The sequence below is a fragment of the Trifolium pratense genome, linkage group LG2, assembly GCF_020283565.1.
Source record: "Trifolium pratense cultivar HEN17-A07 linkage group LG2, ARS_RC_1.1, whole genome shotgun sequence".
Lineage (NCBI taxonomy): Eukaryota > Viridiplantae > Streptophyta > Magnoliopsida > Fabales > Fabaceae > Trifolium > Trifolium pratense.
The window spans coordinates 31,629,037-31,750,932 of NC_060060.1; the positions used below are offsets into that span (position 1 = coordinate 31,629,037).

General features: G+C 33.4%; 22 protein-coding genes and 1 pseudogene across 28 annotated transcripts; 14 read left to right on the top strand and 9 right to left on the bottom strand.

The window, feature by feature from the left end:
* Positions 1-1,474: 1,474 nt before the first annotated feature.
* Positions 1,475-3,455, top strand: LOC123910432 (F-box/FBD/LRR-repeat protein At5g56420-like). Its single transcript, XM_045961529.1, has 3 exons — positions 1,475-2,348; positions 2,645-2,773; positions 2,859-3,455. Exons 1-3 carry the CDS (start codon positions 1,524-1,526, stop codon positions 3,135-3,137), a joined length of 1,233 nt encoding a protein of 410 aa, XP_045817485.1. The 5' UTR covers positions 1,475-1,523; the 3' UTR covers positions 3,138-3,455.
* Positions 3,456-5,136: 1,681 nt separating this feature from the next.
* LOC123910433 lies at positions 5,137-7,831 on the top strand (annotated as a pseudogene).
* A 1,169-nt stretch (positions 7,832-9,000) lies between these two features.
* On the top strand, positions 9,001-10,472 carry LOC123904552 (F-box/FBD/LRR-repeat protein At4g00160-like). The gene is made up of 3 exons (XM_045954201.1): positions 9,001-9,822; positions 9,940-10,077; positions 10,188-10,472. The coding sequence occupies exons 1-3, from the start codon at positions 9,001-9,003 to the stop codon at positions 10,470-10,472; spliced, it is 1,245 nt and encodes a 414-aa protein (XP_045810157.1).
* A 4,610-nt stretch (positions 10,473-15,082) lies between these two features.
* On the top strand, positions 15,083-18,863 carry LOC123910434 (FBD-associated F-box protein At4g10400-like). Of its 3 annotated transcripts, none has more exons than XM_045961532.1 (4): positions 15,083-15,955; positions 16,213-16,347; positions 16,436-16,723; positions 18,711-18,863. In XM_045961532.1, the coding sequence occupies exons 1-3, from the start codon at positions 15,131-15,133 to the stop codon at positions 16,709-16,711; spliced, it is 1,236 nt and encodes a 411-aa protein (XP_045817488.1). In that variant the 5' UTR covers positions 15,083-15,130; the 3' UTR covers positions 16,712-16,723; positions 18,711-18,863. The 3 variants fall into 3 exon arrangements, with proteins under 3 accessions (XP_045817488.1, XP_045817487.1, XP_045817489.1); XM_045961531.1 differs by lacking the exon at positions 18,711-18,863 and adding an exon at positions 17,517-18,117; XM_045961533.1 differs by lacking the exon at positions 18,711-18,863 and adding an exon at positions 17,517-18,117 and having other exon boundaries at positions 15,083-15,622.
* Positions 18,864-19,086: 223 nt separating this feature from the next.
* LOC123910435 (protein MICROTUBULE BINDING PROTEIN 2C-like) lies at positions 19,087-23,407 on the bottom strand. Its single transcript, XM_045961534.1, has 5 exons — positions 23,120-23,407; positions 22,906-22,992; positions 20,734-21,093; positions 20,113-20,331; positions 19,087-19,694 (listed from the first exon to the last, which is right to left on the bottom strand). The coding sequence occupies exons 1-5, from the start codon at positions 23,255-23,257 to the stop codon at positions 19,524-19,526; spliced, it is 975 nt and encodes a 324-aa protein (XP_045817490.1). The 5' UTR covers positions 23,258-23,407; the 3' UTR covers positions 19,087-19,523.
* A 1,676-nt stretch (positions 23,408-25,083) lies between these two features.
* LOC123904553 lies at positions 25,084-34,014 on the top strand. The gene is made up of 7 exons (XM_045954202.1): positions 25,084-25,959; positions 26,096-26,221; positions 26,310-26,588; positions 29,998-30,867; positions 31,614-31,751; positions 31,843-32,132; positions 32,933-34,014. Exons 1-6 carry the CDS (start codon positions 25,186-25,188, stop codon positions 32,125-32,127), a joined length of 2,472 nt encoding a protein of 823 aa, XP_045810158.1. The 5' UTR covers positions 25,084-25,185; the 3' UTR covers positions 32,128-32,132; positions 32,933-34,014.
* A 740-nt stretch (positions 34,015-34,754) lies between these two features.
* LOC123910436 (elongation of fatty acids protein 3-like) lies at positions 34,755-35,783 on the top strand. Its single transcript, XM_045961535.1, has one exon. It carries the CDS (start codon positions 34,834-34,836, stop codon positions 35,638-35,640), a length of 807 nt encoding a protein of 268 aa, XP_045817491.1. The 5' UTR covers positions 34,755-34,833; the 3' UTR covers positions 35,641-35,783.
* An 847-nt stretch (positions 35,784-36,630) lies between these two features.
* Positions 36,631-40,034, bottom strand: LOC123910437 (receptor-like protein 56). The gene is made up of 7 exons (XM_045961536.1): positions 39,436-40,034; positions 38,645-38,788; positions 38,362-38,532; positions 38,080-38,229; positions 37,383-37,451; positions 37,132-37,287; positions 36,631-36,884 (listed from the first exon to the last, which is right to left on the bottom strand). The coding sequence occupies exons 1-7, from the start codon at positions 39,755-39,757 to the stop codon at positions 36,829-36,831; spliced, it is 1,068 nt and encodes a 355-aa protein (XP_045817492.1). The 5' UTR covers positions 39,758-40,034; the 3' UTR covers positions 36,631-36,828.
* Positions 40,035-41,043: 1,009 nt separating this feature from the next.
* Positions 41,044-42,177, top strand: LOC123904554 (FBD-associated F-box protein At5g56370-like). The gene is made up of 3 exons (XM_045954203.1): positions 41,044-41,532; positions 41,639-41,773; positions 41,869-42,177. Exons 1-3 carry the CDS (start codon positions 41,242-41,244, stop codon positions 42,175-42,177), a joined length of 735 nt encoding a protein of 244 aa, XP_045810159.1. The 5' UTR covers positions 41,044-41,241.
* Positions 42,178-48,602: 6,425 nt separating this feature from the next.
* On the top strand, positions 48,603-50,047 carry LOC123904556 (FBD-associated F-box protein At4g10400-like). Its single transcript, XM_045954204.1, has 4 exons — positions 48,603-48,865; positions 48,953-49,391; positions 49,532-49,663; positions 49,751-50,047. Exons 1-4 carry the CDS (start codon positions 48,603-48,605, stop codon positions 50,045-50,047), a joined length of 1,131 nt encoding a protein of 376 aa, XP_045810160.1.
* A 421-nt stretch (positions 50,048-50,468) lies between these two features.
* On the bottom strand, positions 50,469-52,886 carry LOC123910438 (E3 ubiquitin-protein ligase RZF1-like). 2 transcript variants are annotated; one of them, XR_006810214.1, is made up of 3 exons: positions 51,775-52,886; positions 50,981-51,622; positions 50,469-50,616 (listed from the first exon to the last, which is right to left on the bottom strand). XR_006810214.1 is itself a non-coding variant. In XM_045961537.1 (2 exons), the coding sequence occupies exons 1-2, from the start codon at positions 52,874-52,876 to the stop codon at positions 51,588-51,590; spliced, it is 1,137 nt and encodes a 378-aa protein (XP_045817493.1). In that variant the 5' UTR covers positions 52,877-52,886; the 3' UTR covers positions 50,977-51,587. The 2 variants fall into 2 exon arrangements, 1 of the variants encoding a protein (XP_045817493.1); XM_045961537.1 differs by lacking the exon at positions 50,469-50,616 and having other exon boundaries at positions 50,977-51,622.
* Positions 52,887-53,446: 560 nt separating this feature from the next.
* Positions 53,447-60,751, bottom strand: LOC123910440. 2 transcript variants are annotated; one of them, XM_045961538.1, is made up of 11 exons: positions 60,033-60,751; positions 58,964-59,192; positions 58,333-58,480; positions 58,046-58,144; positions 57,472-57,629; positions 56,638-56,803; positions 56,212-56,348; positions 55,004-55,673; positions 54,522-54,634; positions 54,017-54,272; positions 53,447-53,902 (listed from the first exon to the last, which is right to left on the bottom strand). In XM_045961538.1, exons 1-11 carry the CDS (start codon positions 60,181-60,183, stop codon positions 53,606-53,608), a joined length of 2,424 nt encoding a protein of 807 aa, XP_045817494.1. In that variant the 5' UTR covers positions 60,184-60,751; the 3' UTR covers positions 53,447-53,605. The 2 variants fall into 2 exon arrangements, with proteins under 2 accessions (XP_045817494.1, XP_045817495.1); XM_045961539.1 differs by lacking the exon at positions 60,033-60,751 and having other exon boundaries at positions 58,333-58,488; positions 58,964-59,101.
* A 410-nt stretch (positions 60,752-61,161) lies between these two features.
* On the top strand, positions 61,162-64,163 carry LOC123910441 (probable plastid-lipid-associated protein 4, chloroplastic). Its single transcript, XM_045961540.1, has 6 exons — positions 61,162-61,890; positions 61,994-62,107; positions 63,188-63,283; positions 63,375-63,449; positions 63,578-63,645; positions 63,791-64,163. The coding sequence occupies exons 1-6, from the start codon at positions 61,561-61,563 to the stop codon at positions 63,861-63,863; spliced, it is 756 nt and encodes a 251-aa protein (XP_045817496.1). The 5' UTR covers positions 61,162-61,560; the 3' UTR covers positions 63,864-64,163.
* A 2,684-nt stretch (positions 64,164-66,847) lies between these two features.
* Positions 66,848-70,323, top strand: LOC123910442 (F-box protein At1g10780-like). Its single transcript, XM_045961542.1, has 4 exons — positions 66,848-67,095; positions 67,981-68,724; positions 68,864-69,144; positions 69,508-70,323. The coding sequence occupies exons 1-4, from the start codon at positions 67,092-67,094 to the stop codon at positions 69,742-69,744; spliced, it is 1,266 nt and encodes a 421-aa protein (XP_045817498.1). The 5' UTR covers positions 66,848-67,091; the 3' UTR covers positions 69,745-70,323.
* A 2,093-nt stretch (positions 70,324-72,416) lies between these two features.
* LOC123910443 (transmembrane emp24 domain-containing protein p24delta3-like) lies at positions 72,417-75,125 on the bottom strand. Its single transcript, XM_045961543.1, has 4 exons — positions 74,689-75,125; positions 73,508-73,723; positions 73,037-73,113; positions 72,417-72,773 (listed from the first exon to the last, which is right to left on the bottom strand). Exons 1-4 carry the CDS (start codon positions 74,887-74,889, stop codon positions 72,629-72,631), a joined length of 639 nt encoding a protein of 212 aa, XP_045817499.1. The 5' UTR covers positions 74,890-75,125; the 3' UTR covers positions 72,417-72,628.
* A 2,463-nt stretch (positions 75,126-77,588) lies between these two features.
* LOC123910444 lies at positions 77,589-78,268 on the top strand. Its single transcript, XM_045961544.1, has one exon. The coding sequence runs from the start codon at positions 77,709-77,711 to the stop codon at positions 78,150-78,152; it is 444 nt and encodes a 147-aa protein (XP_045817500.1). The 5' UTR covers positions 77,589-77,708; the 3' UTR covers positions 78,153-78,268.
* Positions 78,269-80,328: 2,060 nt separating this feature from the next.
* On the top strand, positions 80,329-87,159 carry LOC123910445 (uncharacterized protein At1g10890-like). 3 transcript variants are annotated; one of them, XM_045961546.1, is made up of 5 exons: positions 80,369-80,561; positions 80,804-82,445; positions 82,565-82,780; positions 85,708-85,927; positions 86,742-87,159. In XM_045961546.1, exons 2-5 carry the CDS (start codon positions 82,327-82,329, stop codon positions 87,006-87,008), a joined length of 822 nt encoding a protein of 273 aa, XP_045817502.1. In that variant the 5' UTR covers positions 80,369-80,561; positions 80,804-82,326; the 3' UTR covers positions 87,009-87,159. The 3 variants fall into 3 exon arrangements, 2 of the variants coding, with proteins under 2 accessions (XP_045817502.1, XP_045817501.1); XM_045961545.1 differs by having other exon boundaries at positions 80,373-80,561; positions 80,804-81,009; XR_006810215.1 differs by lacking the exon at positions 86,742-87,159 and having other exon boundaries at positions 80,329-80,561; positions 80,804-84,966; positions 85,023-85,850.
* Positions 87,160-88,425: 1,266 nt separating this feature from the next.
* Positions 88,426-90,287, top strand: LOC123904557 (F-box/FBD/LRR-repeat protein At4g26340-like). The gene is made up of 3 exons (XM_045954205.1): positions 88,426-89,196; positions 89,493-89,651; positions 90,009-90,287. The coding sequence occupies exons 1-3, from the start codon at positions 88,426-88,428 to the stop codon at positions 90,285-90,287; spliced, it is 1,209 nt and encodes a 402-aa protein (XP_045810161.1).
* A 9,745-nt stretch (positions 90,288-100,032) lies between these two features.
* LOC123904558 lies at positions 100,033-100,657 on the bottom strand. The gene is made up of 2 exons (XM_045954206.1): positions 100,433-100,657; positions 100,033-100,377 (listed from the first exon to the last, which is right to left on the bottom strand). The coding sequence occupies exons 1-2, from the start codon at positions 100,655-100,657 to the stop codon at positions 100,033-100,035; spliced, it is 570 nt and encodes a 189-aa protein (XP_045810162.1).
* Positions 100,658-100,700: 43 nt separating this feature from the next.
* On the bottom strand, positions 100,701-103,000 carry LOC123910446 (RNA demethylase ALKBH9B-like). The gene is made up of 6 exons (XM_045961547.1): positions 102,830-103,000; positions 102,352-102,651; positions 101,838-101,923; positions 101,435-101,745; positions 101,243-101,314; positions 100,701-101,152 (listed from the first exon to the last, which is right to left on the bottom strand). The coding sequence occupies exons 1-6, from the start codon at positions 102,945-102,947 to the stop codon at positions 101,017-101,019; spliced, it is 1,023 nt and encodes a 340-aa protein (XP_045817503.1). The 5' UTR covers positions 102,948-103,000; the 3' UTR covers positions 100,701-101,016.
* Positions 103,001-106,524: 3,524 nt separating this feature from the next.
* On the top strand, positions 106,525-111,474 carry LOC123910447 (pentatricopeptide repeat-containing protein At1g10910, chloroplastic-like). Its single transcript, XM_045961548.1, has 10 exons — positions 106,525-106,794; positions 106,869-106,953; positions 107,595-107,858; positions 108,030-108,332; positions 108,423-108,527; positions 108,726-108,825; positions 109,617-109,936; positions 110,244-110,420; positions 110,504-110,632; positions 111,010-111,474. The coding sequence occupies exons 1-10, from the start codon at positions 106,583-106,585 to the stop codon at positions 111,223-111,225; spliced, it is 1,911 nt and encodes a 636-aa protein (XP_045817504.1). The 5' UTR covers positions 106,525-106,582; the 3' UTR covers positions 111,226-111,474.
* A 211-nt stretch (positions 111,475-111,685) lies between these two features.
* LOC123910449 (3-ketoacyl-CoA synthase 7-like) lies at positions 111,686-113,147 on the bottom strand. Its single transcript, XM_045961549.1, has one exon. It carries the CDS (start codon positions 113,135-113,137, stop codon positions 111,773-111,775), a length of 1,365 nt encoding a protein of 454 aa, XP_045817505.1. The 5' UTR covers positions 113,138-113,147; the 3' UTR covers positions 111,686-111,772.
* A 1,788-nt stretch (positions 113,148-114,935) lies between these two features.
* Positions 114,936-120,204, bottom strand: LOC123910450 (cell division control protein 48 homolog C-like). The gene is made up of 10 exons (XM_045961550.1): positions 119,065-120,204; positions 117,988-118,562; positions 117,600-117,752; positions 116,779-116,895; positions 116,558-116,662; positions 116,196-116,261; positions 116,028-116,092; positions 115,750-115,951; positions 115,510-115,641; positions 114,936-115,406 (listed from the first exon to the last, which is right to left on the bottom strand). The coding sequence occupies exons 1-10, from the start codon at positions 120,086-120,088 to the stop codon at positions 115,359-115,361; spliced, it is 2,487 nt and encodes an 828-aa protein (XP_045817506.1). The 5' UTR covers positions 120,089-120,204; the 3' UTR covers positions 114,936-115,358.
* Positions 120,205-121,896: the final 1,692 nt, after the last annotated feature.

Here is a 121,896-nt window from a genome sequence, read left to right on the forward strand (position 1 = left end):
TAGTCTAGTGGCCGGAATTTCGGATTCGAATCTCGGTCCTTATATGTTTCAATGTCCTTATATATTGGTTATGGGGTTAAATGAAATATTACTCTACGGCCGATAAAAATAAAATATTACTCTGATGGAGTAGTACAATCAGTTTACAAGTTTGATGTTTGCAACTGCAAGTGGCAGGGTTTTAACTTTTAAGGGATCATTTACAGGGAGTTGCTTAGTGTTATTGCAAGTTACTATCTTATATTTTTGAGTTGATTAAGCTACAAGAAGTTAGTTGAAATCCCCTTACATCATAATCTTTAAACATCACTTATATTCTAATTTCTTATTGGTGAAATAAACTCAATGTTAGTTAGATTCCTTGACCTACTCCTCAAAATTTGAATCTTAAAACATAAAATTATGCGCCCAAATTTTTTAGGGATTTAATCTTTAAAATTAAGTTCGATGCGCTAATAAATTTTGGGTGTGATAAGGAATCAACCAGCGGTGTTTATGAGAATTGTCCGTCGTACTTGAGTGAATTGTTTTAAACTGATTTGTTGGGGATTAATACCCTTCGTGTAATTGCTTCTTAGTTTAAGCTTAGACTTTCATTTTAGCAAAAAAAAAAAGTTTTTGTTTTATTTTGATAATTTTGTCTTTTAAGTTTTTTTTTTTGTAGCATTTTTTTTCAACCAAGTTAATTTTGATCTTTAAATTTAACATTACATAATTTAATTGTCACAGTTAACAGCTACATCAAACGTTATTTACTCGGGTCAAGGTTCAAATTCTAGATTTTTTACTTTTTCAAATTTTTAAATGTGCGAGTCTAGTCACTATACTACTAAACAAATAAAAATATAATTTAATTAATTGAAAAATCACTAGGCAACAAATTGATGTAAGAGGGCCAAATGTGCTTTTCGAATAAATTGTGCATCGTCAGAAGAAGATGAGCTTGAATCCTGATTAGTTGTTATTATCTTTTTAAGTTTGTTTTATTTTCAATATTATTAGTTGTCATATGTTTTTCTTTAAGTTTGTTATATATTATTAGGATAATTACCTTTTAAATTTAAAAAAATCATAAATTTAGAATAAATTATATATCATCTTTTTAAATTTTGTTTCTTTTGTGAGCCTATTTAATGACACAAACATATTTAGAATCCATTCAAATTATGTTTATCATAAAATTTTGAGAGTTTATTCTCTTTCTGGTGTACTATGAAAGGAGGTGGATTCCAAATTATTTCCTTCATCTAGTGGGTTTCAGAGTTTTATCGGGCAAATTTGTCGCTTGCAAACCTATATTCTTGTTAGCTTGGTAATTCTTCCCGCTTTCGATTGCGTCACAAATAAAGAAACATAAGTTAATTATTTAATTGGAAAAAATTTGGTGGGAGTATAAAGATAGTTTTGGGAGGGAAAAAGTGTTTTTGGCGGGAAGTTTCATACATATAATCAGGGTAGAAAAAGAAAATGGAGTGAAACCCTAACTGTTCAAAGAAGAAGAAGAAGAAGAAGAAGAAGAAGAAATGCATCGGCGGAATAGGATAAACAGTTTACCGGACGAAATTCTTTGCCATATCCTCACTTTCCTCACTCCCAAAGAAGCGGCTGCAACAACCATTTTGTCGAAAAGATGGATTGGTCTCTGGAACTTTGTTCACTTCACCAACATCCAAATCGATAACATCAGATCTAATAAAAAATTCAACCAATCTGTGTTCTCCCTTTTACACTTTCATGTATCCGCCGGTGATAATATCGACAGTTTCCATCTTGAAATTCGATATGGTACTCCTCATCTTGCTTACAAGCGCAGTTTCCCACATGTTGTTAAATGGATTAACCTTGTTGTTGAATGTAATTTGAAGCATCTTCATATCGATCACAAGATCGATGAACAAGATACTTACGATGTTGAACAAGAGGCTTATTTACCCAAATTGCCTCGTAGTATTCTCACTTGTAGAACCCTTGTAAGTCTCAATCTTCGTCGGTTTAGTGTCGAGGGTTATTCTGTTTCTTCCATTGAATTTGGATTTCCCTCACTCAAAACACTTTATTTTGATGATATTCACTTCGGTAATGGTCGACATTTTGTTTTGCTTTTATCTGGATGTCCAATTCTTGAGGATCTACAATTAGTGAATAGTTGTCGAGGTATAAGTTTTCGGGTAGATCCTGAATCTATTCAGATGTTTCAAAACATAAGCTTACACAAATTGACTAGAGCAGATATTAGAGAGAGTTACTGGTCCCATTTTCCACTGAAAGCACTTTCAACTGCTAAGTCTTTGTACTTAGATACATTGAAGTTGTATTGGGAAGACCGGGTAAATGTTGAAGACCATGAGGTTTGTTTTATTATAAATATGAGATGATATGATGCATATTACACTATGAAGCACGGACACAAACATGGACACTGACACGTTGACAAGATAAAATGACATAATTAAGTGTAATCATAAGTGTCGATGTCGTGTCGGTGTCCGACACTGACACATGTCTGACACAGGACATAATAGGAGTGCCCGTGCTTTATAGATATTACGTCACCAACACTGACACAAGTGATTGCATAAAATATTTTTTGCTGGTAGTTTTGCCATGATTTTGATAGTTTGTCTTTCTATATAAAATTTATCAGGTGCAGCGCATTTACTTTGAAATTCCTATATTTCATAATTTGACCCAATTGAAGCTCCACAATAGTTGGGGTTTGGTGATAAAGATGCTCTATCACTGCCCTAAGCTTCAAAGTCTTGAACTTTCTAAGGTTGGTAAGTTTAAAAATGGTATTTGATTTATCTTTTCTCAACGCACCTTTATGTTTTGTTTTAATTTTTGTGTACTGTTAATAGGAGATAGGGTGGCAATATAGAAATGATGTTCAAGAAATTTCGGTGGAAGAACAAGAATTAGTTCCACAATGCCTTTCATCATGCCTTAGAACTTGCACTATTCGGAACATGGGAGGCGTACAGAGTGACTTTATGTTAGCAACATTTATCTTGAAGAATGCAGCAATTTTACAAACCATGGAAATCTGGAGCGAGTGGAATCAAGAAAAAACTGAATTAGAAGGAAAATTGTCCCCGTGCCCGAAGGCCTCTGCAACGTGCCAACTTTTGGTGTATTGATAGCATATAGACCATGTAAGTTAGGTAGAGTATTGTCCCCATCCTGCTTGTCGTTTCTTTAGCTTCAACCATGCAAGTGCTGGATTTGGTGGTTAGAACTTTGAGCTATTATGAGGTCATGACTTTGTCTCGTTTCACAGGTTTAGGAAAAATTATCTTTAAATGATTAAGTTAGTACTTGTCTACTTGTTTATGACTTCAATTAGATCAATGGTTATTATATTTCCTGGGCACTTGTATGCTAAATTCAGATTTGTTGCACAAGGCACCTGTATGCTAATTTCAGATTTTTAATTAGCCTTTATTTTTCAGCTTAAATTTTGTTCATGTGGATTGCTGATTTTGGTACATATTTGGCTCTAATATTTTTCTCAATTTCAATGCTATTAAAAATGTGGTGGCATGTTAATTTTCTGCTGACACACTGATCAACCTGCAAATGGTTGTCTTCTGATTGAAGAATCAGAAAATGTGAGATATAGGACAATGTTATACTTACATGTCCCTAAATCTAATTGTCAATTTTAATGGATAATAGGCCTATAACTGACACTTGAAATACATGTCTGTTTTCACCACTGAAGAGTGTCGTGTTGAATGATATAAAAAGGATCTAGTATGCTATTTTTGGGTTGTAGGGAGTAGGGACAATGATTAGAAATATATCTTGCTATTTCACAACTGTTTATTTGTCAGCATAAACTGCATTGCTTTGATTCTCATTGCAGGGTTGTCCATTGAATTGTTCTTCCAAATAGTGTTTGTTGTCACACATGTGAATTAAATCCTTTAACTTGGTGGAGTGGCTACTCTGTTTTCCACTTCTGCATTCATTTTTATGTCTTAGTTCTCTTTAGATGTGTCTAATTTACAAGCTTTATCTTTCTGGTAATAAGGACTTAATTATGGCATTACCTAATGAAAACAATAGAATAATTTGATGGATTAATAGTGAGAATGGATTCTTTCCCCTTTTTTATGTCTAGTGGTAGCACCACGTTATTATTAGCAAATGATCCCACTCCCAGACTGACGCACATATCATGCAATCAACATGATCCTCTTCTCTATTTTTCATTTACTCTTTGGAGTTATTACAATGTGGTTATTTTAATTATTGGAGATGAAAATAATATGTACTCAAGTTCATTATAAAGAAATAATGTATTGAAAGGGGTTCAATTTAGATTGGAACGAGTATTGTAATTTCATGTTAATAATTAAAAAGTGGAAGGAAATAGTGGATACTTCATCTGGTTTGAGTTAAGGTGAAAGGAGTTAAGGAGTGAAGGTTTAGGATTGACAAGTTGAAAAAATTAATACCAACAACTAGTGAAGAGCAACACCTGGAATCTCTCAAGGAGTTGCTCGTTGGGTTTTCTTTACAATCGAATATCCTTGAAGGTGGCGTTGCGTGGCACGTTAAATCCTGTTATAATGTGTTGTTACAATATCGCCACACTGATGCTTTGGTTGGCGATCATTATTATGAAGATTACCAACGAAGTCGGCGCCTAATCATAGAGGTATTTTGCTTACAGCGGATAGCTTGTAAGCTAACTTTTAGCTTATAGCGAATAAGTTAGTTGATTGAATTTGTAGTGTTTGGTAAAATTAGCGGTTGAACTAACTTATAAGTATGAAATGACATGAAAAATATATGTTTAATTAATATTTAAAGTAAGATGATAGGAGTAAAATTGGAAGAAAAAGTTATAAGTTATAAGCTATAAGCTACTTGAAATAGTGTTTAAAAAATAAGTGATAATCTCTTTTTTAAAAACTGTTACCAAACAGAGCTTTTAACAAGTTAAAAACTATAAGCTAGCTTATTGGACTTCCCAAAACGGAGTCTTAAACTCAAATCAATGCCTTTGGGGCCAATTATAAGCCCATAATATATATATACATGAGACTCTATAAGCTCAAAACTTTAATACGCTGCTAAACTAAGAAGGAGACATGCGGCTGTAAAAAAAAAATCAAGATCAGAGCAGCATCAACGATGGATATGATCAGCAGTTTACCGGATGCAATTCTGTGCCGGATTCTCTGTTTTGTCTCCACCAAAGAAGCAGTTACAACAAGCATTTTGTCGAAGAGATGGGTTAATCTGTGGCACCATGTTCCCAATCTCAACTTCCCAGACACTATTGTTGATACCATTGAATCCAGTCGCCTTTTTAACAATTTTGTATACTCTGTTTTAGTCTCTCGAGAAGCTGCAGGTTCCAATGTCATCGACGGTTTCAGCCTCGATATTATGATGACCCTTATTATGCCTTTAAATTAGGGTTTCCCAATATCATCAAATGGATCAACCTTGTTGTTCAACGCAAACTCAAGTATCTTCATCTCCATATAGGTTTGTGGGATATTAATTGGCCCAAATTGCCTGTTAGCATCTTCACATGTAGAACACTTGTAAGTCTCAACCTTCATGGGTTTCGTGTCGAGGGTTTTTCTTTTTCTTCGAATGGATTTCAATTTCCCTCACTCAAAACTCTTCATTTGAGATTCGTTAAGTTTTCAGAAGTTCGAGATTTTATGTTGCTTTTAACTGGATGTCCAATTCTTGAGGATTTGAAAGCTTCTCATATATACTTCTTTTGTGCGGAAGATTCTGTTACTGTTCAAGAGTTTAAGAGATTAACCTTACCTAAATTGATTAGAGCTGATGTGAGTCAATGTTGGTGTTCGTGTTATATGGCGAAAGCACTTTCTACTTCGGTGTCTCTCTGCATAGAAACATCCTGGTTGTTGTGCACAAAAGACTACAGAGTTTACAAGGTTTGTTTTATTATGGATATCATGCTCATGCATGCTATCTCAATCTATATATGTAGCGCACACATTTCATATTCAAGACATGCGCCGACATATGCATTCTATTTTTCTCACATTATTACTACTCTTGACGTGTAGTAGTGCTTCGTAGATCTCAATCTATGTATATAGCGCGCACATTTCATATTGAAGACGTGTGGTGTTTGACTGTGTTTAACACGCCGACATATGCATTCTATTTTTCTCACATTATTATTACTCTTGGGCTGGCGTGTAGTAGTACTTCATATATCTCAATCGAATATAATACACTGACTGAATGAGATCATACACAGTTTCCATCTCGATATTCAATACGGTAATTCTCATCTTGCTTATAATTTAGGGTTTCTCAATCTCACCAAATGGATCAACCTTATTGTTCAGCGAAAACTTAAATATCTTCATTTGAATCTCCATGTGCCACTTCCTTATTATTTTGTTGGTTTTCCATATCACCCAAAATTGCCTGTTAGTATCTTCACCTGTAGAACACTTGTAACTCTTAATCTCCGTTGGTTTCGTGTCGGGGGTTTTTCTTTTTCTTCAAATGGATTTCAATTTCCCTCGCTCAAAACCCTTCATTTGGAATCTGTTAAATTCACCCAAGTTCGAGATTTTATGTTGTTTATAGCTGGATGTCCAATTCTTGAGGATATAAAAATATCTTACATGAATTTCCTCCTCTCCAGGAAGATTCTGTTACCCTTCAAGAGTTTAAGAGATTAAGTTTACCCAAATTGACAAGAGCTGAATTTTCTGAATTTCATTGTCACTGTTTTCCGGTGAATGCACTTTCTATTGCCAACTTGCCAAGCATCTGTGCATACATACATTGAAGGTTCTTAATATAGTCAACTATTTGTACACAGCAATCCCCAGATTGTATAAGGTCCGTTTGATATGCATGCTATGCTACCTCAATTAAAAAAAATTGTGATTCATTTTGGAATTTTGTCCTCATTTAATAGTGTATCTTTCTACATTATTATTTAGGTTAATCAGCTGCAGCGCCCTTATGATGTGGTTCCTATCTTTCATAATTTGACTCACTTGGAACTCCACAATAGATGGGATTTGGTAGTACAAGTGCTCCACCAATGTCCTAAGCTTCAAAATCTCACACTTTATGAGGTTTGTTTTGTTTAAGAATCATATTTGTTTTATGTTTTCTGAACACCGCTTAATGTTTTTCTTTATGTCATATGTACAATTAATAGGGGGTATCCGACTACTCAATGCGCTATGAAGAAGGTCATCAAGAAAATTGGGTGGAACCAGAGTTTGTTCTGCAGTGCCTTTTATCATCCCTTAGAACTTTTACTATTCGGGACTTTTCAGACCTACAAAGTGATCTTTTGTTGGAGCAATATATTTTGAAGAATGCAAGAATTTTACAAACCATGACAATCCGGTGCAAGACTAAGCAGCCTGAAATGATGAGAACGCTATCCATGTGCCCGATGGCCTCCGCAAATGTCTTGCTGATACACGACACTGAATGACCTACAACATCATGCTTCATAAAATCTTCCCCAGGCTGCCGAATGACCTACAAACGGTTGTCACTGAGTTCTGATTGAAGAAAGAATTATAAAATGTGACATATGAGGCAATGCTTACTTACACGTCCCTAGTTGGCAACGGGTAATAGGACTTGGGAAATGCATGCTATCATTTATGTGCTGTAATGTTTAGTTTCTTTAGATTTTTCTAGTTTACAATATCCACACCTTGATTTATCTTTCTAGTAATAAAGACTTTATAGTTTATGGTATTACCTAATGCTAATATATACGTTGTTCTCACTCAATGATTAATGCCCCCCCCGTACACTGTTAAATGATGGAGAGTAGAGAGTAGTGCTGAAAAATATGTAATATTTTTTAATTTTGCATGCAGATTTGGGCCTCTGAAAAGAGTTGAGTTGGTCTTGGTAGTTACTTGAAAGGTGAAAGACAGGTTGTTGAGGATTTGACATTGAAGCATAATTAAGAACTATTTTAGATATTTTTGTCAAAATCTTAAGGCAATATACTACATATTTTATATGAGCTCAACTGCAGCACTGATCAGAATGCCTAATTTCATGGACTTCTAGTGTTATGCCAATATTTTGATTTTATGGCTACAGTTGATGACATGATTTGTATTTTATTTTCTTAAGAGGGTTTGAGATACTAAAAAAGCAATACATATCTTGAACCAATTTCCTTTGACTCAGAGAGAGATCTAGTAACTCCAATTTTTAGAATGAAAATATCTTAATATACTCAAGAAAATTCTTGTTAACTTTTTTTTTTAATGAAGAAAATTCAATTTAAAGTCAAATTTGCTTGCGGGAATTATATCGTAAGAAAATCTTATTATTTTTGTGGTAAGGAGAAATTCTTATCTTTCGATTAGGCATACCTTATGCCTTTTATTGTTAATATTTTATTTTTTGATGAAAACTTATTGTTAACCTTTCTTATTTTTATAGTATTTTTCTTAGTTTTGTTTGCATTATCATTTATTATTTTTTGTTTCTATTTTTATGTTTATTATTCTTCTTTGATGTTCTTTTTTTATTTGTAAATTTTTCGGCAAAAAATATGCAAAATTACATTTAAGTGTAAAAAATTTGAAATATTATTAAAATTATTGAGAACAAATTAAATAATTTGATTGTAGTTACTTTTAATATATATTGTTAGTAGCACCTATCTTATCAACTATTGGATGATTTTTTAAAAATCATCAAATCGAAAAAGAAACGAATTAGGTACCAAATAACGAGTAAAAGGAAACGGATAAATTTAAAATGAAAATCAGATTTCTATATAAAAAAATAAAATAAAAATCAGATTTAATAATATGATACGGGTTTGTTGTGAGTATTGGGCCAAATCTGAAAAATTTTCATAAGATCCATTTAGGGTTAAAAATAGGATTAGCAATTAGGGTTAAAAATAAAAACAAAAAGATTAGCAAATTCTCAACATTCCCAGGAAAACTGTTCCGGTTGCCCAAAGATTTTAACAAATTTGAAGGAGAAATGCAGACAGCAGAAGCATCGACGGTGGATATAATAAGCAGTTTACCGGAAGCGATTCTGTGCCACATCCTGTCTTTTGCCACCACCAAAGAAGCAGTTGCAACAAGCGTTTTGTCCAAAAGATGGATTCATCTCTGGAACCATGTTAACAATCTCAACTTCCCAGACATCAAGGTCTATTCCGATAGATGCTCTCTTTCTTTTAACGAGTTTGTATACTCCCTTTTATTTGATCGAGAAGCCGTCGGTTACAATGTCATCAACAGTTTCAGCCTCGACATTCAATACCATTATGCTGATCTTGCTCGTCGTTTAGGGTTACATAATATCACCAAATGGATCAACCTTGCTGTTAAAAGCAAACTCAAGTATCTTCGTCTCCGTCTAAGCACGTATGACCTTGATTATTATATTGATGTGCGTTACGGTTACGCCAAATTGCCGGTTAGCATTTTCACATGTAGAACACTTGTAAGTCTTGACCTCCGTTGTTTCAGTTTCGAGGGTTTTACTTTTACTGGATTTTCATCATTTCCATCACTCAAAGTCCTTCGTTTGGAATATTTTAAGTTCTCAAAATTTCGAGATTTTTTGTTGTTTATAGCTGGATGTCCAATTCTTGAGGTTCTACAAATATATCGGACGGAATTCCTTCCTCTTGAGGAAGATTCTCTTACCCTTAAAGAGTTTAAGATATTAAGTTTACCCAAATTGACTAGAGCAGATTTATATGGATTTCGTAGTCAATGTTTTCCGGTGAATGCACTTTCTACTGCCAAGTATTTGTGCATAGATACATTGAAGGTCCACAGATGGTATAAGGTCAGTTTGATAATTGTGAATACGAAGCATGCTACCTAAATTAAATACAATACATGCATTAATGGAAAACAAAAGAAATATGTGATTCATCTGAATTTCTATGTATATATAATTCAGGTTAATCGGATGCAGCACCCTTATGACGTCGTTCCTATCTTTCATAATTTGACTCACTTGGAGCTCCACAATAGATGGGATTTGGTAGTACAAGTGCTCCACCAATGTCCTAAGCTTCAAAATCTCACACTTTATAAGGTTTGTTTTGTTTAAGAATCATATTTATTTTATGTTTTCTTAACACACCTTTATGCTTTTCTTTATTTCACAACATGTACGATTAATAGGGATTTCGGTTGTCAATGTAGTATGGTTATGAAGATGGTGATTATCAAGAAAATTGGGTGGAACCAGAATTTGTTCCGCAGTGCCTTTTATCATCCCTTAGAAATTTTACTATTCATCACGACCTTTCAGATCTACAAAGAGAGCTTATGTTGGAGCAATATATTTTGAAGAATGCAAGAATTTTACAAACCATGACAATTCGGTGCATGACTAAGCAGCCTAAAACGGAGAGAACACTATCCATGTGCCCGGTGGCCTCCGCAACATGTCAAATTACATTTGATTGCCTCCGCAAGTGTCTTTAATAAAGGGCTGTTGTGATATTTTTGTTATATTTATTTATTTTTACAAAAAGGAACTTGTGTTTATTAACATTTTTTGAGAGTGCATTTGATCTGCTAAAGAATAAGGGACCGGACAGCGGTCTTATTGTGTTTTATTTTAAAACAGTTACCGGTACTGGACAAACTGGTGTCTAATGGACGGGACAAAAACTGAAATTTTTGTCCCCCATATAACCACGGGACAACTTTTTGTCTTTTGCACAAGTTGTCTAAAATATCAAATTAACCTTTTGTCAAATAGTTTGAAGCTCGATTCGTGAATCAAATGAGCTGAACTTGAGTTAAAAATTAAGTTCATTAAATAAATGAGCTGAACATAAACTATATATAGTTCGACTCGCTTTACTCATGAACTAGCTCGATTATATACGTAATTTTTTCAAATCATTTTACCCGTACACATCAATGAACTTTCAGTTCCCTATGTACGGCTATTACCCACTATCCCTTTACCAAATCTTTATAATTGTGAAATTTTGTTGGTTTTTGCTTTGTTACTTGTATCGGTTTATGTCGGTTTAAATTTTGTAAGTGTTTATCCATTATACATTTGGGATGAGTTCTATTTTAATTTAATTTTTTTTTTTAATATTTTCTTTTTCTTCTTTTAAAAAAATAGTTTAAAAGGTTAAAGATGAAATTTTGACAAAAAAAATTGACTTTAAAATCATGCGATTTAACTTAACAAGTTGAACCTAATGAGCCAAATCAAACTGTTCGTGAACTTTAAACGAACCAAACTTGAGCTGAAAAAAGAGTTTGTGTGGAACTTGAACCAATTTTTTTAGCTGAACTGAGTTCGACTCAGCTCAACTCGTTTCGAGTCGGAGGCAATTCTTATTCACACGTCCCTAGTTGTCGATGGCAACGGGTAATAGGACAGTAAGATGCTGGATTTATATTTCTAGTAATAAAGACTTATTAGTTTATGGTAGTATTACCTAATCCTAATATATACGTTGTTCTCCATATAATGTTAAATGATGGAGAGTAGAGAGGGCTGAAAAGTGTCTCATAAATCATAGCTCAAATGACAAAAATGCCAAAAATTATTAAGTTGAACGTCGTGATCCGGGTTCGAACTCGGGATCTCACAATTATATGTGAGTTTAATTTTAGTGAATTACCACTTCATCACTAAAATGAAAAATCTCAATACTCGGGCATTACAAGCGTGTCTCGTGTTTTGTTTCATTTTCTAGTACAAATTTATCTTCACTAGCTTGTTGTTTTAAAATACTAACACAGTGTTATGATTTACAATATGGACTAAAATATGCATTGGTTTTTAGTTGTTGTAGTACTTGTTAACAATTCCAATCGGATTGTGAACCAATTTAATTTGACTTGGAGAGATTGTTTGAGTTATGATAGAGCAATACTTGTTAACAATATATTACAATAAGATGTTGTAGTGCTTTACTTAATTAAATGAAATGTTCTGATGGGGCAGTACAATCTGGTTTAACTTCTGAGAGATGATCATTTTGTGAATATTTTTTTCTACCTTTTCTCATTATATGAGGAGTTGCTTAGTGGTTGTTGCAAGTTATGTTATAGTATTATCTTTGATTTTTACTAAATGTGACTTTGATATGATGTTTTATTTACATATGTTTTTCTTTTCACAGTTTTGAACTTTGCTCTTTAGGTCCCAAGTTGCTACTAGGTAACCTAAAAATACATTTTTGCCCTTAAATCTAGGGTGTGTTTGTTTCATGGATGCAAAATATATTCCCAGGATTAGTTTTCCTTGAAATATAATTATGGAAACTTTTTTTACCGAGGTTTAGACTATTTTTATTTTTATTTTTTTGACGAAAGAAAATTGAATGCATTTCATTCATAATAATAAGTTCAATACAAGGTGGACAATAATTAAACACTTGGGGACTAGCAATAAAGCGAGTTGCCTGAGTTAATTCATGAGCCACTCGATTAATTTGTCTCCGAACGTAACTGATCGTACATTTCTGATTCAAAACCAGTAACCTCCTATACTCATCTATAATATTGCCAACCTCGGTATCATTCATTCTTTTACTATTAAGTCCATGCACCACTTGTAGGCAATCAGTCTCTATTTGAACCCTTTCATTGTGAGTATTGTGAATCCATCGTAGTACTTCTAATACTCCCATTGCTTCTGCTTCTGCAATGCTCGGTGTGCCCTCAAGTTTCTTTGCAAAAGCTTGCACAAAATGACCGTTATTATCTCTGATACACGCCTTGACACAATAGTTGTTGTCTTCCACATAACAAGTTGTATCTACATTGCATTTGAAGGATCCCGGAGTTGGTTTAAGCCATTTTTGTATCTTTGTTACAGTGCTAATAACACCAGCATCTCTGTTGCGTTGTTGTTGTGCTAGTTGTCAATCTTGTAATGTTTATTGTGATATTCTAATCACTTCAAAGATTGTTGGCAGCTTTTCATTCCAGCATTTTTTATTTCTCCTCCACCATTGCTATTTTTGACATGGTACTGTTATCAAAAGTTTCAATCATCTCAAAAACCATAGGGGCAAATCTTGCTGCGTTCAATATAGGATTGTGCACCAGCGGCCATAATTTTGTATTCATCCATACCTCTTTCGCAGCCATACAACCAAAGAAACAGTGTCATTCATTTTCCTCGTTTGTGTCACAACAAGGACATATATATGTTGTTGCATTGCACTCCCTTTACAACCAACCTTCCACGTACCGACAAACATCCTCTGAGTACTCGCCACAAAAATATTTTTTTCTTATTAGGAACTTATTGTAACTTCCATAGTCGTTGCCAGTTACCTTCCACCTTAAGGTGGCTATTGTCTATAATAACTTCCATAAGATGGTAATATGCTGAGCGTACTGAATATAGTCCGTTCCTATTCAAGTTCCATATCGGAACATCATGACCTTGGATTAAGCTCAATGGTAATTTGAGTATTTCAGAGTTGTCACGTGCATTAAAAGTTTGGTAGATTACCTCGCGGTTCCATATGCCAGTGCTATGATCAGTAAGATCTGATACCTTCATGTTTTCCTTTCCTTCTACCATCGTGGTAGTTATGTATGGTTTACTATTCCGAAGCCACGGATCTCTCCATACATCGATATTCATACCATTTCCCACCCGCCATCGTAATCTACGTCTGACAATTACCCAAGAAACTTGGATACTACGCCATACATAGCTTGGGTTATGACCCAATTTTGCATCAAGAAATCCCTCTTTTGGATAGTATTTAGCTTTGAAGACTCTAGATAAAATAGTATCATGGTTGGTTAGTAATTTTCAACCTTGCTTCCCTAGCATCGCCAAATTGAAGCCATACAGATGTCGGAACCCCATTCCTCCATATTCTTTTCTCATAGCTAATTTCTCCCAGCGTAACCAGTTAATTCCCCTTCCGAACGACTTATTCGATCCCCACCAAAATGAGTTAATCATTTTTTCCAATTCATCACCTAATGATTCCGGCAAGAGGATGGAACTCATACAATATGCAGGTATTTCTTGTGCAACAAATTTTACTAGTACTTCTCTGCCGGCCTTCGATAGATGTTTACCTGACCAATTTTGAATTTTCTTCCACATTCTGTCCTTAAAGTAACCAAACAATGCCTTTTTATTGCGCCATATCATGGATGACATATCGAGATATCTACCTGTTCCCATAACTTCAGTTACCCTAAGGATCTCAGAAACATTTCCTTTGATGTCACTAGGAGTGTTCCTGCTGAAGTATACCTCAGATTTAGAGTAATTTATTGCTTGTCCCAATGCTTTCTCATACTTATTTAGAATCCTTTTCATGCAATGAGTTTCTCTAATGTCTGCCCTGAAAAAAAGAACACAGTCATCTGCGAAAAGTAGGTGTGAGAGGCTAGGAACTCCTCTACATGCTTTTACTCCATGAATATCGCCTTTGCTTTCATATTTTTTAATAAGTGAGGTAAGACCTTCTGCATAAAGAATAAGACTATTTTTATTTTAACTCATTCTTTTTAATAGTAATTTTTGCATATTGATAAAATGTTTACTTTTTCTAATTAATTAATAAATTCTTATGTAAGAAAATAAATTAAATGTGTAGGAAGTTTTTTTTTTTCCCTTCATGCAAACGATATGCCCATGGTTATGTAATGGGGTTAGTGGGTTTGGTGGGGTAACATAGTCTTTTACGCATAAAAATTGGTTATGAGAATAAAAGTTTCCCACCATCATCATCACTTGGGAATAAAACTCCTTTCTTCATGGGAACTTTTTTTCCTAGGTATAATTTGGTCCAAAAAATCAAGTTAAGGCTCTTGGATTAGCTTATTTTTAAGTTTATATAAATAGCTCATGCAATATAAATTATATTTTATGATATTTTATAAGGTAAGAAATACTCCTCCTCCGGTACATTTTAAGTGTCATTTTACTATAAAGCCCCCAAAACAAGGTAGCAAATTGTTGTATTTCTTTTTCCAATTTTTTTTAATGATTATTAATTATGTTAAATAAAATAAAATATAAATCTTAAAAATTATAAAAGTTAGTTTTTTCTTTCTCTCCTTCTTATAATCTCTGTATAAGCTCAAAACTTTTGCACGTTGCGCAGAAACACGAAGAAGAAGAAGGAGAAATGCGGCGGTTGAAAAATTCAACAGCGGCAGCATCAACGGTGGATACGATAAGCAGTTTACCGGACGCGATTCTGTGCCATATTCTCTATTTCCTCACCACCAAAGAAGCAGTTGCAACAAGCATTTTATCCAAAAGATGGATTCATCTCTGGCACCATGTTCACAATCTCAACTTCCCTGACATCAAAGTTGAAACCGTTAGATCCAGTGTTCTTTTCAACGAGTTTGTATACTCCGTTTTACTCTCTCGAGAAATAATCGCCGGTTACAATGTCATGAACAGTTTCACTCTCGACATTCGATACGATAACCCTCATCTTGCTTTTGATTTAGGGTTTCCCAATATCAGGAAATGGATCAATGTTGCTGTTCAACGCAAACTCGAGCATCTTTGTATTCGTTTAGATGTTGATAATCTTGATGATAATGGTCTTGATTATGATGCTGATTACCCTAACTTGCCTGTTAGCATTTTCACCTGTAGAACACTTGTAAGTCTCGACCTCTGTTGGTTCCGTGTCAAGGGTTTCTCGTTTTCTGGATTTCAATTTCCCTCACTCAAAACCCTTAACTTGAAATGGGTTAACTTTTCTAAAGTTCGAGATTTTATGTTGTTTATAGCTGGATGTCCAATTCTTGAGGATCTACACATATCTCAAATGGATTTCTTTCTTGAGAAAGATTCTCTTACCCTTCAACTTCAAGAATTTAAGAGATTAAGTTTACCCAAATTGAAAAGAGCAGAATTTGTTCAATTTGGTTGTCAATGTTTTCCGGTGAATGCACTTTCTACCGTCGAGTATCTGTGCATAAATACATTGAAGGTCCGTTTGATTGTGAATACGATGCATGAGCATGCTGCTACCACTTGGGTTGGTCTGGGGGTATTGGCTTGGGACTTGGGAGTGTGCTCCTCTTAAAGTTTCGGGTTCGATTCTCTTTAGTGCCAATTTGGGTGGGCTAAGTTAGTTTCTTCAAAAAAAAATAAAAAATCAATACATTAATGGAAAACACAAGAAAAATTGTGATTCATTTTGGAATTTTGTCCTCATTTAATAGTGTTTCTTTCTACATTATTTAGGTTAATCAGCTGCAGCGCCCTTATGATGTCGTTACTATCTTTCATAATTTGACTGACTTGCTGCTCCATTACCACAATAGATGGGATTTGGTGCTCCATCAATGTCCTAAGCTTCAAAATCTCCAACTTAGTAAGGTTTGTTCTGTTTAAGAATCATAGTTGTTTTATGTTTTCTTAATACGCCTTTGTGTTTTTACCTTTATTTCATATGTACGATTAATAGGGTTTATGCGACCCAATGTGGTGTGAAAAAGGTCAAGAAAATTGGGTGGAACCAGAATTTGTTCCGCAGTGCCTTTTATCATCCCTTAGAAGTTGTACTATTCACGACTTTTCTGACCTACAAAGTGAGCTTATGTTGGAGCAATATATTTTGAAGAATGCAATAATTTTACAAACCATGACAATCTGGTGCAAGACTGAGCAGCCTGAAATGGAGAGTAAACTATCCATATGCCCGATGGCCTCCGAAACATGTGAACTTTCACTTTGTTGCTAACATATAGATCGTGTAAGTAGTAGTTTCTCTATCCTCTGTCTGCCTTTTGATAGCATATAATCTTTTGATAGTCTCATTAAAAAGAAATTATGTATATCTAAATGATCTTTTTGAAGATTTGGTTTGGGTTACATAGGTTACTAGGAAGTTAAGTTGCACATGGATGTATTAGGAATTATAAAGGGTAGTTTTTTTTTTTTGACAAAAATTATAAAGGGTAGTTTTAACAGACAGGAAAAAGGTGCTTAAAATCTACTGCTCTGCAAAATGTAGTAATATTGATAACCAAGGTTGTTAAATAAAGGTTTGTGACTGTGATCTTGGTCACACCATCAAGGTTTGTGATGTTTCCGTGACTGCAACATGTTTGTGGCCGCATCAACCACATTTTACTGCGATTGTTTGCAATAACAAGGATTGTGACACAACAATTTAAAACCTTGTTAAGAATCAATGAAGCTTTCACCTTTTAAGCACTTTCAAATTAGATAAAAATGGAAAGAGCGATTGAGTGAAGGTTAAGAGAAGTGTCTTCAAGAGAATAAAGGGTTGGAAACTTGTATTTACTAACACTTTTTTAGTACCCTACCCTGTTTTGATCTCTTACATAAGCTTTCACCTTTTAAGCACTTTCAAATTAGATAAAAATGGAAAGAGCGATTGAGTGAAGGTTAAGAGAAGTGTCTTCAAGAGAATAAAGGGTTGGAAACTTGTATTTACTAACACTTTTTTAGTACCCTACCCTGTTTTGATCTCTTACATAAGTAAAATTATTAACCAAGCATTCATTCATTTCTTCCTGCAGGCCATATTCATAATTTTATAGTAAGAAGCATTTCTGGGTTTTGCTATTTGGCTCTTATCACTCAAGGTAGTATAACACTATGAAGGAGTCATTCCCAGCCATATTCTCTCTATCGAGGCAGAAGAATTCTACGGTATCTGAACTTAGATGCATTGTGGATATGGATTGGGTGCAATCAACACCATGACTGCATGCAGACAATGAGGTTGAGACTGTTCAAATTTTAGGGTCTGATTTTTTTGCCGGATGGCTCCGATCCATTGATTGCAGCTTGACTATATACACCCTAGACTGCAATCAATCGATTTCCATGCTTTGTAAATGGGATTGGACAGCTTTGGCGTAAGATACAAAGTGGGGGACAACTAGACTAAAACTTTGTGAGAATAATGATTGTGGTGGTGGTGGTGGTGGTAGTGCTAAACATTGTTGTGTGTACACAACTTAAATGTCATTTTATTTTATTTCTTAAGTACAATTCAATTGGTAATTGTAAGGATATTGATATGCATGTCTGAGTTCGAATTGAAAATTCTTCACCTCTTTATATTTGTTCTTTGTTATGGTTATTTATGAGAATGCCTAGTCAACAATGGTGTTGAGATAAGCTTTAGAGTAGTAAGTATGAAGAACGTTATCCCTAACTTAATGACAATGTGCGTATTTATAGAAGAGTGTGATGGGAGTAATGGGCGAGGTAGTTGGGAGAGTGACAGAGAGAATGTAGGGGAAAGTTGAGATAATGGGGGATGAAATAGTCTTGTGTGCTTCTATTATCTGCCTAAGGTGTGGCTTAGTCCATCCTCATCTGGCGGGATGATTAACTAGGCATATTGAGCCTTTTGACTTATGGGGCGGGTCGATTCCAAAATAGAAATTGGGGAAAATTTCTCATTCCACCCACTCACTTTCTCACCTACCCCCTGAGTTTAGAAATCATTAATTAGTAGTTACTTTACTATGCCAATGGATTTTGCTAATATTGTGGTAGCTGAATACCAAAAAAAAAAAATTGTGGTAGCTGGCCTCTCGTAGTAGTTTGGCAAGTTTAATTTTTTATTGCACTCTTCGATTTGTTGCCATTGTTTGGGTTAATTTCATGCTCCAAGCTTTAAAGCACTCTTCGATTTTATTTTATATATTTATTATTTTATTCCAGTTGATCTCAAGGTTATAGTTCTTTGTGATTTGCAGTATATTCTTTGTTGAAGAAAAGAAAGAAATCTACAACTTTGGACAATGGATTTGCCTACCAAAATGCATGTTTGCTATGGCATCTTCGTTCAACTGTTAGATTTAACTTTTGTGTGTTTTGTATATTTATTTCTTTTTTTGACGCATTGTATATTTTTTTGTATATTTATTTCTTAGACTATGGTGTCATGGGTACATGAAAGAGGGCTCTATTTTCTTTGTGTGATGATTTTGTTAAGATCTTTCTTTATTGTAATATATCAGGATTTGTGTCACGCGTTTGTTTTGCCTCTTTACATACAAGTAAATATGTGATGGAGGAACTTAGAATTCAAATGGCTAGCTTTCAGCCTTGATCATATTCAATAAATGAAGGTAGCATTTCATTTCCAGAAGAAATGCATCAAGTAGGTTTTCACCTTTTCATTAGAACTTATACAAAAAGAAATTAACTACAGAATTTATACAGAAATAAAGCATAGCATAAGGTCCAGCTTGTTTACAAAGATATGGACCACACAGAAAGTATGAAACCAAAAGACAACTTGACTAAAGGCTGAGTACATGCCCACACATAGACATAGGGGAAGTAGGAAAAAGGAATCAGAGTCATGACAGTAAGAGTTTGCTGCCGTTTTGAATTGTCGAACAGCTCTAGATTATTGATTTGTTACATAAGATGACACAAGTTTATATTTTGCTCACAAACAAGCATGTAAACAAACAAATCTCTCCCTCCCGCGCTCGATAGGTGCTTTACCATTCATGACTAAAGGACCCGGCGTGTAAACATGTTAAATGAAATTAGTTAAATCACAGGTTGGCATTTTTGGATTTGAAAAGTAGTGACTGAAGTTGTAACCTAGTATTAGCAGCTGCAGCAATAGATTCTTCATCTCGTTTTTCTTTGCAAACAACAACTGCGGCAATGTAAGCTTTTCTTGCTTCTTCTATTTTCTGGCATTCCACCTCATCCATATTATCCTGTTAAACCAGAGATGTTTAATTGAAAAGGTCAGCATCCAGGGATTAGATAGTTCTGCACACTTAACACAATTCTGTTCTTAGATATACATTGATACCAATTAATTAGGCAAGAACAATCTCATATTATGCCATTCACCGATGCATGTCTTACCCACATACCCTTTCCTATGAGAAAAATAAGATATAGGAAATATGACGAGAATCTATAAATGCTAAATTGCTGAAATTCAATGCATGCATGCACAAGTGGAAGCCATGGATGTTGGTAAACAAACAAACTATTCATGCCTCTTGAACCAGGAAGGTCATCATCACAGTGGTGGGTTGAAACTGTCACACCACTCACCATATAATATATAGCATGTGTGCAAGTATATGTTGTGTATATTGATTAGGAAAATGTTAACAAACTCACAATATCAGGTGCATGATTGAATACATAAGGCTTTGTGTCATAGTCATCGGAGTACTTAGCAGTGTCGGTTTTTGCTAAGCCTTCAAGCAGCAATGTGAATGATGAAATATCTGTTTGCACAGAATCTAGCTCTTCTTGGAGTTTCTCCACTTTCTTGTTGGATGTCATCAATTCCCAGTGTATCTTTTCAAGGGCAGCTTGCTTATCTGCAAGCTTAATCTGTGGAAAAAGAGACCAGTAAATGCATACGAAGAAAACATTCTAAACATTCCCTTAAATGAAATGACCATTTTATTCCCCCTTTTCTATCCACTGAACCTAAAATAGGACAACACATGATCAAAATTTTCAACTATATTCAAAGTTTCTAAGACAAACGTCAATCTTGAGAAGAATCAAAACACATGTCTAAATAGAATAGAACTGAGAATCATAGAATCAAGCTTTCAACAACAATCAGAAGCCATGCATGCCATGTTCCAGGGGTGTGTGAAGGGTATGTACTAAGTGAAAAAGTTTTAATGTATCACCAATTCTTAGAGACGGACTGTGCTTAACTATAAATGAATTTGCAACTCCTTGTGCTAAATTATTAATGAAAAAACATAATGAGATTAGTACCTTAGCATCAGATAGTTGTTGTTGAGTATACTTTAGTGAACCGTCTTTTTCTGAAACCTGGTGTTTCATTTCATCGAGTTTTGCACTAGCAGCATTCATCTGGTCTCTCAAGTTTTCTGCTGACTTTAAAAGTTCTTCTTTCTCCCTTAATTTCAGTTGAAGTTCCTCCATCTTTTCCTTCAATGTAGCTAACTCTTCTGCGTCCTTCTCTGATGCAAAAGCTCTTCCAGAAAACATAGAAAAGCTATCATCAGCATCAGAATTATTGTTGCCATTTTTTGCTTGTTCTTTTGCTCCTTCATCCCTTATCTTTGTATCAGGAATGGATTGAGCAACATTCCTGCCTTTTGAATCTACTGCCTAACAGAGTACATAAATGAATCAGTATGGTGTTCACAACAAAGAAATATCAGTCATAAAGCTCTGTGCACAGCAAATTTATAAAACAATAACAAAAATCAATCATTTGTCGTGAACACATATCTTTACAAGAGAAATCATTCATTTGAAAGGATAGTTTTAGATTTCTGTACGAACAGGATCAACAAAATAAATATAAAAAATAATAAAACAAAAACAATGAGAATGAGAATGGTTACAAATATAGTCTAATTTGTAAAATACTAAAATCATAATTGAACATTTTTAGTTCAGAACAGATCACAGGGTACTAGGGCTACATGGTACAAACAATATACAGTTAGTGAAATAAACATTCAGTGAAGTTTCTATTGTAACTTGTAAGCCAATTATTACTATGTCATTTAGAGTAGAAACTAGGAATAACAAAATCATACCTCTCCCAAGTCTAGAGCCATACCAGAGTCTTGAAATATTATGTTATATTGTTATATTAAGTAGAATGTAGAAACCAGGAATAACAAATTCTTACATCACCAGAGTCTAAGGGTCATACTAATAGTAATAGGCCTAGCAATGTTTCACTTGTGCTATCAAATATTGAGAAATCACATTATAAACACACAAAGAAATGTGGTATGCAGTCTCGACCACCGAGGAGAAGAATACAATTCCGAAACTAAATGAAGAAGCACTTATAGGGAGGCTGCATAACTGTTGTGCTGCCGTGGCCAAATAGAGATTTGTCTCGTGGAGAATTCAAATGGACCAAACCTATAGCCTATAGGAATACATACCTATTATTTTTATGTTCTTTGGGATAAAAGAGGGCCTATGCCCAAAAAAGAGAAACTACGAATGAACTAAGCTAAATGAGGAGTAGTAACTCCATTTACATCATCAGGTAACTCATTCTAATTTGAATAGGACACACATCATAAATAATTAGATCCATGTTTCCACAACAACAAAGATGCCAAACCATCAGCACGCGTATTTGCTTCCCGAAATGTGTGGCTTATAGCAATCTCCAAAATCCAAATCTCTTTGCATCAGATGACATGTTTTCTGCACTAATCTCCGCCCATTCACATTCACACTTCCTAATATTTTCACTTTAAATAAAAGTGAGAAAATTTATATTCAAACATAGTTTAATCAAGTGATAAAGTATGCAAAAGGTTATATAATACAAGAGGCAAACAATATAATGTGAAAACAGGATAGTCAACAGTGCTTCGATATCTTATGGACTGCCATTCATGAACACAGTCAAAATAGTTAAAAAATGAAAATCATATAACACGAGCATACAAATATCAGAATCACAGACATAATAGAAAACAAACAAAATATGAGTCACATAATTGTAAACTTGGGGCCCGTTTGGATTAGCTTATTTTTGAGCTTATGCATACAACTTATGCAATATAAATTAGGTTTTATGTTATTTTATAAGTTCACACTAGTGAAAATTATATTTTTATAAGCTATTTTATCATAAAATACCTTGACAAACTTATAATAATACATGAAAATTGCATAAGCTAAAAAAATAAGCTAATCCAAACGGGCCCTTGGACCTGTTTGGATTGACTTATTTAAGCTTATCTCCTGGCATGGGAGCAATTATGAAAACAACTTGACATTTTTCATAAGCTTTTTTTAGCTTATTTTTCGTAAGTTCTTCAAGATAGCTTATGAAAACAGCTTATAACATATACAAAAATAATTTAAGTTTTGCTATAGAAATAGCTTATTTTATGCAATAAGCTTAAAATAAGCTGTTTATCCAAACAGGTTGACTCTTACCTTTTTAAACAACGATTCTCTTGCAGGTGTCTTAGTGTAAATGATGGAACCACGACGAGTAAACGACGAACGAGTAGCTTTACTATCCTAAAATGAAAATGATAAATTAAACATCCGAGTTAATTAACAAAGTTCATAATTGAAATGAAAGATTAAAACTTTATTTAGTTTAATTAGTTAATAGCATTGAGTAACAGTGAGGGTTGTTACTTACAATGAGGGATTGAACAAGAGGGACAATTTGAACGAGATCGTTGAAGAGGTCACGATTCAAATTGGAATTAGGTGCAGATGAAGCAGCAGCAGTGGAAAGCCATGAATCTGAATCATCAGCTAAGTTCGAATGCTGCATTTTTGCTGTTTATCACTGTAGAAGGAAGAAGACTATGGTTGAGAGAGAGAGACTTGGGAGAGACTACACAGTTTACAAACGGCTCATTTGGTTTCGATTTGCAGGTAAAGTTTGAGAGAGACTTCAATTCTCACATCAAATGACTAACCTACCCTCTCAACCTCCTCCTCTTTTTAAAAATAAACCGAAAAGTTAGTAGAATAAAATTAAAATATTAGGCAAATTTAGCTGATATGAGTATAAAATGACATAAAAATATGTGGTTAGTGGATAGTTATTATAATTTTAAAAAAATAAAAATAATAAAGATAAATATGAAATAAAATGTAAAATACTATAAGCTATAAACTCATTCACTACTTGAAATAGCATCTCAAAAAATGTTGCATGCTAATTAGATAAGTTTGTTACCAAACACGTTCATTTTTATCAAACAAGCTTAAAAGCTAGTCCAATAAGCTATAAGCTAGCTTATTGAACTTACCAAACACACCTTAAATTGGACAAGAATCCCTTAACTTATTTATTGGTTTTATATTCGTCATTTAACTAATTAACGTTATAAATTGGTCTTTTAAATTTAATTATGTTTGTGATATTGATGATTTTCGTTAGTTTTTCTAAAAAAACATTAACTTTGCTTTTTGTTATCCCTTATATGTATGTGTAAATGATTTATTTATGAGTAATATTGTTATACGTGTTAGTGAATATGATTATGAGTTTAGACATATTTCTTAGATTGAGAATAAATACACTATCAACCTGATAAAAAAGAAGTGTTCTCGTAGAAAATGACTATTGACATTTTTTTCCTTTTCAACATACCACATTTAGTGTGTTACTTGACAACATCAGTAGCCACATAAGCAAAGTTATCGTGTGTATTTAACATTTTAAGAATGTAAAAAAATTGTCTTTCTAATATCATGCCATGTATGATTTGATACATGTGATTACATTCGACAATTTCCCTTTTCTCAAAGGGTCATGCTAAACCGTGACTCTCGAGCAATGGTTAAGAAAATAAAATGCAAAAGTTTTAAATTTCAAGGTATTCAACACACTATTTTTGTTTTCTTAACCATTATTCATTGCCACAGAGTCACTGTTTAGCATTTTACTTTCTCAAATCAAATTTTAACCAGTGTCCGTTGTGTATTAATGTTTCATAGACCTCACTTGAATATTAACGCACGGTGGTATCAAGAAGATGATGATGACCGGTGGATGGAACCAATAATTGTTCCACATTGCTTTTCATCATACCTTAGAACTTGCATTATTAAGGACACCTTTTCACACAAACGAAGTGACCATAAGATGGCAAAATATATTTTGGAAAATGCAAATTTTTTACAAACGTTGACACTCTGCAGCCAAAGGGATAAACCTGAAGTAGAAAGAAAGTTGTCTCAATGCCATAAGGCCTCTCCAGCATGTCAAATTTTAGTTACTGATAACATATGTAAGTAGTAGTTTCTCTTTCCTACTTGTCACTTCATTAGTTTCTACCATGCAATTGCTTAATTTGGTGGTTCACGGCTTTGTCTTGCTGCACAAGTTAAGGAAAAATCATCTTCAAATAATTTAGTTGGTACTTTTCTACATGTTTATTTATATTTTTATTCATTAAACTTGTTTATGACCACAACTAGTTCACCGTGTATCCATCTTCAAATAATTTCAAATTTTTTAAAATGATCTGTATGATATAAAATTCCAATTCAACGAAAATTTTTATAAAATTAATAGTCATTATAATATAAATCACTACTTGATGCACAACTTTGAGACTTGTTACAAAGCCATAAAAATCAAATTTTTTGCTCATAATGAATCACAGTTATGCATAGCATTCGGTTCTAGATTTTGTTAGCATTAACGGCGGAATATAACCGTTCCGGCAGAAAATATCAACGTCGGCGATGGATAGGATCGGAAATTTACCAAACGAGATCCTAATCCACATTCTCTCTTTCATTCCCACCAAACAAGCCGTATCCACAAGCATTCTTTCAAAGAGATGGATTCATCTATGGCGTTCTGTTCCCATTCTTCATTTCTTCGATACCAAATTGAAAACCCTAGCAGACAATTATAGCTTCAACGAATTCCTTTACTCCATTATACTCTTTCGAGAATCCGCTAGTAATCATTCCGTCAACAGTTTCTTCCTCGACATCGAATACAATTCGCCGAAACTCGCATTTCGTCATGGCATTCCCAATGTCATAAATTGGATTAATTATGTAGTTGAACGGAAAGTTCAATTTCTCAATCTCTATTTAGATGTTGTTGTTGGTGGTGGTAATATTCAAAAACCCCCAAATTTGCCTATTAGTGTATTCACCTGTGAAACCCTAGTGGTTCTTAAGCTTAATTGGTTATCTATGGAGGAAGGTTTTTCTTTTAATTTTGAGGGTTTTCCATTGCTTAAAGTTCTGCATTTGAAAAAAATGTACTTTGATGAATATGAAGAATTTATTTTGCTTCTAGCTGGATGTCCTGTTCTTGAAGATTTACTTGTATCTGATATAAAATTTCGGAGTTTGGATTTGGTACCTGCTTTTGAATTTGATCAAGTCTTTAAAAGCTCAAGCTTAAACAATTTGACTGAAGTGTATATTAGAGACTGTTATTTTCATTTTTGGGTGAAAGCACTTTCAAATTCGAAGTTTCTGAGCATAGGATTTTGGAAGGTTTGTTTGATTGTTATGGATATATAATTTATGTCAATGGAATGAAAATGAAAGAAAAAAGATGTGAATTATATTTATTTAGTTTTAGGGAATTTTGTCTTAATTTCTGATACTTTGTCTTTCTTCATAATTTTAGGACTATCATTGTAATGACTTTCCTGTTTTCCATAATTTGACGCACTTGGTGCTTAACTATAATTGGGATAGAGTTGTGGAAGTGCTCCGACACTGCCCTAAGCTTCAAAATCTCAACTTTTGTCAGGTTTGTTAAGTTTAAGAACCATATTTTGTTTATATTTTCTTAACATATATCTTATGTTTTAATTTTATTTTATTTGTATTATTAACAGAATATGCAAAGTGGTTCAGATGAGCACATTATAGAAAATTGGGTAGATCCGGAATCTGTTCCACATTGCCTTTCATTAAACCTAACAACTTGCACTCTCTGGGGATTTGCACTTACAAGCTTACAAGGTGACTTTATGTTAGCAAGATATATTCTAAAGAATGCAAGAGTTTTACAAACCATGAAAATCTCATGTGTTAGGGAAATGTTGCCTGAAATTGAAAATAAATTGTCCTCATGCCACAGGGCCTCTGCAACATGTCAACTTTCATTTTATCGATAACATATAGGATATGCAAATAATGATTTCTTTACATGTTTCATTAGCTTCTATTACGCTTACGCGACTGCTAGATTAGGTGGTTTAAACTATGAGCTATATGTGAATGTCACAGACTTTGTCTCGGTGCACTAGTTAAATAAAATTGATCCTTAATTTATTTAGTCTGTATTTGCATGATATTTATGAATATATTTGGTTATTTAGTCTGCAGTTAATTATAAAGGGTGGTTTTTTTTTTTTTTAAACATTATAAAGGGTGGTTTAGTAGGTGGATAAACTGCCAAAAATATACCACTATATCATATGCAGTAATTGCATGATTTCTCATTGAGGAGAAGCTTAGTGATTAAAATTGTGGCTGCATGTTAATTTCAGGCATACAAATGTAATTAAGAATGTAAGATCTGAGGGGACAACATGAATCATTGTTGATACACTGGTTTACTTGCAAGTTATTGTATCCTGATTGAAGAAGGAATTGGAAAATGTTAGATATAAGGCAATGTTATCCTTGCATGTTCTCAATTATTAATGCCAATTGATAATTACCTACATGAGAAATACAGAACACAAAGACTAGGGAGGGAAGTGGGTCAAAGCTACCCAAGTGTGCTCTCACAAGATACTAAACCTTGTACTTGTGCATAATTCCCCTGTCTTGTTAGTTTTTGTTAGATAATAATAAAATGGTAGGTCGCCCATCTAAAACAATGCACCGGCAATAAGCTTGGATTTTGTATTGCTATTTGCTACTATAGCCATTAAAATCCATGGCTTCCATGCTTAGTACTAAAACCGATGTGTTTTTGTGAACTATCAGAAGATCTTTAGCCAAACAAAGTGACAACAATATAGCACTGCATACAGCTATTTCACTTAGACTGACACTCTCTATGTTGGTTTGAAATCCAAACTTGTTAATGCATGGTGTGAGAGGGAGAATGCAACAATTTGACACAAGGATATCATTGCTCCTAGGATGTATATAGTGTTTAGAAAGAAGAACATTGACAATTGTGAAAAGAACCAAATTCAACTTTGTTTTTTATAGACATCAGTGGGAGCTCATGCAAAATGTTATTCCCTTTATTTATTTATTTTATTTTTTTGACTCAAAAGTGGTATTCCCTTTATAAAACCCAAATTTCACAAAATCAATAATAAAATTTGCATTTCCAATAATGACACTTGCCCTGTGTTGTTACCAGCCAGGTTTTCTTTTGGGATATGTATGTAAGCCATGGCAAAGTATTTGTAACAACTAGGAAGTTTACAACCTAAACTTGGTTTACATAATAAAGGAGTCTGATAAAAATAACCAATTCAAAATTTTGAGCTTGTTAGAATATTGCAAGTTAGAATACCGTCTTTAGGTATAACGGTAAAAAGATATTTCAAAATAAAAATCTAGCGTTTCTACTTGTCCAATTTGGCATACTTTTAATTCAAGGAAAATGTTGAAATTCATTTCGCACAATTGAATGTCTAATGGTAGGATAGCATTAGCCACTCGTCCAATTTGAAGTGCCAATTTGTAGCTTCAGTATTCTTATGGTTGGAGTGCCTAACGCGATAAATATTTTGGTAGATGCTAAACCAAACATATGCCTAATCAATTAACCTATGGGTTTTTTTCCCCTCCAAATAGTTAACTTGTACATCCTTTCGCACAAGAGAGCCATTTTTTTAAAATGTAAACAAACACATCAAAATTGTTGTCGCAATGGATGTAATACTACTAATTGATATATTGGTGCACAACTCTATTGCCTTATTTGGCTTTGGATTTAGATTGAGTGCAGTTAACAAAGTACAACTGCATGCAGTCAATGAAATCGGGACATCCAATCTCAATCTAGGGGTCTATAAGGTGGCTTTATATTAGCAAGATACATATTTTAAAGAAGTTTACAAATGATAATAATCTTGTGTGTTAGGGAGCTATCACCTGAAATAGAAAGAAAAATTTCCTCATGCCCTAGAGCCACTGCAACATGTCAACTTTCAATTTGTCTATTCTTATCAAAAAGAAAAAGAAAAAAAAAAACTTTTAATTTGTCTATAAGACTGTAACTAATATACTTTTAATTGTTTTTGTTGTGTTTCTGTATCAGTGCAATAGATCCAAAAATACACCTTGATAAAAACAACAAAACATAGCTCCCTACCTCTTAAAGAACAATTTGCAAAATTATGTAAGATAAAACCTTAAACAATTACCATCACTCCCATCTGCAAAAACTCGGTATACTTTATTGATGCCAAACAAAAAATTCCATCATAAAGCTCATTAGCAACCTGCCATTGACTAAATTTACATGATTAAATACTCTTATGTACCAAAATAAATGACTTAGTTAACCAATACGACATATTAAAAAAACATAAAAATGAATGAAAGAGAAAGAAAAGTACCTCTACTAAAGTAGTCATATAATATGTGTTGGTGTATTCACAGAAGGATAATGCTTAATATCGCGAATTAGTATGTATATGACGACAATATTACGAGCTAGCAATGTCAAATTACATAGTTGAAGGCTTAAACATTTTACCCATTATCTGAGTGTTTTTATTTTTTGGCAAAAGCGAGATTTAATTGGTTAGTTGATGTTGAAAATTTGTATTCAGTAAGAAATTTGTTTGTAAGAAAGAGAAAAAAAAATTCTATACATTTTCAAATTATAACTATTCTCTTCTCCATGAATAATTAGCCAATTTTTAATTGGTCAAATTTCCTTTTTATGGATTATAAATATTTCCAACTCAATGTTCATAATTTTTTTATTAAGTAAATATTATTTTAATGGAAATCATTTATCACCAACTTTGAGTTAAGTTACCAAATGTTAGTTGGTTCAATGATGATTGACACTGAACTTAGTAGGGAGAACAACAGTTCGATCCCCACAACTGCATTTGGGAGGAAACTGAAACCAGTTGATGCCAGAACTCACCCCGAACTCTAGACTACTAGGAATTAGAGGATGAAAATAAAAATAAAATAAAAAAAACTTTGAGTTAAGTTGAAAATCCATGGATCCTAAATTTAATATATGAATCCAAGATAGCGCTAACAAAAAAGTCGTCACCTACATAAATGTTACAAGTTTTTTTTTTTTTTACGAACAGAAATGTTACAAGTTAGTAAGTAAAAAGTAAGTAAAAACGAATGTTATATGATAGACCAAACTTTTTTTTTTTACATGAGACCCCAATTCATCCATATTTAATGTTCATAAATAAACTCCTTCTATTACAGACCCAACTATATTTTTTACAGCACCCAAAAATAACTCCAAATTGAATGTCCAATATTTACCGCAACTATGCATTAGAATTTAGATTTAGATTTAGATTTTATTTGACCCCTGTCGCACCATTTTCTACAAATCAGATTTAATCACACCTCTGTAAAGAAGAAGAAGAAGAAGAAATGCAGCGACCGAGAATTTCATCACCGACGGATACAATCAGCACTTTACCGGACGAAATCCTTTGCCGAATTCTCTCTTTCCTCACAACCAAACAATCAGTTGCAACAACCGTTTTGTCCAAACGGTGGACTCATCTATGGCACCATGTTCCCGTTCTTCACTTCCCTAACATCACAATCAACACCGTCGAATCCAATTTCCGTTTCAACGAATCTGTTTACTCCGTTTTAACCTCTCGCGACACCGCCGCAGCCTCTCATTTCATAGACACTTTCCATCTCGATATTCAATACGGTAATTCTCATCTTGCTTATAATTTAGGGTTTCCCAATCTCACCAAATGGATCAACCTCGTTGTTCAACGTAAACTTAAATATCTTCATTTCAATCTCCATGTGCCACTTCCTTATAATTTTGTTGGTTTTCCATATCACCCAAAATTGCCTGTTAGTATCTTCACCTGTAGAACACTTGTAAGTCTTAATCTCCGTTGGTTTCGTGTCGAGGGTTTTTCTTTTTCTTCGAATGGATTTCAATTTCCCTCACTCAAAACTCTTCATTTGAGATTCGTTAAGTTTTCAGAAGTTCGAGATTTTATGTTGCTTTTAACTGGATGTCCAATTCTTGAGGATTTGAAAGCTTCTCATATATACTTCTTTTGTGCCGAAGATTCTGTTACTGTTCAAGAGTTTAAGAGATTAACCTTACCTAAATTGATTAGAGCTGATGTGAGTCAATGTTGGTGTTCGTGTTATATGGCGAAAGCACTTTCTACTTCGGTGTCTCTCTGCATAGAAACATCCTGGTTGTTGTGCACAAAAGACTACAGAGTTTACAAGGTTTGTTTTATTATGGATATCATGCTCATGCATGCTATCTCAATCTATATATGTAGCGCACACATTTCATATTGAAGACATGTGTTTAACACGCCGACATATGCATTCTATTTTTCTCACATTATTACTACTCTTGACGTGTAGTAGTGCTTCGTAGATCTCAATCTATGTATATAGCGCGCACATTTCATATTGAAGACGTGTGGTGTTTGATCGTGTTTAACACGCCGACATATGCATTCTATTTTTCTCACATTATTATTACTCTTGGCGTGTAGTAGTACTTCATATATCTCAATCGAATATAATACACTGATTGAATGAGATGGGTGGATCTTGAATGATTTTGTTGGGTGTGCTGAAAAAAGGAAATGGTTTAATATAATTCATTAGTTAATTGGTAATATGTATGTGTATATATAAACCGTATTAAAAATCAGACATAAAAAATAGGTTGTTTCAATGGCTAACAATGTTTGCTTATTACCTTGATGGCCTCGGTTCGAGTCCCTCAATGTCTATGTTTTTGAATAAAAATACAATAAAAAATAAAAAAAGGTATCTGAGGGGTGCAAATATCATGTAATTAATTCTCGCGTAATATATTATATAAGATATCTGAGGGGTGCCGCGGCTCCTTCCCGCCCCAATGAAGATCTGCCCTCATGGAAAACAAAAATGTGATTTTTTTTTTTTTTTTTGCAATTTTGCCTTGATTTGATAGTATGTCTTTGTACATAATTTAGGTGAATAAACTGAAGCCGCCTTCTGATGACATTCCCATCTTTCATAATTTAACGCACTTGAAGCTCCACAATAATTGGGATTTGGTACTACAAGTACTCCACCATTGCCCCAAGCTTCAAAATCTTCAACTTTATCAGGTTTGTTAAGTTTAAGAATCATGTTCAGTTTATCTTTTCTTCAATCACCTTTATGTTTTGTTTTATTTTATTTTATGTGTACTATTAATAGGGGTTATACGAGGCAATGTTGAATGAAGAAGATGATCAAGAAAATTGGGTGGAACCAAAACTTGTTCCCCAATGCCTTTCATCATACCTTAGAACTTGTACTATTCAACACTTATCAGGCCCAAAATTTGAACTCATGTTAGCCAAATATATTTTGAAAAATGCAAGACTTTTGCAAACCATGACAATCTGGACCACAAGGGAACTGCCTGAAATTGAAAGGAAGTTGTCCCCATGCCCAAAGGCCTCTGCAACATGTCAACTTTCATTTATGGATAGCGTATAGACTATGTAAGTAGTAGTTTCTCTATCATGCTTGTCGTTTCATTTGCTTCTACCCTAGCATGATTTGGTAGTTTGAACTATGTGCTATTATGAAGTTCCGGACTTTGTTTCACTACACAAGTTAAGGAAAAATCATCTATAAATGATTTAGTTAGGACCGGTCTACCTGTTGTTGATTTATTTATTGAACATGTTTATGACATCAATTAGATCAGTGCTTATCCATTTTCTGGGCAGTTGTATGCGGAATTCAGATTTAACGCCAAGTGTTTTAAGAACCATGGTATTAAATAAATATTATGTTATTGTGATCTAGGCCACAACATCAAGGTTCTGTTATTGAGGCCGCACCAACCGCATTTGACTGCGGTTCTTTGCAATAACAAAGATTGCGACACAATCATGACCATTATCCCAACAACATTTTAAAACACCTTTCCAATGAAGCTTTTTCCTTTTATGCACTTTCGAAGCAAACAAAAAGGAAATTGATTAAGTAAGGTTAATGGAACTTTCACTGTGGTAATCCGTGAATTTGTTGTCTCACTGAAATATGTCATGTTATTTTCCTAACTGTTTATACGTCAGCTTTTCTAACTGTTTATACGTCAGCAGGAATTGCATTAGTTTTTTTTTTCCTTCTTTTGAGGAATGAAACTGCATTAGCTTTAATTCTCATTGGAAGGTAAAGATTCTGTAGTCTCATTTGAAGTTAGTGAAATAAGTATTATATGGGAAGATTGACTTAAAAATTATTGAATTTATGCAATTCAATCAACATGTAACATTTTTTATTTTGTGTGCAGATTTGAGCCTCAGGAAACGGCTGAGTCTTGGTGGTTACTTGAAAGGAGAAAGACAGGCTTTTGACGATTTCACACTGATGCATGATTTAGCACTGATTAGGAACACCATGTATATAGAATGCCCAAAACTTCACCTCTCTATCTGCGATCTCTCTCTCGCTCACCTTTCAGCTTCAAATATTGGAATACTCCTGATTAAATGTTTTCTTTATATTCTCTCCCACTTTCAGTCTTGCCCTAAATTTTTCCCTTTCCATCTCTTTCGCCGGCGAGAAAAAATGGTGGAAGATCTGCCTTTGCATTCTCACATTGTATATCATGGCAATCCTCTGAATCCATTTAAGATATTAAACCTTGTACTTAGCCGTAATTCCGCTGCCTTGTTATTTTTTGCTAGACAATAATAAAATAGTAGCTCCCCCATCTGAAACAATCCATTGTTAATAAGCTTGGATTTTGCACTGCATCTATAGCCATTAGAATCCATGTCTTCCATGCCTAGGACAAAAGCCAATGAGTTTTGTGAACTATCAGAAGATCTTTAGCTAAACATAGTGACAACAATCCAGTACTGCAGCTGTTCCACTTAGACTGACCCTCTTAATGTTGCTTTGAAATCCAAACTTGTTAATGCATGGTGTGAGAGGGAGAATGGAACAATTTGACACAAAGATGTAAATGCTCTTAAGATGTATAGTGTTTCGAAAGAAGAACCACCAAATTCAACTCTGTTTTTAGTAAAATACCAGGGGGAGCTCATGAACAACTGCTTCTGGCATGCAAACCTCAACTCCAATATCAGATCTTTCCAGTACTTTTGTCTTTGGAATCAAAGTCTATGGTTTCTTGGTCAAATTTTCACAATTGCAAGTGTTCCTTGAAATGGGAGTGCGACTCTAAATTATTATCAAGAGACAAATATAACAGACATGGTCAAGAAAATAATGTTATGACTGCTGATGATTCTGTCACATGGACGTGTAACTATATGAATAACTTTCTGTTTTTTCTTCCTTAAAAGAAACAAAGTATTTGTAACAAATAGGAAATTTCCATTTGCAACCTAAACTGGATTACAATAACGATGGAGTCTTCTTGTTAAAGTGATTAAGATAAGATATTGCAAGGTAAAGTAACGTTTTAGGGTTTTAGGGTTTAACGGTATAAGGATTTTAAAATTAAGAATCTAATACCAAGTCATCAATATCAAGATTTGTCCTGGCGGTAAGGAATTTAGGTTATTTAAGTAAGTAAAGTAAGTGGTTATTTAAGTAAGTGTCTTTCTAACTGAGTTTTTGAAGCCACTAGGTTTAATCCAGTGGTTAGAGATTTGGGCAGTATAGGTCCTGGGTTCGATTCCAGACAAAGAAAGAAAGTAAGTGATGACTATTAAGGGGATATTAGACTTTTATTTAGTTACAAATATAGTAATAAATTATATTCCATCGGTCCTATTTTATGAGATCTATTTTGACTAAATGTACTATTCATATGTCTTGTTTTGACCGTATTTTTTTAAATGTGTATAAATATAAATATTACTCCCTCCATTTTATAAGGAGTATCATATGTTTCGACTTTCGATGAATATTTTTAAAATATCAAGTTTTTATAATTTTTACCAATAGAAAATTAAAGATATTCGTAATCAAAATTATTTATTAACATGCCAATGAGTTTTTATATTATATTTTGGGACGGAGGAAGTAAATATTTGTCTAGCTCGGACTCATATTCTTTTTCTTTGTTTTTTTACAAATAACCCCATTCTTTTATTTATCAACATACCATATTCTTTTTTTTTTAGCTTGAAACATACACCTACACATAACATCGAATAAAACAACCCCACTTCTTCTCACCAACAACATTTCCTTATCCAGAGAGAGAAACCAACCAGAATGGAAAACCCCATTGTCAAAACCCTCCAATACTGGCTAGTCTACCATCCAAAAATCCTAAACTTCACATGGAACCCTCCTCAAACCCCAGCCTCATCCCCACTATTCCTCTTTCTCTCCATAGCCACTTATCTCTCCCTCACTCTCCTTCTTCTCTTCCCTCTCCCACCTTTCCCACCTCACTTCCTCAAACCCTTCACAGCACTTCATAACCTCACTCTCTCCATCCTCTCCCTCACTATGGCTATTGGCACCTCCCTCACCATCTTAACTCACACCCCCAATCTCCACTCCACCATCTGTTTCCCTATTCACACCCCTCCAACTGGGCCACTCTTCTTTTGGGCTTACATCTTCTACCTCTCTAAATTCCTTGAATTCATAGACACTCTTTTCATCATCCTCTCTAGATCAATCAAACGTCTCTCCTTCCTCCACGTGTACCATCATTCTACCGTTCCAATCATGTGCTATCTTTGGCTCAATTCTTCTCAGTCATTATTCCCAATCGCTCTTCTAACTAACTCCTCCGTCCACGTCATCATGTACTCTTACTATTTTCTCACCGCAGTCGGAATTCGACCGCCGTGGAAACGCGCCGTCACGGATTGTCAGATTGTTCAGTTTGTTTTCAGTTTCGCTGTCTCCGGTGTCATGCTTTATTACCACTTTGGATCCGGTGGTGGTGGTGGATGCTCTGGGATGAAGGCTTGGTGCTTCAATGCTGTTTTTAATGCTTCTCTTTTGGTTCTTTTTCTTGATTTTCATCTCAAGAGTTATGCTAATTCTAAGAAGAAACGTACTTAATTTGATTAATTAATTAATTGTTTGATTTTGTTTTGTTCCTTTTGTTTTCTATGGATTTGACGGTTGATATTGTTTATAGTTGACTTTGTTAATGTGTAATTTGAATTGTCCGATCTTTAATTAACGTCTCCGAAGCTGCGAAACTATTCGGTTCATTTTCAACACAATTCAAGCGACACATTTTGGTCGTTGCACATGCTCTATAATTCTTAATGCTTTATAGTTGACTTTAGTTAATCCATATCCGGTTTTGAACACAGTTGTGAGTGTCAAGCTTAAACCTTTTTTTTTTTTTAGTAGTGTCAACTTGTTAGATACACATTGCTGGATGTGTTGGATATTGTATATTGGGCCTAGAAATTGTGCAAGCCCAATATCAATTGATTGTACTTTAAGCCCATTGCTTGTATATGGTACATTGCCTATATAAAGTAAATATGGCTAACAATTGTGATTAATGAGAAAGATCCCTAGACATTAACAGGATGTAACAAAAAAAAAGAAATACATAATACAAGTTTTTTTTTTCTTTCTTTTTGACAAAAAAAATAAAACCCTACACTTACTTTGATCGGTCTAATATCCTTCCAACCCTATTTTGTAGTGGTGGGCATCAGTTCGGTTCAGTTTGGTTTAGGCCGGTCAGTTTGTAATGGATTGAACGGTTATGTCCATCCCTATTATTTTGTTCCTATTAACTTTGTTTTTTAGGATTCTGAAGTCCAAAAAATTGGGGCCTCATTTTTTTTCTTTCAAGTCCATGATTTGAAAGTTAAGTAGTGTTTTGGAGATCAAATTTCAGAAATGTTAGTTGGTGTGTTGGTTAAGGTTTCAGTATCTAAAGGTCATGAGTTCAAATCTCATCTATGCAAATGTTTAACAATCTCTATTATTGGTACTTCTTACAAGTTAGAAATTGCTGCTAAATGATTATTAGTTCAAATGATTATTTTTTATGTTGTTGATACTATTTATAATTTAAATAAATGATTTCTTTGTAAAAAAAGATTATATTTTTTTATTATTTGTCTCGGACCTCCAAAACCGAATAACAGTGAAACTCATGTAGTACACACTAAGATCTGGGATTTGAACACGGTTGTAAGTGTCAAGCTTAACCTACAACTTGTACCACATACATATTGCTGGTCATAGATGGTCACTCCGATTCCACATAAACCATTTTGATCAGTCTATTATCCTTCTAAAATCGAGAATCTTCAAGCTGGTTAAAGTCGACATTCCTGCAAGAGGTAAGTAAATAACAGACAGATTAATAATAGTATCAACGGATAAATCAGAAGTATAGTATTATACTCCTTCCAAGAGCAAGTTGTCTTTTATTTGTCTAACTACATAATTGTTTGTCTAAGTCTAATTACGCACAATCACCACTAAAATGACTATCAAAAGACATTGTGACATGCATTCAAGAACAAAGAATATCAAACCAATTTCAAATAGTAGTATAATCTAAATTGCAATACTCACCACAAATATCGAGTGATCCTTTCAAGTTGTTGATACTTAAGTCAAGAGATTCGAGACGTGTAAGACCGTTTAGGGAATAAAGAATATTGTTATTCAAACTGTTTGCCCTTAACACAAGATGTTGTAAACTTGCTGGCCATGCAAATCCATGATTCTCTGATAAGAAATTTTAGAACATGTCATTATCTGTATACTATTCACTAGGAATAAGGAACTTAGAGACCATAAATTATCAGATGATGACAACAAACCTCGAGGCCATAAGTTCAAATTGTTCTCAGCCAAGTCAAGGATCTCCAAAGACCTTAATTTTGATATATCTAATAATAATATACAAACATACATGATTAGACTTACATAATATGCCTTTCAAAATAAACAAAAAGGCTCAAAATTCAATTTTGGCCGTTTTATTTAGTTTCATTCAAAAATTTGGTCAATTTTTAAATCCGTGATTTTAATCCTCCGTGGTTTTAAATAACCGACGTTTTGTCTGCCTATACATTTTGTAGCTTGATTCTATTGATGTGGTTGTTATCCCATATTATAGTCGAGCTAAAATATGCATTAAGACTCTTATTTAAAGTGAGATATTTATGTGACATCTTGGTTGATGACATGAAAATTTCTAAGTAGAATCTTAAACATTAATTTACATTAATCTATATCACAAAAACAACTAAATTTGATGTAAAATATTGTCTAGGTGAATTCTCACTTGCTAATTCATTTTGGTCATCAAATTAGATGTGAAATAAGCATTCCATTTGTCATATTGTCAAAATTAAGCCTCAAAATATATAGGTGGAGAAAAAGGAAATCCTTTTAAAAATTAAGAGACATAAATCACAGGTGTAGTAATAGAGAGACAAAAATTGTAAATGAGACCATACAGATGGAACAAAATTTCATTTAAGCTAAAAATATAAATTAGTTTGACTGACATACTATGAATAGATCTCTGAGTAATTTCACTCCCTTGTAGATTTAACTTCTTGAGGGAAGAAAGCTCACTGAGAGGAGATGCAATATCAGTGTCATTGAAGTTGTTGTAAGAGATGTCAAGTATCTCTACATTCTTCAACACGGCGCATAATCCTACACGTTATTAATTAAGTTAATACTTAATATACATACTGTGTTATGCATATAGCAATCAACATTCCTCCAATGAAACTATAAGCTGAATGTGAAGAAGATCAATTCATTTGCTACATCTCTATAGCCTACCTTGAATGTGAAGATCCGAGTCTAATCCAATGCCAGGCATATGCAATTCCTTCAAAGATCTGAACCCCCTAAGTGATGGCAGGATTTCATTAGTCAAATTGTTGTAACCTATGTCAAGCACCTCAAGATGCAACAACTTTGATGAAAGTTTCTCCAAAACTATCTGAAAAACTATGGTACAAATATATATGTATTAGTTAGTCCTAGTTAATTACTTTTCTGAAACAGAAAAAACATATTATTGATGATTGCCTTTAAAAAATAAAACTATATCAGGTCTCACTTTGGGAAGAAGTCGTATCGAACAAGTTCCCGGACAACGATAGAGACTTGAGAGATGAAAGTCCATCTAAACAAGACAGGATGGTGGTAGCATTATCCAAATTATTATTACTACCCAAGTTTATGACTTCCAGATTTTTCAACCCTGCATAATATGTAAATCAAAATGATGGTTACAATTTGGTACTATGTCAAAATATATTCAGTTCTACTTTAGAGATGTTTGAATTTTTCAAAAATTGCAGTGAACTTTGTAAAATAGACATTTTTAATTAACTCCTAAGAGATGTTAACATTTTTCTTAGTAAATAGTCATTTACTTCTTGTCGACGAGGTGTAAGCTCATAGAGCGTTAACTACCTACTAACTAAATCTTAAAGGAAATTCTTAGAGTTTGGTATCGGGCCTAACTCATCCTTACAAAACCGGTTTGTAAGGTGATGATTGGCCTCACCTATAAAACACACATATAGGTCATCTCGCAACCGATGTGAGACTTTTTAACACACACACTCATGCTTAGCACTATCGAGCTTGATGCGTTGATATAAACGGTGGGTGACCCGATAGCGGAAACCTCATAACAGATGGTCCGACGGATCTTATAGTTGGGTATTGGGCCATCTTGTAACCGATGTGGGACTTCATAACATAAATTGTAATTAAGTTCTAAGAAATGGTAACTTACTAGCTAATGAATGAATATTTCTATTACAAAGTGGAACCAACATGTAGTTAGTAAATTTCGAAGAATAATGATGAAAATAAAAAAAATTGTATGAGAAAATTAACCTTGAGCAACTCTTGTACAATTGGATAATCGAGTAGATGAAAGGTCGAGAATCTTCAAATCTTTGAAGATAAGAAAATCAGAGTAGTTTAGATGCCATGGAGGTCCAATATAGGATTGAAGTGTGATTTTAGCAATTCTTCCAGTGGTGGTGTTGCATTCAACTCCTACCCATTGACAACAATCAGTGTTATCTACCCAAGACGACAGACCATTTCCCAAACGAGAATTAAGACTCATTAGTGTTTCTCTCTCTTGCTTCCAACAACCTTCACAACATATTACTTCAACTAAAACAAAAAATAACAAGAACACACTCTTCATTTTCTTCTTCACTTTTTGTAAGATTATTATGGGAATGGCCTTATATTAGCTTTGAAAGATTGAAAAGCTAGCACTCTGTTTGTAAAGTTAATTAATTAATTTAATAATAATAAATTGGAGAAAGGATATATAGCATGAATTGACTTAGGGTCATTTGGTCAACTTGTTTGTTTTTCAAATCCCAACTACTCACCGTGTTGAATATTTCTATCCATTGATTGCTAAACCAATCGACACATAATTTCTTTATCTCAATAGCTGTCACAATTTTCCCACTAAACCATTCAATATTGCACATATTAATATTAAAGTAACTTAAAAGTAATAACTATTAAAAAATACTAGTAACAATTGTTTATTAATTAAAAAGTTATACATTTAAAGAGATTGTGAGTATAAAATCTCAACTCAACCACTTAAAATAGTGAATTAAAGCAATCCACACGCACAATTGAAACTATGAACAAAATTAATCAATTGTGAAATTTGGAGGGCTAAAATTACATTTAAACATTTTATTTATTTTGTCCGTATCTTAAAACACATCACTAGGTGTGGATCAAACTATCACTAGTAATGATAAAGTGGGCTGCTCAGCTCAATTTAGGCTCGTCCCACTATTAATCCGTTGAAAATGGGATGGGTGAGACAAACCAACTTATTGCTCCCCTCTTTGTTGACGATTTTTTAAAATTTTATTTTATTCAATATAGATATGATTTTTTTATCAACTTGGGTAAACTCACATTGACTACTTCTTCACCTTAAGGTAAAATTTCTAACCACTAAAATACTTTAAAAAAATTGTGAACAGGCTCGATTTTGGGCCAGGAAAATCAGGCATCCAGTCCAGGGTCTCAAAAGTGGAGCTTATTTATACAATCTCTATTGTTGGTACTCGTTACTTACATACAGGCTAATATAATATCCTTCCAAACCCTATTTGGTTACTATTAGGATTCTAAACACAAAGGCTGCTGTGTTGTGCTGTGCCGCCATTCGTGAATACAATGTCTGGCCAGCAAATTTCCGCAGATAGGTTAAGCAGTTTACCGGACGATATCCTGATTCACATTCTCTCTTTTCTTCCCACCAAACAATCCATTATTGCATCCATTCTTTCTAAAAGATGGATTCATCTATGGCGTTCTGTTCCGGTTCTTAACTTCCTCGACACGAAAGTTAATAATCAACAAGATAATTATCGCTTCAACCAATTTATCAACACCAATTTCCTCTCGCCAGAAGCCTCTGCCGCCTCTGATTCCATCCACACTTTCTTCCTCGGCATTCATTACGATCACTCTAAACTTGACAAACATGATAGGCAAATTAGCCTTACCTATATCAACAATTGGATCAAACATGTAGTTGAATGTAACAATGTTCAATATCTCAGTCTACATCTTCCATTGAGTTATAGATTTGCTTCTACCATTATCAGTAGTAGAACTCTAGTTGTTCTTAAGCTTCAAACTATCTATATGGATGAAGTTTCTCCTTCTAGATTTCCCTCACTCAAAACCTTACATTTGAATGATATCTTGTTTAATAAAAATTCAGATTTTATGCTGTTTCTAGATGGATGTCCGGTTCTTGAAAATCTAGAAATATCTTTTATATACATCAAGTCTATTAATCAAAGTGATTTTGAACACTTTGAAAGCAGCTCAAGCTTAACAAAGTTGAACAAAGCATATATTGAAGGCTGCGGTTGCCACTTTCCGATGAAACTGCTTTCATATTTGGAGTTTCTTCACATACAACTTTCAAAGGTTTGTTTGATTATATATTATGCATGCCAATGGAAAATGTTTCTAATTTTAATTTTGGGGAATTTTGCTATAATTTCTAATACTTTGTCTTTCTACGTCGATATAGGATATTTACACAACTGACGTATATGATTTTCCTACATTCCATAATTTGACACACTTGGTGCTCCAATGTGATTGGGATATAGTTGTACAAGTTCTCCAACACTGCCCTAAGCTTCAAAATTTTGAACTTTATCAGGTCTGTTAAATTTAAGAATCATATTTGATTTATGTTTTCTTCTCAGCATACTTTTATGTATTGCTTTATCTCATATGTATTATGTATATTAACAGAACTTACTCGATCGCCGGAAAAATGATGAAGAAAATTGGGCAGATTCAGACTTTGTTCCAGATTGCCTTTCATTAAACCTTACGACTTGCACTATTCGGGACTTTGCATTTGCAGACCTACAGAGTCACATTATGTTAGCAGGATTTATTTTGAAGAATGCAAGAGTTTTAGAAACCATGACAATCTGGTGCAGCAGGGAACTGTCCGAAATAGAAAGACAGTTATCTGCATGTCCAAGGGCTTCTGCAACATGTCAACTTTATTTTTATTTTCAATTTGTCGATGACATATATTATAAGGATATATAAGTAGTAGCAGTTTCTTAATCTTAATGACTGTTGTTTCATTAGCTTCTACCATGTGCAATTATTGGATTTGGTGGTTTGAACTTTGAGCTTTGACTTTGTTTCATTAGCTTATATTTAACTGATTTAGTTTGAACTTGTCATTGGGGAAAATCTTTGGTGATTAAAATTGTTAACAACTACACTAAGCACAAGATATGTAAAAAGTATATAAAAAAGCAATACAAAGAGTCATAACAAGATCAATACACTGAAGATATATAAAAGACCAATGCAGCAAAATCGATCAATCCCCGAAAACAGCCAACACTGTTGATAGTGAAGGGATAAGACAGTTGCTTGTGTAACAAGCCAACTGTCAAGTAGTGTTAGTTAGTTACTTAATTAGTTTCACATGTCGTTACGCAGGTGCATAGCATTATTGACTATATTGGATGGAAGCCACCAGATGTCGGATGGACGAAGTTAAATACCGATGGTGCTTATAAAGATATGAGAATAGCCGGGTGTGGTGGCTTATTGCGTGATAACCATAGGGAATGGATTGGTGGTTTCTCAAAATTCCTTGGCACATGTAGTGAGTTATGTGGCTGAACTATGGGGTGTGGTGGAAGGTTTGAAGTATGTATGAAGGATGGGATTTCGTCAAGTGGAGCTTAATGTTGATTCGGTTGCGGTTGTCCAAGTTATTAGGGAAGGAAGAACTCATAGTGCTATGGGATATTCTTTGGTGAAGAAAATTCAAGTATTATGTCATTAGCTTGGGAAATTTCACACTCTTATAGAGAAACTAATAAGTGTGCGGATGTTTTGGCTAACATTGAATGCTCGTCGGTTGGTAACACTTTTTTATGAGGTTGTCTGATCAAATTAGGCACTTAATTGTAGATGGTGTGATGGGGATTATTGCCCCTAGTTTGATTCCTATGTAATCTTTCCTTTTTTCGGACTTATGCTCTCATTATAATAATAAAATAAAAAAATACAAACAGTTACCCAACAACCGTTACCAAGATTTTATTTATTTATTTATTTATTGTACAAACAAAGGTGTTTTTTCTAGGTAAATTATATGGTACATGTGATAATTCTTAATGTACCGGTACATCAGGTAATTAAATTAATATGTAAATAAATATTTTTTAAAGGAAATCATTTTTCTTATCATTAAAATGATCATAGTAACTAAATATTATTCATCAAAATTGTCAAAAATATTAAATTTGATATTTTTTGAATTTTTATTCATCATTATAGTCAATATTGAATTTTTTTTTTTCTAAGAAAATATTAGAAAAATTAGTATCATGCTTATAAACAATATATTGTGTTTTTTCTTGTGATATTATTATTTTTAAAATATAATAATCGGTTAATAGTTTTTTAATTCATAAAAATAATCGTTAATTTATCAATTTACTGACTTGAAGTACCGGTACATTTAAATTATTCAAATGTACCGTAGAAGCTCCCGTTTTTTCTATTCAAATCTTTATATATTTAATAATTAAGTTGAAAATTCAAAATATAAATAAATTTCACAATAATATTTAGTATAAAAAATGTATTATTATTTTGAATGGACAAAAAACTTTGATTAAATTTTTGAGATATATTTTTTGGTGTAAGTATTTTGAAAAAAAAAGCGACATAAACTCTAGATTTGAAATTATTTTATTAGATGACAAAAAAAAATGATACTCAAAAAAGGGTTTATGGCTAGCAGTGTTGTTGATGATGATGCCGTGAGTGTTTCTTATCGGTCTTATCTCGGTTTTTTTTTTTTTTACGAAAAAGATGTCTTATCTCGTTGTAGTTTCTTTTTTTCGGGCTTAATCCCCTTTGTTTATTTAAAAAAAAGAACTATTTAATACAGTTTTTAGAAACTACAACATAAAAAAAGGTCACATGATATACGCATAGAGAGTTTGATTGGATTTCACAAATTAACAAAGTTTTACACAATATAAATACTAACCATGAACCCTTGTTTTTTTTACTAAACCACAAACCCTTATTTGGTCTTCATTGACACTGTGAAAAACGGCACAGACAAATAGAATGTCTGAAGAAGACATCATCTCAACAGAAGAGGCAATAGATAGGATCAGTAGTTTACCAGAAGACACCCTCCTTTGTCACATTTCCCACCAAACAAGCCTTTACTACAACCATTCTTTCAAAGAGATGGACTCATCATCTATGGCGTTTTGTTCCTGTTCTTGACTTCACCGACACGAAACCGAAAAACCTACCAGACTATTATAGCTTCAACAAATTTGAAAATAGCAGATATTACTGCCTGTTATTGCCCTTTTTCGATGAAAATCGCGCTGTTAAATTTGGAATATCTACGCATACAACTTTTCAATTATGAGGTTTGTTTGATTATTATATATGAATATGATGATGAATGAGAATGAACAATCTGATACATTTGTATTTTTAATTTTGGTGAATTTTACATGTCTCAGGTTCCATGCTTGTGAGGGAAAAGAGGGAGATGTCATTTTTTTTGTCCCAGAATGTGATGTTCAAATAGTATATCTCTAATTTTCTATATTAATTTTGTCTTTTTTTGTAGGATATGTATCCCTCTTATGACTTACCTACATTCCTATACTAATTTTGTCTTTTCTTAACATATTTTTATTTCATATTATTTTATTCTATTTTATTTGTATTATGAACAGAAGATACAATGCTAACGGAATGTTGAGTTCATTAAAGAAGATGATCAAGAAAATTGGGCAGATGCGGTCACTCCACACGGTTGATTTTATGGAATCCCATGATTTCGTCGAGCCTGACATACTCAAAAGTATTGTAGAACATGTTGTTTCACATAATGAACGTATTTCTATCACTTGTGATATTCAACAATTTCCTTCTTGCTTTTTTTTCATCTCAAACTTTAACGTCGAGTTGCTTGACCTTTCCATTCACCATAGTATTCAACATAGGATGAAAGTATTATTTCCTAGTTCTTTGAATTTGCCCGCATTAACTAGATTGTCTCTACAAAACTTCTACTTTTACTCGAGTGATGATGATGGTGAACCCTTTTCAGTCTTGAACAAGTTTGATACTTTGATCATTGAACATTGTAGAGTTCTAACTCCACAAATTCTATGTATATCAAGTACAACGCTTGTCAATTTAACTATGTATGGATATCGGTACAATTACAAATTTAAGTTATCTACTCTGAGTCTTTGTAACTTTGTTTTTAGTGGCGGTCCAAATCAAAAACTATGTGTGAGTCATCCTTATTCTATTAAGCACTTATACATTGATGTAACTGATACCAGATATGATGTCAAAAAGGATACTACAATCCTACTCAATTGGCTCCATCCTTTTTGATTTGATATTATCAAGCTCATGGAGCCAAACTGAGTAGGAATTTAGCATTTTTTTTTTACATCATTTCTGGTGGTATCAATTATAAGTGCTTAATAGAATAAGAATGACTCACACATAATTTTTGATTTGGACTGCCACTTCAAGCAAAGTTACAAAGACTCGGAGTAGATAACTTAAATTTGTAATTGTACTGATATCCATGCATAGTTAAATTGACAAGGGTTGTACTTGATATACATAGAATTTGTGGAGTTAGAACTCTACAATGTTCAATGATCAAAGTATCAAACTTGTTCAAGACTGAAAAGGGTTCACCATCATCATCATCACTCGAGGAAAAGTAGAAGTTTTTTTAGAGACAATCTAGTTAATGCGGGCAAATTCAAAGAACTAGGAAATAATACTTTCATCCTCTGTTGAATACTATGGTGAATGGAAAGGTCAAGCGCCGTTAAAGTTTTAGATAAAAAAAAAAAAGGAAATTGTTGAATATCACAAGTGATATAAATATGTAATGTCTAAACAACATGTTCTACAATACTTTTGCGTATGTCAGGCTCGACAAAATCATGGGATTCCATAAAGGTGGAGTGCAGTTGAATCAACCCTGATTCACATTCTCTCTTTTCTTCCCACCAAACAATCCATTATCGCCTCCATTCTTTCTGAGAGATGGATTCATATCTATGGCATTCTGTTCCCATTCTTAACTTCCTCAACACAAAACTTAATAGTCAACAAGACATTTATCGCTTCAACCAATTTATCGACACCAATTTCCCCTTACTAGAAACCTCTGCCGCCTCTCATTCCATCCACACTTTCTTCCTCGGCGTTCAATACCATCGCTTAGTTATACTTTCCGATCTTGATCATCAAATTAGCCTTACCAAAATTCACAATTGGATCAAACATGTAGTTGAACGCAATGTTCAGTATCTCAGTCTAGAACTTCATGTTAGTTCTAGATTTCCTACTACCATTATCAGTAGTAGAACTCTGGTTGTTCTTAAGCTTTGCACCATCAATGTGGATGAAGTTTCTTCTTCTCCTTCTAGATTTCGTTCACTCAAAACCTTCTATATGAATGATATGCACTTTGATAAATATTCAGATTTTATGCTCAAAAAATCTAATACTTTGAGCATGTAGATTTTATGTAGATTTTATAATGTTTGTAATTTTAATAATTTTTGGGAATTTTTCTATAATTTCTAATACTTTGTCTTTCTACATGATATAGGGCAATTACACTACTCATGTATATGATTTTCCTACATTCCTTAATTTGACACATTTGGTGCTTTACTGTGATTGGGATATAGTAGTTTGTACAAGTTCTCCAACACTGTCCTAAGCTTCAAAATCTTGAACTTTATCAGGTCTCTTAAATTTAAGAGTCATATTTGATTTATCTTTTCTCAGCATACTTTTATGTATTGTTTTATCTCATATGTATTATTAACAGAACTTACTCGATCGCCACACTTACACGAAAGATGATAACGAAAATTGGGCTGATCCAGACTTTGTTCCACATTGCCTTTCATTAAACCTTACGACTTGCGCTATTGGGGACTTTGCATTTGCAGGCTTACAAATGTCACATTATGTTAGCAAGATTTATTTTGAAGAATGCAAGAGTTTTAAAAACCATGACAATCTGGTGCAACTGGGGACGGTCTGAAATAAAAAGACAATTATTTTCATGTCGAAGGGCTTCTACAACCACAACATGTCAACTTTCAATTTATTGATAACATATATGATAAAGTAGTAGTAGTAGTAGTAGTGTTAGTAGTAGTAGTAGTATTTTCTATTCTGTCTTTTGTTTTATTTGCTTCTACCACACAAACAATTGTTGGATTTGGTGGTTTGATGAACTATGTGCTGTTGCTATGAAGCTGGTCATCATATACTTTCACTCTATGTCTTATTGATTTATGATATGAATGGTTGATTTTAACTAGTTTTGAACAATTGTGTTTGATTTTAATTTGTCGTTCTAATCCTTGTTTGTCGGTCTAATCTACTTGAACTCAATCTTATGAGGAAGATTGTTAAGTTACCAGATGGTTAGGATTAGAATATCAAATCTGTTAGGTATTGAAATCAAGTGATTAATGAGTCGTCATCATCTACCATTAGCTTCTGCGAACCATATATGCAATAGTGTTTACAATGCATGTCAGTAATCTTTGGTTAGCGATGCCATTCTTTGATTTGTCACATAATTTTCCTCACTTTCAATATTCTTTGTTATATACTGTAATATAATTGGATTATTGGGTGTTATTTTAATTATTTTAGTATCATATAACTGATTATCAATATACATGTTGTATGATTTGTTGTGGGTGAAAAAAATATAGAATATATATTAAGAACTAAAATATTTAGGATTTGTTTAAAATATTTAGGATTAGTTTATTATTTAAAATATAGGGTTAGGATCAATTGACACCAAATGTGTCAAACTTTATTTTGACACTAAATCTCATCCCTTCATTTTATTTAATCTAACGGCCTTAAACAATCACTAAAATATATTGCAATAAATATTTAGTGATTTTGTCTCACAATTTTCTTTAAATAGCATATTGTTTTCTATATTTGTCCATGACCAAAAAAGAAAAATGGTTATAGAGTTTGGTGTCAAATTAAAGTTTGACATCTTGGTGTCAATTGATCCTAACCCTAAAATATATAATTTGTTTTTATGTAGTTCTATATATAGAGAGTTATATAGTTATGAATAAAATATGAGAAAGAAAAACAAGAACATGAGAATATTCTCCGTGTAAAAATATATATTTTTTTCACCGTATGTAAATAAAAAGTTCCCCACTCTTAATTTTCATCATAACAATTAAGCTAACTATAAAACCTTGTTTGTCGGTCTAATCTTACTATGAGGCAGGTTGTTACCAGATTACTATGAGGCAGGTTGTTACCAGATTTTTAGGATTAGAATAATCAAATCTGTTGGTAACCTACCTTAACAATATGCCTTCATTGCTATTGTGAAAACGAAGGTGATCTCATTCATATTATCATAGAATATGTCTCATCACAAACTTGCAACAGATAGGATCAGTGGTTTACCAGACGAGATTCTTTGTCACATTCTCTCTTTTATTCCCACCAAACAAGCCATTTTCACTTCCATTCTTTCTAAGAGATGGATTCATCTATGGCGCCATGTTCCCGCACTTTACTTCATCAACAAGAAACTCAATTCTAGCCAAGACATTCATCACTTCAACCAATTCGTCAAAGCCGTTTTGCATTCGCGGGACAACTCTCTTAGTTCTCATTCCATCAACACTTTTTTCCTCGACATTCAATATGATATCTCTAAACTTCTTTATTATGATCATCCCAGCAGCATTACCAATATCAACAATTGGGTCAACCTTGCTGTTCAAAGCAAAATTCAATATCTCCATCTTTATCTTCATGCTCGTCTTAAATGCGAAACAATACCCCCTAAATTGCCTGCTAGTATACTCAGTTGTACAACCCTTGTAGTTCTTAAGCTTAGTTGGTTCTATGTGGATAAAGTTTCTCCTTTTCCTTTAAGATTTCCCTCACTCAAAACTCTAGATTTGAAAGATATGAACTTTGATAAATGTCAAGATTTTATGCTGCTTCTAGATGGATGTCCGGTTCTTGAAGATCTTCAACTATCATATATACACTTCATTCAAAGTTTTAGACACTTTGATTTTGAACAATTTGAAAATTCAAGCTTAAGAAAGTTGAAAAGAGCTCATATCACTGACTGTTATTTCCATTTTCCAGTGAAAGCACTAGCAAATGTGGAGTTTCTACGCGTAGAACTATGGAAGGTTTGTTTGATTATTATGATTATATGTGTCTTCCAATCCAATGGAATGAAAAACAACAATGTCAATCATTTGTATTTTTAGTTTTGGGGAATTTACCTTAATTTCTAATACTTTATCTTTTTGTTTTTTATATAATGTAGGGTTATACTTATCTCCCCGATGGTTTTCCTACATTCCATAATTTGACTCACTTGGCGGTCAACTATGATTGTAATTTAGCTGTACAAGTGCTCCAACATTGCCCTAAGCTTCGAAATCTTGAACTTTATCCGGTTCGTTGAATTTAAGAATCGTATTTAAATTTATCTTTTCTTAACATGCCTTTATGTATTGTTTCATTTTATCTATATTATTTACAGAAGTTAAAATATGCTTGGAGGGATGAGTACATTACGAAAGATGATGAAGAGCTTGTTCCAATCTGTCTTTCATCAAGCCTTACAACTTGCACTATTCGGGACTTTGTATCTACAACGCTAGAAAGTCTCATTATGTTAGCGACGTTTATTATGAAGAAGGCAAGAGTTTTGAAAACCATGACAATCTGGAGCAACAGAAAACGGTTCTCTGAAATAGAAAGCAAGTTATCATCATTCCCAAGGGCTTCTGCCACATGTCAGCTTTCATTTCAATTTATTAACTTATATGATACATAAGTAGTAGTAGTAGTAGTAGTAGTAGTAGCAGCAGCAGCAGTAGTAGTTTATCTATTCTGTCTTTTGTTTCATTAGCTTCGACCATGCCATTGTTGAATTTGGTGGTTTGAACTATGAGCTTTGACTTTATCTTAGTGGACAACTTATATTTAACTTACTTAGTTTGCACTTGCATGATCTTTATGATGATTTAGTTTATTGACAAAGGTTACTTACTGCACAAGGAATCATCAGTTAATTATAAAGGGTGGCTTAGTAAGCATAGGCAGGTAGATAAGCTGCCAAAAATCTGCTACTCCACAGAAAATGCAGTAATTGCATGACTTGTTCATAAGGAGAAGCTTTGAGATTAAATTTGTGACTGCATGTTAATTTTCAGGCACAAAAAATGAACCAAGATTATAAGATAAGATCTGAGGACATAAGAAAATTAATCGTTGATACAATGGTTGACTTACAAACAATCGCTCTTGATTGAAGAAAGAACTGGTAAATGTATTAAGGCAATGTTATACTTACATGTCCCCAATTGTCAAATTTAATGCCAATATGGATTATAATCCTACAACCTGCATGAGAAATACAAGTTACCATTAGAAGTGGACCAAAGCAGCAGTACCGCTAACTAAGAATAAAAGTATACTGATATACAACACATCAATAAACAAGCAGAATCATACTAAAAGTAGTTGCAAAATCTATTTATTCTTTCTAAGTTATCAATGTAATAGAAACATTTTTTTAAAGATATATTTGGCCACAATACTGACCATAGCCTATTTTCTATTCTCATTCCTATCATCATATTTCAATAGGTTTCCATAATCTAACTGAGGAAAAGATGATTAATATAAAATTTGATTCAAACTCAACTCTAAATAAAGTTTTCCTATTTGTAGTGAAATTAGGCACGTGAATAAATGAAAAAAAGACCTTGAAACAGGAGTGAAGAACCTCAAGGCAGAGATGGTGACTGGTGCAATGGAGGTAAGCGGCATTGGCGATGGTTGGCTGGGGCACATCGAAATTTACCGCACTCTTTCCAATTTCACACACAAACTTCTTCACTAATCAAATCATGATACTACTTCTGCTACATTGCTATTCTGCATGTTTTCTTGTTCTTTTTTTTTCTTCATCTTTTGTATTTAAAACTAAAGAGTTAAAGAAATTTCAAGTTTTCTTACAAAAGAAACAAAAACAGAATAAAGTTTACAAGCAAATCCAATAAAAAACTTACAGAAGAAACTAGATTTAGAAGAAAATAAAAACACTACAAAATGTAGGGGATATATGCCTTAATAACAATATAGGAAAAACAATCTTTGAATATATATTTATGCACATTATCATATATACAGTGTAATTGATTTCATGTGAGATGCACACTCTCATAGCCACCAAATTTAGTGGGAACTATAATGTGCATCACACAATTTGATAGTATACCCCTCAATAGTGGAGCAAATGAATTACCATAAGCAATGGAATAATCCCAACATGAAAAACCATGCTTCAGTGTGAGATTTCATAGACGAATCTACGAAATGAGCAATGCCCGCCACCAAGAGCTACCTGCAGACAGTTTTCTGACGGCTTCGTTAGGATTTAAACATTAAATTATAATCTCCCTCCTGCCTAATGATTGGAGTTATTGGCTTATAATTAAATTAAACTGATATCATCAAAAGGTAAAAAGTAGGAGCAGCATTAGAGTTTGATCTTACTTCTACTATGAGCACGGGCATGGAATTCAAAATAGGACCGCGTCCAATCTAGAACTGCACGAATAGGTCTAAACAAAGCAAGTTGGCTCCAGATCCATTTAATGCTGCTTGTAAATTCCTCAAACCCAATGAACCCATGTTGCTCATTCTCATTATGGGAAAAGTAGTAACTAGCATTACTATTATCAATCCCTTGTATCTCATGGCGGCATACGGGGCAAGTGTTGTGCATGCGAAGCCAAGGTAGAATGCAGTCAGAATGGTAGAAATGTTTGCATGGTAACTCTCTCACTTCCACATCAACCTCAAACTCATCTTTGCATATTGGACAATTCGGGTCACTTGTCAAATGGGATTCTGTCACTTTCACCATTGGCAAGGCTTCAATGGCGGAAGGTGATGCGGGAGGTGGCCCTGGTCTGCTGTTGTTGTGAATCATCCCATCAAAGAACTCGTCTAACGAAGGAGCGTCATTGTCATTGGGTTGGGGTGCCAAGTTTTGTGGTTGTGGCGGTGGTGCAATAGGCCTTGGTGGACGAGTTGGTCTTACAAATCGGAGTGTAATCCATGCTTGTGGATTTTGATTTTGGTTTTGATCATCTTCATGTTCTGTTTCCCATTGTGGTGTTATGTTGTTTTGATCTTGTCTCCTGAGAGATGGATCAAGAATGAAAGCTAAGTTACCCATTAATTGATTAGTAGAAGGAGGAGACTCCATGTTATTGTTAGTCACATTCATGAGAAGCCTTGGCCGTGAGATATCAAGTTCATAACGCAATTGATGGAAGCAATATGGGCAAAAAGAGCCATGTGTTATAGTATTTGTTGAGGGTATTCTGACAGTACGTTGGCAATTGAGACACCAGAAATAATGGAAGGTTCTCATTCTTCGAACACCATTGACTACAACACGAGGCCGGCCTGTGAGAGACATATTATGGATGAAATGAAATGGTGATATACAAGGTGGAGTGTGTTGTTGAGGAAGAAGGAAGAAAAAAGTTGGAGAAAGGATTTTATATGTGGGTTTTGAGGAAGGAGAAAAAGGGTGAAAGGGATGGCTTTGGTTTGAAGCCACAATAAGAAAGGGATTCCTTTTCATTTGTGTGTTACTATTGGTGATCTCTGCTTTGGTTTATGTCATCATGTTTTGCTTTCTTCACATAATGAGTCTCTTCTTTATAAGGCAAACAAAAGATGCTTGAATGATGATGACAAGTTACACAAACAGTGCTTTAATTTTGGTTTCCTTGAGGAAGTTGTATGGGTAATAATACCCAGCTTTTCTTAGTGATGTATTAACCGTGAATGAGAAGTTTCTTCCTAATATCCGATTCCAACAATCAAAACACACGCCCCAACATATCAAACGTGTCTATAGTTTTTTACCATTTGAGTTGTACTTACGGGACAAAACCAATTCAACTTTTTAACATTGTGATTCACAAGGACATATGACACTTTTTTATGTTTTTAAATAAGAATAGTTAGCTTGTGTCAAAAAAAAAAAAAAAAAGAATAGTTAGGATTCATGACTTGATAGTTACTAATTCTATCTGGTAATTGTAATTAAATTAATCATATATTTATGGTCTAGTGCCTCTTGTGTCCCCTAAATAATCAATAACATGATATCCTCCTCTCCTTAAAAAAATGACAAGAAACTGAAATCTATCCAACTCAATACGATTTCGTGTAATATGACAAATCCAAAGAGTTAGTTAAAGGCTAGTACAAGAGCTTCCTATTTTTATTTACATAAAAATTAAAACTAAATTCACATCTTTACATTTTTTGTAATAAGCAACACTAAAAAATATGGTATCACTGCCTATTTGGACTTACCACTGCTCTGGTTTCCTTGTGACTTTGATTTGTTCTCAATTTTCTTTAAGGAAACTTCTGGTCTAGATTCTTCATTTTCAAATGGTAAAACTGTTACTGGTGCAGCAGGAACTGCATGCCACCGATCTCTTAACATTTTCATGAATTTCTTAACCATTTCTCTCCGAAACTCAAGCTCCCGTGTAAACATATCAAAGAGAAGAAAGGAAAGAATGTACTTGAATGGAACAGTGAAGAGAATGGCTGACCAAGTTAACATCAGCACAGCAACCTCAGTTGTTATCTGACAAAGGATTAGATCAAATAAAAATCCACTTAAGAACATAATAATATGAAGATGTTTAAATGAATGTTATATAACTAAGTCTCTCATTAACCATGTGTGATATTATAATACCTGTGGATTGCCAGAAAGTAAAATTGAACGTATTTTGAGTAGCGAGACATTCACTTTCTGTGTCATATTCTCAACGTCACGCATGGCATCTTTTACAGCAATGATCTTTTGTATAGTATTTGATGGTGGCTGATCACGTATTGTGACTCCACCAAAAAATCGTCCAAGGCGGCCTTGCTCCTTAAGACCCCTTATTGTCAGCATTCCAACAGCCGTGATCATCAGCATTACTGGAAACGTATATGACAGCAAGTTTCTGGAAAGGCAAATATACATCACCTCAAAAATCAATTAACAAGGTGCTCAGAAACAACTGGGTCCGGCATCAATTACTTGAAAATCAAAATTTTAAATATGTTCTATGAGAAATTTTGAGAAGAAAATAAACCTTGAAAATGAGAAAACTAATTACCAAAATGAATTAAGAAATAATTAAAAAACAACCTTAGAAAAAAGTAATGTTATTTTTCAAAGGCAATCAGAGAAAAATGAGGTGTGGATTTACCTAAAAATCATTGTATAGGCAAGTCCAAGAAACCCAATAGTCAGGTGTGGCTCCTCCCAGTGCCTTAGCTTTTCAAAGTTTTTGACAGTTAAGGTGATAGGAAATATTAGCTCCTGCACAGAAACAGTATTACTGTTTAAGACCGTATGACTGGGACCCAAACAAATGAAAAAAATCAGATTAGAAATAGAATTGATCAAGGTTTTCTCATGATTTACTACCATAGCTAGCATGACCAAATGTAAATTTTCATAACTGATTTTTCACCGACTAGTTTTCCGTTATTGCGTCACAAGTTAAAACTATTATTTAGTGGAAAAGAGAATAGGAAGTCCAAATCACCAGAAAATGAGCAATATAACAAATGCATGCTTACATTACTCGTTTAGATAGTACGTTAAATGGTTCCATAATTAATCATAGTCTAACTAACAGTTACTCAAAATCATTAAAGGAACACAAAATCAAGGAAAAATCCCAACCTTGAATAGATCAATGTTGCTGGGTATGCCTTTCAGTGTTGCAGCATCAATGGTGGCTTGAGTCTTCTCCACAACCTGGGTCTTTTGTTTGCTTGTTTTGGCTGCTCTTTCAGTGAGTGATAGGTCAGCCACAACATGATTCTTACCTAATACTAAACCTTTTGTTGAAGTGTTCTTCCAAAAACTAGTAGAAGTGCTAGACCCCCAAGATGGAGATTTCATCCACTTCTGCAAGTAGACACTTCCATCGATGTCAAAAACATGGTTATAGCTGTCATCTATTTCATTAGAAGATCGATTTTCTGGCTTATTGCGCGTGTTCATAAATCCTGTAACTAGTTGACTTCCCCAATAATTAACAGCTAAAGTTTGGAGGACAATATCACCGTTTGGTGCATTCTGTAAATATGAGAACTGAACGAGCTTGGTAGGATCGTCAAGCAACTTCCGCAAATGTTGAAGGGCCTGGAGTCTAGCTATACCATTAATGGCACTGGCTGTTGCTCTTTGCTTTCCTTTACGAGCCCAGTAAACATTAGGTCCATACTCTTCAGCTCCATACTCATGCATGAACTTGTGTAAAGCAATGACTTCGCTGATCAATGCATGCCAAACATCCCTCCTCATCTCACCTCCCAAGTCGATGAATTCCAGCACCCACCAATTCGACCTAAGTTTGAATGCAAGTAAAAATAGAAAAACAGATTATTTAAAGTTGATGAAATGCAGCAAAGAGCAACATAGAAAAGTGGAGGACAAATATTGAGGGATCTAAATACATGGTGAATGCTTGCTAAAGTAATGATTTATGTTATTCACTTATAGTTATCAGATCAAACAATAACTAAAGCCTTGATAAAAATAAAACACTGAAAGACTAGTGGTGATACATACATAAGCAAATTTGTCGGTGTGGCAAAATGATACTAAATGAATAGATGAGGTGTCAATGCTACAGCTCAAGATTCAAATTTAATACATTATAAATTAACTAATTGGAAAATTTTGAATCAAACAATTGTGTTTACTGTCAAAGTAAGAAAATATATGATAAACATAGTCTATCAAAATTTACTATAAACCATAATCATATCCCAACCAGAACATGAGCGCACATGGTTAGATTAGATCATCAAAATTTCTTACAATGTATATCACAAATCTAAGACAATAAAACTTATAAAGAATGCTTGAAGAAGCTTACTCACTCTGAACCAGAAGAAATAGAAACAGCAGAGTCAAAAAGTGAAGACCCTAAAGGCCCAACTTTTGCCTTCTCTACCTGCAGTCCATCATATGTAAGATCCAATCTCATGGCTCTCTTATTTCCCAATAAGCCAGCTGCCTAGAACATGGATACAATCAATCATTATTTACAGTTGAATAACTTGCAATGGTTAATTATAAAAATATGGAATGTTCTCAAAACTCAAAAGACCACTAAACAACTAAATGTGCTAATTGTTAAAATCACATCATTTCAGTCATGTAATATACTTGCTCGTATACAGAATTAAATTATAAAGAGTGGTAATAGTGTGCTTAGCATACAGAAATCCATTCGCCTTGTATTGCTATAGATAAAATCCCATAACCTGTGAGATACCATATATGAACATTTAATGGAATTATACCTCAAAATAGATTGCTTTATCAGTAAGAGTGAGTTTGCCAGGCCATGCCATATTATTCTCCCATTTCAGAACAGGCTGCTTATTGTTGGAACCAATGCATAAGATTTTCTCCGCATCAATTTGAGGAAACTCTGGAATCTGATATGACCTATGTTCTCGACGTACTCTACAGTAATATCAGTACAAATTCAGCAGGAAAATCTATAGAACCAGAGACAGACTGGTTAGGTATTCTGAAAGCATTCCAGCACAATCAAATGATGAGCATAACTTCAGAACATGTTCTCATGACAAAATTTTAATCCCCTTGTCATGTAAAATAGTAAAAGGAATAATTCTTTCAAAAACTAAGGCCTGTTTACTTTCGGAAAACATTTTCTGTTTTCACTTTCTAAAAGTTAAGTTTATTTTAAATTGCTAACAAGGAGATGAAAAACTAATGTAGTAAACAATTGTGATAGAGAGAACATGGAAGACAATCTAGAAAGAATGCATTTTCAGGAAATGAAAATAATGTTGACATTTTCGAAAAAATTTCTGATCTATTTTCCAAAATTGCAACAGAAAATTATGTGAAAAATGTTGGATCTATATTCTCTTATGTGTATTTTAGTTGAAGTGAAAATGAAAACAGAAATATGGGAGGAATACGGCCCTAACTATCCAGATAAAGTGGGAACACCTAGCAAACTAGAAGCATTTGAAACTGGCAAATCATCATACACCATTAATATATCTTTAACTTAGGGATCGGAAACACATGTTGCTTGGATGTTTTCTCCTACAGCCATTATAATATCATCAACAAAAAGATAATCATTATTAGAAACTCACTTGACAAACTCATGAATGTAAGCTAGCCACGTGCCCATAGAAATGCCCTTTTGATCACCAGCAAGAGCCTTAAAAAGATTGTGCACTGTGGGGCGGTCAACCACACCAGAGACTGCAGGAGCAATACGAACAAAAGCATCCTCGGTGACCAGTTTACTCTGCAAAGTTCCCAAACTGATCTCTCAAAATCATAAAGATAAAAGAACTAAATTCAATAATACAATTATGGCGAAAATTATAACAGGAAACCCTTGTATCATAATATCAAGAAACTCCAATTCTCTATCAGAACATCAGTGGTTGAATTTGACTGATGACTTTTTTTCGGTACTACAACAACAAGGGGACAACACTCTGAATTTTAAGTGACCTACTCTCCAGTAGACACATTCAGTCTACTACTCTTAAAAGTTTAAACATTGTATTACTAATCATTGGACAAACGATGGGTTGTAGAGGGTGAATTCCCAACTAACAAAAAAACCACTCTTTGCACATCTCCTGCATCCAATCAGATGTGTATTCACATGCTCGTAGAGTGGCTGAATTAAATCCATAAAGGAGAGAAGTGAACCTGTAAAGAAGCTTTCTCTGCATTGCTGGAAATGAAATTAGTGTAAGGATTTTCCCAGGCAAGCATGGTTATGAATATCAGCCTCTGGAAAGCAGGATCCTATAAACATGTCCAAGAGCAATAAGCAGCATTAAAATGTTAACCGTAAACTTTATATGAAAAATGATAAAATGGAAAACCAAGAAATACCAAGTGCAAGTTTGATTAAACCACAATGAACTTATACAAATCAATACAGAAAATGAACATGGTTTTCAATATAGCATCCAAAGAACAGTATTCAATACCTGGAGAGAAGGATGAATATCGGAGTCGTCCCTTGACAAAAATCTAAAGCAGCAGTATTCGACCAAATTACGGGCATCACTATATACAGTTTCTGGAACAAGTGTTTCGAAAATATTCTTCATTTTCTTCCCAGTCAATCCACTCATCCTGCATATCTTATTTCCAAAAAGTCAAATAATAGTATCTGTATCAGTTTGATAGGCATAAATGTCAGCAACAAATACAAAAAGACAAGGCCATCGTTAAGGGAGTTTCCAGGATTCAGATTTCAATTGATATTAAATTAACAAAGCCAACTTAGTCATAGCTAGCACAACAAGAATCATAAATATCGTATTTTTGAATTGAAGCCATCAACTTGTGAAGAGAACACAAGAAATTATCAGAATCTACATAGAAACATTTCAATGCCTTCTCTTACTACATCGTTTTTATTGTAGCATTGGGAGGAAATAATTGTATTGTGCATTCCAAGGGCCAAAGTTCAAACCGTATGTAATACAACACTTCTATTATATCTTGAATTTGTTAATATATTATCCATTTGGTTTATGCACTGGCCCAAGTAGCAATATAGAAGAACTACACCCAGCAAAATAAAAGTTGAATGATGCACATATTGTAATTCACCTGCTGAATTGCTCAATACATATAACAGCAGCCAAAGAAAGAGTCCCATATGGCGTTCTGCGGTTAACTGTTTGCTCTACCATAAATATATCTTCCATAACTTGAAATCCGGGATCTTTTCCCGGATCAGTCTTCTTAATTTGGCCGGGTTTTGGAAGCGGAGAAGTTACTTCATTCAAAAAGTTTTGGGTCCTCGACATCAATACATTCAATCTTTCTTGGATAGAACCTTTGAAAAAGAAGTTAAAATTTAAAAATTAGAAGAAATAGCCAAGAAAAGAAAGACTTAGACACTACACAATTTTAGGAAATACTATATTTACAATCCCCTTCTAATACATAAGCTAAAAAACAGAAAGTATTAAGGCCTTGTTTGGATAAAAAGTTATAGCATACACACTTATCATATAAGTACTTATGAATAAGCTATTTCTAGTACAAAAGATAAAACTAAGTCAAATTGTTAACTTATATAAGCTATAAGTTGTTTTCATAAGTCATACTGAAAAGCTTGGGGAATAAGCTGAAATCAGCTTATGGATATGTCATATGTTTTCATGTAAGCTGAAAAAATTATGGACATTCATATGTTTTCAAGTCAGATTTTACATAAAGCTCTCCTAAATAATCTCACAAAGGGCTTATATGTCAATAGATAAATTCAAATAAGTCAATCCAAAAAGACACAATTTTTATAATCCAAAATACAAATCCTACTTTCTCCTTTGAGTAACAAGTGATAATTAGGAGAATTTAGAACTTAACTATAATTTGCATTAACAATAAGTGACATTCAAAAATCAAACAAGGCTAGACTAATGGTAGCTTCTCAAGGTGTTTCATTTCATGCTTATTTAACTAATGGTAGCCTCTAAAACATGATCATATATAAGGGAAAATTTGCTATAATAAACAACAATAAAAATTTCATTTTTTTTTTACCACAACTACTAATATTTATAATAATTTCATTAGAAACACACACATCTAATAACTGAAATAAATAAGTGATTATGCCCACAAAAAAAAAAAAAACTTAAAAAGTAAAGGGAAAAAAGAGTAATCATACTAGCACTAAGGTCATTGAGCTTCCATTTATCACCCAAAGACTTGAATGGAAATTTTTGCTGAGATAGTATTCTTCTAGAATGCTTTCTGTAACAAAAAATGACATGATAACTGGGTGTCTTCAACTGAGTCATGGGAAACTTTGGTCCCATTCTTCTTCTTCTTCTAATACCTTTTTCACTTGTTGATTATTCAAGATTCAGTTTAAGCTTTTGCTTAGAGTTCATAGCAGAAGCTCAAGTAAAAATCAATAAAAAGCTAGAAAGAAAGAATAAAAAAACACTCTTGTTCATATGAGAGAGAGAGAGAGAGAGAGAGAGAGAGAGAGAGTATTATTTGCACTTATCTGTGTGTGTGTGTTTAGATTTAGGTGAGAGAGCCACCGAAGCAAGCAAATGTGAAGGTGGCATTGCACGTGCCAAAACACACACTAATGACTAATAAAGTCAGTTGATTGAACCAATTAAGTGGTCATTAGCGTATCACGGTTCGATCTTCCGCGGAAGAAGATTGGAAAAATAATAATAAAATTAGTTGATTGAACTTCCCTTTGGAAGTTTGTATAGAGTTTTTAGTTTTTTGGGAACCTTATACCTATTTGTTGGCCATGATGGAGATTGTGGTTCACAATTTTAGTCTTTGGATACACATTGAAAAATACTGGTCGGCAATGGAGTTTATGGTACACAGTTTTAAATATTTCATACCAAAATAATTCTTATATATTATATATCTACTCTCTACTGTTTTAATATAAAAAATATTTTATTTTTTTAGATTTATTGGTTAACGAAATACTTTATACCAAATAAAAAAAGTGATATATTTAGTTATTAAATAGCTTATATATCTTTTCCTTAGTTCCTGATCAAATAGTATATAAATAACGAATCTATATACCAGTAAATAATTATGTTGATGGTGGTGGGGTGGTAGTGCCAAGTATGATTTGAATGATCCGATTTCAAATTAACAATATAGATTATTTTTTTGCGTTAAACCCCGATTGAAATTCAACCATAAATCTCGATCACCATTTATCATCTTATGTCCATTCTCTCATGCTATCATTATATTTTTCTCTCTTCTGTACTGTTTTTTTTTTTAACTTTATGGTTCAATTTACCATCAGATTAAGAAAATGAAAGAGGGATGCACAAAAATAATTTCAAGTTAAATCTTATATGTTCCAATCTATTGAATAAAATCTCAATCATTAACCAATAATAAATTGGTCCATGTGAGATTTTGATTTCCTTAAACATGTGGTTGGCGGTTCGATTCCTAACTCATGTGTTCCGAGAAAATTTGGTTGGGCCACCTTGCGGCACCTTGTGTGGCCACAAGTTCCCCGGTATAGTATGAATCTAAGTATCTAACTGTGAAAATTTGGGTGGAACGTACTGGACACTGGACACCCACATCCCCCCCCATGTGTGGAAATGAAAACATTTTATGAAACCAAACCAATAATTAAAGGTGGAAGTGGGAACTTGGTTAGAGTAAAAGCAACGCTTTAAACTCATCCCATGGCCTTATCTTCTTCTACTTCATTCCTTTCACTTCTCAACACCACTGATTATTCTTCTTCACCACTTCTCAAACTACCACTACTCCATTTCCATTCTTCTTCTTCTTCTTCTTCTCCTCACTTCCCAACCAGACCACCCTTAATCCACCACAATCACAACCAAGTTGCTACTATCTCTCATAAATGGAGAACAAATGTTTCATTTTTTCCTGCTTTTTTAAAGAAAGGCAAAGATGCAAATACCATCAAAGAAGAACTTCTCGAAGCCATTGAACCTCTTGATCGAGGAGCTGATGCCACTCCTGAAGACCAACAAAGGATTGATCAGGTTTGTTGCCTTTTATTATATGCTTTGCTTTCTTCAACTTCATGCATCCATTTTTATTCTTCATTCATTTATTCATGGAATTCATTCATTTTCAATTAAATAGATTGCACGCAAACTTGAAGCAGTTAATCCAACTAAGGAGCCACTCAAATCTAGTTTACTGGACGGAAAATGGGAGCTTATATACACTACCTCTCAGTCTATTTTGCAAACTCAGGTAAACTATTTTTATTTTTACCTTACCATATATGTAGGCCTTGTTTGGATAAATAGTTTAATTAAGCGTTTATGCTATAAGAGTTTACAGTATAAGTGCTTATGTATAACTTATTTCTATAAGTAGATAAGCTCAAAACCCACTTGGGTTGGTCTGGTGGTATTGGCTTGGGACCTGGGAGTGTGTTCCTCCTTGAGGCCTCAGGTTTGATTCTCTCTAGTGCCAATTTGGGTGGGCTAATTTAGCTTCTTCAAAAAAAAATAAAAAAATAGATAAGCTCAAATAAGTCAATCCAGATAGATCATAATTCCTTTTTGGTTTTATATCTGTATCGCGCTCATAAATCATTCGATATATGTTAGGCATTATATATGATGCATCTTTGTTGTGTATTTCATATGAAAAATGTGAGCAGCTACATAACATTTATATGCTACTATATCCACTCATTTGACTACCCATCTAGATTGATCAATGCTGCTAGTGGCTTTTATAGGTTTTTTATTTATACTCATATAATGAAGGAAATGCTAGCTCAATGTCTATTTCTTTTACAGCAGAACTTGACTTATATCGTAAGTCTTAACAACCTTTCTCTAATTCCTAGGTTATATATTTTGCTTTTGTTATTCCCTTTCATTTTTGTGAGATTAGAGGATTCTTCAATAGATTTAGAAAAGGAAGAAAGAAAAAAAAAAGATTAGTTTATTAAGCCTCGCTGTTAACAATACTTTATACTTGTATTACACAAAATACATACTAAAAATCATATTTAGAATAAAAAACCAGTAAGCTCATAATTTCATAAAAACTGGTTGGTTTGATTTTTTTTACTCTGTTTCGGTTTTGTGAGCTAACTTTCTGGTCTTCGGGCTCGCCTGTTTAAGACTTCATTTAAATTTTAAACATGCCTCCTAAACTACGATCTAGCCTGGTACATTTTGGCAGTGTTACTTTTATATGTTCCTCTCTTAGATAAACTGATAATGAATGAAGTTAAAGGATTGCTTAGTTGCCTTTTTGGTTTTCATCTCTTAGATAATGACAGTGTACTAACATTTTCAAAAACTGTAATGACAGAGGCCAAAGTTTTTGAGATCAGTTACAAATTATCAAGCAATCAATGCCGATACTCTCAGGGCCCAAAACATGGAATCTAGGCCATTCTTCAACCAGGTAACACTAAGTGAAATTGAGATAAGTTCTCACCATTTATGTGTTCTCGCTCTAACATTTGCATGTGTAAATGAATCAATATATTGTGTAGGTGACAGCAGATTTAACACCTCTTAATGCAAGAAAAGTGGCTGTGAAATTCGACACCTTCAAAATTGCAGGCTTCGTGAGTATTCAGATCGAGTCTCAATAATCATCATTGAAATCAAATTTTGTAATGTTTCTAGATGAGGTGGCTTAGGAACCTCTAATTCTAATTATCTTACAAGATCCAGCAAAATGTTACATTTGCAGATACCTGTTAAGGCTCCTGATACAGCTCGCGGTTCACTGGAAATAACATATTTGGATGAAGAACTGAGGTGAGTTGCACGTTATTCTTGTATGTTTATAAACTGCATTAGACCTTGTGTACCTAATCTCAACTTTAAATTGATTTACTATCACCATGTGGTATATATATAGATATTATCAAGTACTTGTTTTCATACTTTCTCATTTTGACAGGGTATCAAGAGGTGACAAAGGAAACTTGTTCATCTTGAAAATGGTGGATCCATCTTACCGGGTTCCTGCATGATATGTTGTCACTATATACTATATATAGATAGCGCCTTATTGCCATCGTGTTTTCTTCTTTCTGAAGTTGGAACTTATACTAGCAAGCCAATGTGTAACCACTATTCAAGGCAAGCTAACTTGAAGCATTTTGGAACTGTGCTTTCTGTACAAAGTTTCTAGGTAAATTGAAATAGTGTGAATCAATATAATAATGTAATGCATCTTTCTTTCCCTTGAATGTGGAAAACTGATTTAAAAGTTGTTCGAAAGTCTTTACGTATTGATATGAATATATTATCAGCTAAAGCTTTGTTCTGAAGGCATGGAATGATTGAGAAACATTTATCTATCTTAGACACTTGTTAATATAGTCTTTGTTAAAATTGATGAAAGCAACGTAAATGCCTAGACGAAGCTGTCAATAAGTTTTGTTGCAAATTGTATTTTTGTTTATTTTACTGAGATGTACCAAAGCGAATGAATTCCACTCTACTTTCGCAGCGATCTTCTCCAACATTATTTCTCACAACTTTTATCTTGCCATTTTCTGTTCCTTGTAAACTCTGTTAGATCAAATCCTCTCTTTGTCGTCAATGGCAAACAACATCAACGGTTCTAACAGAAACAGCAACAGCAGAAATGGAATCACAGATCCAACTCAAGACACTTATTCAGTGAATTTTGTTGCAGTGTCATCGCAACTCGATGGATTGAACTACCTATAGATTGGACAATCCTAATGCAGAAGAACTAGAATGAAGAGTCGTGCATGCGTCAACTTATTATAGTTCAATGTTTACGTAAGAGTAATGCGACAAATGTTAATAGTTAGTTAGTTGTTATTTTGTTAGTTTTATAGTTGAAACATGGTGTGCATGATCATATGATATTGAAAGATCAAAACTTGGGTTTGTAAAATGGCTAGATCAAAACAACCTAATAAAAGATGAAAAATGATATTGAAAGACTATATCATACACCTAATACATGGTCTTCTTCTTAACCAAAACTCGAACTTGGGTTCTCCCGAACGATTCCTTCTAGGGGGAGCTCATTAACCAAAAACAGTCATTTTAAATAAAATTGAAATATCACTATAATGTATTTCAAGTTCAAGGACAATCTAAATTAAATTCTTTTTCTTCTATAAAAAAAAAAATAGTATGTGAGTTGGCTCGCACAGATGCGCGCGAAACGGTGTACTTCCAAACTACCTACCAAAAAGGTCATTATGTTGACCACATGTACCAAACACGCGCTCTTGTATAGTACAATAGACAGCATATTTGAATATGAATTAACTTCTTATCGACAAGTGAATCAAATCATTAGTAACTAATAGTAATCAAATTTGTATCATATTTTCCTTATAAAACTAGTAAGAGATTCGTGCGATAGAACGAGTCGTAAGGTTACACCGATATTTATAGAAGTTACATTTTGCCAATTAAATGCAATCTAACACGCGCCATATTTCATTTTGCCAATTAAATGCAATCTAACACGCGCCATATTTCATTTGTCTGATTTTTGCCAAATTTGCACATGTTAAAAAGTTTAAAATAGTAAGTTTGTACTGGAGGTTGTGTATTTTATATTAAATGTATAACTTTTTAGTAAATAATTGTTATTTTTCAATAAATTGTTACAACTTTTGGTTGCTTTAACATGTGTGATATTGCACAAGTTAGACAAACCCGAAAAATAATCAACTTATGAAAAAAGTTTGATTTTTGAACTTACTAAGTATTTCTTGTTTAAAATCTTGTGATCTGAATAAATTGTTTCATCAACAATTGTACTTCGACTATAAAATATAGGGATTTGGTCTATAAATACTCCAACCTTAGTGTTAAGAAATCCCACATTGAATGTTCCGTGAAAAAAAAAAAACCCAACATCTAATGTAAGTTGGTGTGAAAAATGGTTTTTAAGTAAGAGAGAATTTTCACCTTACAAGCCGGTTTTGTAAGAATACGTTAGATCAAATACCCAATTATAAGATTTGGTCTATAAATACTCCAACCTTGAATGAATTTATTTTAGTCAATAATAGATGACAATAGTCTCAATTAAGAGTTTAATTGATATGCACCAACGGTGTAAAATAGTTTTATACAATCGTCCAATAAACAATCATTATTTTGTCATTTCATATCAAGAAAGTGGGGTGAAGTGAGGTGATGTGGCAGAAAACATGGTTGATATTGGTTGACAGTGTAAAATTATTTTACACCGTCGGTGCATATCAATTAAATAGAAGTTGTTGACATTTTCCCCGGAGTTTAATTGTTGTGCACCGTTAGTGTAATTTTTTTTACACATACATCCAATAACGTGTTGCCACATCATTTAATGAATGTGACACATTATGTGTTTTTAATTGCCATACATGATATGTCGGTATATTATTGGACGCATGTGCAAAATAATTTTACACTGACGGTGCATATAAATTAAATTCTTTTCCCTGCTAGTTTATTAGGGTAACTTTCAAGTTTCTTCAAATTTATAGATCTATTACCACGAATGAACACACATGCTCTTGTATAATACAATAGATAGCGTATTTGAATACGAATTAACTCTTTTTTTTTTTGGTACAAAAATACGAATTAACTCTTTACCGACAAGTGAATCAAATTATCAAATTATTAGTAAAAAATAGTAATCAAATTCGTATCATATTTTCGAGTTTACGCATCGTCAGTGTAAATTAATTTTATATTGACAACCAATAAGAATGAAGCATTCTTCCACATCATATTAAGAAAATGGGGTTTAGTAGAATGATGTGGCGAAAAACATGATTAATATTAGTTGACAGTGTAAAATAATTTTACTATGTGAGTGCATTTTTTTTTTCCTCCATATATTTTTCTTGTAAAATTAATGTCACCGTATCTGTTTTAAATAAAGTGCATGTGTAAAAATGAAATAATTAACTCATCTTTCCACAAATTGACCGATAAAAAAGAAGTCTCTTTGTCTATAGGTTTGTTTGTTGTGTTGTGTGCGCGTGTAATAATAATGAAATGAAATGAAATTGAATTCAAACAAATTTGAAATGAAATATCTAAAACATAAACGCGGGCTCTTTTTCAATTCTCCAAAATTTTCATTTTAGATCCAAAACCCTCACATATTTATAATCTCACATTTCTCTCTCAATCACATAGATAGGGTTATTCATAATAACCCTATACCCTCAATTTCCAGATCTTCAATCTCTTCTCATCAATTCATCATGTGTAAGCACTTTCTCTTACTCTCAATTATCCTTCTTAGCTCAATTCACTCACAATTAATTCAACATTTTCATGTATTTATTTATTTGCATGCAATTTTTAGATTTGGTTTCATTGTTAACTCGAATTGTGATATGATATGGTGATTAGATCTTAATTGGGTTTATCTAATTGTGTTGTGTGTGTTTTAATTTGTTTTCCATATTTCATAATCTGGGTTTTATTTTTCAATCTAAGATTATTTTGAATCTAATTAGTTGCTAACAATGCTAAGCTAATGGTATTTAAGAATGATTTTTTGAGCTTCTTTTGTAGAGAATTGTTGATGATAATTGTAATGTAAGTACTTTAGCTTAATTGGTTATTTTCAATTCAGAGTTGGCAATAGGGGGTGTTAATTTGTAGGGTAATTTGAAGAAATTGTAGCTAATCTCAAAAGGGGTTATGGGTTTTTTGTATGTGTGATAACTGAGACAATTAGAGGAATGAAATGTTTCAATTAGTTTGTGAGAATAAGATGAATTGTGGTTTTCAGATTCTTCTAATACTTGTGTTTGACGGCACCGATTTCTTTATTTATATATTGCCAATTTGGAAATATGTTTTTTGATCCGTCTCCACATCGACAAACTATTTAAGCACAAAAGAAATGAGAGCTAAACTGAAAAAAGGTTATGGGACTTGGGACTTGTGATAGAGGAATGAAATGTTTCAATTAGTTTATGAGAGTTATATGATTTTAGTTTTTCAGGTTTTTCTAATACTTGTGATTCACGGAACCGATTTTAACTTTAATTTGTACTCGTTATTCATATATTGCTAATATGGAAAGATGTTATTTGATTTGTTCGCATACTGACAACTATTCTTTTTTATTCTTGTTCTCAGCAATTGAATTGCTTCCTGATGGGGTACTTCAATTTATATTGTCGCATATCAATAATGGCCGTGATGTTGCATATTGCAATTGTGTTTCTAAGAGATGGAAGAACTCTATGGCTTATATCAAAAGTCTTTATTTTACTCGCAATGCATTTGACAACCCTTCTCACAATGAAAATGCTGACATGATTGTGAAAAGAATGGTATCGGCTGTTGAGCGTTTAGAAGAGTTAGTTGTTTACTGTCCTTTCTCCCAATCTGGCCTTGCTTCTTGGCTATCGCTTGCAGGTCCATCTCTTTCTCATCTCGAGCTTCGAATGGACAACCTTGGCGACAATACGATTAGACATGAATGCCCGTCAAAATTGGACTGTGTTGGTGCAGCAATGAATTTGAAAACCCTAAAACTGTGGGGTGTCTTGATCGAATGTACCCCTAAGTGGGATGTGTTCCATAACCTTAGGATCCTTGAAGTTGTTGGGGCAAGATTGGAGGATGCTGCAGTGAATGCAGTGATTCAGGCATGTCCAAATCTGACAAGGCTGCTACTGCTTGGATGTGAAGGCGTCCATTCAATTTCAATCAACCTGCCATATCTAGAGCAGTGTAAGCTGGATTTTTATGGCCTCGGGAACTGCACGCTTACACTAATCTCCCCTAAAATTGAATCTCTTGAGGTACAAGGCTGTAGTGTGATTAAGGTTCCTGAAACCAATCATTTGAAGAATCTTTCAATTTCTAATAGCGGAGGTAGCTGAATGTTTAAAGTGATTCTTATACTTTCATATTTCTTATTGGATTTTTTATTTTATTTCTCCCATGTAATATATTACAAAATTATTGGCTTTGTGAGCTCAATTTTGCTTCCTTTCTTGTTAATTGCTTCCAGGGAGAGTATACATGGTTGATTTTGGAAACCTGGAAGCCCTGGAGTTCCTATCGATGCGGGGGATACAGTGGTGCTGGGCTGCAATATGTCAAATGCTGAAATTGGCAAGCGATGTGAAACATCTTTACATGAAGGTTGAATTCACTGGGAACTATGATGCTCTTCAACCCTTTCCAGAGATTGATTTTGTTGATTTCTTCAATAGCCATCCCAAGCTGCGCAAGTTTGACATCCATGGAGCCATGTTTGCAGCACTATGCCAGAAGAATAGTCTAAAACATGTAAGTTTATGTTTGGAAACTTAATTTCTTGCATTTCAATGTATTTAATAACCGTGATTTCAAGAAATCTACAAACTGTAGCTTTTGGAAGGACTGCTCTTGATTTTATTTTATTTGTAAAACGCCCAATGTTAGTAATTAATATTGTTAGTTATTGTTCATTTTTTGTGAGAACCGAACCCCCGACCTTCTCATCACTCCACCCCAACCACCAAATCGTCGTTATATCTCCCGACTGTTATTGGAATTGAAATCACCTTCAAAAACAGACTTGAAGCTCTTAATAACTTTGATCTTATGAATCTGCTTGATCCGTTCTATAACATTTTATCTAAACAAGGTATCTATCCATTTACTTTGTAGGTTGATTCTGAATTTGTGATTCCATGTTTGGAGGAGGTCTATATCACTGTGAGATCACCATTAAATGCTGAACAAAAAATGAGTACTCTTGAATCCTTGTTGAAGTATGGGAAAAATTTAAGGACCATGGTTATCAAGATTCTTCAGATGAAGGGATCACATAACAGTGCTGATGACTTTTTTGATGAGATTTGCCGGTTTAGATACATGCACCGTGAGATTATTCGAATAGAATAAAATTTGATGCATTTTTTATTACAGGACATTTCTTTCTGATTTCCAGTTTCAGCTGAACTTCTTAATTGATCATGGCTTTCCCTTTGTGGAGCTAATTTATTGTTTTGAACATTTAAAATTTTATAATCTCTTTTTATCTAATTTAGAGAATGAAGGGTTTACCTCATCTCCCATGATTGTCAAAAGCACAGTGAAACAATGTTGCGAAAATTATGTTACACTGATTCCTTGCATACAATCAAGCTTATTCAGGAGGGGGACCAAAAGAATCAAAGGTTTGGTTATGACAATGTGCTGATCAAGAATATGTTACCGAGTCTGTGCTCATTGTGTAGACTTCCTAGCAAAGATGGGTGCCGAAAGCAATGTTCCTTTGGTGATTGTTGATTCACCTCCTACAGAGATGGATGGTTTATTGCTTGCTGATGCCATGGGCACAAGTTGGTGAGGCATTGAGCCCTAATTTCTCTTTGTCATGTTTTTTTTACCTTGTTTGTAATAAAGAAATTGAGTTTAAATTTAAACTTGATGTCATTTATTTTATACCATAGTTCAATGTTGGAAACAGATCATCTGCTACATGCAGCTCCCTGCAGTTGCAACTTATTTTAATCCTTATTTTTGGACCATAGCTTTAAATCGCTGCCGTTTTCTTATTTTAACTATTGCTCCTCTTTAATTAATGTTTTTATGTTGGGGATTAGTTTTAACTAGTTAGTACCAAAACCTCTCTAGTCTCTAGTACTTTAGTTTGCTTGATTGGTTGATTGTGTTACGAGTTCTTGTATTGGGATATTTCTAACTTTCCAAACACTCATTCAACACCTTATTGCTCCCCTTTAGTGTTTCTTTTTGTTATGGGGTTAGTTTTAACTAGTTAGTTCCCAAAACCTCTCTAGTACTTTAGTTCTAAGTTTCCAAACACTCATTCAACACTTTATCACTCCCCTTTACTGTCTATTTTGTTTTGTTGGGGAATTAGTTTTAACTAGTTAGTTACCAAAACCTCTCTTGTACCTCCTCTTGTACTTTAGTTTACTTGATCGGTTGAAAGTGGGTTAGACCATCTTTAATGGTAGTACTATTTTAATAAGAGTACCTATTAGATACTATCAGTAGAACAAAGCACATTTGAGCATCTAATAGATAATACTTCTTATATAAGGGCTCTTTCTTTCCTCATTAAAATATCAGACCGCTATTTATCACAAAGTAATGTTAAATGAGATTTTCAAAATGTGGGTATAAGGACCAATTTTTTTTTAAAAAATAACTTTTTTTTATAGATTGCAATTTGACAGAATATCGAAAAAATAAAAAATATTGTAATCAAAATTGGTCTCATTGATCAATATTGTTGTTTTCAAAGCCCCCATTGAACAATTTTTTTGGGACACTTACCAGATACGTGTTGTACAAGTGTTTTACAAGTATTGGACACCGATTAAATGAGTGTCCAAGTAAAGAAAAAAGAAGGACTTTACTAAACAATGAAACACTCCCAAAAACAATTTCAGAAGCTTAGAACTTATTTTTATTAGCTAACGGCTTAGTTTGACTTAAGTGATTCACTGGTGGACCATTAAAATATAATCATTAGATGTCATCAATGGCTTAGATTAAAAAAGAGAACATGTACAATTGATTCTATCATATCTCCTCTTCTTCATCCCCCGTGGTGCTGCTCCAACATCTATATTTGACGGCGGCCACCTCGTCGGTGGTTTGGCTTCCATTCGTTCACAGTTCACACCTTTACCGTTTCAGTTTTTGATCTTAACCGTTCCAGTAAAATTTAGAAGATATAAATGACCGTTTCAGGTTTTTAAAATATCTGTCTTAGATTAAAAGTTTGATTACGTTTTGTGTCTTTAACTTATTTTTAATAAAAAAAAATTGGGTAGATTTTCTTTGGTCAAGTAGTGGCTAAAAACTCTCACCATTAAAGTAGATAACTGGAATGACCGGAGTTCGAACCTCGATCCCCTATATATATAATGCAATATCCTGCCAACTAAACTAAACTCACAAGACATTGGGTAGATTTAAAAGGTGTTATTTTGATTCTTTAACCTTAGTTTGTTACCTTACATTGATTTTTTATGTGAAAAATGCATAAAAGTTGTTAATAAGAAATGATGCGATATTATCCTGTGAGCTTAACTTAATTGACAGGACATTACATTATATATGCAGGGGGTCGGGGTTCGAATCTCGGTCATCCCACTTATCTATCTTAAATGTGAAATTTCTAACCACTAAACAACTTGACAAAAAAAAAAATGACGCGACATCTGATGTGTCCTCACTATAAACTAAGTTAGAATGAATCTTAAAATTCTCCTCTTCAAATCCTAGAGTTTATACCTCCAAATTTGCTTCAAATTTATGTAACTAAAAACCAAAATCAGGGAGGTCATGCTTCTTTGTTCTCCTGTCCCAATGTTTGAAGGAGATGTGGCTCAAAAAAAATTGAACTGTGAATCCAACCAATGATGCAAAATATGTTGTGAACACATTGCCTTTCTTGATGATTGAAAAGATAATTTACCTTGGCAATTTACATAACTAAATTTAAATTATTATAGTAATGTCGTTTGTCTGTGTTAATACTCACCTAATATTCAGCCTGAAACGCATTTAGTGTAGAAACAATTTAACAATCTGTCTTATTGACATAAAAAATGTATTTTATTATCATTGATCATCTTACCCACTTTAATGCCTTATATCAAAATTTGTGGATAAAAAAGTTGGAAAAACTCTTGCAAAATACATGTATATAAATTTCTTTTTGCTACATGTGAAGAAGTAGTAAAGGTGATAAAAATATTCCAAGTCATCAAATTTCATCTTTAAATTTGAACAAGCACTCTAGCAGCATCTAAATAAGCTTCTTCTTCTGGAAGTATCTTTTCAAATGACACAACTGCAAAACTGAAACTGCAATGCAGATTCCCAAGGACATAATACTAAACCATGCCACTCTTGCATTTGTTGTTTCACTCACTGTCCTCATCTCTGCTTCCCTGATAAATATCCCAAAAAATAAAGGATTGTTATATCATAAAGTTAGAATCAAGTGCAATTGAGTTTACTCCATCTAGTTTCATATATAAGCAAATACTTTTTTTTTTCAGGTTCATTGAATAATTGATGTATCTGGTTCATATCATAGACGAGATACATCAGTTATTCAAATAACCTGAAAAATGAATATTTGCTTATATATGAAATCGAAGGGAGTACTTTGAGGAAGAGGGTAGTTTGCTATTGACATAATTAAAATTACCTGCCCTTAAGATAAATCAAATTCTCATGGATGGCTTCCACTGATCCTTCCAGCTTTCTCAACTCAAGCTCTACTCCCTAAACATCAATCACATTTGTCAGATGTGTTATTTGAACATTAAAATACAGACAATGTATGGAACACTGTGTATATTTATCTAGATCCCTCTCTTACTTTTTATTGTTTACAACTTGCACGCAATCAAAAAATACACATAAAAATCAAATGACACCGTATTTGACATCAAATTTTTTATGTCAAAAAATCATTTATCTTTCTACTGGCATAAGCGCAGCTGGTGAAAGCAACTGACAAGGCCTCAAATGAAGAATATAAAGCAAAAACAAGACATTTCGATCGGGCACGTAATAGGCCATTGAGTAAATGTCAATCCTTGAGAAGCAGTACTCAAAAGTTGTACAATACATTCATGAGCATGTTACTAAATATATGTGTGATTAAAATGTTTACCTCAATCTTCTCTTTTCTAGCAACAGAATCCCAATCTTTGGCTGCAACTCCAATTTTCCAATCAAGATTCAAATTGACATCTCCAGCTACACCTCCATGGTGGTTATCAACCCAGAAGCATGCAAGGTAGTTACCACTCTCTTGAGTTGTAAAGGCAAAATTACCAACTGTAGCATTCTCATTATGGTGAAGATTGTTTCCATATGGTGATGTCACCTAAACAAAACAAGTTACATACATCCATTAATCTAGAAGAAATAGATAATTTTAACGTTTGAATGTCTCAAGGTTGTCTGTCACTCACACCACGGTTAAAGTAAGAACAAATCAGATTATCTAATTTGTGTTGATCACATATACATACATCCATTAATCATCCAAACTATGCTCAAATATACATGATATTCATTAACCTCCATTTGTCAATGGATGGTTAATAAGTTGTGATACCTTGTTATATTCATTAATCATCCACTAAACATAATTAATCACATATTTCAATTCTGTTAATCATCTAAGTTGTTGTCGAAATTTTTTGTCAAAATAACAAAGCTCTATTTTATAATCGAGGAACAACTAAGACAACACCTCAATTTTGTCCTTAAAGTAATCATATAATACAATCACGATTTATATGTAAGACAAGCCCACAATGTAAAATAATCGATTCACATGATCTTATTTTTTTTTTGTTACCATGATATTGTTACAAAATTTCCACCGTCGTTAGCGATGACTAATCTCTATCGGAGAACTTGTGAGGCACACAAGATGAGTTCTTCCCTCCCACCTGAATTTTCTCCAGGAATCGAACCCCTAACCACATACATAAATGACCAATACCTTTATCACTTTGACCAATTCATTGTTGGTCAATCACACATAACATTATTCTACCATCAAAACATCTTCAGAAACAAATTCCCAAACACATAATCAGAATAAAACCATTCATTCTCTAAAATTATCAATCGGTCACACCTTTAATCAATGTAACATAAATATACAATCCTATAATTTATCAAAAAAACAGCATTATACATGCATATGTGAATACAAATACAATTGGCCTTCCTTAAAAAAAATATACAATTGGCCTAAATTGATCAAACCCTAAAATCTAAGAACAACCCATGAAATAAAATTGAAAAGGGTGATAGAATTAAGGGGAAAAAATGTACCTTGACAGCAACAGTGGGGTGGCTTGATTGATCAAATTGAAGAACAACATAATCAGCCAAAACAACAACGTTATGTTGAATTTCTTCAGAAACACATTTGGTACCTGAGGCAGGTAAAGAGATCCATATAGCCTGTGAAATTGAGAAGAAACAGAAAATCAAGAATGCCAAAAATATAGATGAAGCTTTGTTCTTCTCCATAACACCTTCACCGTTTTTTTTTTCTTTTAATTTTTTTTATAAGATTTTCTCTCTAATTTATTATTATGTTTATGTACATGCACGATGTTTAGTATAATTATCAATGTTAAGATTTGATTTTATTTTGATTTGAATTCTATCGATAAGACCAAGAGACCAAAAACAACATCTCTCTCTCTCTCTGCCTCCTACAATTTATGTTTTTCCCTTCTTGTTCCTATGACTATCTTTTTGTTGTTTCCTTTTCTATATTTATTTTGTTTTTTATCCATTAAAATATAGTATATTTTTATTAAAAAAATCTATAAAATATTATTTTTTTTGTGTATTTTTAATTAATTAATTGCTTTGGTCAAACAAATTTAATGATTTTATTGAAATTTAATTTCATGAAACGCGAAAGCATAACGAAACAGGACGGATGCTCATTTCACCGTAACTGCTTTTTGCATTTTGAAACTAAATAAAGATTCAAGTATATCATAATCAAGAGTAGGCATGACAATAAAACCCATACACACGGGTATTCGCCTAAATTATCCGTTTTGACGGGAAAAAGTCGAGTTGACTGAGTTTGGGTTCTTGTTTGGGTTTTTCCCGATTTCAAAATATGGGTTTGGGGCGGGTAATGGGTATATTGATACCCACCCCGAAACCGTCCTCGAACCCACTCCGCTTATATTAATAATTAGATTTCACCTCTTTTAAATTAGTAACGCTTAAACAATCTCTTAAATTACATTCATATATTTATTTTTTATTTTAAATTTGAGTATTAAACAAATCATTTTCTCTATTTTTTTTTCTTTATTTTAAAAAATATTGTTGAGAGAAAATAATGTGGAAAGAGGTGTAATTGGGATACCCGAAACCCGATGGGGATACCCGATCCCCGTTGGGTATGGGTTTCAGATTATTATTTTTATCTCTGCTCGAATTTGGGGAAACCCGAACTTTATGGGTTTGGGTTTGGGGAGGACAAAATTCGTCTCCGCTCCACTCCATTGTCATGCCTAATCAAGAGTGATTCAATGGTTAAAAATCATAAGTTGACTTTCGTTAAAGGTAGATTCACAATAATCTGGCGAAATTGGACGATTAAAAAAAAAACGGAGGGAGTATAAAATTCTCCAAATACTTTTACAATTTACAAAGACTCCAACCTGCAACATGCACACACCAATATCTTTGTTCGGGGACAACTCAACATGCTTGGATCCTAAATCCCAAGCTCCCCATAGTTCTTCCACCTCTACACTACAGTTTGTCTAGTCCTTTAGCGAAGCCACTAATTCAATATATATCTTTTACATTTATACTTCTTTTTATAAGAGAACTAATTAAAATACATTAGTTAATTTAAAAAATATTATGTAAAAGACAGCCTTAAAGTTAACTACAAGTAATTACTATTTGGTCTGATTTTATTTTAAACAAATTTACGCTTCAAAAGTTTGAAGTTGTTAGGCCATTTCGAACTCCTGCTCATTCATTTGTGTGTATGGATTTATTATGACTTTGTTATTTCGTCTGTCTACCAAACAAAATCTATGCTTCAAAAGTAAATTCTTTTTCTGCTTAAAAAAAGTCAATTCTTTTTCCAATTTATTTAATTTTAGAATTAAAGGAGTGCCATAATTATAAGGAGCTTTAAAACTAACAACTCAATTCTCTACAAATCACGTACGTATATATGTTCAATGCTTTAATGAAATCCAAACTATGATCAAAGTTAAATTGAATCATGAATTAAGTAAGTCGCATATATAATTGTGTGACCCGTTGCTTTAACATGCATTCCAATTCCAATGGCATTATTTTACCCTAACTAAGGTGCAAAAAGTCCACAATATTCCATCTATATTTTTTTGAGAATTATTATGTGGACATCAAAATTTCAAAGCAACGGGCCCACTCTACCACTATGATTAAGATTCCACAACTATAAAGATAAGAAAAAGCCATCTTCCAAATGCAACATAATAATAGAGAGGAAAAAACAAGGTGATTATTCCATACCTTTCTATGTAAAATGATGAATGAATAAGAAGTGAATAAACTTCAACGGTTCAATTCTAAGTCCTTTTCACATCAAAATGAAGTTTTTCTAAGTCATACAACGGTTAGTTCATCAAAGTGAATAGCATGTCACTATAGTGGATCTTTTATACTGATTTTTAATTTTTAACCACAAACTTAATTAACCTATAAACCCAATGCTAACTATAAAAAGCTAACAAAAACAAAAAAATCATTGTGCTGCACTAGAAGTTTAATTTATATACACCATTAGTTTTTCCACACTACCACTCAATTACTAGTACAAATTTACAATAAAATATAAATTAAAGACTACATGAAACATACAACTGCGAGTTCTCGTGTAAAAGTGAACATCTTAACAATATCAATATTTGTATGTTGAGTTAGAGTTTGCAAATTAATTAATTATCTATATTTATTTTTTTATGGTCCAGTAGTCCAGTGACTAAAAATTTCACCATAAAGTAAATAAGTGGAGTGTTCAAAGTTCGAATTTCAACTCATATATTAAAATATGATGTTTTTACCAATTGAGCTAAACTTATATAGACTAATTAATCTCTATAATATCTATGTTACTGGTTTTGCTTACTAGTGTCCATAAGAATTTAATTAATACTATAAATAGAATCCAATATGGGTGTGTGAGTGTGATAATAAAGTATCCATATCCTTTATATAATTCCACACCCACTCACCCACCCCACTTCTCTTTCTTTCTTCCACTGAACACTGAACCAACCATACTAGCTAGATCTCTCAATTCAGCAACAACAATGGAAGCTCTCCTTTCTCAATTCACCTTCCTCTCAGACCAATCTTTAGACGACAAGACCTTCGATCCATCAACGATCGAAGATCTAATGAAACTATTCGAGATCGAATCATACAAAGCATGGGCAGCTGCAGAACTTGAGCAAGAGACAGAAGTTGAAGAAGCTGAAGATGCAATGCAAGAAGCCGAGGAACAACTCGAGTCTGCGATGGAAAGAGCCATGGATGAATTCAGAAGGTTTGAAGAAGAGTTAGAGAGGATTTCAAGAGATGAAGTGGATAGTTTAGTTGAAACTGCTGAGAAAGCAAGAAAAATGGGAAACTTAATGGAAAAAAGTGCTTCTGTTGCTTCTAAGAAGTATATTGAAGCTGCTTTGAATTCAGCTACTGCTTCTATGAAATCTGCTTGGAAAGGAATCTCTTCTGGCAAGGTTCATCCATCTTGATAGTTGATGTATATGTATCCACAATCTAATCTATATGTAACTTAAATTCGATTCTATATATCTATTTATCTTTACTATATATTGAAAAATAAAAATATTTCTTTAGTAGTTGATAACTATGAATTCATTTTCTTCCATTTTGTTTTGAAAAAAGTAGAAAATTAGATCACTAAGTAGTGCATAATTATCGATAATTATTGGATCAAGATTAGATGATTCAAATTTATTTATTTTGGATTTTTTTAAATAAATAAATCAAGGTCCGAATATTCTGTGAATTATCTAATCTGAAAACAACGGTGCTAGATTAAAGTATATATTCAAGATAATTACGTATGAATATATAGAAGTCAAACAGATAACAAGTTGTACTTTTGAATCTTGTTACTAGATCTGAATGCATGAGGTGTGTCCTTGATACTTGCTCTACTTATCTGGATTACTTTTTAACAAACATTTTCCTTTGTGTGAAGATATGTTTCAACACATCTAGTTTTGTATCACATAACCATCTCCATAAGATGTAGAATTTAATGGGCACAAAGCTAGTGGGATTTCTGGTAATTGTCAACCTCATCATTCACCTCCGTTATTTTTCTTCAAGTAATTGTAATTTTACATCGATTATGAATGAATTAAACGTCAGATATATAAAGTATAAACAGATTGTCTATGTATTCAATGTATTAAAATTTTTGACAAAGAAGCCAGATGCTATTTTAGTGCTAATTCACATATTTGGTTTTGTATAATTTGACGCAATTTTGTTTGGGCATTAAAACCGATTCAAGGTGAAGTTAGAATGAATAACTTTTGCGTTGAAAGGGAATTTGAAGAGAATTTTCGTATATACATATTCAAAATAAATATACTTGAAAGGGAATTGATTCCAAAGAAGTACCGTGACACTCTAATATTATCATATTTTTGCCCTTTAACAACGTTTTCATGTATACAAAGTTAAATAAAATTGAAATCTAATTTGGTAATTATAAATTCAAAAACAATTTTAATTCTAAATATTAAAATAATATATTAAATATGAAGTGTTCGTAAAAATTATCAATTTTACTAGCGGAAGAAAATAAAATGACATGAAAGTATATGTTTAACTAATAATTATTTGCTTAAAAAAAAAACTAATAATTATTACTGGTTGATGTTAGTGGTATTGTGCTCTCAACTAAACAGAAGGTGGAAATTGCTATTGCTTGGCAATGTCAGGACTCAGGAAGAAAGTTGAGTTAGTTTGAACAGACAGGGAGGAGATGTTAAGCTGGATGTGGCGATTTACTCAGAAACTCTGATGGACGGCAGCATGGATAAATTTCATATACTCAGAGAGAAGCCGTGGGTAATGGCAAAAATGGTCGTAGATAAACACTGTTTTTCTTGTGGTGCGCTTAATAGCACTAAGGTCCATTTGCTATCTTTAAATTGGGCAATCAAGGCTTGTCATTTTTATCATGCGGCGAATTCATGTGCATATGCTCTTGCTAACACGAGTTGTGAGCATGATCATGGACTTTGATTGTACAAACATTGTCCTTCTAGGTTGAGCTACATGTTGCTAGCTGATGTTATGAGGACAAATATCCCTAGAGTCATTGTTGTTTAACTGATTCTTCCTTTGGGGTTAGAGTCCGTTTGGATTAGTTTATTTTAGAGTTTGTGCAAATAAATAAGCTTTTATGTTAAATCATATGTTTTCGCTAGTAAAAATTGTATCTTCATAGCTATTATTTCATAAAATACTTAACAAACTTATAAATAAATCTAGAGGAGGGATCCGTTGACTTCAGGAGTAAGTCTCCATTGACTTACTCCGCTTAATAACTCGATATCAACATTATATTTTTTCGATCCAACCGTTGAATTCAAAGATCTTATTGAGTAGATCAACTCCACAAATTTTTATAAAAATTAAAAAATATAATTATGTATTCAGATTATTGAAATTCAACGATTTTATTAAAAGTTTGTCGTACGTGAATATCAAACGGTTTTGAATTTTGCAATTAAGATAATCAGGATAAAAATTAGAAAAAAACTCATACGACATCTGAGTACTTTTGTACCAAACATAGCTTAAGGTACATTACCACAAGTGGAGGGTATTTTTTAACAATTTTGTACCTATTACGAATACGATCCTACACTTTTTGGTCTTTGGCTAAAACGCGTCGTTTTGAGTTTAGTAAAATGCTTCTAATATAATATAAAATGTATTTGGTCCTTCTTCGTCTTTCTTTTCTTCCCCAATTTTCTTAGGGTTTTCAGAGTTTCAATTTCACCCTCAAACACCGCAATTTATCCCAATTTCCATTTCAATAACAAGAAATTCAACTCTTTACCACCACATCTCCGTTCCTTTATTGCTCAATTTCAAGTTTCCCTTGAATTTTTCAGGTGAAAACTTGTTTTTAGTTTTTTCCCCTTTTAATCATTATGCTTCAAAAAATTAAATTGGTATATCAAACTCATGTAAAGGATTGTCGCTTTGATTTCATTCATCTTCAATCATTCATTAATTAGTATATTTTGGTTCTGATAATCATTTAATAACTTAATAATCGGTTAATTGATAATTGGTTAATTCATTGATTAATAGTTAATACTGATTTTGTATTTTGTTTGTTGTGCTTTTTCAGGGAAATTTTTTTCCTTTTAATTTGTTATCTAATTGTGAAAAAGATAGTTTAAGCTTATCGGGGATCAGGTTTAGGGAGATGCCTAGAGACTTGTCGCGATCCCGGTCGCCTCCCTATAGGCGCAGGCATTCACCGTCTCCGGTGGGACACAGATATAGCAGGAGGAGCAGACGAGATAGAAGCCGATCTCCATATTCATATAGCAGGTGATCCTGTTTGGATGTTTATTTTTCTCTGATATATCTCTTATTGAGCTAGAGTGATAGGAGACTTGTGTTTTACAAATTATTTGCTGTGTATCTTTAACGCTTCATTTGTCGGTATTTTGCTGTAATGTTTTATGATGTAAACTGTACCTATTTGCAGCTCCGAGTATTGTATTAACCATCATGTTACTATTGCATTTACTGTGAGAAGTTTTTCTAAATTGAATTTGTTAAAATCGCATGTATGATCTACTATGCTACAAGGTATATCAAATAGTTTTGCTTTGATTTCTATCAAAAATGATTTCTTAAAGAACCTTGAACATGGATGAGTTATTTTTATTAATGATTTAAAAATAATGCAAGGATAATATCATTCAAGTAAGTAATGGGGCATTATTTTCGTAGTTCGCATAAGGCACTCAAAATCTCAGGAAGACCCTGATTCTACCATATATATTAGATTTGTTTTCAGTTTTTATGTTCTATGGACATAACAAGGGTGTTATACTATTACAATAATAGTCTACAAATGTTGTATTTATAATTGAACTGATATTTTGGCAAGGGCTATTTGATTGACCAGGGGTTAGCTCTGAGGTCAAACATGTAAAACATTACATTTTAGTGGGGCTCTTCATCTTTCCGTTATATTAACGTCTTATTTAAATGTAAAACAATACATGTAAAACAATACATTTTTGAATATCTTTGAGGGAGTATTTGCGGAAAACTGACTATTTACTTTGTTTGAAGAAATGCATACTGGCACTTTGATGAGGACATAAACTTAGGCAGTCCTCACACTTTCAGTACTACAGAGCTATTGTGTATTTATGACTAAAACGTGGTGGTCAATGTTAAACCCCATTGTTGATAAAATGCTGGTTGTGGTGGAATGTAATTTAAATTCAATATATACTCCGTAGTTTTTTATCATTCAGCTTCTTTGTTGTACGTGATCGATTGGGCAAGAATGGACGGCTAGATTTATTCTAGTATGCCATTTGGACTTCTTCTGTTGTGTTAAGCTCGTTGATTAGTTGAGACACTGAATAAGATGCATGCTGTTATGATGGATGATTGACATTGCTAATATTCAAGTATTTGAAGACCTTGTCATAATAAGTGTCTGGTGATGGTGTCACGTACTTTTTGTTACTTGTTAATTGTTATTGGGTTTTTTTCTTTCGCGTGGTTTCCTATTTGTGTGTTGAAAATCATTAATAAAACATATATAGAGCATTATGTAGAGAACAAGATAGGATATATGATGTATGCATAATGAAATAAGAAACATCAGTTTCTTCACATAACATGGAAAGCGAGGGATATGAACAGGTGGTGGGTTCTGATAAGTGTTTTTTCATTGCTCGATTGTACCATTTGCTTCTTCGTGTGATAAAAGATGGAGCACACAATGATTGTTTTATGAGGTAACTGTACATGTTTTCATATTAACATGCTAGATGGTGAGCAGGATTTATATTCACTTAAGATAGCTGTTTGGTTTTATGAGGGTTCTTTGCTTATGATCATCTGTATCACCCCACAGGCGAAAAAGTCGTTCTATTTCACCAAGAGGCCGCAGAAGTCCTTCTACAACTACTCGTCGTCGCAGAAGTCGGTCTCCAACTGCAAAACGATACAGAAGACAAAGAAGTAGGAGTTCCTCATTGTCTCCTGCTCATAAATCTTCTAGTTCAAGCCTTGGGTCAGTAGAGCAGAAAACTGCAATTGAAAAACAAAGGAAAGAAGAAGAGAAGAAAAGGTAGATTAAAAGCTTATGATTTTGTTCTAATTCTGCTTTTACTTCACTTTTATTTGATTCATGCTTTAAGATGGACGTCATTTTTTTTGAAAAGGTTAAGATGGACGTCATTAGTTGGCTCTTCTGGTTTTTTATGAGAATTTCAGTATTTTAATTATAATTTATTGTTGAAACTATAGAACATTGACATTATTTATAATGCACATAACTCCTATACACAAAAGGTGCATATTATCAGTAAGACACGGACTGGCTGGGAATTAGGAAAGGAAGGTTATTATGGGAAACCTTTTTAACCATTTCCTTTTTTTTTTTTTGTTATATATCATAGCTGGAAATTGGCTTACTCTATTTCCAGGGCATCTATTCTATTGATTTGTATTATGATTAATTTCTTATTGTATAGAACATGTTGGCTATCATTCAAGACATATGTATTAGGTAATGGAAAATTTCCCTGCTTTTGCAGATCTGTAGGCTAACGGCTATGCTATTATGTTTTGCTCCTATTGCTTTTCCACCCCTTCTTAGACTTGTAATATGAACATTAGGATTTTTGACTAGTTGGTGGTCTTCTTGACTGTAACAAAAATAAAATAATAATTATGTAAAACCAATAGGATATTGCATTTCTTATGAAGCAGAACGTATCTGTCTCCTTTGTGGGTGTCATGCTTTCTTGGGGTTTCTCATGAATTTGCAGAGGGATTAGAAGCCATACATTTTTTTCTTACTTTTTTCCCAATGCTCTATGTTTTGGTTGTTTTTGGAGGATTTCTTATTCTCCCTTGCTTTTCTGTTTGGATTTTTTCTTTCAGCCTGGAAAGGAAAACGTTGCATCTTACTTTCCTTTCTTTCTCTATTGTACATGTGACCTTAGTTCTGGATTAAGCTCGATCCTTGCAGGAAGTAATTATCACATTGATTGATTCCGTGTCTCAATTTATTATTTTTGTACCAGCTTAGCATAGCAAACTGTTATCTTCCTTGGTCTTTACCAGGGGGTTGTGGTTGTTTGTGGGAGTTTGATCCTCCACATTCCCCATTTCCACCCCCCGGGGTCCAAAATGTGTGTGATTATACTAAACTGAAAAGGCGATAAATAATTTATATTTATTACTTTCTGCTGTCAGCAGCCACATAATATTTGTTGAGTCCCTGAAACTGTATGGGATACAATTCTTCACATTTGTGTGAGATGGAAAAGGAAGTTGAGCTATAGCTCTGTTGTTTGATTTCTGCGTTTTGACACTGTAAATGTCAAATTATTAAAATATGTTGCACTTATTGACCATTATTTTTTTATGACTTGTCCCATTCTTAGCATGTCACCCTTTTATGGCACTTATTTGTTGAGGGCTTGAGGGTTAGAATATCTACTTAAATACAATGCATTTTCTTAGTAAAATGGAGTGAACTACTTCTTAAGTAAAGTTACATAGTTAGATTATTTGATCTTCACAACACTCTAATGGGAACTTAAGCTCTCATTGTAGAAAAGATGCAGAGTCTTGTCTTGGGTGGTTTGTGCATGTTTCGAGAAGATCTTTAGAAACACTGTCACTTTCGAGGAGGCTGACCGGATATAGGATAGTTCAATAGAAAGAGGTAGGGAATACCAAGAGAAACTATATTTCAACACCATTAAAAGAGATCCAGAGATTATGACTCTATCTTTAAACTTATTAGATGATAGGGCGTTATGGTGGTGTTTTTTGATTCATGTAGCTTACCCCCATCTATTTGGAAAAGATTTGGTTGTTGTGTGGTAATCGTTTTCATTAAGTTTCCTTTATCACTTAACTATTTGTCATGGGCGAAGGTATATAGGAGGATAAGTTGTTTAGGTTGCAGAAGTCAAAAACGCTAAAACATTATGGGCATGTGTCTTTTTCTGATTAAAAATGAGGGCGTCTGTGTCTTTTTCATAATTAAAACAAGGGCTTTTGTGTCTTTTCTGCTAATCTTCACTGTTGCGTTCATCTTCACGGTTTCTGCGTGTTTCTTCTGCGATTTTGCTTCCACGTGCAGCGCTACAGCAGCAATACATGACAGCTCTGCCACAGCATTTTGTGTAGCGCCGGACCTCTTCTACGCTACACACCGTTGTGATTGCTGCTGTTACCACTGATATTGACTAATGAGAGATAGACCTGACCTTGTAACCCATCTCAAAGGTTCTGGGTGTCAAGCTGGCTTACAGACTGGGTTCTTTTCAAGTTTGGACATTTTTTTTTCCCAGTTCAACCCTTTGGATGCAATGCTCATCCTTTGTTGCTTTTCATTTGTAGCTTAACCTTGGCATTTTATTAGAGTAAATTGTTGGCTATGAAGAGTAAATATTATTTTCAATAGTATAACGTTGTGCTGAAACATGGTTTGTCAATTGCCTTGATGCTTTTATCACTTAACTGGCGAAAGAATTTGACCTATTTTACAACAACTAAGTTGGCAGAGATGTATAATGCAAAAATTCTAGTATTTCCATGATTAGTTTAAAACTGCAGCATGTTACTTTAATTTCTTCTCCACAGGCTTATCTGAAGGAAGGTACTGCTATAATTCAACTTGTTATGTTTGATGATCAAATTGGCTGCCTCATTTATCTACTGTTCACCAGTTTTGAAACATTTGTTTGGATCAGGATTCAATAGAGGTATGCCTTAAAAGCATAACCATTTTTAGTGCCTTTATCACCATGGAGGTTAGTTTGTCGTTGATTGTGGTTTTCTATTAAGTACTACAGGAAAGTATAAAATTGAAAAGGAAGGGGAAAATGTTAAGGGTTGAAAAAATTGTAGCATACATGTTTATTGTCCAGTTTCTATGTGAGATGCCAATGATAAGCAATATTGAGGCTACTTATATGTGGCATTCCCCTGTTTGAGTAACCAGTTTCCTGCTTAATATTTTGTATGTTTTCACAGGCGTCAGCAGGAAGCAGAGTTGAAATTAATAGAAGAAGAGACTGCAAAGAGGGTTGAAGAAGCTATTCGTAAGAGAGTTGAAGAAAGCTTGAATTCTGAGGAGGTTCGGGTGGAGATTCAAAGGCGGTTGGAAGAGGGAAGAAAGAAACTTAATGATGAAGTTGCTGCCCAACTTGAAAAAGAAAAAGAAGCAGCTCTTATTGAGGCTAGACAAAAGGAGGTATATATTTCAAATTGCACTATACTCTGATTAATTCTGTTCTTTGGAGTGACCAAGATATGAATATCACACTCTTATTTGACAAATCTTCAGTCTTGCTTTGCTAGAAAATAAAATTGTAATTTTTTTGTGATCCTTTTTAATCTGTCAATTTCTAAATTTGTTTGGTTTACTAAAGGTGATCATATGATGGTGGAGTTATGATAGGGTTACTTGTCTTGTCTCTTAAATCATACTATATTCTACGTAGAATAAGTCCAGGAAGGTTATCATTCAAAGGCTTTAATATTTTAATTCTTTTGATAATCCGATTAACAAGCGTCGGTGACTTTCTACCTTATTTATGAAAAGATAATTTTTATTACCGAAATACAAAGAGCTAGTTTGAGTCAGTCCATGTCTCCATGAAATATGAGTTGGAGATTTCTAGTTTCTATGTCTAAAGGGCACTTGTTTCATGCACAAGCAAAAATATTTTCACATGAATAAGCATGATGCCATCAGGAAAGCTCACAGGCCCTATTTGGATAAACAATATAATTAAGCACTTATATAAGTTCTTATATATACGGTATTTCTATAAAAGAGATAATATAAAGTGAAATTGTTTTCATATAAGTTATAAGCTGTTTTCATAAGCTTTTCTAAAAATCTTATGGAAATATGCTGAAAAAAGTTTATGACATGTTCATAAGATGCCTTCATATATTCTTCCAAACAGCCTCACAAGTGCTTATACTGACCAGTAAATAAGCTCAAATGAGTCAATCTGAATAAGTTTATATTAAAATCATTTATTTGTGCTAATTTCCAGGAACAAGCCCGTAAGGAGAAAGAAGATCTTGAAAGGATGCTTGAGGAAAACAGGAGGAAGATCGAGGAATCTCAGAGAAAGGAAGCATTAGAGCAGCAAAGAAGAGAGGAGGAACGCTATCGAGAGCTAGAAGAGCTACAGAGACAGAAAGAAGAAGCCATGCGGAGGAAGAAACAGGAGGAGGAACAAGAACGTATAAACCAAATAAAGTTGTTGGGAAAAAACAAATCCCGACCAAAATTGTCATTTGCCCTTGGATCGAAATGACCCTCGTGCAATTTGTTTGGTTTATCCAAAGCTTTTGTGCTTAATTATGTATTTTGCATATGCAATTTAAGAAAATTACACAGCCTCCTCGGCTTCACTGTGACATTATCATTATTGTTTCCAATTTGCATTAGATTTGATTTTCTCATAACCACTAAGTTTTGCATATATGTCTTTGGCTACTACTACTATTTACTGTGAAATCGAACTCTAGTACTAAGTCTAGTGACTGCTGAGTAGTGAGAGCAACTTCAGGGAGAGGAGACTTAATTAGTATGACCTATCTTTAAAAACAATAATATTTGTCCATGATACTGATAATATCTCTAAACTAATACCTTGCTTTTTTGCTTTAATTTACTAAATGTTTCTCACAAGTGACATTAGATTCTGACTTCTCATTCATATATACAATGTATCATTAAAGTCATAATCGTCTTTTTTTTATAAGTTCATAATCTTATTTATGGAGCAATAAAATTATAAAATTAAGTGATTCAAATTAGGACTCTTAAACTTGTCGTGATCATAAAATTATTGTACCTCGATGGTTGAGCTAAGACATTGCTCTTAAACGTTAAACACGAGGTTGAGGGAGTTGATTTTGCAATTCAAAAAAGATTAGCGATGCAGTTTGTTGTCCGTTTGTTTTATCCTATATTTATTATTTTGGATAGCACTAACAATGTTATTTTAAAATAATACTAAAGATATTTTTTGAAATAATATTACTATTGATTTTTTTTTAATAATACCCGAGATATGTAATGTAATTTATTATGATATATTTTTTTGGATAATACTAATGATGTCATTTTAAGATAATACTAACGATATTTTTTGAAATAATAATACTATTGATTTTTTTAATAATACCCAAGATATGTAATGTAATTCACTATGATATATTTTTTTTGGATAATACTAATGATGTCATTTTAAGATAATACTAACGATATTTTTTGAAATAATAATACTATTGATTTTTTTAATAATACCCAAGATATGTAATGTAATTCACTATGATATATTTTTTTTGGATAATACTAATGATGTCATTTTAAGATAATACTAACGATATTTTTTGAAATAATAATTCTATTGATTTTTTTTTAATAATACCCAAGATATGTAATGTACTGTAATTTACTATGATATTTTTTTTTGGATATTACTAACAATGTCATATTGAGAATTGAGATAATACTAACAATATCTTTTGAAATAATACTACCAGTGATTCTCGTTAATAATACTTAAGATATGTAATGTTATTTTCTTAATTTCATAATGTTAATAATGTGAATATTTTAACCCTATCAAAGTATCTTAAATTTTAAAATTAAGGGGTGATTAACTTTGTCTTGCACACAACACAGTAGCAGTGTAGCACCATTGAACATAATAGTTAATTGCAATGTCAACATCTTCCTCTCACCACCATCCATCGATTCGAATGGAAGATAGGATTAGCCCCCTTCCGGACTTAGTTCTCTCTCACATTCTCTCTTTTCTCCCAACCAAATCCTCCGCGGCCACATCCATTCTCTCCAAGAGATGGAAGCCATTGTGGCTCTCAGTTCTTGATCTTCACTTCAACGGCAAAAGCTTCTTCAACAACTATATCACCATTCGCCATGTCTTATACCTAGTCATGCTGTCCCGAGATGTTTCCTTACCAATACGATCACTATCACTCTGCCTCGAGGATTGTAATGGAGTCAACATCAACGACATTAACCGTTTGGTTAATGTAGCATTAAATCGAGGAGGAATTCAAACCCTAGAACTTATTATGTGTCTTCCTTGGCCCAATGATCATCTTGTAAATAAGTTAAATATTAACATTTTTAATTGCAAGACACTCACGGTTCTCAAGTTGAAGAATCTACGTCTCATTGATCTTCCTCACCAAGTACATATTCCTCTGCTTAAGATTCTTCATTTGATTAGAGTAATGTTCAAGGATTACAAAGAAATTATTAAGTTTCTATTAGGCTGTCCCATTCTAGAGGATTTGCAAACTCTTATTACATGTTTAATTCCTTTCGTTAATCCTCTATTATGCACTATTCCATCTGGTGGATCGATTCAATACTTGCCCAATTTAGTGAGAGCGGGTATTTTTGCAAATCTAAATATTCCTTTCTTTCTGTTTTCTGGTGCACAGATTCTCAGAATTAATCTGGTATGATTTTATTTCTGTATTAATGTTAAAAGTAAGACTTTAATTTTTGATATACTGTGAATGTGTAAAAAACTGAAGTCATCAAGCCACTAGCTGGTTTGATCTAGTCGTGAGGAGTTTGGGTAGTACTTTATAGGTCATGAGTTCGATCTCAGCTCATTGTAAACAAAAAAAAAAAAAACTGAAGTCATCATATATTTGTTACGATTAAGATTAATCGACGGTGTAAAAGTTGACATTGATGTATATGAATTAAATGATTGGTTTATAATGTAATGTCTTTTAAATTCATGCAGATGTTTCCCTTATATATCCAAGTCCCAATTTTTCACAATCTAATTCATTTGGAGATATTCTTCTGCAACTTTAGGGGTAAACCTTGGGATGAGAAGTGGAAGTGGATGCTGGAAATGCTTCAACATAGTCCCAATCTTCAACATCTTACCCTTCGTCAGGTTTTACAATGCATTTAACTATGAGAAATGTTATGTAGACACATCAAATAACAATAAAAAATACGACAACATGCACTATTTGACATTTTTAATAATTTTTTGAGCTGTCTCAGTGTGCGTGCATAGAGTGGATGAACTACGTTGTCGTATTTTTGTCAGTAAAATCTGATGTTTGAATAACATACCTCTTTAACCATTTCACTGACTATAATTAATAAGAGTGTTTTAGTAAATGTAACTTATTTAATCACTGAAATCAACATAGTTAATCATTTTCTTAAGAACCGACGCACAACTCAAATGAGACATGGAATATATACTTTTTTTTTAATGGAAATTTATTTGAACTGTTTACAGGAATTGATAGAAGATGGAATTTATACGAACAATTGGCAGGACCCTGAAACTATTCCGAAATGTCTTTCATCTCAGCTTAGAACTTGCTTACTTAAAGAATGGAGAGGTAGAAAGTGTGAGCTTCAATTTGCAGAATATGTTATGCAAAACTCAAAAGTATTACGTACCATGATAGTTCAGAGTGCATCTTCCATAGATTCGAATGCAAAGCATCAAATGTTAAGGAAATTAGCTGTCTGTCCCAGGAGCTCTAGTAGCTGTAAACTTATATTTCATTGATGAGGAGTTAGGACATATATAATGATTCCCACATGCAAAATACAAAATGTTACAGAAATTATTATCTCTGTGTGTGTGTGCCCAAGGGGCTGTGAATTTATATTTGATTAATGAGAGCTAGGTTTTTTTTTTTTAAAGGAATAATGAGAGCTAGGTTGTATAATAATTTTTACATGTAACCGCATCACCCCACGATTATGGTGTGATTTTTTTTTGAATGGAACAACAATGAATAAAGCCAAAACCTGAACTACTTAGATACATTTCTAATAGGGTGGCAAAGTGGGCATGCCCGCCCCGTTTAGGCCCGCCCCATTTAAGCCCGCCCAAAAGCGGGGCGGGGTGGGGCAACTTAGGTGTCCGGGTTCAACAACTCAAGTCCGCCCGTTTATTGGCGAGTTGGCGGGCCGGCCCGCCAAATATATATATTTTTTTAATAGTTTGAATTATAACTTCACAATTCTTACCTCCTAGTTGATGTTAAAAAAAATACTAGCAGATTGCATTGAGAGAAGATTGTGAAGTTAAGCAGGTTGAATTATAACTTCACAATTCCTTAAAATTCTTACCTTCTATTTTTAAACTAACAGAAAATAGGGATAATTAAGAGTTGAGAGAAGATTGCAGCAGAGAATAAGGATAATTAAACAAACAGAAACATTAATTAAGTTAATAAGTAATTCCTTACAATTAACCTTAATTAAACTAACAGAAACATCAACTAAGTTAATAAGTAATTCATTACAATATAAGATAAAAGGATAAATACTAGCATAAAGGGAGCACGACGGCAGATGAAATGAATGAAACAAACAACCATAATTTTGGCAGAAAAAGAAACGTGAAGTTTTATATGAGGGAAAAATATTACTGGATTGAAATTTGGGCTCCTCATTCTAAGCCAAATTTTCAGTAAAAGTAAAAAAGTATAAAAAATTAAAAAGTCCGCGGGCAAACCCGCCCCGCCCCATTTTTTAGGCGGGTTAGGCGGGGGGCGGGCCACTTTAAGGTAGCGAGCCGAAAACCTCAGCCCGGCCCGCCAAAAATGGAGGGTCAAACGGGTCGGTCCGGCGGGCCCGGCCCGTTTTGCCACCCCTAACTTCTAATCTCATTTTTAGAAGGACACTCATCAGCCTCCACACCACAAAAGAAGACCACCGATCCAACCCATAAAGATGCCACTTTTAATTCACGTGTACGGTCGCATGGTAACTGCATCAGATGATTTCGACCATGTTCGTTCAAATTTTCTCACAAAAAAAAAATAAAGTTTATGAACCTAAAATCCTAATTTGCATCATATTTAATGAAATTTTTTAAGCACGTTCGAATCAATGAACTATTGTCCCATAAAGAAAATGTGTTCTGAATTCAAACAAGGGCAAACGAAAAACACCGACCGGTTTTAAGGAATTGGACCAGATAAAACATTGTTAAAATTATGAGTTTAGTGACATTTCCCTGGCTGCAAAGAGTTTATGGAATATCTCAAAAGTCAAAAGAATGAATTAGGTTATACATTCAACAATTACAATGATGAATTTTTTCCAAGGAAGTGGATCAGTAGGAACAAAAATGGTGTAGCTCACGCGTTAGCAAAATGGGCTGATGTTGAGCCCAACAAGTTTTGGAGTGATAGTTTACCCCCTCACATCGTAGGTCATATTCAAAACGATATGATGCCATATATTTGTTCTCCTGAGTCTTAATAATATTTTGTTCAGTTTCAAAAAGAAAAAGAATTTTGCACAACAAAATAGAACACTTGCAATTCGTTGAATTTTCACATTTTTCGCCAAACACATAAAAGTTAATTGACCATCCTCTAATAATAAGGCGCGGAAGCACTCTTCCGTTTTGTTAAAATAGTACGTTTGGGGTACACAATTTAATTTTTATGTATCGATACACAAATAGTTGATTAAAACCACCACCGGCACCACGTCATCCTTTCATCACTACCAATTAATACTATTTTCAAGATGTATTTGTCTTTTCGACTTTCAAAAATATATTAGCCGATAGTAGTTGTTATTTTTGTTTCGTTAGTACCTTTAGTTGTTAAAGTCAATATATCATCAATATACAAAACTAAGTTGTGTATCAAGCCAATAATTTTGATTTAGTGGTGGGAATTTGATAATATGCCAAAAAAAATTAAGTTCATTCATCAGCTATATGGTAAATAAAAAAAAGGGTCTTGTTAACATGTGCATATAAGACACATGATAAGGTATCTTAATATAGAAATTTAACATTTAATGATACAAGACATTTAATGCTTGAAAAATTAAAATGCACAAATTTTAAGACATAATTTCTATTTTTACTACCTTAACATGTGCCATATATGCACATGTTAACATTCTCTTAAAAAAAACTAGCTTGTGTACTGTAAATAATCGATTAAAAAAATGAGTGGTCAAAGACAAAGTCTGAACTTGAAACACTGTTGAAATAAATAAATTGGAGTGAAATTAAGAAAGGGTATGTGTTGTTGTAGTTAGTACTTGGTTTTCAGACTGTAACAAGGTGTTGGGGGGTCACACATTTATTTATCATCATTAACATATAATTTCCTTAACCAGATTGATGCTGACACTTTCAAGTTATAACCAACCAAAATGTGCCACGTCAAGAGAGAGAGTACGTGGATCTTGTTTTACTTGAAAGGCCCCCCCTCGATGCAAATGAAAGACAGCACCTACACAAACTGCACCAAATTAATTCAAAATTGGAGCTCGTGATGCATAATTCATTTCAATTCAATTCAATTCAATCAATGCATTGTACTGTAATGTTGTGTCCTCTCATGTGGTTTTTGTTAGCAGTTGTGATGATTTTTAAATAGTACTAGTTCTAATTTCTAGTTTTCTACTACTAACGGTAAAAATATCTTGTATTGTTGTACATATACATGTATCCAATTATACATCTTGTTGTAAATTGATTTTTTTTTTTTTGGATATGTTCAAAAATATAATGAGAGTATGAGAGAGATAGTTGTTCAAAATGTTGTCAATTTGATTTGTTCCAACCAATAGTGAAACTTCTCTAATAATGTCCATAATAACTATCAATTGAGCTACTCTTACTAGACATCTACGTATTTTTTGTCAAAATAACATTGTCAATAATAATACATATAAGTCCTTTTGCACTTGATAATATACGTACCTTTTATCTTTAAGAATTTGTTTTATGATAAGTGAAATATGTACGCAAAGTTATATATTGATGATGACATGTTGTAGTTACTACGTACCATCGTGGCATCGTTAGACTAACATTTTTGGTGAGATTATCATAGATTAATTTGTCTCCAATATGTTAGAGTTTAATTTAAATTTTATTTTTACTAGGAACTGAATTGAGCTATAAAAAAACTGTGAGGGTTTTTCACTCTTTTTAAAATTTAGTGTTTCCATTTTTTTTGGGATTGATTTTCGATAATCAAGAGTTTTTTCACGAAATAAGTAAAACTTTGACTAAAAGTTTTTTTTGACAATAACAAAATGATATTCATTCATTCAAATTGATAGATTACATCAAATACAACCACAAAATCAACATCGCTAAAAACATAAAGGATGAATCTGCGAACAAAACTCACAGCATCCGAGTTAATAGCATACAACGGCAAAATGCCTATAACAAATAATATGATAAAGTTAAAGTCACCGAAGTATCCATGCCTCCGGATCTGCAGCGTTGAAGCCCAAATCATTGGTTGAATCTGTAATTGACTGAAGTCGATCTTTTCAATAAAAATCAAATGAACACCGCAACAATACGGGACAACAAAAACGTCGCACAAGACGACGAACAACACAACGCCGCACTCAGACGGTGAAATCACAGAAAAGAAAACACAAAAGAAAAACTTGATCAATGTAAAGATCACTTATTTAAATAAAAAGAAAAGGAAAAACAATTATGAGGGGTGATTTTGGGTCAAAAATTGACCTTAAAACCACCCCTCCTGGGTAGATCAAGAAAAAAAACTAGGTTAAGGTGGAGGTGGCGGCTATGAAGAAATGTGAGAAACTAAAAGTTGTTTCCATAAAAAATTAAACTTAGATTATTCCAAACTATTTGTCTTAGAGGAAACTAATTAACCACTTATAATTTAGTGTTCCCACCAGGAACGTGGTTAATGTTTACATTTCAATATATGGAGTAATTTTTTGGTCTACCATATGCATGCAAACCACATGTTTAAAGCGTCAAAACTATTAGTTTATTACCACTTGAACCAATCTATTATTACTAAGCTATGAAGCACGGACTCTGACACAGACATCGCGACACGACACGGACACAGACACTACGACACCGCTAATGCAAAAAATATAGGTTACTGACACCACTACATATTTATAAAACATATAAATTGATAATCAAACTATATACATGTAAATCTAATTTGAGCAAGTTATTTTTTTAAAAAAGTTTTAAAACAAGATATGATAGTATTTTACGTTTATTTATTCATCTATGATAGAAAAAACTAAAAATATTGTAATCAAAATGTAATGTCTTCAATCCCTCATTGATCAATATTGTTGTTTCTAGACATCTTTAGCTCTTATAGATATGTCTGATATGTGCTTAAGGAGAACATAAGCAAAGAAAAAATAATTATTTTTGGAACATTTGTCCGACACGTGTCATACGAGTGTCTTACAGGTGTCGGACAACGAACAAAGGGATGTCAAACTAAAGGAAAAATTGGATTTTTTCCGACACCGATATGAGCTATCCGACACGTGTTGGACAAGTGTCATACGACTGTCGGACACCGACACGTGTCAGACACCGCGACACGTCTAATCATAGAGGTGTCGGTGCTTTCTAGTTACTAAGTACTTCCTCCGGTTCTAAATATAAGAGTCAATCAAGTTTTAGATTTATTAATAATTTAATGTATTTAGCTTATAATATAGACTAAATACATTAGATTGTCAATGAATCTAAAAAGTGAATTTTCTCTTATATTTAGAATCGGAAGGAATATTATATAAAAATTTATTGCCGTAGTAGTTAACTTGAAAAATGAAAAAGCTTATATAAAGCCAAATTGGTTAGAAATAATTTTTATTAAATAATAGCAATATTTTGTCTTGAGAATCTTTTAAGATAAATGAGCTTTTGAAACGATGCAAAGTAAGTATATAGTATAGTACTTTTCTTTGAAAAGAAATTAAAAAAGATATATTCTGCCACTAAAAATTTTAATGGCAAAGATCGAGGAATATCATGTAGTAATCCTAAATAAGGCAGTGATTAAATATGAATGAATGATAGTATTAAATTCCACGATTTACGTCCTAATTAAGTTGGCCGTATTCACAGAGAATATTGACAAAAGATGCCAAAGTAGTACTTGTAATGAATAAAAAATGACCGTTGATTTAAGAAGAGCGTTGATGACACGTGCTAAGAATCAGCGTGATCAAAGTCTCATTAACAAGGTTAGGTTAGATTTTATGAGTATATATAAATATGGGTTATACTTACATTTGCCTACACATTATTACATGCTTCTCTATTTCATCTTTCATATGAGAATCATATACTATATGGTTTGATTAAATTGTTTTAGGTATAGTATGCAAACATATTATTGTGGGCTTGTGGCTATGGTGGTTGCAAAAGGGAGATTATGGTTGATGGGAATGTTGTTTGGCTCGAGGTAACTAACTAACTCAATTTCTTTTGTCTTTGAAACTAAGAGAGGTTCAAAGTAAGGTTTTTGATTTTGAAGATGTGATCTCGGACCAGGCTTCATTCCCGTCAACTTGATCTCTCAAGATCTCTTTCCATGATAAAGTCATATGATGGTGAGACTTGATTTTTGATGACTTTATGTAGTTTATCATCTTCTTTATATTGTGCTAGTTGCATATATTATGCACCATCTCTTTCAAGTTTCAACATCTCTACGATTCCAAGTACGCCTTGTGCTCGGGAATGAGAGTTTTAATATTATTGGATTTTTTTTAAAAAAAAAAATAACTAAGGATCCTGCAAGTGTAGAAATTTTGTATTGAAAAATAATTTTGTACTTTATTTATAGTATTTTAGACAAATTATGTTACTGATTTTCCCAAGAGAACATATTACAATTTTTTTTTTGGACTAAATAGGCTCCAAAATCCAGGTAAATAATTGTTTTTCTTGGGTTATGATTAGTTAGTGATTGTGTTTTTTTAAAGAAGTGAGTGTGATTGTTATTACTACTAGCTTTTTCTAACTAATGTAAAGTTATAGGACTTTGAATTTATGCATCTTGTCAGAATAGATGTCTGATCTATCTATGTAGCATCTTTAGGGTTTCAGATTCCTAACTTTCTTTTTTTCTTGCTAAATTTCGGTCTATGAAAATAGTTTGCCTAGTTTTTTTTTTTTTCATATAATCGTTCTCTCTCTTCAAGCTTGTTCTTCTTGTTGACATGCTTCTATTAATTCATTCATAATTTTTTGTAAATGCATGTTAGTTTGAAATCACAATGTATTTGAAGAAATAAATTTGTTAACAATGCACGAGATTATTAGTTTTTGAAAAATCACGATTGTTCATCATTATTTTTTGTCTTGTTGTAGTTCCACACATTTATAAGATGCACAAGACGGTTAACACAAATATTTGATGGTTTTTCTTCCCACCTTCAAATTTTTCTTATCGGCACAAAACGTGCAGAAAATTTTAAAAAACGTTTTTCGAAATTTTCTGTATGAAAAGAGAAATTTGGAGGAGGGTGAGAAGAGAAAATATCCAAACATTTTCCTTTCAATATGTTTTTCTTTTGATCTGAAATAGGTGTGGCGGCTATTGCAGTTCTTTTTTGCTTTCTTGTTGTCTCTTTTTTCTTTTGTTAGCTAGTGATCTCAATTTCTCAAATATTGACTATGACTAAAAAGTGTACTATGGATCCAATCCCTAAAACTTAGCCTAAATGTATACATTTTATATTTTTTCCTATAAAAACAAAGTATATACTAATTTTTTATTGGTTGCAAATACAACATATAACCAAAACAAGAGTCAAAGAAATCAAAAGTGAGTTCTTTCAAGTCCAAGCCATGATTCATCAAGTACATCAGTCTATCACCTTGAGTTGAGATATTGTACTCTTTATTCCTTTTTGAATGCAGCTTTAGATGGAAGCAAGGAAGTGCATGCCTTTGGGAGGAAAAAGTGATGGAAAAGACCAAGTGTTTTTTTTTTTTTGGAAGTGAATGTTGCAACTTGCTTTGCATTTGAAATGCTATGTCATGACCTTCAAGTGTTGATTTATGTTTATTGATTAATTAATTTATTTATTTATATGTTCATTGATTAATTGAAATTATAAATTATGAAACTGTATTTATTTATTTTAATTTGTTAAAAGAAAAGTCTTAAAATAGTAGTAGACCACGCCTATCCGTGAATATTCCAAATAGAGGCATACAAACCCACGTGACAATTGTGTATTCTTGTTCTTGAATTGTTTATGTTTTTGGTTCTGCGATGGACAAAATTGATTTTGACAGAATTGAGTTTGAGTGAATTGATTTTTACAAAATTGAGTTTGATAGAATTGATTTATGTTTGGATACAATAATTCAGAATTGATTGAGGGCATTTAAAGAAAGGGTCTTGTTAATATGTGCCCCAAGGACACATGTTAAAATATCTTAATATAGAAACTTAATATTTAATGATACAAGAAATTTAATGCTTCAAAAGTTAAAATGCACAAATTAACATTTAATAATTTCTATTTTTGCTTCCTTATAGAAATACTAATCGAGAAGTTTGTATGTCATAAATCTAGAATTGATTCTCCCCACCATAGAAGTTAGGAGTTGTGGCTTCAACTGAAATTGATTCTACTACCCTAGAATTGATTTTGGAGAATAGCCAAACACAATTTCTTTTTCTTTTTTCATTTTGACGGTAGAATGAATTCTAAAGTGGATAGAATTGAAACCAAAGACACACTTATTCATTTCCAAGCCATTTCTCATGTGCACAAGAAGACAATAAATCCAGAACAAATTTTGGAAGTGAATGGTGCGTGCATTTAGTGGATCTTCAAGGATGCAAACCAACTTTTTCAATTCATACAATTCTGGAAACTAGCTAACGATGTAGCCGCCCCGACAAGTCTATGAACAACTTCATTTGCTTATCTCCTGATGAACTTAACATGGGAGTTCACAAGAATAGAAGCTAAAATAGTTCTACAGTCACCTAAGATAGCTCCAAGATCAGAAAAATGGGTTCTTTTGCTAAAAAAACTATTGCAAACTCACACACATAAAGTGTAGAAAGTGGGATTCAAATCTCGATCATCACGTCTAACCTAACAATTTCAATATTTCTACCCGTTGAGATAAGACTTGTGGACTAATTGCTTACAATTTGATAGCGCATAATTATAGCACAAGAATAAAAGCAAAAGAAACACTTTATCTGTGGTAAAAATAAAGTTTGTCTCAATTAAAGCTCATATAGATTATTGAGTCACATTGCCCCCTCACGCAAGAGCCCACTTGGGCTTGAAATGTAGATAATACATATGTTCACTTATCATATGCTTAAATTCACTTTTTTAATTAGAAAATGAGGGGAGTGGAGATCGAACTCTAGACCACTTAGTCATAGTAACTCTGATAGTATGATACCATGTCAAGTAACCGATTATCCCAAAAACTTAAAATATTATGATAAAATTAAATCAATAGTTTTATATTATTTCTAACAAGAGTAACATTCACCATTTCACATGCGCAACTATGTTTCTTGCAACAATATTGTGGTACAATGGTTTCATATGTTGATTAGTAAAAAAAAAAAAAAAAAGAGAAAATAGTGTTGCATTGCATAAGGCAAGCCTTATTATTATTACCGTAAAAGAGAAGTACTCTGGCCATGCTACCTCACAATTGGTAGTTCCCTCTCTCTCTCTCTCTTTCAAATAAAAAAAATATTCTATCAAAAAGATATTTTCTAGTAAAAGGATAGAGTTAAAAAGAAGATTAGCGTTAAAGAGTTGCGAGTCACTATCAAGATTGGATTGGGTTCAATTACTTTTGGTAGAGTAAAGAGTTGTGAAAGTAAAATTGAATCAATCTATAAAAGATTTTTTTTTTTGACGCAAAAAAGAAAAAGAAATTTGATTATATATTTAATACTACAAATTTATATATTTAACGTTTTTATAAATTTGTGGTATTTAAAAGTACCTTTTTGATGATACTGATGGAACACAATGTTTAGCAATACCACAAATTTTTTAAGTAACCTTTCAGATACCACAATGTTTGTTTAGCAATACACAATGTTTAGCCATACTGTGTGTTGATGGATGGCCTAGCTAGCTAAGTCAAGACAAAGGCATGAAGCCAAAGTAGTTATTTATGAAATGATGAAAAAGAATGTCAGGTCTGGTAAGTTTTCATTTAGAGTTTCCTTTAATAGACTTATGTCCAAGGGGAGTAGGATTATGCACAGGTTATCAGTGAAGGCAAAAATACAGTCCAAATCTTGAGGCAGATATGAGGTTGAAGCTAAAATGTGGCATATATAAGACATTTTTCAAAATAAGCTCAGTAGTAATGCTGATATATCCTACTATATCAGTGAGAAGTGAGAACTGTTTACCATTAGGTAATTTTACAGGAATAGCTTTAACTTTTCTATATGTGGTGAACAAACTTAATGAGGCACTTATATGATCTGTGGCTCCACTATCTAAAATCCACAATATGTACACATTTTGTCAGTTTTGGATGAAGCATGATTCTTGCCATAAGGTTTGCGTGCAAAATTGATGGAAGCAGAAATGTTATCAGATTGATCCTCCATATTATCCAAATCATTGAGACTCTCATGCTGAACTTCTAATCCAAAAGCAGCATTCAATTGAGGAAAAGGTTCCATTAAAAGAATCTGTGGTCTTACCATAGCATAGTGATCATTCAAGCCAGTGAGAAATGAGAGAACCAAGTCTTCTTCTTTAAACTTCTTGGCATTTTGCTGGGCATCACACATACAATCAGGGACAAGGCGATACAACTCTAATTCCTCCCATAAACCCTTCAATTTGCTAAAGAATTCAGTGACAGAACAAGTATCTTGACGAAGAGCATACGTTTCCCTTTGTAAAGAAGAAACTCGTACCCGATCGTGCCTTCAGATCATCCCATGCTTGAGACGCATTGTCAGTATACATGAGGCTTTGAGAGATAGTAGGGATAATGGAATTCATCAACCAAAATAAGACCAAATTGTTGAGACAAATCCATGGTTCATAGGTGGGATCAAATTGATCTGGCTTAGGACAAGAACCATCCATAAAACGCAGCTTATTCTGCATTATCACAGCTTCCAGGTGAGAAGTATGGCGCAGCAGGGCTCTCAATTGAGACGCTCTGATACCATACCAAAGTATGTGACAGATAACAACAAAAATGTAAGATAAAACTCCATTGTTGGAGATAATGAGCTCAAGCTTGAAGATAATAACAAAGAGATAAAAGAAGGATTTGTATTGATTGATTGAATTAAGCAAGTGTAGAAGTGTTATGAGCTATATATATAGATGAGCTAGCTTCTAACAAACTCCTAACTAACTCATCTAATTAACCAAAAGCTAACTTACTTGCTTGTAATGCAAGTTAACTAACTAACTAATACAATTGGTTAACTAGCTAACATTAAGCAATCTATACTTTGTCATGTGTTTCTGAATTCCTTTCTGGTTTTGATTGGAGGTGAATTGATAAGTGGCTTGATTCCCACCAGCTCAGGATCAGGTGAAAAATTATAGGGCAACTTTCTTTCATCCATCTTTCTGAAGGTAATAGAAATCCTGCAACAAAAGACAAATGTTAAATAAAAACCATACATTAAAACAAGAAAGGATTTTTAAGTGTATATGAATTTGTGGTATTTAAAGTACCTTTTTGATGACACAGATGGAACACAATGTTTAGCAATATCTGCTCCATTGCCTTTCAAAACAAACACTGACCTGCATGATCAAAATAAGTACAGTATAAGTTTCTAAACAATAAATACATTGGCAATAAAAATTAAAGGTCATATGATCCAAAATTTATTCGTGAGAAGTTAGGGAACATAAGAAACTTACCCTGTAGGTAAGGAAATGGATGCGGGACCTGAAAACTCTCCAGGACGGATAGCTTTTAAATTTGAACCAAACAAGATTTCGGCTTCGCTCAAGAATGATACTGAATAAAACGGGCGGACAAAATCGTGATGGTCGATGTGGGGCGGAATGCAATCGCCTACATTGTATATGTTGACAATGCAGCTATCGGGAATACATGTCGGAGGAATTATATTCCATCGAACCATCCTCTTTATCATTTGCTTGAACAGGCGTGGTAATGGGTCGACTTCTTCAGTTCTACTTATCCCTGGAGGGTTACCATTCTTGTCCTGAAACATTTTAAAAATATAAATTAGGTAAAATGGTATCTACTAGTTAGAAATGAAATGAAAACCTAAGATGCACCTTGCTTAATACTTACCACCGCATAATTATAACAACAGCCGAACTGTATGGTTTCGCGTCCTTTACCTCGCATCCACTTTCTTGGTTTTGAATATGTTCTATCTGTGATCAAGACAAGCCAATAAATGTAAGAATCACACATAATAGTATCAATTATTGTGCAGAACATTCCTAGATAGATTCTTTCTAGTGCATATCTAAAGTTATTAAAAATTGAACTGTAGTTTATTTTGGGCTTATATTGAATCTCATCTCAGTTTCTGCATATATGGAAGTGTATTCACATTATAAAAACAAATCAAAACACACACTTAATTCCACAATTTTGTATCCTAAAAAAGTGTACTAATTTTGGTTTTAGTTCTGGTTTGAGAATCATATCAACAAACAGCATAACAAAAAGGTGCAACAAACAAACATGTGTACATATATGAAATAATGAAAAACATATGCTAAAGTTTAAAAATAGCTCAAAGAAATAGTAACTGAATTAAAGAGTAAACAGAGAAAATAAGAAGCTTTGTAAATACCTCTAAGTCTTCCTTCTTGTCCTAGCCGTTGCAATCGGTATATATAATCAACAATCTCATTCTGGTCCATAACATTGAAAACACCAGTGTGAAGTTCAAGACCCTGTAACAAGTTTATGGCTCTCCCATTTATCCTTTCAATGTAGGTGAAGTCTTTTTTGCAGTGAACTTCTGAATATCTTATAAGCTCTTTTGGTTCCTCCAAATCAGATAATTCCTTATGTGAAGAATCAAAATTGTGTCTGCGACTCTTCCTTCTGATATCTTCCAAGTCTTGATACAAATTCTCACCTCGCTTTCCTGTATTGAAAAGATAAAAATGTTACATTTAATTCAGCATTAGTACTAAAAATACCCAATTAACAAAAGATAAAAAAGAGAAAACTTGAATTGATAATTGTTATGGTAATTAAAAAACAAAATTGCAGAAAGAGACGTATAATGAAAAACAGAGGAAAACAGAGGAAAAGAGTGTTACTTTTATGAAGGGTTCCGATGATTCGATCATGAACCAGAGTTTGACAGCAGTGACATAAGCCACCGTGAGAAAGCACCTCTAAAATCTCTTCTTTCTTCAATGAACTGAGAAGTTCCATTCTTTTGGAAAAGATAATTTCACCTCAATTGATTCACAAAATTTTATTGTAATGTTTTTAGATAATAACGAGGATGATTAGTATTTATAGCTTTGTTGTTGTCAATAATATCTAACGGAAAAGATTTAGTATCTAATGGAAAAGATTTAATATCTAATGGATTGTTTCGTTGCTGTCTCGCGGTAAATACGGAGTAAGATCCAGCTAAGCAAATCTTTTTTTTTTTTTGAAAAGATAGTAAAGTCGGTTGGGTATTTACCAATCAAGTAACAATTTTTTTTTTTAATCCATCAAGTAACAAATATTTATTTATTTATTTTTTCAAAAAATCTTTATATGTTCTCATTCACATAACAAAAAAAATGTCAAAATATATATAGTTTTTTTGAAAGAGATCAAAATATACTCCTTCTTTTTATTTATCGTTTTAGAAAAATAATTTTATTACAAATTACTTGTTGTTTTGATAATTTAAGGTTATACGTTGTCTATTATAACTTCAAGTAAATTCCAAATATTTAGGAGTAGTTGTTAAAACCGTAAAAGATTTAATATATATTGGAAAACTAAAGGTTTTTTTGGTACATAACATATTAATCTTTTTTGTACATAATATATTAAATTTATTGGAAAGAGAGTGTGTGTGCAAAAACAATAAAAAAATTATTGGTAAATTCAAATAAGGGTATAATAAAAAGATAAGATGCAAAAATACACTTTTTTAATTTTTTTTCTTTCTAAAACGACAAATAAAAAGAAACGGAGGGAGAGTATATAGTTAGTCTTTGGTACATTAGTTAATCTTAAATATGGTAACTACTAGGAACATGCAGGAACAAAGTTCAAACATTTTACCACTAATAATTTAGTGATTATTCTCACACATTTTATCATAACAAACTAGTTTGTGAGTACAATCAATAATTTATTGGATCAACGAATTTTTTTTTTAGGTTTATTCTTATTTATTTTTGGTATTCAGATGGGCATAAAGCGCATGAAACATAAACAACTATTAATATATTTTTTTTATATAAATAAAGGGAAAAAAAACTAAGGCGCGATTATAGAGGAACAGATTCCCCTTAAGTCTTTATCAAGAAGAGTACTAATATAATCAGGAATTGAATCTAGCATAACATGAGTGAAACCAACATCATGGCCTTTAAACGCAAGAGCATCAGCACAATTTGCCTCATGGTGAATATGATTGACATGGATGGTCCAACCTAGAAGGTGGATAAGAGAGATAACCTCGTGGAAAAGACGTTGGAGATAAAAGATGGAAGTAAACCGATTGTTGATCATATTGACGACATGAGTTGAATCAATTTCTAAGATAACATGTGTCAAACGCATATCTCTAGCCATTTGACAACCGAATAAAATACCACATAACTCGGCAAGCAAGGCATTTCCTGTTCCGAGATTACGCAAAAAAAACTCTTCACAAAATGACCACGATGATCTCTAATGAGGCCGCCACAACCTGAATTTCCATTTTTGTAAGAGTCATCAGTGTTTATTTTAACAAAACCAGCAGGAGGTCTTATCCAATGAATATTGCCCTTAGATATATATATTCTCATCCCGAGATGCAAGAGGACATTTTATCTCTTTCTCGATTTGATAAGCCATATTAACCACCTTGGAAGTAAGGTGGTTCCCAAGTTCAGTCTCTCTAGTAAAAACTAGGTTGTTACGATCTTTCCAAAGAGCCCAAACTGACACACCAAAAAAACTAGGTCAATCGGTGTTACTAGCTCCAAGGCTAAAGAATTTAGCCCAACAGTCTTCAGTGATGAATTGATTCCAATATTGTTGAACATCTTCACAATCTCGAAGCATATGCATGATGGTTTCAGGTTGAGATTGATACCTAGGGCACAAGTCATTTTTTGTCATCTGCTGATGAGCTCTCACTGCATTAGTAAGTAAGGATCCATGAACCAGCTTTCAAAGAATTGTGCGAACTCGAGTTGGTCCTTGCCATTGCCAAACCTGATCAAACAAAGAATGAGTATTAGTAATATCATTATTCATTCCACTAATAAGATTGTAAGCTAAACAACTATTCATCTAGAAAAGTAACACCCCTATAATTTTTCAGACACTCAAAATATAACATCTTTATACCTCCTTCGCATTATATACAGCCTATATTAGTTTGTACATCTATTAACATCCCAAAAAAGGATTTGGATCCCCTCATTTGCGGTAAGAGTGCAGTTTTTATTTTGTGAGTGTGAGGAAAAAAATTAAGAATAAAGAAATGATGATGAAAGAGAAGAAAATGATGAGAGATAAAGACACATAAAATGAATAGGAGAGAGGGGACCGAAGAGAAAAAACATGAGAGGATCCAAATCCCCTAAAAAATATGAATAATTTTAATTTGACAAACATAAATGAGTAACTCTCTTACTTCTTTTCATAAGACTCCACCCCATAACACAACCGTTATTCCCACTCCACAAATGTTGAACGGATCACCAACAAATCCATTTGGACTTATAGTCTTTCCACACGTCTTTTTTGAGCATAACATATATTTATGATTTGGAGCACACAAATAAAGAAAATTACAGATTTATGCCTAAAATGACATGTAAAAAAGAAGATAAAAAACTAAATCATAAATTAAGTTCAGGGACATAACGAACATAATTGTGCTAGAGAACAAATGAGAGACGATGGATGACAACTTAATGTGCCTTGATGACCAAAAATATGCTCATTTTATAATATTTTTGGAGCTCTCCTGAACTGTTCCATTTTATTTTTTACGATCTAATCAGTTCCATAAAATAGCTCACATGTTGTATCCAATGTTTTTTGTGCATGAATAGTAACAATTCTCAATCAATATGTTTTTTTATAAGCAATGTTAGTTGTTAGTATTACAAAGTTATGTTAGTTTTTTCTTCCTTTGCTAGGACTGACCCTGAACCTCCTCCTCATTCAACACATAGTTTTAACCAGTTGAGCTACTACTCATTCCACCCAAAATTCTCAAGCAATATGTATTTTGAAGAATTAAATTATTATTTTTTTGTCCGGATGACATTAAACAGTGGGATAGAAATTCAATTCGTTGTTTTATCACTTTATGATCTTAGCTCGGCTAGTTGGGACTATGTGTTGAATTTCTAACGTAAAAGTTAGTCCTAAAATTCAAAATTCTATTTTTCTTGAAGCTCCACTCGATTTGGCTAGCACCGATCATTAGAGAAATTATGTTCGTGTGGATGAGTAGATCGCTACACTTTGCTCGTGATAAATAGAATTTTTTTCGACATCTCCTTGACGCTTCAAGAGGTAAACACATGAATCCTTTTAATAATCTAAATCTTTAGAAAAACCCAACAACGTGCATCAAACCTTGTTCCACTTATTCAGCTGATATAATTCTAAACACTATGCTACTTAAAAAAAAAAAAAAAAAATCAATCCTCCTTCCTTAGAAAAGGGTGGTGTATCTAGTAAAATATATTGTTGAGGAAGCCCAATCAAAATAAATAGATTAATTAATATTCTTCTATAAATAATATTAAATATTAATATTAAAATTAATAATTCATTTTCAGTATATTATCAACGAAGCTTTAGCAATTAGCACTGTGAATGAAAGAAAAATGGAGATATCAATATCATCATCAGCAGTTGCATTTAGTATGGCGTTTCGATGCCATTCATCATCATTTTCAGCTTCGTCTTCTTCTTCTTCTCAAACGCGCTTATCTACAAAATCTATTAAATTCGCTAATTCTAAAACCGCAACAACAAAATCACCCAAACTTCAACTTCAACATGCTTCCAACTTGAACTTGATTTCTACTCTTACAAGGTACTATTTTTTATTCTTCTTTTCATCTTATTCAATCTTCACTTCACAATTTTTAATTAATTGCTTATTAACAGAGTAGGAGATAAGTTGTCAGTGAAAGACCTCAATGCTACTTTGCACCACTTTGGTAATTCAAACAAATTTAACCATATCTCTCAGGTAATTGCTGATTCTTACTAAGGCTTTGTTTGGATAAGCACTTATATATGTTTATGTATAAGCTATTTTTGTAACAATAGATTTGGATATATAGAGCTCAATATGTAGCTTATAGCATAGACACTTATTATGATAAGTGCTTATGTATTAGCTATTTCTAAATGACAAAAGATAAAATAAAGTTAAATTGTTTTCGTATACGCTATAAGCTGTTTTCATAGGTTATCTTGTAGAGTTTAGAAAAAATAAGTTGAAAACAGCTTATGAACATGCCATGAGCTGTTTCCATAAGTTCTCCCACTGAGCAGGATCACAAATGCTAATGCCAGTAGTAGATAAGCTCAAATAAGCTAATCCAGACACGCCAAGTTAAATTGTTTTCATATAAGCTATTTCTGTTAGCTCTTTTAATAAGCTATTTTGGAGCGCTTATGCATATGACAATGACATAAACTGTTTGCATAAGCTATTTCTGTTAGCTCTTTTAATAAGCTATCTTGAGGCGCTTATGCATATGACAATGACATAAACTGTTTGCATAAGCTCTTCCAAACAATCTCACAAGTGTTAATGTCATTAGCCCTACATCATTCATGCATTCGTACGAAACTCATTTACCATGACTATTGCATTTGCTGCAGCTTTTTTTATGGATGCAAGAGAACAAGAAGCTTGATGTATATTCTTATTCCCATTATATAAAGTTCATGGCCAATAAACTCGATGCTTCCACGATGCTAAAACTGTATAACAACATTCAAGATGAATCGGTGAAGGACAATGTCTATGTATGTAATTCTGTTCTCAGTTGTCTAATCAAGAAAGGCAAGTTTGATACCGCCATTAAACTCTTTCAGCAGATGAAACAAGATGGTCTAGTTCCGGATCTTGTTACCTATAGTACTGTATGTAATTCTTTCCTCCATTGTTTTGTGTTTCTTTAATATTCTCTGCCTGCTTTTTATTTCTTATCTAAAAATTGACTTTTTATTGTTTGGTATGCACAACTAAAAATATACCGTGCTGATTTTATGATTCAATTCTTTATTGCCTAATATTTTTGTTCTCATACCCAGCTTATTGCAGGTTGCGTTAAAGTAAAAGATGGATATCCTAAGGCACTGGAGCTAATTCAGGAATTGCAAGACAATAGAATGCGAAAGGACGATGTAATTTATGGGGCAATAATGGCAGTGTGTGCTTCTAATGGTAAATGGGAAGAAGCAGAAAACTATTTTAACCAGATGAAGAGTGAAGGTCATTCTCCAAATGTTTATCACTACAGTTCTTTGCTAAATGCTTATTCAGCAAGTAGAAACGTCAAAAAAGCTGATGCGTTGATTCAAGATATGGAATCTGAAGGGTTAGTACCAAACAAGGTTTGTTTTCCTTGTCTTTTTACAAAATTTAAGACGAAAATTTGTGACAAGTAGTATATAATACATGTGGTTTTATATATATAATTGCAGGTAATTTTGACAACCTTGCTGAAAGTGTATGTTAGAGGAGGTTTGTTTGAGAAGTCAAGAGAATTACTAACCAAACTGGAATCTTTGGGTTATGCTGAAGATGAGGTAATAGTAACATCTGAATTGAACAACAAAAGGTTGTTTTTTCTGTATCTGAAATGTTATTAAATCATTTCATAGCATTATCCATACTATTTTGATGCCTAAATTTAAACTAATATCATAAAATATACATCCTTTTAACCTTTTCAATGTTTTTCTCTTTTTTAATGTCTTGTTTCACTAGTTTGGATGTGTATGCAGATGTCATACTGTTTATTGATGGATGGCCTAGCTAAGGCAAGACAAACGCATGAAGCCAAAGTAGTTTTTGATGAAATGATGAAAAAGAATGTCAAGTTTGGTAAGTTTTCGTTTAGAGTTTCCTTCAATGAAACAAAGCACCATGTGCCTAGAAATCTACATAAACTTTTACTTATTCTGAAGGGATTATTTGACTAGTCTATCTATTTGAAGTGACCAAATTATAACAAAGTATTAATTTTCATCTGCCATATATATTTGTTTCAGGTTATCTATTTATATTTTTCGCTATGATGGACTTGAAAGACTCGAATCCTTTAATTGGTTTTCTAGTATTTTTTATCAAATCTATTTTCTCCATTAGGTATATTAGTATATAATACGGCTGGTGGGTCTTTATGTAACATCTAAAGCTTACATATGGGCATTATTAGGCATCCACTTATCAGCTTAAGCTTTTAGAAGAGTTGTCTTTAATAGCTTCATATGTAATGGAGATCAATAAGAGTTCTGCAAATATGTTCACATGTTTTCCTTCTGTTTCTATATTTGTTCCACTGTTTGAATTTCTGCTGGAATCTCTATTCTTGGAGCTAATAATAGATATACGGAAAATGCTAACTAGAGCCCCAGGGGCACTAGTTAAGGAGCCTAATATAGTAAAATGGTCTTGAAACTTGTGTAATCCATCTTTTCAAAATATAAAAAATGTTCTTTTCAGTACAAAATTTACCTCTTAGCATGACCCTAGATATATCATATCATAGTAACTTTTAACTGAGTTTTCTATTATTATTAATTTTTTTATTATTAAAGCATCAGTTCTAGCAACCCTCCAAGATTGGGATCTTTAACGTGGTAATAATTTAAAATTTTAATTCCCTCATGCAGATGGCTATGCTCACAGTATCATGATATCCACATTTTGCCGAGAAAAGCTTTTTCAGGAGGCAATGCAGTTGGCCAATGATTTTCAAACTACTTTCAACAAATATGACGTGGTTATAATGAATTCAATGCTCTGTGCTTTCTGCAGAGTAGGTGAAATGGAAAGTGTGATGGAAATACTAAGAAAGATGGATGAGTTAGCAATCAGTCCTGATTACAATACCTTCAATATTCTAATAAAATACTTCTGTAAGAAAAACATGTATTTATTAGCTTATCGAACCATGGAGGACATGAACAGTAAAGGCTATCAACCAGCGGAGGTACACTATTTTATTAACATATTGATGTGTTTGTATGAAATCTGACTGTAATACTTCGTTTTAATTGTTTTATGACTTGTAATATTTGCCAACATCTGTTTGCATCCTTGTCCAGTATTTTCACAATATTGATCCTTGGTGTATGTTTGTGCTTTCTACAACTATATTTCCTGCTGAATGTTATTTGATGTTCATCGTTATTTTATTTTCCTTATCTCAATGAAGGTTTCTGTGATTGTTTTTCCATCTATTGTCGGTTTAGACTTAGAGACCAAATAAAATTTCTAATATGTTCCTCTATTAATAGGAGCTCTGTTCTTCTTTAATATACCACCTTGGTCAGGAAAGTGCTTATTCAGAGGCATTTTCTGTTTACAATATTTTGAAATATAGCAAGAGAACAATATGCAAGGCACTTCATGAAAAGATTCTGCACATTCTCCTAGCAGGAAAGCTTTTGAAAGATGCATATGTAGTATTCAAGGTATTCCCGCAGGTTTTAGGAGTGAATAATTTGTTTCTTTCTTGTAGCATTGTAGTTCGTCTGATGAATCTTATCCTAATCAGGATAATGCAATATTTATTTCTGGTCCCACCACAAAAAAGTTCGCAAGTGCATTTATGAAGTCAGGTAACATCAACTTGATCAATGATGTTATGAAGACACTCCATAGTTGTGGCTTCAAGATTGGTCAGGTAATAATCTTGCTAGTATTGCAATTTGAATACCGTTATTAGTACTACAATTAGTTCATGGCTTAATTTTCTTTTTCTTTTTAAAAATAACCACATCCACACTAACAACTACAACTAAATATCTTGTCACTGCAATTAAACTTAATTTTTTTATTATAGTTTGAAATTCCTTTTGCTAATATTCATTAAATGGATTCAATTTGAATTAAAAAAAATATTAATTTGAATAAAAATGTTCAAATTAGAGCAACTGATTTAGTGGTCAGCTGGGTCCAAGTTGAAACATTTTCAGAAGATTGTAGCTAGGATTAGAGTTTTATATTGTTTCAAGTTTTAACTGTTCACTCCAAAATTAATTATATCCTCCCTGGATGCAGGATTTATTTGAGATGGCTGTATCACGCTATTTAGGTCAGCCTGAAAAGAAAGACTTGCTTCTACACTTGCTACAATGGATGCCAGGTCATGGTTATGTGGTTGATCCATCAACAAGGAACCTAATCCTCAAGAATTCACACTTATTTGGTCGTCAGCTCATTGCTGAAGTTTTGTCCAAGCAACCAGTTAAGTTAAAAGCTAAAAAATCTCACTAGATAAAGCTCGCAAAATTTTGCAATTGATTATATAGCCTTGGTTTGTACTGATAATTCGATCCTCTTTGGTTCCCAAGATCTATAGTACCATGCAACCATAGATTGTCTCACTTAATTTTTTCCCTTATTTTTTTTTATGTTATGGTAGATAACCCCTGTAGTTGTACACCTAAATTCTAATGGATGTATATAAACAGATGTAAATGTATCATGTCAAATAAATCATTTACTTTTTTGAGCTCTGGTCAATAACCTGTCTTGGTTTGCAAATTGAAACCCCACTTCAAATGCTTATGTTGAAATTGAACTGTATGTGGTTAGTACTACACTGACAATGATAAATATTAAATAGACTAAATGAAGGATATAAGGGATGATCAACATATTCCTGCTGTTTATTATGGTAGACAGAAAAAGTAACTTATAGGAAAATGCTGATTATACCGGCAAGACAATAAGGTATAAATAAGAAAATGAATAAGTCATTAAGTGCCCAATTTTCATCTTTGTTGGTCCCTTCAATACTTCTTGAACCTATACAATAACTTCAACAGTCAAACACAGGTATCTCAACTGGATATAAATGGATTCTATCCGACCACACACTCCTTACATTTGGATCAATATCAGAAAGGCACTTCCACACTGCACTGTTGCACTTGAATCCACTTCCAAACCCAATTTGCCAAACCTTATGTCCTTTCTTTACTCTCCCTTTTGCCTCTAAATAGCTCAGTTCATACCACAGAGATGAAGATGAAGTATTACCAAATCTATATAATGCCATCCTTGAAGCCTCTCCATCTTCCCTATGCAGCTTCAGATTTTCCACTATACCGTCTATTACTGTCTTACCACCTGCATGAATACAAAAATGCTCAAAAGCCTTCTTGAAATTCGGCACATACATTTCCCTATTCTCCACTGCCCAAATTTTACTGCGAAGCATTGACAACACATATTGCAGTTGCTCGGAATAAGGCAAGACAAGAGGCCCTAAGGTTTTTATGTTGATCCTCAAAGCTGAAGCAGCTACACTTAACAACGACCGCGAGAGGGAAACGCCTACAATATTGTTTTCATCAGGTTCTTGATAAACAGACTGATATGCCCTGTCCTTTGATCCCAAATGTGTTCGCACAAGATGTTGAAGCTTGTATTTGGCTATTCCCCTGTCTTGATTTTTGTTGGATAGTAAAATTGCTGCTCCTCCCATTCGAAACAATGCATTCGCAATAAGCTTGGATTTTGTATTGCCGGTATAACCATTGGGAGCTACAGCCTCCATGCTTAGAACTAAAGCCAGTGAATTTTTGTGAACTTTTAGAAGATCTTTGACCAAGCTTACTGAAAGCAATCCAGCACTGCAACCCATTCCACTTAGGCTGAAACTCTTTACGTTACTTCGAAATCCAAACTTATTAATGATGGTTGAGGTAATGCATGGTGTGGGACAGAAAAGGCTACAATTTGATACAAGGATGTCAATGCTCTTAGGATGCACATTGTGTTTCGTAAGAAGATCGTTGACGATTGTGAAAAGAACCATCTCAGTTTCGGCTTGTGCATGCTTCATAGAAGTACCAGGAGGGAGCTGATGAATTGATTCTGGCCCGCAAGCCTCGGCTCCGATACCGGATTTCTCCAATACTTTGGTATGAAATTCTATGATTTCTTTGTCATAGTTGCACAATTGAAAGTGTTCTATGAAATGGGAATGAGGGATTCTCAAATTATCAGGAGGTAAATAACAAACATAGTCAATAAGGTAGACACTAGTGGATCTGAAAAAAATGTAAAGTAATATGAAAATTAATGCTATCGCTGCAATTGATTGTGTAAATGTGATTGAACCTTTGGATATGACAAATAGGTTTAAGAAAGAAGAGTAATTGTGCAAAAGAGCTTTCATGATGATAAGCTTTAACTTAACCATTTGAAGTTTGGATTTGGTATATATTTTAGTTCAAATATAAAGAACCAGCTTATTTTAGTGTAAGTAGAAGGAAGTTTTAAAATGCAACTGTTATATGCATTTCTCATGCACTGTGTCATTCCCCCCTTTATGTAACCCAAATTTCGTAAACCAAAAATTAAGAATTGCTTTTGTATATCAAAACACTTGCAATTTTTTGTTGTTTCCCTTTTATCCCCCCAAATAAATGCATTATTTTGGGAAATGCAAACCAATCACGAAGTTTGTGTTTTTAATAGGCCATCATATCACAAAGTTTGTGTGAAATAACCATATGAACAAATATTTGGTTTTATTATAAAGAAGTACGGAGTGAAGTGTCAGGAGGTAAGAAGTGAACATATGTGATTCATTGATTGCATGCAGTCACATAATGGTTTTATTGAAATTGAAGGATCCTATAAAAACTTTTTAAAGTTTTTCTTTTTAAATAAAAATTACCAACTTTTAACTTTAAATCGTCTAATCTTAATTGGACGGTCAACATCCTAACAACTAAAAATAAATAAAGTCTAGAGGAGTTAAAATTATATTCAAAACATTAGTAAAGGATACTCCCTCCTAACTTGAGGTATTTTAGCATGTGATTGACAAAAAACTTCAAGAGCGTAATATAAGATTCATAGAGGTGAATAGTGAATTGCTTATTTGTGTAGCAAGCTTATGTCAACAAGATTCATTTTTTTTGCATTTGACAAGGAAAGATTGATTAATTTGGCTCGATCTAGTGATCAATTTTCTAATTTACATGGAATTAGTATTGATCTTTCAGGAATGATGGCGGAAACTAAAAACACATTGCTTATCCAACGGTGTATTTACTTCTAAAGTTAGCATTACTTTTGCTCGTGGCAACTACAATAGTAGAAAGGGGTTTCTCAGCAATGAGTTTTCTGAAGAATCAAACGGGCAACCATATAGGGATGACTTTCTGAATAATCGATTGGTCACATACATAGGGATTGATATATTTGATAATGTTGAAAATGAAAATATCTTGCAACACTTTCAAAATATGCAACGATGTAGAGAGCAATCGTAATTTTTGAACATACATTGGTGTTTTTTCTTTTTTTTTAATAATCTCTAACTTATTTGGTTGAGTACTCAGTGCCATGCTGCTAATAATGAATTTTCCTTTGCCCAGCCCCCCACTCCCCCCACACCCATATTTCTTCCAGCACCCATGAAATGCGAGTCATTAAATAAGAACCATTATAAAGTTACACTATTTTTCTTTACGCAAAAAAAAAAAAATTGCACTTAGGAAAACGTTTTCTTAAATAAGTTTAAGGGTAAAATTGTAAATTTGGGGGTTTGGGAGAAATATGGGGAAAAAGAAAAAAATCGCTAATAATTGATGTACCACTAATATTAACACTTCACTTATGACTTATCCATCATGGAATATTTCACTATCCGATTAATTAATCATGTAGTACCAGTAATTATTTCATTGTTCAAAGGTGCTAGGTTTGGTTGATAAATTTGGGTAGTATGTTATAAGTCATAGGTTCGATTCTCAACTTCATTGTAAACAAAAAAAATCAAATATTCGAATAATTAATCATATGTAGTAATTATTTCATTGTCCGAGTAATTAATTGTATGTAGTAATTAAGTGCTATGATCAGCAACATATTAGTACAACTTAGTATTTGAACATGAAAGTAAAGCACCATAACACACCACATTGTTTTATCATGATTTTCTTAGTGGTAAAAACACAGTAATATGATGCAAATGCAAACGCAGAAAGGCAATTTATGTCATTTTTCTTATTGATATTCTAGTACATTGTTTGCAACAAATCCCATACTACGTGAAAGGAATAAGTGAACCATATTACAGCCATTTGGCAAAAATTCAATCTTGGTTGCACAAACTTCACTACACTCCACAAAAATTATTTTCTTCGCCTTTTTTTTATGCATTGGTTGTTAATGGCTTTCTTCACCTTTTCCTCAGGATAATAATCACCTAAATTTTTGCCGAATGAATCTTGATTACACAAAAAACATACTTATCATAAACACGCAAATACAAAACCTAACTTCACTACACTCCAACAAAAATGGTTTTCTTCACCTTCTCCTCAAGATAATAATCACCTACTGTAAAGAAACAGAACAAGGCATCGCCGTGCTACCCGTGCCTCTCATGCCGCTTTAAGGCTTCTTGACAAACGCTCATAGTACTGCCTTTGCTGCTCTCAGAAGAAAAAACTTATATAAATTTCTACAACTAATTTATCCAACATAAGATATCAGATTTCACAAGCAAAATAAATTTACAAGAATTAACCGTACCTTGTCCGACACGGATGGAGAAACTTTACTTAGTGCTACTTCAAAATGACTTGTCCTAATGGTCAATGATTCACAAGTTGTCTCAATTGAGGCCAACTTCTCATCAAGAGCAGCCATTACTGCTTCGTTCATCTGAATACACCAGAAAATCAGCAAATTCCGAAATTTACTTTCCATTTTTTCTTATAGAGCAGAGATAATACTAAAAATCCAAAAAAAAAAAAAAGTGTAGATACATACCAATTCTGCAAGATCAGCACCACTAAGGTTTTCACATGCTTCCATTCTTCCAATGGCACTCAAATCCACACTAGAATCAATATGTTTATTTCTTGCAAGAGCTTTCAAAATCAAAACACGGTCGTCTGGACTTGGAAGAGGAACATAAAGCAGTTTACCAAACCTGCCAGGCCGTAAGAGAGCGCGGTCCATCACCTCAGGCCTGTAAAATGAGACTAAGTGAATACAACAAGATGTGGAAGTCAAACAACTAATTAGAGATCATGAACCAAAGGTACCTATTTGTTGCACCAATCACAAAAACGCCTCTCCGCTGCTCAGCGCCATCTAACTCGATAAGCAACTGCAATTTCATATAATTGTCTCGTTTTATTCATCTTGTTATAATGAGTAAGAAGTCAGTGTGACCATTTTTATTTAGTTCCAAAAAGTAGAATTTTTTTGACCTGGTTCAATAGTCTTTCAATAACCCATCCACCTTCTTTACCGCGTTCAGTAGTCAGAGCATCAACCTGAAAATGGCAAAAGTCAAATCTTACACATGTTTGAAACTTACATTGCAAACAATTTTACAACAAATTTGGTTTGTTGAGTATTCATATAAGCCCTTCTTCATAGACAAAAGAAATTAGTAACTGAGTAAGAAATTAGACTAAGACATTGTTTTTCCAAATATGCACAATGATCGCTACATATGCGGAAGAGAGTAACATAGGAAGTTATAGTTCACAAGTTTGAAATCAAACGATTATGTGTTGATATAATATAGGGAGTTAACCAACATTTTTAGGAAAAGAGAACTACAAACCTCATCAAAAAACAGTACACATGGTGCACAAGTCCTTGCACGATTAAACAATGTCCGCACTGCAAGCTCACTTTCCCCAACATATTTATTTAGAAGCTCAGGTCCCTAAGAATTCAATGAAAACAATTCAAATATCCAAAAAAAAAATGCTTCATTCAAAACAGCAGAACATTTTCTGTAAACCAAAATTAATGATAAAAGTATGGAATATTTAGACAGACCTTGATATGAATGAAATTAGCTCCAGCCTCATTGGCAACAGCCTTGGCAATCAGTGTTTTACCACAACCCGGAGGTCCATAAAGCAAGAATCCAGATTCAAGATTCATCCCAATTCCCTGAAATGGTTAAATCCAATAACACAGATCAGTGAAGTTGTGATATACAAATTACCATAATTTTCAGAAAATAGTGAAGACAAAAATAAACAAAATATATAGGATCCTCCATCAATTCCTTTCCCAAACCACTTGAGAACAATTATATCCAAAAGTGAATGAAATTTTGGTAGAAAATAAACAAAAACTCAGCCAAGGATTATTATTGCTGAAATTGAGTGATCGCAGTTTACTTATTTACATCAAGACAGAGATGACCGGAAGGTCCGGCATCCAAAGGACTAGTATCACCCCCTAGATGAAAGAAAAATGTGTTTCCAGTCCCAAGCCTCAGCTATAATCCTCAACAACACAAAACGGATTCCCTACCACGGTTCTCTCACTTCCTCGAAAACCTATTTACACTACTACTACTGCTACCTCACCATAACAAATCATCTCTCTTACAACAGTCTTGGATCCAACAGAATTTCTTTCTCATATTTAACTTACACCTGGTGGTCTGGGATCGTTCCTATGGTTTGGAATTACATAAATCCAAAACATGCAATGCACACCCTTTATTTTATTCAATACCTTTTTATTTAGAGCTATATCTTTCTTTTTTATATAACAAAGAGAAAAGCTCAACTGAATGATTTGGCTACATAATGGAGACAATCACAAAGATATAAAAGTCAGTTTGCTTAGTATTAAAAAATTACCTCATAATACTCAGGATATTTTATACGCCTTACAATGTAGCGATCAAACTCATGCCTTAAAATATCAAGCCCACCAACATCTTCCCATTTGACATTAGGAATGGAAGAGAACCCTTCTCTTCTTGCTGAAGGTTGCACCATTTTGGCTGCTTCCTGTAAATTCCCAGATAAATATGATTGTCATATATGCATGTATATGTTAACGGAAAATCAAAGACTAGAATACAAGAATAATAACAGCATTTTTATCCTTTGTATAGAGAGATAATTTTTATTAGAGAGAATAAAAAGTACAGGATAAGATATCCTTCTAAACACAGGATAGTAATACAAATCTAGAAAAAGGCTACAGGGGAATAATAATGACAAGTAAATAAATCTAAAGCACCTCAAAATCAGACATCTTGATAGCAAGCTTATTTATTTCTTCAGGCAACCAAGGTTCTCTCCACCAGCCTTTTGTATTCTCGCTCATGAGATCTTGAGATAATTCACGTTTCCTTTCATCAATTATCCTCTTCATTGCCAGATTACCAGCTTTGTTAGCCAGAGCTGCCAAATCAGCACCAACAAATCCTGGCGTAGACCTGGCTATTTTGCGCAGATCAAATGAACCATCAAGTTTAAGATTGCGAGTAAGCACGGAAAGGATCTCCTCCCTGGAAGATTCGTCAGGAACGCCAACCAAAAACTCACGATCAAACCTACCAGGCCGTCTAAGAGCAGGGTCAAGAGAATCAGGCCTATTTGTGGCTCCAATTACAAGAACATAGCCACGAGGTTCATCAGAACTCTCCGGCTCATCCATGGAAGTCATTAACTGGGTCACAATTCGTTTCTCCATTTCACGCTGTAAATTCTCTCTTTTCGAAGCAATTGCATCAATCTCATCAATAAAGACAATTGACGGAGCAGTCCTTTTTGCTTTATCAAAAAGCTCCCTAATATATTCTTCGGATGCACCTAAGTAAGAAAGAAACAACTATTCATGTAAACAGTTCTGATACATCCAATAGTATAAGTGAAGCATTGCCAGTCACTGGTTTGCAAAATGCAGAACATTCAGCAGTTGCCAGCTAAATAATTTGAAACTCCATTCTTAAACAAAGGTAATGAACACATTTTAGTATACTTTAGCTTAAGAGTGACCTAAAGACCAAGCATCAGTTTGGATAAATTTATTCACAATTACTATCGAAAAATAAATATTAAAACAATCTCGTAATAACTAAGAGTTTCTTAAATCATAAAGTCACATATAACATAGCCCAATTGATTCAGAAACTATCATCTAACTTATCTATGTCTATTAGCACTTTCATAAGCCAATAATCATATAATTCATAAATTTATTTAAATTGCAAACTAAGCTTGAGAGTAACAAAAGCGGCAAAAACTAAAAGCTAATCCAAACTGATCCTAATTGAATTAACCACAAATCAAAGTTGGAAGGTTGGAGCAATACCTGAGACTCCAGAAACAACCTCCGTAGCCGAAATATGATGAAAAGGAAGACCGGTTTCATTCGCTATAGCATGAGCAAGTCTAGTCTTTCCACAACCAGGTGGTCCATGTAACAAAATTCCAGTCACCGGTTTCACTCCCAAATGTCTAGGCAATTGAGGATTGCACAATGACACAATATCCATCATCAATTCTTCCAATATATCTTTCATCCCACCCAAATCCTTAAACATTGGACCCTCCTTCCCTTTCATCTCAACAACACCAACACCGCCACCACCGGCAACATTAGAACCCGTACCCAAACCCTTCAATCGTATCTTTGTAGTCCGATACAACTTCGGTGGTTCACCGCCATTCCTATTAACAGTAATAGTAGCTTTACTTGAATTCCCCATATCCAATTCGACATTCTTTTCCTCCGCCACCACCACAGGTACCGTTTTCGCCCCTGTATATGAATTTCGCAGCATGTCTTTCATCAAATCAAAAGCAGGTTCAACTTTCTCACTATAAATCGCGTCCTCTGAAGTCGAAACTGCACCGTCCTCACCATCTTCACTGTTATTGGAAGCAGGTTCGGAGGAAGATGATGGAATCTGCTTACTCATCCTTGATTTGATATGAAGAGATTCAATTTTCTGCAATCGAGCTTCACATTCATCGGTAATAATATCCTTACGTCTCTTTCGAGAAGAATTTCGATACTCTTCTTCATCATCATCGTCGTCATCTTCGTCGGCGGCGGCATTGCTTTTCTGGTTAGGTTTCCGTGAGGGAGTATTATTGGAGAATTGAAGAGCATCGTTAACAAATCGAAGGAGTTGTTGGCCCTTAGTTCGGTGGTAATCAGGGTAATTGGAGCGAAGATGATCGACGATTTCTTCGGGGGTTGTGTACTTTGATTTGCATGATTCAACTCGTCGGCGAAGAGCAAATTGCAGAGACCTTCCTCCTCCTCCGCCGCCACCACCACCACCGCCGTTGTTTCTTCTCCCCATATTCTTCTGCTTCTTCAGTCTCATAAACAAAAACAATTATGAGTTTTGAGAGTGTGTTTTTTTTTTTAAATTACGTTATGTGAATGTGTTTATAATTTACTAGGGTTTAGGCACTAATCTGTGTGAACTATAAAGGATTTAGGTGAATATTTCAGTTTTTTTTTTTATATCAAATATTTCAGTTTTTTTTTCTTCCGTTTTTCGCTACATAGTATCTGACTTAGTCTAATCTGATTCGAGGATCTGTGATTCCAACTCATTTTGATCGCATTTGCGATAGATCGAATTGTGGTCCTCTCTAAGTCGCCAATCACCACTAATGTGTTCTTCCAGTGCCGCTTCTCGGAACAAGTATGGAGGAAAATTTGTTGTTGGATGCAGGTAGCCCACTTTAATTTTGAAGGAAAGTTGCATCACTTTAACTTGGTTGGTGCTTTTGTGAAAAGTAAAAAAGGGTCAAAGTTTCGTCATTTAATTTGGCTCGCTACAACGTGGTGTATTTGGCGTCTTCGTAACGTCATATTTGGGGGAGCTTTGCCGAGTTTGAGTTCTCTTGTGGATCAAATTATCTATATCTCATGGTTTTGGTTTTTAGGTAGAGGTGGGTGTAATACACTAATACCATGTATACTTATGTCAATTGGTGTAATAATCTCATAGCTTGCCTTGATAGCATCTAATGGCGATTTTCGAATTGTAAGGGTTGAGTACACCTTATACTCCTTATAATTTAATTTTATTTATAAAAAAAAAAAAAAACTAGATCAACTAAAAATTGATAATATTTGTTGAGACTGTGATTAAACACAATATAATTAAACTTGTTCTTTTCAATCTTTTATTTTTTAACCGGACAAACACCACAAAGATTCAAATTTCTCAAGAAAAATAAACAAAGTTTCTTCTTTCTTTTTGTTTCTTCTAAAAAAAGGCTAAGAACTCTTCCATCTCTCTTCTATAATTTAGGGAAAAATGCAAAACGAAATTAGAATTGTTTTAGTTGTTTAACTTAATTTAAAGTTGTAAATAAGTTTTGTTTAACTTTTTTTTATGTCAAGTTATTCTTTTTTTGTATCTCAAGGTAATTCTTTACATTTATAAACTTTAATAATTTTAATTAAGGCAGTTTTAGTTCTCATCTATATTCGTCACTAAAATATTTACTTTTTCTTTTACAACAGCAAAATTCTTACTTCATCATTCAAAAAAAAAAAATTACATCGTCAATTCTTCTGAGATTGTGGCAATATCTTTGAGAGTTTTTGTTTTTTTTTTTTATTACGTTATGTGAATGTGTTTATAATTACTAGGGTTTCGGCACTAATCAATCAGTATGTGTGAAAGGAGTGTGGTTATGGTGCATAAGCCCAAACTTATGCACCATGCATAAACTTGCTTCCTACACCAAAAGTCAGTCCAAGCCCAAAATTAGGCAATCCATTACTCGCGCGCCCCCCATATACTACCTCATTACTTGCGCGCCCCCCATTTGCTTAGCGCACCCCCAGTTTTTTTTTTCTAGATTTCTTGTGAGCGCCCCAATTTTTTTTTCCTCCCCTAGATTTCTAGCGCGTCCCCAATTTTTTTCCCTTCTCCAAACTTCTAGCGCACCCCACCAAATTTCTAGCGCGCCCCCCGTTTCCAGTTAAATAATAACTTTTGTTTCTTTGAAGTATATATTATAAAAATCTATTTTTAATTAATTTTCGTCATACACCCCCTCGAAGCCCAACATAATAACGAATGGTTCATGTATATATAAAGCATACTTGTCAAACATACAATTTAATTTTAAGTTTTATCAATCATAATCACAATATAAATAAAATCTC

Excerpts from the sequence above, each read along its gene's own strand:
- LOC123910445 (XM_045961545.1), top strand. The coding sequence starts at position 80,882 with ATGCCTAGAGACTTGTCGCGATCCCGGTCGCCTCCCTATAGGCGCAGG. Across the intron at positions 81,010-82,564 it reads TCTCCATATTCATATAGCAG|GCGAAAAAGTCGTTCTATTT; the intron begins GTGATCCTGTTT and ends ATCACCCCACAG. Across the intron at positions 85,928-86,741 it reads TTGAGGCTAGACAAAAGGAG|GAACAAGCCCGTAAGGAGAA; the intron begins GTATATATTTCA and ends GCTAATTTCCAG.
- LOC123910442 (XM_045961542.1), top strand. Across the intron at positions 68,725-68,863 it reads TTCAATTTCTAATAGCGGAG|GGAGAGTATACATGGTTGAT; the intron begins GTAGCTGAATGT and ends AATTGCTTCCAG. Across the intron at positions 69,145-69,507 it reads AGAAGAATAGTCTAAAACAT|GTTGATTCTGAATTTGTGAT; the intron begins GTAAGTTTATGT and ends TTTACTTTGTAG.
- LOC123910446 (XM_045961547.1), bottom strand. The coding sequence starts at position 102,947 with ATGGAACTTCTCAGTTCATTGAAGAAAGAAGAGATTTTAGAGGTGCTT. Across the intron at positions 101,924-102,351 it reads ACAAGAAGGAAGACTTAGAG|ATAGAACATATTCAAAACCA; the intron begins GTATTTACAAAG and ends TCTTGATCACAG. Across the intron at positions 101,746-101,837 it reads GTTGTTATAATTATGCGGTG|GACAAGAATGGTAACCCTCC; the intron begins GTAAGTATTAAG and ends AAAATGTTTCAG.
- LOC123910438 (XM_045961537.1), bottom strand. The coding sequence starts at position 52,876 with ATGAAAAGGAATCCCTTTCTTATTGTGGCTTCAAACCAAAGCCATCCC. Across the intron at positions 51,623-51,774 it reads TGCCCGTGCTCATAGTAGAA|GTAGCTCTTGGTGGCGGGCA; the intron begins GTAAGATCAAAC and ends AACTGTCTGCAG.
- LOC123910443 (XM_045961543.1), bottom strand. The coding sequence starts at position 74,889 with ATGGAGAAGAACAAAGCTTCATCTATATTTTTGGCATTCTTGATTTTC. Across the intron at positions 73,724-74,688 it reads ACCCCACTGTTGCTGTCAAG|GTGACATCACCATATGGAAA; the intron begins GTACATTTTTTC and ends TGTTTTGTTTAG. Across the intron at positions 73,114-73,507 it reads CTAGAAAAGAGAAGATTGAG|GGAGTAGAGCTTGAGTTGAG; the intron begins GTAAACATTTTA and ends ATTGATGTTTAG.
- LOC123910450 (XM_045961550.1), bottom strand. The coding sequence starts at position 120,088 with ATGAGACTGAAGAAGCAGAAGAATATGGGGAGAAGAAACAACGGCGGT. Across the intron at positions 116,093-116,195 it reads TTGAAAGACTATTGAACCAG|TTGCTTATCGAGTTAGATGG; the intron begins GTCAAAAAAATT and ends ATGAAATTGCAG. Across the intron at positions 115,642-115,749 it reads GTGCTGATCTTGCAGAATTG|ATGAACGAAGCAGTAATGGC; the intron begins GTATGTATCTAC and ends TGGTGTATTCAG.
- LOC123904557 (XM_045954205.1), top strand. The coding sequence starts at position 88,426 with ATGTCAACATCTTCCTCTCACCACCATCCATCGATTCGAATGGAAGAT. Across the intron at positions 89,197-89,492 it reads AGATTCTCAGAATTAATCTG|ATGTTTCCCTTATATATCCA; the intron begins GTATGATTTTAT and ends AAATTCATGCAG. Across the intron at positions 89,652-90,008 it reads AACATCTTACCCTTCGTCAG|GAATTGATAGAAGATGGAAT; the intron begins GTTTTACAATGC and ends AACTGTTTACAG.
- LOC123904554 (XM_045954203.1), top strand. The coding sequence starts at position 41,242 with ATGGATGAAGTTTCTCCTTCTAGATTTCCCTCACTCAAAACCTTACAT. Across the intron at positions 41,533-41,638 it reads TTCACATACAACTTTCAAAG|GATATTTACACAACTGACGT; the intron begins GTTTGTTTGATT and ends ACGTCGATATAG. Across the intron at positions 41,774-41,868 it reads AAAATTTTGAACTTTATCAG|AACTTACTCGATCGCCGGAA; the intron begins GTCTGTTAAATT and ends GTATATTAACAG.
- LOC123904552 (XM_045954201.1), top strand. The coding sequence starts at position 9,001 with ATGCAGACAGCAGAAGCATCGACGGTGGATATAATAAGCAGTTTACCG. Across the intron at positions 9,823-9,939 it reads AGGTCCACAGATGGTATAAG|GTTAATCGGATGCAGCACCC; the intron begins GTCAGTTTGATA and ends TATATAATTCAG. Across the intron at positions 10,078-10,187 it reads AAAATCTCACACTTTATAAG|TATGGTTATGAAGATGGTGA; the intron begins GTTTGTTTTGTT and ends TTGTCAATGTAG.
- LOC123910436 (XM_045961535.1), top strand. The coding sequence starts at position 34,834 with ATGGAAAACCCCATTGTCAAAACCCTCCAATACTGGCTAGTCTACCAT.
- LOC123910434 (XM_045961532.1), top strand. The coding sequence starts at position 15,131 with ATGCGGCGGTTGAAAAATTCAACAGCGGCAGCATCAACGGTGGATACG. Across the intron at positions 15,956-16,212 it reads TGTGCATAAATACATTGAAG|GTTAATCAGCTGCAGCGCCC; the intron begins GTCCGTTTGATT and ends TACATTATTTAG. Across the intron at positions 16,348-16,435 it reads AAAATCTCCAACTTAGTAAG|GGTTTATGCGACCCAATGTG; the intron begins GTTTGTTCTGTT and ends TACGATTAATAG.
- LOC123910432 (XM_045961529.1), top strand. The coding sequence starts at position 1,524 with ATGCATCGGCGGAATAGGATAAACAGTTTACCGGACGAAATTCTTTGC. Across the intron at positions 2,349-2,644 it reads TAAATGTTGAAGACCATGAG|GTGCAGCGCATTTACTTTGA; the intron begins GTTTGTTTTATT and ends AAAATTTATCAG. Across the intron at positions 2,774-2,858 it reads AAAGTCTTGAACTTTCTAAG|GAGATAGGGTGGCAATATAG; the intron begins GTTGGTAAGTTT and ends TACTGTTAATAG.
- LOC123910440 (XM_045961538.1), bottom strand. The coding sequence starts at position 60,183 with ATGGGACCAAAGTTTCCCATGACTCAGTTGAAGACACCCAGTTATCAT. Across the intron at positions 58,145-58,332 it reads ATATTCATCCTTCTCTCCAG|GATCCTGCTTTCCAGAGGCT; the intron begins GTATTGAATACT and ends ACATGTTTATAG. Across the intron at positions 54,273-54,521 it reads GCCTATACAATGATTTTTAG|AAACTTGCTGTCATATACGT; the intron begins GTAAATCCACAC and ends TTGCCTTTCCAG.
- LOC123910437 (XM_045961536.1), bottom strand. The coding sequence starts at position 39,757 with ATGAAGAGTGTGTTCTTGTTATTTTTTGTTTTAGTTGAAGTAATATGT. Across the intron at positions 38,533-38,644 it reads CGATACGACTTCTTCCCAAA|TTTTTCAGATAGTTTTGGAG; the intron begins GTGAGACCTGAT and ends TTTGTACCATAG. Across the intron at positions 37,452-38,079 it reads TACTCAGAGATCTATTCATA|ATATATCAAAATTAAGGTCT; the intron begins GTATGTCAGTCA and ends TATTATTATTAG.
- LOC123910447 (XM_045961548.1), top strand. The coding sequence starts at position 106,583 with ATGGAGATATCAATATCATCATCAGCAGTTGCATTTAGTATGGCGTTT. Across the intron at positions 108,826-109,616 it reads GAAAAAGAATGTCAAGTTTG|ATGGCTATGCTCACAGTATC; the intron begins GTAAGTTTTCGT and ends TCCCTCATGCAG. Across the intron at positions 110,633-111,009 it reads GTGGCTTCAAGATTGGTCAG|GATTTATTTGAGATGGCTGT; the intron begins GTAATAATCTTG and ends CCCTGGATGCAG.
- LOC123904556 (XM_045954204.1), top strand. The coding sequence starts at position 48,603 with ATGTCTCATCACAAACTTGCAACAGATAGGATCAGTGGTTTACCAGAC. Across the intron at positions 48,866-48,952 it reads CTTAGTTCTCATTCCATCAA|CAACCTTGCTGTTCAAAGCA; the intron begins CACTTTTTTCCT and ends CAACAATTGGGT. Across the intron at positions 49,664-49,750 it reads GAAATCTTGAACTTTATCCG|AAGTTAAAATATGCTTGGAG; the intron begins GTTCGTTGAATT and ends TATTATTTACAG.
- LOC123910441 (XM_045961540.1), top strand. The coding sequence starts at position 61,561 with ATGGCCTTATCTTCTTCTACTTCATTCCTTTCACTTCTCAACACCACT. Across the intron at positions 63,284-63,374 it reads CTAGGCCATTCTTCAACCAG|GTGACAGCAGATTTAACACC; the intron begins GTAACACTAAGT and ends TATATTGTGTAG. Across the intron at positions 63,450-63,577 it reads CCTTCAAAATTGCAGGCTTC|ATACCTGTTAAGGCTCCTGA; the intron begins GTGAGTATTCAG and ends TTACATTTGCAG.
- LOC123910449 (XM_045961549.1), bottom strand. The coding sequence starts at position 113,137 with ATGAAAGCTCTTTTGCACAATTACTCTTCTTTCTTAAACCTATTTGTC.
- LOC123904553 (XM_045954202.1), top strand. The coding sequence starts at position 25,186 with ATGGATAGGATCGGAAATTTACCAAACGAGATCCTAATCCACATTCTC. Across the intron at positions 30,868-31,613 it reads AAGACTACAGAGTTTACAAG|GTGAATAAACTGAAGCCGCC; the intron begins GTTTGTTTTATT and ends TACATAATTTAG. Across the intron at positions 31,752-31,842 it reads AAAATCTTCAACTTTATCAG|GGGTTATACGAGGCAATGTT; the intron begins GTTTGTTAAGTT and ends TACTATTAATAG.
- LOC123910444 (XM_045961544.1), top strand. The coding sequence starts at position 77,709 with ATGGAAGCTCTCCTTTCTCAATTCACCTTCCTCTCAGACCAATCTTTA.
- LOC123910435 (XM_045961534.1), bottom strand. The coding sequence starts at position 23,257 with ATGCAGCATTCGAACTTAGCTGATGATTCAGATTCATGGCTTTCCACT. Across the intron at positions 21,094-22,905 it reads GAGAATCGTTGTTTAAAAAG|GCAGTAGATTCAAAAGGCAG; the intron begins GTAAGAGTCAAC and ends GTACTCTGTTAG. Across the intron at positions 20,332-20,733 it reads AACAACTATCTGATGCTAAG|ATTAAGCTTGCAGATAAGCA; the intron begins GTACTAATCTCA and ends CTTTTTCCACAG.
- LOC123904558 (XM_045954206.1), bottom strand. The coding sequence starts at position 100,657 with ATGCAGAATAAGCTGCGTTTTATGGATGGTTCTTGTCCTAAGCCAGAT. Across the intron at positions 100,378-100,432 it reads TCTTCTTTACAAAGGGAAAC|GGTTTATGGGAGGAATTAGA; the intron begins GTATGCTCTTCG and ends AGCAAATTGAAG.